Genomic DNA, 144,179 nt, shown 5'->3' on the forward strand with positions numbered 1-144,179 from the left:
TCCTAAGATCAGTGGGTTTAAATAGTGTCAAATGAGTAATGTAAACATATTTGTTAACTGATATAGCATATTGAAAAGACATACATCTGATGCTTGCCATCATTGCCAGCTCATATCAGCAAATCCACTCTCATATACAGCAGCAATGCCAGCATTTTGTAAAGCATCAAGTGAACTGCAGGCTTCACCTCAGAACATCTGGGCTATTGAAAGCCAATCATATTTCATCTTGTTTTTGAAATACTCTGGAAAGGACTGATACAGAACATAGGTGTAGCTGGAAATAGCTTAATTCAGTTATGCAGTTTGATGTCACTCAGTATTAGCAAAATTCAGCAAGGATCTAGCCCTAGGTATCTCTGCAATACAGGCATATCAGCTGCAGCAGGAATAAGCATGCAGGCAGAGCAGAGATGGTTACACTCCTGGGGGTGAAAAGCATGCTGTCATACATACATAGTAACATTCCATTCTTATCGCTCTGTCACTGATTTTTATGCAACCCTTTTGAATGCTGTTTCAAATAGGTCCAAGCTGATAACACTTGATATTAATGCAACTTGTTCAGTTTAAAAGAGTTATGAAAACTGCAAGCAACACCATGACACCACAGTTCAGCATTACTACAGACTTTCTAAAACATAGTGTCAAGATTAAGCTACTGTTGTGGTTTGGGAGACCAATTCTCCCACCATAGGCAAAAGAAAAGACTCAGACAAATGGACTGCAAAAAAATGGTGGAAAGTTTAAATGGAAAAACAATGAAAAGTTTTACAGAAAACCACAAGCATCGTAACAAAGAGAGAGAGATATTCCAAAGCATATCCAAGAACGTCCCATCCCCACCTGGGGGTACACCCAAACCCCACCCCACCCCCAGGGCTCTTTCTTCCCCCCCACCCCCCCACCCCAGCCTTGGGCCTGGGCAGGCCCAATGGAGGCAGCTCACGCCATTTTACCTAGGCAGCAGCGGGGGACAAAAGAGGAAGTAAGGACCCTGCGTGGATGTTTTATAGAGGAGCAGAGAATTATGGGTGAAATACCTGGTTTCCTGTGACCACCCACTGGGCTGGACCCTTTTGGGACTTCCCAGGTGTGGTCTGTGCAGTGGCATCCAGGCCAGCACCCAGCCTAAACCACCACAGCTACACATACTCATCTAGGATTTAATATCTATCTCTAGTTACAATTACGTTTCTTCTTGAAGAAAGGCAGGACTACTTTTTTACAAGGAGGTCAGCAAAGAGTTACTTTGGGTTGTTGTTTGGTTGTTTCCACACACACACCACACACCCCCTCCCCTCCAGTATGTACACAAATTGCTTTATGAAGATAGTTTTATAAAAGGGCATTGTGGGCAACTGTAATTGGACTGGTAATTGGAGTTAAGTAGTCATTACCATCCCAAATCAAACAGAGAAAACTGAAAAAAAGAAATTAAGTTAAAATGGAGTGTGACAAATCTGCTAAGACTTGCTTTTAGGAATTAATGTATAGTCTCTTAGAATAAATGGTGAACATTTTCCCCTGTACATCATAAAAATGTAATATGATTTCTTAAAACTAGCAAATAGGATATTTGTTCTATTTAACACAAACCTGATTATATGGGAAGGTCAATATTTCACCAAAAAAGAATCACAGAATGTCAGGGGCTGGGAGGGTCCTCAAGAGATCATCTAGTCCAACCCCCACTGCCAGAGCAGGATCACCTATACCAGATCACACAGGAACCCATCCAGGCGGGTCTTGAATATGTTCAGAGAGGGAGACTCCATAATCCCCCCCAGCCAGCCTGTTCCCGTGTTCTGTCACCCTCAGAGTGAAATAATTCTTTCATCTGTTTCCATGGAACTTCCTATGCCTCAACTTTTACCCATTGCCCCTTGTGCTGTCACTGGGCACAACCAAGAAGAACCTGGCACTATCTTCTTGGCACTCACCCTTCACATATTTATAAACATTAATGCGGTCACCCCTTACTCTTCTCTTCTCCAAGTTGAAGAGCCTCAGTCTCTCCTCATAAGGAAGATGTTCCACTCCCTTAATCATGTTTGTGGCTCTGTGCTGGACTCTTTCAAGCAGCTCCTTGTCCTTCTTGAGCTGAGAGGCCCAGAACTGATCTGTGGCCTCACCATGGGCAGAGTAGAGAGGGAGGAGAACCTCTCTTGACCTACTGACCACACCCTTGCTAATAACCCAGGATACCATTAGCCTTCTTAGTCACAAGAGCATATTGCTGGCTCATGGTCACCCCAAGAACTTATAAATATAAACAGTAATGCACAAAATAAAGGATTACAAAAAAATTTTCTATGTACATAAACTTTTGTTTGTAGAAGCATGTAGTATGGAAGCTGCATTGCCACAGAAATTTGTCTCAGACAGTCTTGTTCTCCATTTCCCTTTCTTCATATTCAAGTGACCATGACTGTGTTCCTGGAATAGGACATTGCATGACATTGATTAGGTGCTTCAACTTGTGCCAGTTCAGGCACTTGTAGCCACCTTCACAAGTGAGCCTCCATAAACATGGAGCAACAGTCACATGGATGGAATATTTGGGCACTTGCTATTCTTGGCACCCCAAGAATGACTCAGCTAAACTGGGATACCAATGTGCCTGCATCATCACACCAGTGGGTGAGTGATCCACCCTGCTATGGGATTGCTTCTACCAAACACCCTTAAGTGGAAAATGAATGGGAATTCAGGAATAAAAGGCAGGCACCCACCACCCAGAAGATGTTGACCACATGAGGTGCTAATGGAACTCAGAATGGTGATACTTTTCTCCTCTTTTCTCCTCTTATATCTGGTCTTATTGCACTTCTCTGCTTTTTTTTTTTTTTTTTTTTACTTTTGTACAGTATCACCAAGGTTGGAAGAGACCTCAAAGATCATTGAGTCCAACCTGTCACCACAGACCCCATGACTAAACCATGGCACCAGGTGCCATGTCCAATCTCCTCTTGAACATCTCCAGGGATGGGGACTCAACCACCTCCCTGGGCAGCCCATTCCAATGGCGAACGACTTGCTCAGTGAAGAACTTTCTCCTCACCTCCAGCCTAAACCTTCCCTGGCACAGCTTCAGACTGTGTCCTCTTGTTCTGGTGCTGGCTGCTTGAGAGAAGAGACCAACTCCCTCCTGGCTACAACCTCCTTTCAGGTAGTTGTAGAGGGCAATTAGGTCACCCTTGAGCCTCCTCTTCTCCAGGCTAAACAATCCCAGCTCCCTCAGCCTCTCCTCATAGGGCTTGTGCTCAAGGCCTCTCATCAGCCTTGTTGCCCTTCTCTGGACATGTTCAAGAGTCTCAATGTCCTTCTTAAACTGAGGGGCCCAGAACTGGACACAGGACTCAAGGTGTGGCCTAACCAGTGCAGAGAAGAGGGGCACAATTACCTCCCTGCTCCTGCTGGCCACACTATTCTTGATGCAGACCAGGATGCCATTGGCCTTCTTGGCCACCTGGGCACACCACTGGCTCATGTTTAGGCAGCTGTCAATCAGTACCCCCAGCTCCCTCTCTGTTTGGCAGCTCTCCAGCCACTCTAACCCCAGCCTGTAGCACTGCATGGGGTTGTTGTGGCCAAAGTGCAGCATCTGGCACTTGGACTTGTTAAATGCCATCCCACTGGACTCCGCCCATCTGTCCAGTCAGTCAAGGTCCCTCTACAGAGCCTTTCTACCCTCTAACAGATCAACATCTGCTCCCAGCTTGGTGTCATCTGCAAATTTTCTCTCTATCTCTCTGACACATACAAAATAATTGTTTTGCCGTCTTGAAGGCCACTGTTTGATCAAAATGATCTGCATGAATGTGTAATTAATAACTATGTAATCATTCCGGCTATTTTGGTGTCAGTTGGCCTTATCTTACTCCTTACCCCCTAAAGAACCTCCCATAAACCTTTCCTCTGAGGTCAGGTCATGACATAGGGGAAGAAAGCCATTTTAAAGTTCTCATGAGTGAATATACAGAAATAACTAAGATCAGTATGAGAATATATTTATTTTTATGTTGAGCATGAAACTCGTGAATAATATATAAGATGTCACTAATAAAAGTAGCTTGATACAGTCCACACACAGCTTGTAACTGTCTTGAAAAACAGACTTGCGAAGAGGGTAAAAATTTAGAAAGATATTTGTATCCCACCCCTGTCTGATTGATGGGTTCTGCTCTTGCAGCTCTTCATTATTTTTTATGGAATTGTGATGAAAGTGTAAATTAAAGCTAATTCTAATTTGAAAGTCAAAGATTTAAAAACACTGCCTTTTGATTCATAAAACTCTGACCTTGTAATTAGTTTTCAGACATTTTAATAGATTTCTTGTCTTAAACTATGTACTTTCCTTCAAGCTTTTAAACCTCAAGTGATTGTTCTCGATTCCAGGTACTTGTATTGGGTTCATCTCATGTCATTGGTAACATATGGATCTATCTACTACATTTAATAGTTTACACATTAGTAGTCTAAACATTTGAATACCAGCAAAGGCTTTTTTAAAAGTATTTTGCAGTTACCCATATAATCCATAATTGCTCCCTCTTAAATCAAGAGTCACTGTCTTGAAAATGCACATCTCAATCAGGACAGATAACTCATTTTCAAGTAAGATTTGAGGATGAATAATGCATTAGTGTTAGAGCCTTACTCCAGCTGTAGTCTTAATGAGTTAAATTATTATGAAAAAATAAAAATGTGAATTATTAGAATAGAATAGAATAGCATAGAATAGAATAGAATAGAATTAACCAGGTTCAAAAAGATCTTTCAGATCTTCGAGTCCAACCTATCTATTGATGTCCCATAACTGAATGATGAGAAAAATCACATATTTTAGCAGCTTTCTTTTTGGTAATCCACTTTTAAATTTAGTATTCCATATATAAACAGTCTGTATATATTCATAGAATCATAGAATCAATAAGGTTGGGAAAGACCTCAAAGATCATCAAGTCCAACCTGTCACCCAACACACCATGCTCTCTGTTTTCCCCCATCCCAACTTTGTGTGTGTGGGAAAGAATAGAATAGAGGTTTTGTATGTACTGCCAGATACAGCTCTATACATTTGGAAAGAAAACAACACTTCTTAATATTAGAGGTTTGGTGCAATAGGGGAAAAAAAGTCCTACTGAAATATGTTTATAGAAAAATTTACTATGATGCCCTTAGAATTAATGCCCTACCAAAATATTAATCCCATGAAGTGCTACAGCTCATTCTGACAGCATACTCTAGGCCTTAATGTGATAAACATATATGGCAAAGCAAAAAATACACTACCTGTGAAAGTGGATAAAAGGCTTCCTAATATTTTCTCCAAGTGAAGGTCAACTGTCACACTCTGCATTGTGTTTCTATCGATGTTGTCTTGCAGGCAACAAGCATGGAGTATATTTCAATGGAGGCACTTACTTCCAAGTACATTTTCAAACATGCAAAAGAAAAAGCTGAGATTGTTTTTTTCTAAGTTAATAATTCACTTGTCAAATAAAAATAAACTGATTTCCTTACTGCAAGACAGCATTATTTAAAAACAACATTTTAAAAAATGTGTTTTATTATCCTTACCTGTGAAGGGAAATATGAATATATAACACACTCCATTCTGGCTTACCTTACGTAACTAACAAGTCTGGTTTCAAAGGTAAAAACTACTTTGCTACTGGGTTTGAAAAAGACATGGTGCCACCATGATTCTTCTCAGTGATGTCCAATGACAGGACAAGGGGCTATGGGAAATGCTGAGGCATAGGAAGTTGCATGTAAACATGAGGAAAAATATTTTCACCGTTGATGGTGACAGAACACTGGAGCAGGCTGACCAGGGGAGTTGTGAAGTCTCTCTCTCTGGAGACATTAAAAAACTGCCTGGGTGTGTTTCTGTGTGACCTGGTATAGGTAATCTTGCTCTGGCAGGGGGGTTGGGACTGGGTGATCTTCTAAGGTCCCTTCCAACTCCTAACATTCTGTGATTCTGTGATCACTTTTCTAACATCTAATTTTTTTATTCTCTCCTCTTCATAGCAAGCCTTAAGCCCTCCACTTTTTGCCTTTTCATGGAGATTCTTTAGCTATGAAATTTCCTGCAGTAGTAACATCATAATGACTGTATAACGAAGTTCAAATGTAAAATACATATTATTTTACTAGTCTTCTACTGGGGAAAGTAATTACCTTATTGATTTTATGGTGAAAAATATGGCAAAGTTGGAGGAAATAGGTTTGCTTTTATTTTAAGAATACAACTTCTAAAGAATATTAATTCTTCTGGTATTTTCCAGACCTCAGCAGTAGAAGAAGATAAGATGTCTTCATTTGTAGAAGAACAGCAAAGTGGCAGGATGCTTCTTTTCATGGTGCCATAATGAGGATGGGAATAGAACTGGTTGATGATAATTCAACTTTTGGAATAAATCTTGCTCATTCTTCAGTATCTACTAATAGTTGTATACAGCCTATCATGTTCCTGAAAAACAGGCCCCACAGCATAGAGCAATTACCTTATCCAACTTCTTCAGAGAACGTGCTGCAGTAGCACAGGTGGAATGAGCACATGGAAACTAGATTTCATGCAGGAGACTGCAGGCCTATCCTGTCGTCACTAAGTATATACCTCAGAGACACAAGTAATTTCACAGAATCACAGAATGTCAGGGGCTGGAAGGGACCTTGACAGATCATCTAGTCCAACCCCCGCTTGGCAAAGCAGGACTGCCTATACCAGCTCACATAGGAACTCAGCCAGCTGGTTCTTGAACATCTCCAGACAGGGAGAATCCATATACCCCCTGGGCAGCCTGTTCCAGTGTTCTGTCACCCTCAAAGTGAAATAATTCTTCCTGTTTCCATGCAACTTTTGGTACCTCAAAGAAGGCAATTGCCTGCATGGCTTAGACATGGCTAATGATAATTTTCAAGACATGTGTGCCACAATGCAAGAGCTCAGGACATTAAATAAGTCCAGCATGGAAGGAAGCCTAAGTACATGATCATGAGATTGTAACCACGGACTAAACGAATCTTTTGATACAACTTTTAAATCAAAAGCCTAAATTCATTTAGCAATAAATGAATTAGCAAATAAATTTAGCAAATAAATTTAGACTGGGAAGCCTGCCACATGAGAAAAGGCTGAGAAAACTGCATTTGTTCAGCCTTGAGAAAAGAAGGTGTGGTGGTTTGAAAGGAAAGGCTCTGCTTTCCCTCCCCCACTGAGAAAGAGACCGCGGCTAAACCCAGTCGGAGAAATGAGAGTATATTTTACAAGGAAACAGATTATATGTAACACAACAAATACAGGTATTTTACAATATATACAGGAGTATACAGCAAATGAACTCAACCAGAAACCAGACCCCCCACAGAGGGGGCTTCCCCCTGTGCCCTCTTCACCCCTCTACCTCCCCTCTCCCCCAAAGAGGTAGAAGACGAGAAGAAAAGGGAGTTAGCACAGCAGACAGAGGCCTATGCACAGGGAGTTAGTTCTTATCTTAGTTGGCCAGAATCCCAGAAGCAGATCCAGCCAAAAGGGACAGCGAAGGAAGGAAGACTGAGAGAAAGTTCCCAGCTCCCCTGGGTCCACTCTCTCCTCCCACAATCCTACCAATGAAATTCGTTTAGAATACCAAAATATTTTACAAACATTTAGCCAGTGTGCCCCTTTCTTAAAGGCAATCAATCAATCCAACCCACCTAATCAATTGAACCATGGCACCAAGCACCCCATCAAGTCTCCTCCTGACCTCCAATGATGGTGACTCCACCACCTCCCCGGGCAGTCCATTCCAATGGGCAATCACTCTCTGTATAGAACTTCTTCCTAACATCCAGCCTAAACCTCCCCTGGTGCAGCCTGAGACTGTGTCCTCTTGTTCTGGTGCTGGCTGCCTGGGAGAAGAGACCAACCTCTGCCTGTCTACAACCTCCCTTCAGGTAGTTGTAGAGAGCAATAAGGTGATCCCTGAGTCTCTGCTTCTCCAGGCTAAGCAACCCCATCTCCCTCAGCCTCTCCTCATAGGGCTTGTGTTCCAAACCCCTAACCAACATTGTTGCCCTTCTCTCATCAGCAGATGAGCTGGCCAAGCTGCTCTCCATCGTTTTCCTCCAGTCCTGGCTCACTGGAGAGGTCCCAGGTGACTGGAAACTGGCCAATGTGGTCCCCATCCACAAGAAGGGTCGGATGGAGGAACCTGGAAGCTACAGGCCAGTCAGCCTGACCTCAGTGCCAGGGAAAGTGATGGAGCAGATTATCCTGGCAGCAATAACTGCGCACCTGAAGGATGGCCAAGGGCTCAGGTCCAGCCAACATGTATTTAGGAGGGGCAGGTCCTGCCTCTCCAACCTGATCTCCTTCTATGATCAGGTGACCCATCTGGTGGACATGGGGAGGCCTGTGGATGTGGTCTACCTGGACTTCAGCAAGGCCTTTGACCCCCACAGTAAACTGCTGTCTAAGCTGTCAGCTCGTGCTTGGACAGCAACACTCTGTGCTGGGTTAGGAACTGGCTGGAGGGCCGAGCCCAGAGAGTGGTGGTGAATGGTGCCACATCCAGCTGGTGGCCAGTCACTAGTGGCGTCCCCCAGGGATCAGTGCTGGGCCCCATCCTCTTCAACATCTTCATTGATGATCTGGATGAGGGGATTGAGTCAGTCATCAGCAAATTTGCAGATGACACCAAGTTAGGAACAGATGTTAGTCAGTTAGAGGGTAGAAAGGCTCTGCAGAGGGACCTTGACCGACTGGACAGATGAGCAGAGTCCGATGGTATGGCATTTAACAAGTCCAAGTGCCAGGTGCTGCACTTTGGCCACGGCAACCCCATGAAGAGCTACAGGCTGGGGGCAGAGTGGCTGGAGAGCTCCCAAACGGAGAGGGCTGATTGACAGCCACCTAAACATGAGCCAGCAGTGTGCCCAGGTGGCCAAGAAGGCCAATGACATCCTGGCCTGTATTAGGAACAGTGTGGCCAGCAGGAGCAGGGAGGTCATTGTGCCCCTGTACTCTGCATTGGTTAGGCCGCAACTTGAGTACTATGTCCAGTTCTGGGCCCCTCAGTTTAAGAAGGACATCGAGACACTTGAACGTGTCCAGAGAAGGGCAACAAGGCTGGTGAGAGGCCTTGAGCACAAGCCCTATGAGGAGAGGCTGAGGGAGCTGGGATTGTTTAGCCTGGAGAAGAGGAGGCTCAAGGGTGACCTCATTGCCCTCTACAACTACCTGAAAGGTGGTTGTAGCCAGGAAAGGGTTGGTCTCTTCTCCCAGGCAACCAGCACCAGAATAAGGGGACACAGTCTCAAGCTGTGCCAGGGGAGGTTTAGACTCGAAGTGAGGAGAAAGTTCTTCAATGAGCGAGTCGTTCGTCATCGGAATGTGCTGCCCAGGGAGGTGGTGGAGTCTCCGTCCCTGGAGGTGTTCAAGGGGAGATTGGACGTGGCACTTGGTGCCATGGACTAGTCATGAGGTTGGACTCAATGATCCTTAAGGTCTCTTCCAACCTTAGTTATACTGTGGTACTGTGAAGGTGGCCTTCACCGTTGCCATCCACAGCAGCCAAGAAGCCAGCCCTGGCGACAGCAGTCTGCTGGAATCTAACCTTGCTACAAACAAAGGACACAGTATAACTTCCATGTGCTTTCCACTCACTAACATTCAGTTCAAAGAACCCGTGTCTAGCAGAGTAACATTTCTAGTTCAAACCTCTGATGCACTGTAATATCTCTGTATATAGTGTTAAGCAGCTGCTAGCGTCCTGTTGAATTGCCACCTGGTGGACATTGCACCCTTTGTTATATTAACAGAAAGTAGTTCAGTAAATATTCGAATTGAGTCCAAATTCTAAATACTAAACCATTATGGGATATATTTCACAATCATGCACTAGAATATTATATAAAGTAGTGATTAATCAGTTATTCATAATATTAATAATTAATAAAAATAATATTTATATATTTAATATTTCACCACATTAAATTCTTCACATTCTTTCTCCATTGAATGACAGTTTTGAGATTTTTTTTGTAGAGTTCTTTCCTACTCTCACTTCAAATACATGATTGCCAGCAAAACACATTCCATGGGACATAGCTGCTAAGGTAGCCAAAGAACAAAATTAATTTGACCAGGCCTATCAGAGGTTCAAAACACCTTTGACTTCCTTTAGGCTAATGTCAAATTATGGTAACACTCAGTACTTTCATACTGAGGCATTCTCTTATACACATGTGCTGTTGATTGTATTATTTGTTTTGGCCTTTATATTAGGCTTTTGACAAATGATGTGCTCAGACTCTTTTAGATCATGGATAGGACTTCAGGTGACTTAATGAAATAGCCTTCAAGTTGGCTCTCCAATCATAAACTTAATCTTTAAAACAACCTCAGCAGTAAAGATTGTTGAGTCATCCTCTAGGGACTCTTGTTTAATGTTATGAATGTATGGTGGTTATTAGTATTTAATAGAAGGAACAATTAATAAAAATATTAATAATTGTATTAATTTAAGAAAACCCACAGAAAATATTAATAAAACCTATTTATTGGTTCAAAATATTCAGTTGTGGAACAGATACCTCACCAGCAGGAACATGCAACAATTTAAACAATATCAGCAAAATCCAGAAACAACAAACAATAATTTAAACGGAAAAGAAAAAAAGATAATAACATTGGCAACATGCCAGCTTTACCCACAATGGGGGGGAACTCTAGACTTCTCTAGGGAAACAGACCTTATAAAAATCACATTTTTTAGATTACTTACTGCAAATCATTTTAGTCTAGTGCATTCAGTTCCAACATTTATAATCCACAGATGATGGTACCATGTGCCACACGTGGGGATTTAAACAAAACCAAAACAGTGTCAAACAGGTGAAAGCTGCAGGAACACAGTTTCACTTTCTGCTGGATTCTGCAGCTTGTTGCTGAAGCACATACAGGGTTTGTCTCTGAAGGCTTTACAGCTGCAATCTTTGTAGAAAAGAGGTTGCTGCCTGCAGGGCTTGTCAGCTTTGTAGCTTTGCCTGTTTTGGAGAGGTTCTTCAGCTGCAGTCTTCACAGTGGTTCTTGGTGCTTCTTCCAATAAAACAAAGCTGTCCCACGGTCTTGGCTCCTCTGGGGTTCATCTCTTGGCCCAGCAAGACATCTGTTTGCTCCTGGGCTTTAGAATACTTTACAACGAGGGGCCTTGCAGTCTTTCTGGGTAAACTGAAGCACAGCCTGGATTCCAAATTGCAAGGCAAGCAAGGCTTGGCTTCTTGGGCTTGCAGGCTCATGGCTTCTCCCAGATCTTAGACAACTGCAAGGCAAGACACTCACTCTTTGGTCTGGTATTTATAGATTTCCTGAGACAATGATGGCCAATGGCAACAAAAATTAGGAGATAGAAACCTGATACTTTAACCTATATGTGACCGTTTGAGGCTGTGCCTTTAAGAACAAACAGTGCTGAAACACTGGCTAAATGTTTTTGGTACTAGAACCAAAACATTCTGATATTCTAAACGAATTTCATTGGTTGATAGACAAAAATGCAGCTTTAGATTGTGAAGCAGTTGAAATTTTTTTTTCCTCAGTTCAGTTTGGTTTGGGGAGTTGGGGGAGTGTGTGGTTTTCAGCCTGTTCTCCCTGCCTGCTTCTCTGCGAACTGCTGGAGTTGGCCTTCAGATAAGCAAAAACTAATCCTGCATGGGCTTTTGAAGCTTACTAACAACTCTTTTCCTTAGTAACTTGCCTTTCTTTCTCTCTAACCCCTTTTTGGGGAAAAAGGGAGGTAGGGGGGGAGAGAGGGGGTTCCAAGGAGGGGATCCCTCGGGGAGGGATTTTTGTTGTGTTATTTCTCTTTGCTGTATACTTCTGTGTATATATTGTAAATACCTGTATATATTGTGTCATATATAACCTGCTTTCCATATATGCTTGTAAATATATAGCTTGCTCTTCGACTGGGCTAGTTGTGGTTTCTTACTCTGTGGAGGCGGGAGAGCTAAGCCCTCTCTCAACCTACCACACTATAGAATCAGTTTTCTCCAAAGACATGCATACTTGGCCCATTTGGACCCCAGGGCATTTTCAGACAAGCCTGGGCAACGTGGGCAATACCCTGTAAAACCAGACTTACTGGCTCTGGCCCCATTGTCTGATTCAGAGCATTTTTGAGGCTTTTGTCCCTTCAGGACATTTAAATAATCAGAATAAACTCATTTCAGAAGGTGATAATTCTGTTGCTTCACCAACTTTAGAAGGAATTTAAATAAGTCTTGGACAGGACATTCAGCTATTAAATAGCTCAACCAGGAAATCTCTCTAATCTGTGACTAGAATACAGTGAAATATCACTAATAAAATTTTGGTAATAGAATGTATCAAAAATTTATACATGGACATTTATCTTTGTAATAATGTCTTCCCTTCTTAATTTCACAATATCCTGATAATCTTGCTCAAGGGTTGTCATTAAAGCATCAACTCTCCTTTCCTGAGAATATCTGGAAAAGATTTTCACACATTTTTAGGCCAGAGCCTCAGCTTGAGGAGGAGACAAGCATGAAAAAGAGTAATCACCAGTTTGTTATCTGGTACTTTTGGTTGTACAGGAATAGTATACATGATGTCTGTGAAATTCACCATGAAATAGGTAAAATATTAGAACAAAAGTTAAAAGAACCAGATTTAAATATTTCTGAACTCAAATCCAGTCAGAATTAGTAGTGGTCAGAATTAGTAGTAACTCACTTTTTCATGTATATACAGTGACTAGTCCTTTGTAAATGTGAGAGAAGCAACATCTTAAGATAACTGATTGTTATGCACTATGTGCTAGAATGGGCTCCTTCAACCCAGTGAATCATTGTACGTTACTGAATCTAGGAAAGCAGTCTTCAGTGAAAGATCTTTCTGCAGATATTCTAACAAATCCTCAGGTAATATTTCTATCAGCTTAATTCCATTTATACAAGCCTGGGGACAAATCCAACTCTTGACACAAACCTTTTAAACATTTAAGTTCAAGTTCCTGATCTGTCCAATTCACACAGGATTCTGAACACAGAAAGTGTCTAATCTACCTCATTTGCCTAGCCCCTCTCCTTTAACAGTGCAGCAAACAATAGAGCATTTTCATAATCTAGAATTATGCTTTCAAACAGGAAAACCTAATTCTAGTCCAAATCTATGATGTTAATTCACCAAGGAGTCTAAATAATTACATGCATATTCCCAGTTTATAGACACTTCTAACAAAAATTGCAGAGCTTAATGTCAAAAATTGCAGAGCAAAAATGTCAACTACTGCATTGTAATTTGCACTTTATCCTAAGTTTTGTACTAAGCCTTGGGTTGTAAAACATTAATGAGCTGCCTGAATCCAGACTGCCAGTGTTTCTAATATAAATAATACAAATTAATTTCATAAACTAAAGTGATGTTTTCTCACATAACTTATTAGATTTTGACATAATGCAAAGCAGATTTCAATTTTATGGTAATTAGATAATTTGAATCTAAATGAAAAAGCAGATGTCATGACAGTATAATAAGCAGCTATCTTCAAGACTTGATAACTTGTGATAGAGTAATTGTGCAGATGCTGTTTTCTATCCTTTTTAGTGGTTGCCTATAATAAAAGAAGTACAAAATAATTTTCACCCAATTTAGGAAAGTACCATGTAAAAGCCATTGGAAGAGTTACCTTATGTATAATGTATATAACCACATTATTTCAATATCATGAAATATCAAAACCTACAAAAGTTAAAATTTTTAATCTTCATTACTCACATCCCTTATTTTTAAGTCAATAAAAAGGGTAAATTGATTCATTTGTTATAGAAGGTCCTTGTAGTCTCTTCTAACTATCAGAGTTTAAAAATTGAATAAATTACAGGGCTCAGCTTTCCCATCAGCTAGATTCTGTGTTGAGGAGCTTTGATTCTTAAAGTTAAAATTATTGTGTTGCAGAGAAATACAATGAGATTGAAAGGCAAATCTTAAGATGAGGCTTGTCTATTTGAGAGATACAATGACTGGAGAATGAAATTGAGTATGAAAAAAAAAACATGATATCAAAAGGAGCTCTCAGCTTTTGCGTGTTATTTATACATTTAATTTGCAATAAAGGTGTGGCAGTTTTAGGCTATGCCTTTGAAGGTTAGCTGCAGATTTTGAGCAGAGAAGTGGAGAAATATTAACTATTCACAGTAGAGTGTAAAAAGGAAAACAAAAGATTATTCTAAATGAATTCCATTGGCCAGATGTGCAAGATGTACCCTAGCAATCTCACACATTCCACTTCATTCCATTCCTTCTTCTCTGGCTGCTGTGGCTGTTACTGCTGGGGAGGATTTAATCGCTGTGACTGACCTTGCAGATGAGGACACATTGCTTTGAACTAACAGTTCTCCTAATTTCTTCTCTTTTCTTTTAATTATAGGGGGAAAGGGGGATTAGGGGAGAGCAGAGCAGTTTCCCCACTCCTTCTGGGATACAGAAGGGGTGCAAGGGGGTTTCTGTGCTGTTTTCTGATTGTAAATACCTGTATAATATTGTTAATACTGTAAATGAATATTTGTAAATTAATTTGTAAATTAATATTTGTACATATTAATTGCATTCCATTGTAGAGTGTAGTTTTCGCTTTGTAAATACAGCTTCCATTTGCTTCCTGATTGAGTGAGCCATGCTTTAGTTAATGTAGTGGGACATTCCAAACCACCACAACAGGTCTTTACTGTTTCATTTTCTTCCCATTGACAATTTTACAAAGAAAGTAAGTTTTATACTGCCTGGCTATACCCAGGTATATGTTAATTAGAAAAACAAGTACGGTGGCTAAACCTAACTGAATATAAAGTATCAAAGTTTTCTTCTCTCTTGCACAAGCAAAATAACACAGTAAAGTGATGGGAATACATTCCAGGATACAGGATAGTATTTTATTCCCCCCCTCCTTTTTTTCCCCCTTTCTTCTTTCCTTCTCACACAATCTGGCCATAACAATATATTCCACTTTAATGTAAGCAGAAGTTTCATACAGGAAATATATACAGAGTGTTAGCAAAATTTATGTTCCACATTTTAGCTTTTTCTGAAGCTTGTGTTCAGTACTGCATCCAGTATTATGCTGTTTGGAAAGCCATTTATATAACCAACATAAGAAAAAGCAAGAAAGAGTAAGGTTGTATGAGATCTTCTTCTTAGTTTACAATACATGAAGGTTTGTGAGCAGAGAACTTGGCATTTCACACTCACTTTCTTCCATAACTGGAAAGGAACTAAAAAATGCCAGAGTTATAATTAGGGTATATAAGTTTAAGAAGGTTCTGAATAAATAAATTCCTTAATTTTTTGATACTTGTTTGTAAAAAGACATCAAAATTATTACTCAAATATAGTGAAAATGAAGGTTACATGATAAGAACAATATCACACAGAAACACACAGAATGGTCTGGGTTGGAAGGGACCTCCAAAGGTCATCTAGTCCAACTCCCTCTGCAGTAAGCAGGGGCATCCTCAACTAGATCAGGTTGCCCAGAGCCCTGTTAAGCCTCATCTTGAATATTTCCAGTGATGGAGATACTTAATTCCAGCCAGCTGCCTATTTGTATATGTGATATTAACAAGATTCTTATATAAAAGAGGTTCCTGGAGGTTAAAAAAGTACCAGTTAAACTGGCACTTCATGTGTTTCACACTGACCAGTCTGAGAAGTAACAGGCAATATATGAAGGCCCATAATCTTTCACTTCATAAAATGCTGATTCAGCTTCTGTCAGCAGGCATAAAATGACAAAATCACCAATGGATTGTGCATAGAGTCAAATAATTGATAGTGAAAAACTAGGTAAAAAGACAAAATATTGTCACACGGGCCCCTCATCCTCCAAAACTCTTGTTATACCAGAGGAAGTAGTTGATACATAACAAGCCACCCAGAAATGTTGTCCTCTTAAACCAGACACACACTATTAATTGATTCCCTTTGGTTCAAAGCAGATGATTAAAACCAGTATAGGTAAGTCCACAGTAGTTAGGAGGAAAAATGTAACATTTCTGTTCCACCAAGTACCTGGTGTGCTGGGTTGAGGCAGCCCCCTCTCTCCCCACCACGGGCACAGGAATAAAACACTCAGACAAACGGATTGCAAAAGTGATGAAAGTTTAAATAGAAAGCAGTGAAATGTTACAGAGAACCCAAAGCGCAGTGACAAAGAAAGATCCCAAAGCAAACCCAGAGGCATCCCATTCCCACCTGAGGGTACACCCGAGACCCTCAGGGCTCCTTCTTCCCCCTCCCTCTGCTGGGCAAGTCTCAGCTGGCCAGGCCTGAGACTGCCCATCCCCCCGTGGCCTTGGGCCTAGCCAGGCCCAAAGCCAGGAGACATCTCCCCCAGTTACCGGCTGGCGGAGGAGGAAGAAAAGAGAGCGTGCTAGACTCCGCACTGGATCTTATAGTGGTGCAAAGAATTATGGTAGGAAATACACAATTTCCTGTGTCCATCCCTCTGGGCTGGACTTCTGGACACAGGAAGTGAACACACCAGGGGGGCACCCAGCTCAAACTGCAACATGCCACCCCTGTATTTCATACCATAATCTTTGCACCTAAACACATCACCAAATCAGAAATCTCCTGATGACATGTCCGGCGAAGTCCACATCTTCATCTGGGCGTCCACTCAACCAGTCTCTCATTCAGGCTCAAGTGTCAGTCCGTTCCAGTCCTTCTCCTCTCATCTAACGGAACCTCCCGCGATGCAGAGTTCACTCTTCTGCGGTGCAAGCTCTTCATGGATCCGTTGGACATCCTGGTCACCTGGAAAGAACCTCACAACTTCTCAACCAAACCTTTATTCCCATCTCTATCCACTCAGCGGCATTATTTCCACCCCTGGGGCAAGTCAGCCAGAACAATCAGGCTCTGCTGCTTTTCCACCCCTCCAGGAAATAGCACGCTGAGCCTCTCTCAACAGTGCACGGACCTATCCAAGCCCAATGCTGACCGCTTCCAGCCGCGGCCCGAGGCTCCACAGACGCATGCCACAGGTACACCGCCCCTCCACTGGGCGTTCGCGTACCGCAGATGTGGCAGCTCCAAGTACACAGCCCCACCCCGGGAGGGGAGGGGCTGCTCCACAACCTGCTGAGAAGAAGGGAGGTGGAGCCAGGTGCTAGGCGCCGTTTTCGGAACTCGTCCGAAAACGTCGGGGAAGAGAACAGGGCTGGCCCTGCTGCCGCTCCGAGTGCACGGCCCGAGCCGCCGCCGCCGCTCCGAGCGCACGGCTCGGCCCTCAGCCGCCGCAGACCGAGCATACAGCAGGGCTCCAGCCACCTCTACCGCCGCGGTACAGAATCAAAATCGCCTCCACCCCTCGGGCATTCAAACGGCTCCTCCAGCGAAAACCATAAACGCGTCCCCAGGGCCCTTGAGAACAGCTTTCGAACTGAGTTCCCGTTCGCCCTTCCTGGGTATCGGGAGCCGAGCTCGCCCGCTCCGCCGCGGCTGGCCCTACCCCGCAGCGAGAACGGACCCAACTTTGATCTGGTCGCCGCTGCCCCTTCCCCCACTTCACCCCCCGCCGCTTCTGCCGCTCCGCAGAGAGTAAAGGTGGAGGAGGGGCAGGTCCCGCATTCTTAAGCGATGCCCCAGTTCCGATGGTTAAGAGCCACCCCTGCTTGAAATAGCAGGAGGGGCTCCGAGCCACCGGCCACGCACCAAGTGCCCCCCGGCAATCCACGAGAACTCGCACAATCGCCCCAACAACAACACTTGAGCCCCAACTGCCAGAGAACCAGAACGACGCCCAGAACTAAATTTAAACTCTCTTATCTTTTGCAATCCGATCTGCAGAATGCACAATAACAAACTCCTTCTCCTGCCTGGCTCGCCAAGAATGTGGTGGGTTTGGAGGCAGACCCCCTCCCCACAACAACCATCCTCTGCTACCAAGAATGTGCTGGGTTGAGGCAGCCCCCTCTCTCCCCACCACGGGCACAGGAATAAAACACTCAGACAAACGGATTGCAAAAGTGATGAAAGTTTAAATAGAAAGCAGTGAAATGTTACAGAGAACCCAAAGCGCAGTGACAAAGAAAGATCCCAAAGCAAACCCAGAGGCATCCCATTCCCACCTGAGGGTACACCCGAGACCCTCAGGGCTCCTTCTTCCCCCTCCCTCTGCTGGGCAAGTCTCAGCTGGCCAGGCCTGAGACTGCCCATCCCCCCGTGGCCTTGGGCCTAGCCAGGCCCAAAGCCAGGAGACATCTCCCCCAGTTACCGGCTGGCGGAGGAGGAAGAAAAGAGAGCGTGCTAGACTCCGCACTGGATCTTATAGTGGTGCAAAGAATTATGGTAGGAAATACACAATTTCCTGTGTCCATCCCTCTGGGCTGGACTTCTGGACACAGGAAGTGAACACACCAGGGGGGCACCCAGCTCAAACTGCAACACCTGGACAAATTATCAGTAGTACTCTGCATAGCACTGATTACAAAAGCAAGTTGTAAGATAGTGAATCAAAAATTACAGTTAAAATTCCAAGCTCAGAGGTACAAACTCCATAGAAATATAACCCTTCAAAAAATGTGACAAAGAAATTGTATGTAATAACTGTCTTCTGCCAGCTGAAGACTCTCATCAAGGTTTAAATTACCTTGCATGATTTTAACTATTGTGATACCTATTGGCCCCTCAAGTGAGCATGTAATTATAGCTCTCTGTTGCATGTCTTATACTATAAAACAAAGTGACTGCTAATATATGAATAGTAACTCTCAGACTGCTTCATTGTGCTGATCATGTGAGTTGAAATTAAAATCTAAGCCTTTGAGAATCTCAGTTTAGATAGCACAGAGGGAGCTTTTATTGTTCATATAATTACTCTGCTAAAACTAAGAGATTGGAACAATACTTCTGTTATGTCTGCCATTTTAATACATACTTCTTCAAATGATAGACTTCAAAGAAACACTCCAAATGAGATTATATTTAACCACTCCATTCTGTCGATATAGATAGGAAATACAAACATAATATAAGGAAATTAAATGCTGTCCCTTTTATCTGTGGACTGCACTATCATTAGTTTTTTCTTAGTGTTTCAACTATATGAAGTTGTGCATCTGCATTTATACATTTGTAGAGATACTTTTTAAGATTGAGAAGGGAATTACATGATTACATGGATGGGTATTGTGACTTCTGCACTTATGCTGGGCTAAGTATAACTTCATATATTTTGTACTGACATTGCTATTAATATGACTGTCTTGTTAAATCCATTTGCGTTTCAACCTGTGGGTTTTCTCTCCTTTTTCTGATTCCTGTTCTCTGATAGGGAGCAGTAATAGGGTGATAGAGTAATTGCTAAAGTTTCATCCCAGATAAGGGCTAAATGTCAACAGTTTATTTTGCTGCCCATTGTTTATTTGCCTCAGAGGGTTGCAGTTCTTATGAATTAGACCAAACTCTTATTAGTGATGTGGATAGGATGGTCACTTAGTGCAAGCCTCTGGTGTTTAGTTCTAGTGACTTTTTTTTGAAGCTGTGGGTGGCTTTATCCCTGTGGATTACTTCATTTGTGCAATTAATTTCTTCTGGCTGTGGTCTTACAGGTGCCTTGGTGCTCTGGTATTTGCCATTAAGTTATGTACCTACACACTCTTTTCTAATTATATGGATTTCTGATCTCAGTGAAATGATGGTGGGTTAAGAAGTTTGGTACAGCCTTGGGATGCTTCCACTACTTTGCTCATATGTCAGCTCTTTTGAATGTCTTTCAGCTCTTGGCTTTGCTTAGAGTGAAATATTGCCGTAGAGGTGGATGCTGTCTAGCTGTCACAACCTCTGCAAAGACACCTGAAGCTATGACAGCACTTGCAACAAGCACTGCAGCTACTCAACCCCTAGTGAAGGGTATCACATGAGGGAACTTATATTAAAATATCTACCTAAAATAAAGAACCTGGGGAAATAGAAATAATAATTATTCCACATTCTTCCTTCAGATTCCCTGTGGCATGCCTATAATACTTATAAATGGAATGATTTAACTCCTGAATAGTAATAAGCCCCACAAAATTGCAAGGAGAAGGGCCATGCAATGCATGATGTACTCACACCCTTGAATTACTTAGATTATGTTGCATCATTGGCCTATGTAGAGTTCATGAGAGTTTCCTGGGGCATTCAGGGCATCCCAGTTAAGATTATCTGTGGAAAACAGAAGCAACAATTCTCAATAATTTTGCAAAGTTCAAGGCAAGGAGGAGTGAAAGATTTTTATTTCAAAGCAAATATTACTTCACTCATTCACTTGTATACTATCTATCCACATATTGCTAAGGAGCTGAATGTTAATTTCCATGCAGTATGGACAGAATGACCTGAGATGAAGAGAAGAACAAGAGATGCACTCTTTGGAGGCCTTGTCACATCTCTTGGATTTTCTGTAGGTGGAAGATTGGGACTGGCTTTTTATGTTGCTGTTTTGTTGGTGGGTTTTTTTTGTTTGGTTGGTTTTTGGTTTTGTTTTTATGTGCCATGAGAGAAACAGGGGAACTCAAAGGGCTGGCCAGCAGTAATGGGGTGTGAGGAGAGCCTGTGTGACCTTGTTCTGCAGCTGAGGGAGACATGGGATGTTATCAAATGAACCCTCTTCCTGTATGTGTGTGGAGATGTGTACCATGGTCACAGAAACCTGGTCATGCCCTAGAAACACCAATTCTGAGCACAGGACAAGAGATGAAGGATGGGATAGGCAGTGGCATTTTAGCAACTCCGGATACACATGCTGGGGCTTCAGTGCTGCCAGTGGGGGTACTGTAGACAAAGACAGCCCATTGTAGCATTGTGAGAGCCAAACTTTCTATTGTCTCAAACAATGTGCAGTAGTATCTAGCCAGACAGTTACATCACCAAGCAATGGGTTCTGACATCACTGAGTCAGCAATTTTCATTTGGACAGCTTGTGGCTTCACTTCTGCTGACCAAGCACACAAGGTTTGGAGTTCTTAACATGGCTGGTGTTGAGCTGAATGTAATTCCCAGTGCCTGTTCCCAGAGCCATCATAGATTTTTTTTTTTTTCCCCTGCCTTGCCAAGTTCAGGCAGCTGAGGTGCTCATGAGTTGTATTCCATGAGCAGAGGTGAGCTGTATGGGGAAATCTCCCTCTGATGTATATAGCAGGATTTACTTCTTGAGGGATTGTGACAGTTTTAGGCTATGCCTTTAAAATTTAGCTGCAGTTTTTCAAACAGAAGAGTGAAGAAGTATAAACAAATCCACAGTTGGGTGTGCCCAGGTGGCCAAGAAGGCCAATGGCATCCTGGCCTGTATTAGGAATAGTGTGGCCAGCAGGAGCAGGGAGGTCATTGTGCCCCTGTACTCTGCATTGGTTAGGCCACACCTTGAGTACTGTGTCCAGTTCTGGGCCCCTCAGTTTAGGAAGGACATCGAGACACTTGAACGTGTCCAGAGAAGGGCAACAAGGCTGGTGAGAGGCCTTGAGCACAAGCCCTATGAGGAGAGGCTGAGGGAGCTGGGATTGTTTAGCCTGGAGAAGAGAAGGATCAGAGGCGACCTCATTGCCCTCTACAACTACCTGAAGGGTGGTTGTAGCCGGGTGGGGGTTGGTCTCTTCTCCCAGGCAACCAGCACCAGAACAAGGGGACACAGTCTCAAGTTGTGTCAGGGGAGGTTTAGACTCGAGGTGAGGAAAAAGTTCTTCACTGAGCGAGTCATTCGTCATTGGAATGGGCTGCCCAGGGAGGTGGTGGAGTCGCCGTCCCTGGAGGTGTTCAAGGGGAGATTGGACGTGGCGCTTGGTGTTATGATCTAGTTGTGAGGTCTGTTGGAACAGGTTGGACTTGATGATCCTTGGGGTCTCTTCCAACCTTAGTTACTGTGATACTGTGATACTGTGATACTGTAAAAAGAAAAACAAGAAATTATTCTAAATGGATTTTTCCGTGTTCTGGGTAGCATTCTAAATTTTGCCATGAGGCAAATAAAGCCATTCCGTTGAATTTACTCAAACTTTCTGAATGCTTCATACTTTTGTGAACCTGTTGTGAATTGATTCTACAGCAGGTGTGAAAGGAATGTATCAGTTCGTAAAACTGTATCAGTGCGTATAACTGTATCAGTTGTGTATAAATGTGTCAGTTATGTATAACTATTCTGGTAACAGAAAATGTTTCTCCCAGCTCATAATTATGCTGCTTAAGCCATTATTACCATAAACAACTATGAACTACCTTTATCTAAAGTATCATGATACAAATTGAGTCTTTTTTTTCCCCTCACAAATGCAAACTCAGAATAGGATCATCCCTTGCTGGCCAAGGAACCACTGTCACACATCCTCACTAATGGGGAAGCAAGAAATACAATTGAAATATGTAAGTACCTTTGACTGGTTATTTCCTGCCATTACACTCTAAATGGCTGTTGTGGTTTGGATTGCAACACACAACAACAATTTGGAAATTTATCCTAAGGAGTAAATTTTCCCTACTTACTCAGAATTTGGAAGTAAAATGAAATTGTATTTACAAAAGTAGTCTAAATATAAAAAGCATAAAAGGCAACAAACATATACAAACTACATTTACATGTGTTTATAGTTTAACGACAGCACAACACCCCCTTGTACAATAATGCATATCTCTCTCTCTCCGCCACTGTCTCTGCCCCACCACCACTACCCTGCCCCGTACAGACCCACAGGTGCTAAATAAACTGTTGTGGTTTTTGTATGTGGCTTCTCAGTTAAGCTCAAAAGCAATTTGAGAATGCTTATGATCCTCACTGTGACTTGCTGGCTTCAGCTGCTGCCTTGACCTCAGCATGTCCTCATTTCTTGGGAGATTCACTGGGATGGAGCTGCCGTCAGTTAACCTTCTGGCCTGCCCTGCTGCATGGCTGCTCCATAGGGAGCCACCACTGTCCCTACTGCCCTTGTCTCAGGGAAGGAACTGTACCACTTTTGCAACCTAACAAAAAAGTAATCAGCACAACAAATATGTGAACTGCATATACTAATATAAATAAATCATATTTAATACTATTAGACTAATATTTAATCTGTTCATAAGCTTTCCTAAATGCGTTCTTCAGCATAGGACCTACTAAACCCTTTCAATTATTAATACACTCATCTTCTTCACAGGGATGTCATATCCTATGATATGACATACTGATATGGATATTTACATATCTGGATAGAGCAACAAAATTGGGGTAGATTCACAAACATAACCAGAGGCCTGTATTTGAAATCTGTGTCCTCAAATTCTGTCTCTTGAAAGCCAGAACCTTGCCACACATCTGTGTTTTCACTAACATTTGTGTAAATGTTTCCATTTGGCCACCATACTAGCCTACTTTCTGACAGTGCTGCGAAGTTGTGTGCTACAGTTTAAAAGCTGTGCTTAAATTATAAGTAAGAATTATATCCTTCCAGACAATTCAGTTAAGGGGTCGGAGGAATTTTTCTAAGAGACTGAGTGATCTGTGGAACAAGACAAACTCCACGACTTAAATAAGTTGTGAAGTTAATATGCTTCATTGTGGTGCCAGATGCAGGTAGGATCTTTCCTGAAGCCCTGCATGCTGAGCAGAGTTTTACAAGCTTATTTTTTTCATAAAAGAGAAACTGGGATAGTTTAGTGAAATGAGTTCTTAGAAATCTGTTTCATATTCTATGAGTTCCCCAAAGTAATTTTAATACTCAAAGCCTGTTAGTGAGTCTGCGCGAGCCCTCTGGGGGTTGTACTCAGCAGTTGTGGAGGCAGGCTCTGAGTCTTCCTCACTTTTGTCCTTTTGACCTGCTGGGCTGGTACATGCTCTTTTCTTGTATTCTGTGGTTTCTTGGTGATACAGACACAAGTTCCTTTGATGCAGACACGTTTCCTCCTGTTATCTTCCCCTTTTTCTCAACAACCAATCAGCTAACTAGTGTGGTTATTGTGATATGTTAACTAAGCTCAAACAGTTTGAAAGATAAGACATTTTACAGACAGTTCAAATTTCTTATTTTATACAAAAAGGTTAATCTTTTCCCATAGCATTAGCAAAGTAAATAGTGATAAAATTATTTCATCTGCCCTGTAATTTTCTTTGTATCTGAAAGCTTAGATAGTTCTCTTTTCTTCCCTGTTGCTTCTGCTTGCAACTTCTCTTTCTAGCTGTTGCTTTGCTGGGAAAATCTGGGAGGTACTGGGGAGGAGGGAGGGGGAAGTGAAGCAGTCTCTCCCTGAGCTGCTCAGGAGCATGTGAATCTGCCCAGGGGGTACTTCTGATTACTGAGCTACAAATATATATAAATACATTTTGTACATGTCTTCTCACCTATGTAACTTCATATTTAGTCCATTTTGTAAATATAACTTCATTTTGTTTCCAAACTTTCTTAGCTAGTCTGGTGATTTATTCTGCAGGTAAATCTCCATTCTGGGGGTGAATCATTGATTGTTGGGGGAAGGCAAATCCAACCTTACAACATTCTGTGACTAAGCCCTACCAGAAGTTAATACGTGTAATTTTATTACAAATAAGGGGGAATTGGGTGAGAAACTAATATTAATATATTATTTTTAATTAATTAGTCTCTGCTTCCCATGTAATGTGATACAAAAGTTATATGGGTTCAGTATTCAGATGAGAGTTGTCTTCACAATAGCAATGGTTACAAATAACTTGAGAATAGTATTTGGAAAGGATAGATCCAAAATCAGTAATATTACTCCACTAACAAAAGGAAGGAGCTTCCTGGGGAAGTTAGGAATATATCAAATACTCTCAATACTGTTTGCTGATTGTGGGTATTTCTTACTGTCCCTTTTTATTGGAAAATCCTGAACTGCTGCTTAGTCCACATCTGTGGTGGAGGAAAAGACCCAAGAGAAAGAGCTTGCTCACTCTGGAGCTCACCCATTTTCATGAAACCAACTAATTTTATTGTGCGTGTGGTAGGTTGAGAGAGGGCCTAGATCTCCCTCCCCCACAGAGTAAGAAACCACAGCTAAACTCAGGGGAGAAGCAAGCTATATTTACAAGCATACATAGAAAGCAGGTTATATATAACACAATATATATATAGAAATATACAGCAAAGAAAAATAACACAACAAAATTCCCTCCTCGGGGAGGAGGGTTTCCCTCCCTGTAACCCGCTCTCTCCCCCCCTACCTCCCTTTTTTCCCAAAAAGGGGTTAGAGAGAGAAAGAAAGGCAGTTATTAAGGGAAAGAGATGTTACAAGGCTTCAAAAGCCCATGCAGGATTAGTTTTGCTTATCTCAAGGTCAGCTCCAGCTAGTTTTCTGAGAAGCAGACAGGGAGAGAAGCAGATCATGCTGGCACGGAGTACAGGCTGAAACCCAAACTGAGAAAAAATTCCAACTGCCCTACAACTTAAAGTTGCATTCTGCCCATCCACCAATTAAATTCGTTTAGAATATCATGTTTTCATTTTGATACAAAAACATTCAGCCAGAGTGTTCCCAACACTGTCTCTCTCTTAAAGGCACAGCCTCAAATGGTCACAGTACACCCCTTCTAAACAATTTCATTGGCTGTTTGTACTGTCCATCCAATCTAAAACAATATTTACAGTTCATAAGTCAAGCTCATAGTCCATTCTGGCTATACTCAGATGTAGATGATTCAGAAGTCCAAGAAAATCAAGAAAATAAGAATAATGGAAAACAGTTTGTCTCTCCGCAGATGAAGCGAAGAAAAGGGAAACAGGGATACAGGGACTCTCAGTTGACTCAGGGCTGTCAGGGTTCTCAGGGTTCATGCACCGTAGATTCCTCAGGGATTGTTCCTTTGGATGCAATATATCCGTACAACAGTCTGAAATTAAACTCTTTCAGCTAAAGTTAAATTTCTTTGTGGAATACACTGAATTTCACCATTCTCTTGCATTACCCAGTAAGTGTGACCCGGACCTTCAGCTGAAACCACCCCTCGGACAGGTTTAGCCTCTCCTGAGGGTGAAAATACCCAAACGGTTTAACCTAGTAGATTCTTTTCCCTAACCACAGGAACTCTATCACCTTCTACTTTCTGTAGCAGATCTGAATGTGCTGGTCCAGCTCGGTTCACTGAACCTTTACTATTCACCAGCCAAGTTGCTTGTGCTAAATGTTTCTCCCAGTTTTTCAAATATCCACCCCCCCATGGCTTTAAGAGTGGTCTTCAGCAAACCGTTGTAGCATTCAATCTTCCCTGCAGCTGGTGCATAGTAAGGAATATGGAATATCCACTCAATGCCATGCTCTTTTGCCCAATGCCGTGCTCTTTTGCTCTTTTGGCCATTTCACAGACCAAATGACAATTGGAGGACAGTCTTGACAAGAACGGAGACAGGGATGACACGACTCAATATGAATGATAGAAATCATCCAACTTTATTGTTCCACACTTCATTATTTATAGTCTTATCTTATACATAGTAAATTATATTCTAATTTAACACATACTATTGGTTTATCTCTTAAAGGTTACATCATTATTTCACTACTCTGTGTTTTTTTTTATAGTCACTCTAATTGCTCTTCTTGCCAGATCTTGCCTCCTCCTTATCTTGTTTGTCTCTTCTCAGGGGCAGCTTGACCTTAGCATACCAGGCAATCAGCACTTTTCCACAACTCCTGCTCCATTGCTGTATTTCCAACAGAAGGTCCTTCAAGGCCTAAATTGCACAGATGTTCCTGGGACTCATGTTCTTTTTCCTTAAGCCAATCCCCAACACTCCTCCTCTTCTGCTGCCCTTGCATAATAAGTATGAGGTCCTGCAGGCCAAAGGCAGTGGGGATGAGTGGGCTGAGGAGCAGCCATCCAGAGAGGAGCCTAAGGCCAAGTGGTCCCCACCAACTATAACAACCACCTCCACAAAGAAAAGGAGAAGGGTTATAGTTGTTGGGGACTCTCTCCTGGGGGGTACTGAGGGACCCATATGTCGTCCCAACCCATCCCACAGGGAGGTCTGGTCCCTGTCCGGGGTACGGGTAAGGGACATCACAAGGAGACTCCCAAAGTTAATCCATTCCTCTGACTATTACGCTCTGCTGGTAATACAGGCTGGGAGTGACGAAATTGACAAGGAGGGCAGCAGGGCGATTAAGAAGAGTTCAAGGCCCTAGGCCAACTGATTGATGGGGCAGGAGCTCAAGTGGTGCTCTGCTCAGTTCCCTCAGTGGCAGGGGGGTACACTGACAGGAACAGGAGAATCCATACCTTCAAAAATTGGCTCAGGGGATGGTGCCAGCAGCAGAACTTTGGTTTCTTTGATCATGGGGCAACTTTGACTACACCTGACCTGCTGGGTCCTGATGGGGTGCAATGATCTAGAAAGGGTAACAGAGTCCTAGCACTAGAGTTGGCAGGGCTCATTAAGAGGGCTTTAAACTAGGTCTGAAGGGGGTGGGTGAGGAAATTGGTCCCTCTGCAGAGGAAAGAGTAGGGCACAAATTAGGAGCATTTGAGAGGGTGGGAGCCCAGCCGAAGTGCATGTACAACAATGCATGCAGCATGGCCAATAAGCAAGAGGAGCTGGAAGTCCTGGTCCACCAGAGCGACTATGATATAGTCACCATCTCAGAAACTTGGTGGGACAACACACACGATTGGAGTGCTGCACTGGGGGGTTACAGGCTCTTTAGGAGGGATAGGCGAGGGAGAAGTGGAGGAGGGGTGGCTCTGTATATTAGGGAGTCACTCTCTGGCACAGAACTTGAGGTGGAAAATGAGGGAATTGAGAGCCTGTGGGTTAAAATCAGAGGGCAACCTAACAAATCTGACATCCTGGTGGGAGTCTGTTATAGACCACCCAACCAGGATGAGGAGGTTGATGAATTATTCTATAAGCAACTGGAGGCTGTCTCAAGATCATCAGATCTTTTCCTTTTGGGTGACTTTAACCAGCCAGATATCTGCTGGGAACTTAATTCAGCAGAGAGGAGGCAGTCCAGAAGATTCCTGGAGCGAATAGAGGACTGCTTCCTGATGCAGCTGTTAAGTGAGCCTACCAGGGGACAGGCCCTGCTTGACCTGCTGTTCTCCTGTCGGGAAGGGCTGGTGGGAGATGTGATGGTGGGAGGCTGCCTAGGGTGCAGTGACCATGAGATAGTGACGTTTTCAATATGCAGGGAGATAGGGAGGAGCACCAACAGAACCTTCACCTTGGACTTCCAGAGGGCAAACTTCAGCCTCTTTAAGAAACTTATTTGTAAAGTTCCCTGGGTACCAACCCTCAAGAACTGAGGGGTCCAGGAGGGTTGGACCTACTTCAAACAGGAGCTCTTGAAGGCACAGGAACTGGCAGTTCCCATGTGCCGAAAGATGAGCCGGCGGGGAAGGCGACCGGCCTGGATGGGCAAGCAGCTCCTGGAGGAGTTAAGGGAAAAAAAGAGGCTGTATCACCTTTGGAAGGAGGGGAAGGCTTCTCGAGGTATGTTCAAGGAAGTGGTTAGATTATGTAGGAAAAACATTAGAGAGGCAAAGGCCCAGTTGGAACTGAAGCTGAACACCTCTGTGAAAGACAATAAAAAGCATTTTTACAAATATATTAACACTAAAAAGAAGGGCAAGAAGAACCTCCACTCCTTACTGGACCTGGAGGGGAACACTGTGACTGAAGATGAGGAAAAGGTTGAGGTCCTGAACACCTTCTTTGCCTCAATTTTTAACAGTAAGGCAGGAGTCGTCCAGGATGAGTGGCCTCCTGAGCTGGGTGATGGGGTCGGGGAGCAGTGTAATGCCCCAGAAATCCATGAGGAATTAGTTCAGGACCTGATGAGCCACTTGGACACCCACAAGTCCATGGGACCGGATGGGATCCATCCTAGGGTGCTGAGAGAGCTGGCAGATGAGCTGGCCAAGCTGCTCTCCATCATTTTCCTCCAGTCCTGGCTCACCGGAGAGGTCCCAGATGACTGGAAACTGGCCAATGTGGTCCCCATCCACAAGAAGAGTCGGATGGAGGAACCTGGAAACTAAAGGCCAGTCAGCCTGACCTCAGTGCCAGGGAAAGTGATGGAGCAGATTATCCTGGCAGCAATAACTGCACACCTGAAGGATGGCCAAGGGCTCAGGTCCAGCCAACATGGATTTAGGAAGGGCAGGTCCTGCCTCTCCAACCTGATCTACTTCTATGATCAGGTGGCCAGTCTGGTGGATGTGGGGAGGCCTGTGGATGTAGTCTACCTGGACTTCAGCAAGGCCTTTGACACTGTCCCCTACAGCAAACTGCTGTCTAACCTGTCAGCTCATGCTTGGACAGCAACATTCTGTGCTGGGTTAGGAACTGGCTGGAGGGCCGAGCCCAGAGAGTGGTGGTGAATGGTGCCACATCCAGCTGGCGGCCAGTCACCAGTGGCATCCCCCAGGGATCAGTGCTGGGCACCATTGTCTTTAATATCTTCATTGATGATCTGGATGAGGGGATTGAGTCAGTCATCAGCAAGTTTGCAGATGAGAGCAAGTTAGGAGCAGATGTTGGTCAGTTCGAGGGTGGAAGGGCTCTGCAGAGGGATCTTGACCGACTGGACGGATGGGCAGAGTCCAACAGGATGGCATTCAACAAGTCCAAGTGCCGGGTGCTGCACTTTGGCCACAGCAACCCCATGCAGAGCTGCAGGCTGGGGTCAGAGTGGCTGGAGAGCTGCCAAACAGAGAGGGACCTGGGGGTACTGATTGACAGCTGCCTAAACACGAGCCAGCAGTGTGCCCAGGTGGCCAAGAAGGCCAATGGCATCCTGGTCTGCATCAAGAATAGTGTGGCCAGCAGGAGCAGGGAAGTCATTGTGCTCCTGTACTCTGCATTGGTTAGGCCACACCTTGAGTCCTGTGTCCAGTTCTGGGCCCCTCAGTTTAAGAAGGACATTGAGACACTTGAACATGTCCAGAGAAGGGCAACAAGGCTGATGAGAGGCCTTGAGCACAAGCCCTATGAGGAGAGGCTGAGGGAGCTGGGATTGTTTAGCCTGGAGAAGAGGAGGCTCAAGGGTGACCTCATTGCCCTCTACAACTACCTGAAAGGTGGTTGTAGCCAGGAAGGGGTTGGTCTCTTCTCCCAGGCAATCAGCACCAGAACAATGGGACATGGTCTCAAGCTGCGCCAGGGGAAGTTTAGGCTCGAGGTGAGGAGACAGTTCTTCACGGAGAGAGTCGCTCACCATTGGAATGGGCTGCCCAGGGAGGTGGTGGATCACTGTCCCTGGAGGTGTTCAAGAAGGGATTGGATGTGGCACTTGGTGCCATGGTCTAGTCATGAGGTCTGTGGAGACAGGTTGGACTCAATGATCCTTGGGGTCTCTTCCAACCTTAGTTATACTGTGATACCTCAAAGATAGGAGTCCATTAATTTAGCAGTCCAAACAATTTAAACAGTAGTTCACAGAACACGTATGTATTGCATAAGATGGTCAACTGCTGTTCAAAATGTTGTAGCATTGTTGGCATGAAATAAAAAATTATCATACATGGGACAAACACCCAGTATTAGCTATTACATGTTGTTTAACGTGATATATAAGTTGATAATAAAGGCAACCAACCAAATAAGACACACAATTAAAAAGAAAACAACAAAATCAAAACACACCACAAACCCCAGAAGAAGGGACACTGCAGGGACAGATAATGCCTTGCAAGAATATGTACTGAATTTACACATCATATAGTGAAAGGAATAAAGGCCACACTGAGAAGCAGCTCTCAGAAAAATGTAACTATATGGATTGGAAGGGTCCACTTGGGATCATCTAGTCCACACCGACCCTGCTCAGGAAAGATCAGCTAGAATAGATTCATCATTTAGTTAGGCTTTAATCTTCTCCAAGAATTGTGACTCCCCAACTTCTCTGGCAACCTGTTCCAATGCTTGACCATCTCCACAGTTAAAAATAATATTCTTATGTTCAGAGCGAACTTCACGTATCACTTTGTGCTCACTACCATCCAGGTCATTCAACATTAGTAAAGAACAGTCTGGCTTCCTTCCCTTCAGGGCTTGGATCCTCCTAACCCTTCTCTTATCCTGGCTGAAGAGAGCTTCCCCAGCACACTCAGTACCCCTGTAATACATGTCCGATGCTATTAGCAATGGTGTACCACTGCCTTATTGTCACTGTATCCATCATGAATGCAATGCAAGGCCCTTCTTCAATGAGCTCCTTTACAGCTAGGTGGCCCTCTGCATGTTTTTAGTTCCCACGTTTTTTTTTTCCTAGGTACAGCTCTTTGTGCTTCCTCTTGTGGAACTTCACAGAGAAGGGCAACGAGGCTGGGGAAGAGTCTGAAGCACAGCCCTGTGAGGAGAGGATGAGGGAGCTGGGGTTGCTTAGCCTGGTGAAGAGGAGGCTCAGAGGAGAGCTCATTGCTGTCTACAACTACCTGAAGGGGGATTGTAGCCAGGTAGGGGTTGATCTCTTCTCCCAGGCAATCAGCACCAGAACAAGAGGACACAGTCTCAAGCTGCACCAGGGGAAGTTTAGACTCAAGGTGAGGAGAAAGTTCTTCCCAGAGAGAGTTGTTAGCCATTGGAATGTGCTGCCCAGGAAGCTGGTGGAGTCCCTGTTCCTGGAGGTGTTCAACAGGGGACTGGACATGGCACTTGGTGCCATGGTTTAGTTAGTCAGGGTGTGTTGGGTGATAGGTTGGACTTGATGACCTTTGAGGTCTCTTCCACCATTATTGATTCTATTCTATTCATGAAGTTCCTATTTGTCCATTTCTCCATCTTCCACAGGTCCCTCTAGATACTACCACAACTATTTCTACTATAAACTACTCCTGCACAGCAGATCTTTCAGGCCATTAATGAAGAAGCTAAACTGGATTTGCCCTAGTATTGATCTGTGAGGTACAGCCATCAGTGACTTGATTCAACCTGGACTTTGTGCTTTAACCCACAAAGAAACCCCTCCAGTAGAACCAAGAGTACTGGAAACTTGATTAGAAGAAGCAGCTTCTGTTGCTCCACCCCACAAGTTTTGTCTGTGCAGACAGGTTAAGCACCAGAAACTGTTAGCTATGATCTCACAACCCAAGACAGTACAAGAGAAGTGAGTTTACCAGTTTAGCTACCAGATGGCATGCCTTTACTATGGTTATGTGATTTGTTATACCCCACACAAATCAGAGCTGGAAAGAGTTCAGAGTATTAGGGCATATTCCCAAACTTTATGGAAGATCACAATGGTTCTTTCAAGGGAAATTACCCATCTTGCTATGAGCCCATTTACCAGGAAACTCTTATCAGCACACAGTCAACTAAACAGAGCAATCAAATTCAGTTGCTGTATTCTGTCCCTTTTCTCCTCTGCCTTTTTCACAGATCCACCCCCCATGGCTTTAAGAGTGGTCTTCAACAAACTGTTGTAGCATTCAATCTTCCCTGCAGCTGGTGCATAGTAAGGAATGTGGAATATCCACTCAATGCTGTGCTCTTTTGCCCAGTTCTTTACAAGATTGTTTTTGAAATGAGTTCCGTTGTCTGACTCAATCCTCTCTGGAGTTCCGTGTTTCCACAGGATTTGTCTCTCCAGACCCAGAATGGTGTTGCATGCAGTTGCATGTGGAAAGGACAGCTTTCCAACCATCCAGTGTTTGTCTCCACCATAGTAAGTACATACTGCTTACCAGAACGAGAACGTGGTAGAGTGATGTAGTCAATCTGCCAAGTTTCAGCATACTTGTACTTGGACCATCTGTCACCATACCACAAAGGCATAATTCACTTTGCCTGCTTAATAGCAGCACAAATGTCACAGTCATGGATGACTTGTGTGATAGCATCCATGGAAATGTCTATGCATCTGTGACTAGCCCATTGGTATGATGCATCTCTGCCATGATGTCCCGACAAATCGTGAGCCCACCAAGCTAAGAATGTTTCACCTCGGTGTTTCCAGTCGAGAACAAGTTCAGAGTCCTTGTCTACTTGAGAAACTCTTGCAGCTAAATCTGCCTGATGGTTGTATTGTTGTTCCTCAGTAGCTTTGCTCTTAGGAATGTGAGCATCAATGTGTCTCACCTTCACTGGAATTCTCTCATCTCAACCAGCAATGCCCTGCCACAGGTCAGCTGCCCAAACAGGCTTTCCTTTTCTCTGCCAACCATTCTTATTCCAGTCCTTTAGCCAACCCCACAGAGCATTGGCTACCATCCATGAGTTGGCACAGAGATAAAGCTTTGGCCATCTCTCATGTTCACCTATGTCAAGAGCTAGCTGGACAGCTTTTACCTCTGCAACCTCTTTTATCTCTGCCTTTGAACATCCAATTCAAAATTGGTAATCTAGGAGCTAGAAGTTGTGACTCAGTTCCAATTACTTCAGAAGTACCTGTTACTCCTTCATAGGCAGCTAGAATCTCTCTCTCTGTTCAAGTATAATTGGCCCCTGAACTTCTGTAACCTCAACTCCAGAAACCAAGAGTTTGTCCATGTGTCTCACCTGGAGCTCTTTACTACAAGCAACAGATTGGACCATTGTCACCTGCAGCTGTATACAAAGTGTTCTTAATGTCCGGACCAGTTCAGACAGGTCCCAGACCCATTGCCTGGACTACTTCTTGCTTTATCTGTTCATAGGCTGCTTGTTGTTCAGGTCCCCAGTGGAAACTGTTCTTCTTTTGAGTCACATCACACAGAGGTTTCACAATCTGACTGTATCCAGGGATGTGCAGTCTCCAAAATCCCACTATTCCCAAGAAATGTAGAGTTTCTTGCTTGTTTGTGGGATTTGCCATGGTAGAGACTGTTTACCACATCCACTGGAATGTGTCGGCGTCCATCCTTCCACCGCACAGAAACTGAATCTCTGTGGTAGGTCCTTTCACCTTGTCTCTCTTGATGGCCAAACCTGCTTTCAGAAGAATGTCAATGATTTTGTTACCTTTCTCGAAGACTTCTTCAGCAGTTTTACCCCAGACGATGATATCATCAATGAACTGGATGTGTTCTGGAGCACCACCTTCCTCCAGAGCATCATGGATTACTGCATGACAGATGCTGGAGCTGTGGATCCAGCCCATTGGCAATCTGTTGAAAGTGTACTGGATTCCTCTCCAGGTGAAAGCAAACTGAGGCCTGCATTCTTCTGCTATGGGAATAGAGAAAAATGCTTTAGCAATGTCTGTGGTAGCATACCATTTGGCCTCTTTGGATTCCAGCTCATATTGGAGTTCCATCATGTCTGGTACTGCTGCACTCATAGGTGGAATAACTTCATTCAGGTCTTCGTAGTCCACTGTCAGATGCCAATCTCCATTCTGATTTTGCACAGGCCACACTGGACTCTTAAAAGGTGAAGGAGTTTTGCTGATGACTTTCTGACTCTCCAACTGATGAATCAGATTCTGAATGGGCAACAAAGAGTCACGGTTGCTTCTGTATTGTCTGTGATGCACAGTCTGAGAAGCAACCGGCAACTTGATGTCCTGAATCTTGTGCTGTCCCACAACTGCAGATTCATCAGAAAGCTCAGGTTTGACAGACAGCTTCAGCTTTTGTCCATCAATTTCTACAAATGCTACTCCAAAAGCCCATTTGTAACCTCTAGGGTCTTTGAAACGCCCTTCTCTCAGAAAATCAATTCCCAAAATACAAGGTGCATCAGGTCCGGTCACAACTGTATGCTTCCTCCATTGTTTACCAGTTAAACTTATATTAACTTCCACCTTACTTAACTCTTGAGATCCACCAGTGACTCCCAGAATAGTTATAGACTCTGATCCCTGATAATGTGATGGCATTATGGTGCACTGAGCTCCTGTGTCAACCAAGGCCCTGTACTTCTGAAATTTTGAAGTGCCAGGCCATGGGATGTACACATGCCCATAGCTTCTGTTATCTCCATTAGCCCTCTCCTCCCCCTGGCAGGAGGCAGGGCACCCCTAATTATGGGGAATATGCCCACATGTTCAGTGAGCACACTATCCAGTGTTAGAATTGGAATCATGGTTGGAGGTATTAGAGTTGTTCTTGGAAACTGTGGAAGTAATGACCACCCTCCTTGTAGTGCTGTAATGGGTTGGGGCAGATCCCCTCCCCACCACAGGCAGAAATAACGACTCAGACAAACGGATTGCAAAAGTGATGAAAGTTTAAATAGAAAGCAGTGACTGTTACAGAAAACCCAAAGCGCAGTGACAAAGAAAGATCCCATCCCCACCTGAGGGTGCATGCAAAACCCCCAGGGCTCCTTCTTCCCCCTCCCTCTGCTGGGCTAGTCTCAGCTGGCCAGGCCTGAGACTGCCCATCCCCCTGTGGCCTTGGGCCCAATCAGGCCCATGGCCGGGAGATCTCTCCCCCAGTTACCAAGTCTCGGAGAGGGAAGGAAAAGAGGAAGTGCCAGACTCCGCACTGGATCTTATAGTGGTGCAAAGAATTATGGTAGGAAATACACAATTTCCTGTGTCCATCCCTCTGGGCTGGACTTCTGGACACAGGAAGTGAATGCACCAGGGAGGCACCCAGCTCAAAGTACAACAAGTGCTACCTCAGGCTCTGCCACTCTGCAGTTCCCTTAGTCTCCTGAAAAGATCAGAAGTTGGTTGACCATCCCATCTGTTCATGTTCTCACCAAACTGATCACGCAGAGTTATCCAAATACTCCCACATGATTGCCTCTGTTGTCTGCTTTGGTTTGGCCTGTTTTGGAATGGTCTCCTTGAAGGATGTCTGTTTCTAACAGCTGAAACTTGTATCCATCAGGAGGAAGAATTAGAATTATCTCTTTGTGCCAATTGGGATATGGAATTTTTAAATTCCTCTTTCAGCTCTTCCATTAGATTAAGTATCACCCATATGCTATAACCCTTTGCTATGGCACTTGTAGAGTCAATGAGTACAGTTCATGTAACCACATTACACATGGCTACATAAACATGACATTTCTAGCACAACAGAAAAGTTTACAGCTATCAAGTCTTCCAACCTTGGTGATATGGTGATGTAAAGCAAGTGCTGAAGATACTTGCCATTAGAAATTTCCAGTCAACGCTGAATGATACTTCAGTAGTAGGCAATTTGGTTTAATACTGGGGAGTGGCTAATTTGTACAGCATATCCATCATGCTATACAAATTCAATTTTAACAGCATGCAGTGTGTTCCTTGGAGTTCAGAGTTCCAGAGCTCATTCACTTAGAAATGACATAGCATATACAGTAGCAGCAAGAAAACAGGTTTTATTTTCAAATTTCTTAGAGAAATATTAACAATGCTTAAAGAAAGCAGAGGGACACCAACTTGCTGCATATATTCCAGACAGAAAACACGGGCTTTTAACAAATTTCACCATTGCAAACCCAGCTCTTCACTTTTCAGTATTTGTAGAAAACTATAAGTAGTTTCATTGAACTTACACCAGTAAGTTAACATGTATAAATATTTTTTAACATGTTTATACTTGCATGTTCCAAAGGGTATCTGTAGTCAATATCCCCAACTAAGGCACTAACACTGATTATGTGCCCATTAAAATAAGTCCATTTTAAACATCCATAGTTTGTTTAATGTACCAAGTTACTTGTTTTATCTCGATGCAGTCTCACTTAGTTGTTACTTTCTAAGCAGGGAGAAATGGGGCTTACAGCCCATCTGAGCTTATTTTTCTTGTTTGTTTGGTTTTTCATTGAGTTTGATTAGTTTGGGGGTTTTGCGTTTGGTTTTTGGTTTGTTTTTTTTTTTACTGGAGTATATGACCTTGTTTCATTTAAGTTGTAGACTAGTTTTAAATGCCTAATTTATAAGTGTGTCACCTTTTTGGTATACACAACAGAATACTGAAAAACACATTTAGCAAGCTGGAGAACATTGCACACATTTGTAAATATTTTAAGTTATTAAAGAACTGAATATGATCTTGTATACCTCAGTAATAATGTACAAGAACTTGGGTTAAAGCATTGTAACAGTTCCTATTCTTACTTTTTTCTTTTGCAAGCCCCTGATTTGCTCATGATTTATGTGTGTATAGCAGATACCATTTCTGAATGTTTCTGAGAGAGGGCTGCACTTACTGGTGGAGGCTTATACCAACACACTGCCATGACCACAAAGACAATCGTGATGACTTTGCAACCAGCACCTGAATGCAAAGAATAGAACAGTTAATCTTCAATAGCATACAAGGGTATCTCAGTCATTTATAAAGTTTCACATGTTAAATTACACTGCAAGACTTCATATAGATGATATTGTGGACATCAACATATTTTACATGAATTGCAAAGGGCAGGAAAAGGCCATCTTAGAGGACAGCTTCTTATCCCAGGTGCTGCGTGAGCCTACCAGGGGCAAGGCTATGCTTGACCTCCTCTTCACCAGCAGGGAAGGGCTGGTGGGTGATGTGGTGGTCAGAGGCTGTTTAGGGGCCAGCGACCATGAGATAATTGAATTTTCGGTATTTGGTCAAACTAAGAGGGGCAGCAAGAAGACCTCCACTCTGGACTTCCGGAGGGCGGACTTCAGGTTGCTCAAGGAAATAATTCAGAGGGTTCCTTGGGAGAAAGCCCTTAAAAATAAAGGGGTCCAGGAGGGCTGGACCTACTTCAAGAAAGAACTGATGAAGGCTCAGGAACAGGCTGTGCCAATGCGCCGGAAGAGGAGCCGTCGGGGCAGACGGCCAGCCTGGTTGTGTAATGAACTTTTAACAGAACTAAGGGAAAAAAAGAGGGTGTATCATCTTTGGAAGAAAGGTGAGGCAACCCATGGGATGTTTAAAGAGGTTGCTAGGGCATGTAGGAGGAAAATTAGAGAGGCAAAAGCACATTTGGAGCTCAAACTGGCCTCTGATGTGAAGGACAACAAAAAGTCCTTCTATAAATATATTAATAGCAAGAGGAAGGGCAGGGACAACCTCCACTCCTTGGTTGACATGGAGGGAAATGTTGTATCACAGGATGAGGAAAAGGCAGAGGTACTTAACACCTTCTTTACCTCAATTTTTACTAGCGGGAAAGAACGTCTACCAGACAGCTGGCCTGCAGAGCTGGCAGAAGGAGCTAGGGAGTTGCATAGTTTCCCTGTGTTCCAAGAGCAAGTGATAGGAGCTCTCCTCAGCAGCTTAGACCCCCACAAGTCCATGGGACCAGATGGGATCCATCCTAGGGTGCTGAGAGAGCTGGCAGATGAGCTGGCCAAGCCACTCTCCATCATTTTTCATCAGTCCTGGCTCACTGGAGAGATCCCAGATGACTGGAAGCTGGCCAACGTGGTACCCATCCACAAGAAGGGCCGGTTGGATGAGCCAGGGAATTACAGGCCTGTCAGCCTGACCTCAGTGCCAGGAAAGATTATGGAGCAGGTCATCCTGAGTGCAATCACACAACACTTAGAGGATGGCCAAGGGATCAGGCCCAGCCAGCATGGGTTTAGGAAGGGCAGGTCCTGTCTGACCAACCTGATCTCCTTCTATGATCAGGTGACCCGCCTGGTGGATGTGGGGAGGCCTGTGGATGTAGTCTACCTAGACCTCAGCAAGGCCTTTGACACCGTTCCCCATAGCAAACTCCTGGCCAAGATGTTAGCCCATGGCTTGGATGGGAGCACACTGCGATGGGTTAGGAACTGGCTGGAGGGCCGAGCCCAGAGAGTGGTAGTGAATGGTGCCACATCCAGCTGGCAGCCAATCACTAGTGGTGTGCCCCAGGGATCAGTGCTGGGCCCCATGCTCTTTAACATCTTTATTGATGATCTGGACGAGGACATTGAGTCCATCATCAGTAAATTTGCTGACGACACCAAGCTGGGGGCAGGAGTTGATCTACTGGAGGGTAGAGAGGCTCTGCAGAGGGACCTCGACAGGCTGGACAGATGGGCAGAGTCCAACAGCATGATGTTTAACCCATCCAAGTGCCGGGTTCTGCACATTGGCCACAACAACCCCATGCAGAGTTACAAGCTGGGGTCGGAGTGGCTAGAGAGCAGTCAGGCTGAGAGGGACCTGGGGGTGCTGGTTGATGGTAGACTGAACATGAGCCTGCAGTGTGCCCAGGCAGCTAAGAGGGCCAATGGCATCCTGGCCTGCATCAGGAACAGTGTGGCCAGCAGGAGCAGGGAGGTCATTGTGCCCCTGTACACTGCACTGGTTAGGCCGCACCTAGAGTACTGTGTCCAGTTCTGGGCCCCTCAGTTTAGGAAGGATGTTGACTTGCTGGAACGAGTCCAGAGAAGAGCAACAAAGTTGGTGAGGGGTTTGGAACACAAACCCTACGAGGAGAGGCTGAGGGAGCTGGGGTTGCTTAGCCTGGAGAAGAGGAGACTCAGGGGTGACCTTATTACTCTCTACAACTACCTGAAGGGAGGTTGTAGAGAGACGGATGTTGGTCTCTTCTCCCAGGCAGCCAGTACCAGAACAAGAGGACACAGTCTCAGGCTGCACCAGGGGAGGTTCAGGCTAGATGTTAGGAAAAAGTTCTATACAGAAAGAGTGATTGCCCATTGGAATGGGCTGCCTGGGGAGGTGGTGGAGTCGCCATCACTGGAGGTTTTCAGGAGGAGACTTGATGGGGTGCTTGGTGCCGTGGGTTAGTTGTTTGGGTGGTGTCTGATTGGTTGATGGGTTGGACGCAGTGATCTTGAAGGTCTCTTCCAACCTGGTTTATTCTATGTATTCTATGTATCTTCCAACTGACTCTAGATCTCTCACCTGACTGACAGTTCACCCCATTCTACATGGGCTTCTCTATTTTTTCATCCCATTCTAGTCTGAAGTCCTTATTTCTTCAGTACTGTTCTTCATTGTAGTCCTTTTGCCAGAAGCTAAAACTCCTCAACTAAGAACAGTAAGTATTTTCTCTTTAGATACCTTAAAAGGTCATTCCATTACTCAACACTGGTATGTTGTGGTATGTTTACCACGTTGTGCAATATGGCAAAGGGGGAAAAGAACTGAGGGGGAAAAAAAGGAGGGATTGTATTTTATCCCACAGATAAAAACCTGAAGTTTTGACTCCTGCAATTCAGCTTATGTACTGTATCACAGCTGCTAGAAGACAGAACACTAGTAGTTATCAGAGATAGAAGTTTAGTTTGCCTTCTCTCCCCCTGACATACATACCTCGCATACTTGAAGGGAACAGACTATTAAGCAAGTTAGAAACATTTTTGACTATTGCTCTGAGATGACATTTTCAAGATTTTGCTACTAATTTATAAAAAAGAACTGAAATAGGTTAAGAGGAAGAAAACTCACCAGACCTTAAGCTGCCAACAGATCAAGACAAATAAGACTGAAATGTGCACTAATCGCTTAAAATTCAGTAAACAAAGCATGACAATAAAGGAAGACCAATGAGCAAAATTTCTTTCTATTATTGTTAATAAAAAATGTTTTCTAGGTAATTTTAAAAGAGTAGTTTTTCTCCTTCCATGATACTTTACCATTTAGGATTAAAAAAAAAAAAAAACCACAAAACCCACCAAAACAAACAACACACACCACAATTCAAAACACATGCACACACAAAAAAAACCCAAAACCAACCAACCAACCCACACCCCCCCAAAACCCAAAAATTCCTAGTGCTACAAAATAAAAGTTTCAGGTTCTATTTTAAAATATTCCCTATCTAGCAGTTAAGGTCAGTGTATCTATCACCTTGAACAAGTACTTAAAATGAAGATGATACTTACTTATGCCCAACAGCAGGTAAGTCATTCTTTCATTGTCATAAACCAAACAGGCTCCTTTAGTGTTACATTCATTAATATCCCACAGAGTACAACTGTTGTCCATAGCAAAACCAAACAAAATTGGTCCAGGAATAGTACCTAAAACCCACAGCAAGACGTTAGAATGTTTGAATTACATGTTATAGTCTTACCTGGTCTTAGTGAATACACTGTAACACCAAGTTAGTAGGGAAGATAAAATGGGAGAGCCTCATACTGAACACAACATTTTAATCAGTCATAGGGCTCATATTACATAGCAAATATGCTTCTTCCATTGCTCTCAATTAATAGGTAGAGTGCACAGAGTATGAATTAATTCTTTATACAGTTCTCACTTATGAAGCAAGAGTACTGGGGCTTCTCAAACATTCCTCAGTTTTCATTGGCAAAAAAGAATGTGATTAAAATATGAGGCATGGTGGGAAAGAGGGGAGGGAATCAAAGAAGCAGGAATTCAATTGAAGGAAACCAACTTCCTATCTCAGATCATTTACAGTAACTTCTAAAGGCAGAGAATTCATTAGGTGTGTGGCTTTTGTTGCAACACTGTTTTATAAAGCATTAAGTGTTTTGCACCCAGGAACAGCCAATGTTATAATCAATACTCCATGGCATTTCTACCAAAACCTACCGAAGCCCTGAACTGTTCTACAACTAGCAAGCAGGTATGTCCTCACTACAGCTTTTCTGTCCAGGACCCTGTGTGATGCCTAAAGGCTACAGCACAAGTATCTTCTTGGTGATTATGCCACCAGCTGCTGCCTTGCTCAGCCACAGTCAAACAGGCAGTGCAAAAAAGTTCTCATACCCTGTGCTCCACAGTGAAAAGTTAAGACTGCCACTGATACCAGAGTAAAATAAAACAGATAAGCCCTCATACAACATTTAACACTACCTCCCAAATAATTTCTACTTTTATTCTTGTTATACTTTACTGGTAGAATGAGTTAGATTAACTGAAATTTTGACAGGTACAGAAAGGCAGAACTTACAGTAGTAGATATTACATATGTCATTTTAAAAGTGTCTAAAACTAGAGTTTAAACATATCTTAGAAAAATCTAGTAAGTGGTTCAGAGAATAGAATCACAGAATCACCAAGGTTGGAAGAGACCCCAAGGATCATCAAGTCCAACCTGTCACCACAGACCCCATGACTAAACCATGGCACCAGGTGCCATGTCCAATCTCCTCTTGAACACCTTCAGGGATGGTGACTCCACCACCTCCCCCTGGGCAGCCTATTCCAATGGTGAGTGACTCTCTCAGTAAAGAACTTTCTCCTCAACTCAAGCCTGAACTTCCCCTGGTGCAGCTTGAGAATGTGTCCTATTATTCTGGTGCTGGTTGCTTGAGAGAAGAGACCAACCCCCTCCTGGCTACAACCTCCCTTCAGGTAGTTGTAGACAGCAATAAGGTATCCCCTGAGCCTTCTCTTCTCCAGGCTAAACAATCCCAGCTCCCTCAGCCTCTCCTCGTAGGGCGTGTGCTCAAGGCCTCTCACCAGCCTTGTTGCCCTTCTCTGGACATGTTCAAGTGTCTCAATGTCCTTCTTAAACTGAGGGGCCCAGAACTGGACACAGGACTCAAGGTGTGGCCTAACCAGTGCTGAGTACAGGAGCACAATGACTTCCCTGCTCCTGCTGGCCACACTATTCTTGATGCAGACCAGGATGCCATTGGCCTTCTTGGCCACCTGGGCACACTGCTGGCTCATGTTTAGACGGCTGTCAATCAGTACCCCCAGGTCCCTCTCTGTTTGGCAGCTCTCCAGCTACTCCAGCTCCAGCCTGTAGCTCTGCATGGGGTTGCTGTGGCCAAAGTGCAGCACGCAGCACTTGGACTTGTTGAATGCCATCATATTGGACTCTGCCCATCTGTCCAGTCAGTCAAGGTTGCTCTGCAGAGCCCTTCTGCCCACTAACAGATCAACATCTGCTCCCAACTTGCTGTCATCTGCAAACTTGCTGATGACTGTCTCAATCCCCTCATCCAGATCATCAATGAAGATATTAAAGAGGATGGTGCCCAGTACTGATCCCTGGGGGACGCCACTGGTGACTGGCCGCCAGCTGGATGTGGCACCATTCACCACCACTCTCTGGGCTCAGTCCCCTAGCCAGTTCCTAACCCAGCACAGAGTGTTGCTGTCCAAGCCACAAGATGACAGCTTGGCCAGGAGTTTGCTGTAGGGGACAGTGTCAAAGGCCTTGCTGAAGTCCAGGTAGACTACATCAACAGCCTTCCCCACATCCACCAGACGGGTCACCTGATCATAGAAGGAGATAAGGTTGGAGAGGCAGGATCTGCCCTTCCTACATCCATGTTGGCTGGACCTGAGCCCTTGGCCATCTTTCAGGTGTGCAATTATTGTCCCCAAGATGATCTGCTCCACAATTTTTCCTGGAACTGAGGTCAGGCTGACAGGCCTGTAGTTTCCACATTCCTCCATATGACCCTTCTTATGGATCGGCATCACATTGGCCAGTTTCCAGTCATCTGGGACCTCTCCAATGAGCCAGGACTGGTGGAAAATGATGGAGAGTGGCTTGGCCAGCTCATCTGCCAGCTCTCTCAGCACCCTAGGATGGATCCCATCTGGTCCCATGCACTTGTGAGTATCCAAGTGGCTCAGCAAGTCCTGAACTAATTCCTCATGGATTTCCGGGGCAATACACTGCTCCCTGACCCAGCTCAGGAGGCCACTTGTCCTGAACTCCTCCTGCCTTACTGTTGAAAATTGAGGCAAAGAAGGTATTTAGGACCTCAGCCTTTTCCTCATCTTTAGTTATAGTGTTCACCTCCAGGTCCAATAAGGAGTGGCGGGTCTTCTTGCCCCACTTTTAGAATTAATGTATTTATAAAAATGCTCTTTATTATCTTTCAAAGAACTGGCCAGCTTAAGTTTTAACTGGGCTTTTGCCCCTCTAATTTTTCTCCTACGAAATCTAACAACATCCTTAAACATATCAGGAGAAGCCTGCCTTCCTTCCAAAGGTGATACAGCCTTTTTTTCCCCCTTAAATCCTCCAGGAGCTCATCCAGGCCAGTTGCCTTCCCTGCCGGCTCATCTTTCAGCACATGGGAACTGCCAGTTCCTGTGCCTTCAAGAGCTCCTGTTTGAAGTAGGTCCAACCCTCCTGGACTCCTTGGTTCTTGAGGGCTGCTACCCAGGGAACTTTCAGAATATGTCTTTTTAACAAGCTGAAGTTTGCCTTCCAGAAGTCCAAAGTGAAGGTTCTGGTGGTGCTCCTCCCTATCTCCCTGCATATTGAAAACTTCACTATCTCGTGGTCACTGCACCCTAGGCAGCCTCCCACCAGCCCTTCTCTATTGGAGAACAGCAGGTCAAGCAGGGCCTGTCCCCTGGTAGGCTCACATAACAGCTGCATCAGGAAGCAGTCCTCCATGAGCTCCAGGAATCTTCTGGACTGCCTCCTCTCTGCTGAATTAAGTTCCCAGCAGATATCTGGCTGGTTAAAGTCACCCAAAAGGAAAAGATCTGATGATCTTGAGACAGCCTCCAGTTGCTTATAGAATAATTCATCAACCTCCTCATCCTGGTTGGGTGGTCTATAACAGACTCCCACCAGGATGTCAGATTTGTTAGGCTGTCCTCTGATTTTAACCCACAGGCTCTCAATCCCTTCATTTTCCACCTCAAGTTCTGTGCCAGAGAGTGACACCCTAATATACAGAGTCATCCCTCCTCCTCTTCTCCCTCGCCTGTCTCTCCTAAAGAGCCTGTAACCCCCCAGTGCGGCACTCCAATCGTGCGTGTTGTCCCACCAAGTTTCTGAGTTGGCGACTATGATATAGTGGACCAGGACTTCCAGCTTCTCTTGCTTATTGGCCATGCTGCATGCATTGTTGTACATGCACTTCAGCTGGGCTCCCGCCCTCTCAATTGCTCCTAATTTGTGCCCTACTCTTTCCTCTGCAGAGGGACCAATTTCCTCACCCACCCCCTTCAGACCTAGTTTAAAGCCCTCTTAATGAGCCCTGCCAACTCTAGTGCTAGGACTCTGTTCCCCTTTCTTCATCATTGCACCCCATCAGGATCCAGCAGGTCGGGTGCAGTAAAAGTTGCCCCATGATCAAAGAACCCAAAATTCCACTGCTGGCACCATCCCCTGAGCCAGTTCTTGATGGCATGGGTTCTCCTGTTCCTCTCAGTGTACTCCCCTGCCACTGAGGGAACTGAGCAGAACACCACTTGTGCTCCTGCCCCATCAATCAATTGTCCGAGCTTTATTTTAATTAAGGTGATTCACCTATCTTACTGAAATCCTGGAGATGCTTACTTTTAGAATGTAAGTACTAGATTTATCACATAAAATACCTGTTATTATTTATGTAGCAGTGTCTACAGTTTCAATAAAGGCTAAAATCAGTGAGAGGACTTGGAAGAGGAGGGATGTCTCTACCTATGCACTTCACAATATACTGGCGTGATGAATAAGGATAGAACTGTATGAGACTTCCTTTTAAATTCTGGAGCATGGCATGTTAACCACATGAAACTGTTTTCTATTACATCACTTTTTCTTATTTCAACTTGGAAAACAGACTTCCTTCCCAAAAGAATGACCATTACTTGTACTTTGGTTGTGTTGATAAGAACAAGAAAGGATAAAATGAGCATGCACGACCCATTTAAAGAGGAATTTCAACCCAGATGGCATCTGCCTTAGATGCATATTCTACAAGGCTGCTTCACGCTCCTGTGAAAGCTTTTGAATGCCTTATTTATAAGTATAGAAAAAATGTCACATAAGCAGATTATTCAGACACAAGTGGTCCAAAAAGTCATACCCAGTAGTCGCAGAAACACTGAATGTACTCCAAGAGCAAGTGACCGCTGTTTATCCGGCACACACCTGCAAACAAATATTGCAGCTAAGTCTTTGTAAACAAGTTTTAACTATTCTATTTCTCTGTTTGGTCTCTCAGGGAATATGCTTTGTCTTAATATGCTCTTTTAATCAGTTAATTGCAGAGAGTTTTAGAAATCCAATGTGCAGAACAAATAACCAAACAACATCAAGATGTGTTTTGACAAAAAATAGAAGCAAATCCCACAGCTCATCAAGAATTTTCACGCTGAACTAGTTTAACAGAACAGTCTACACATATATAAAAGCTAGCTTACCAGGAACACCCTGACACGATGTTGAATGTTTTCCCCACAGAAAAACTATGGACTTAACGATACAATCCTGAGCTACTATTCTTTAAGAACCAATACATGAATTGAGACTAGGCTTCAGCACAGCACCAAGTGTTGTATTTCCCCTTAACAAAGTAATCTGACTTTACAATTAATCAGTTATGGCCTACACTGTAGAAATCAACATACTGCTATACAAATCAATATACTGATTTAACTAGCAGAATTTACTTTCTTCCCATTTATTTCAGATATTTCTCCCACAAAAAAACATTATCCTGACAATGTCTCAAAGGCACTACCATAAAGATTAAATATCCGTTAACTAGCTTAATTTATACAGTTTAGTTTCAGGACTTATTTAATAAACTGTACCATTGAAGCACTGTCAGTGTGGAAAAAAAACACCCCACAGTATTTAAATATTCAGGAGTAATTCCCTCATTTAGGGGTACTACATAAGGACTAGTCACAGAAAAACATCAAGATGAACAGTTATCAACAGTCACGTACACATCAATGGCAGAAGAGGGAGAAGAGTAAGTTGTGCATAGTATGGGTAGTTACTTGCAGCACTGAAACACCATCACAATCACAAGTTTACATTTAATTGCACAAAATAGACACACTGAAAAGATACCAGAATATATCATAGTAACTTACCTCACATTTAGCTATTTAAACTAGGTTTTACACATTTGAAATGCTCTACAGTCCTCTTCCATAAATACTGTTTCACCATTTCGGTTGAAATACACAAGGATTCAAAACTCCAAATACTAAAACTTAGGATTATCTAAACTATGTTAGCTCAGTTAATGCAGCACTTCACATTATTTTGCTCCCACACTAATAGGACAAGTTGTTAATTACATAGGCTCCTGAACAGGAGTCTACTATGAAGCACTAGCAGTGTATCATTCTCCTCCCACTTCCTTGAAAGATGGAAAAAGAGCATCCAACCACACCTTCCCAAAGCATCACAGATATAGTTCACATATGCCTATCATTCATGACCATTTTCTCTCTAGCAGCACTAGAGTACAAGTCAGATTTCAACAAAGTGAAACAGCTCTTTCAGAATGAGCACGATGTATTATTAAAAAAGTCTAGCTTGTATATATGGGAGTTCTAGTATTTGAAGAAGTCAAACCGCTGTTTAACAGACACATAAATGCCCGCCAGCTGGATGTGGCACCATTCACCACCACTCTCTGGGCTCAGTCCTCCAGCAAGTTCCTAATCCAGCACAGAGTGTTGTGGTCCAAGCCACGGGCGGACAGCTTAGCCAGCAGTTTGCTGTGGGGGACAATGTCAAAGGCCTTGCTGAAGTCCAGGTAGATCTTTGAGGTCTCTTCCAAACAGAGGTATTCTGTAAAATTCCTTGCATACTGGGGTTTAAGTCTACTCTCCAAAGCAAAACAAATGAGAATATTTCACCGATCTGAGTTTTCTCAAGAATGCTACCTACTTATTGGTCCAAAAAACATACCTGACAATGGCCACAGTTGTTGGAGTAACATACCTGAGAATGGCCACAGTTGTTGGAGTAACAGCCATAAATGTAAAAATAATAGCAAAAAAGAAGGTGGTCAGAAATAAAGGTAAAAATTTGCATTGTGTTGGACACTTCCCAGGGACAGCTTCATATAGGAAATCTTCCAAATGATTTTCTCTTATTGGTATCCCAATACAGGAACAGTTGTGGTAAGTCTACAAATAATTTACAAAACAGCTCTTAGAATGACACTTAAGTGATAGTGAAATGGTGAATATTCATCTGGTCTGAATCTTACTGAATACAATAATAAATTCTGGCTTTACAGTATGGGAGACTTACTGTAATGGACAAGTTCATAACGACTGGAACAGTTCATTTCCTGATGATGCTGTAACCCTCATTTTTAAAACTAGTTCAGCAGAACTGAAGAACTGAATTGATCCAGCTTACCTGTGCAAAAGCTACTTTTTGGTTTTGTGATGTCCATTTTGTGTGGAGGAAGTTTGAAGGCACAAATATAAAAAAAACTTGAAATATTTGAGAGTTTGAGGCATGACCATATGCAGTGCACAGTATTGTATAAACACACCAATAAAGTAAGCCTTAAAATACTAAGTTTTACACATGAATCTTATTATGGCCTGGTGAAGATAAGCACTAGTTACTGCACACAAGACAAAGTAAGATATAGTGTTCAAACCAAGCGGTTTTTTGTATCAATATATATTTAAAAAATTTCTGAAAATACATAATTTACAAACTAATCACCTCCTTGACAATGTTATAAAGACATATATAGGTGTAATAATGGTGTCAAAAGGTGGAGAGAGTAAATGTCCCCTTTCTCTTTCCCCACAGGAGTGGTTTTATTTGCAAAGAGTAACTTCTGAACAAAGCATATCCAAAAGCCACAGTACCTTTACAACAGAAGATAGCCTACATGGTTCTCAAAAGTAATTTTTCCAATACTAAAATTAGCTATTGTTAACTGTAAGCTAGTTTATTAACCAAAACCTGCTGGTTATTTCAGTACAATTCAAAAGTTATAGTCCAAAAAACCTTTAATTCTCTTGACTACTAAAAATTGTGTTTGTTCCCACAGACTCCCCCATCACATACATGTGAGGGAAAGCAACACAAGAAAGAACTCTGGGTTAAGATAAGGAGTTCAATGAGATGACTTGATATACAACTGCTTTAGCGTATTTTGCAGAAAAGCACAGCAAAAAGAAGAAGAAGCAACAGAATGACTTTCCCAACCCACCAAGCCCTCAGCCAGCCCAGTGGAAAAGACCAGCACCCCAAATCCAGAAACCAGAAGCAGCAATTAGAAATAGAAATCCTCTCATGTCACAATACGAACTTCAAGTCCCATGATACTTCGCCCCAGCCAGTACTTTTATTTTGAAGCTGGCATGACATCAGCATGGTACTGAATATTCATGAGCAGATGCAACTCAACCCATTAGAAACTGTCACTTGAACCAGGTTTATTCTGTAGATTCACATCCACTGATGCCACTATTTCCTCAAGCATTATTCTTCAAGCTTAGACAACACAAATTCAGTTAGAACAGTAGCATAACAAATTTGAAGAATGTGAACTGTTGTGGTTTCCAAGATTGGCCAGTCTCAGACTACCTAGTTTAGCTATTAATAGGCTGTTTTTTCAAACCACATTCTAGTTCACAGGAATAGACTTAAGTAGTAAAGTACAGAAGCAATGCTAGACTGCTTTTGTAAGCAGGTGAACAAATTCAGTAGCTTTATGCTCTTAATCTAATTCCATTCAAGTTTGTTTTCAAAGAAAAAGTGTGAAAATTTCACAGCCAGTAGTAAGTCTCCTACATTTTCTTCTGTATACTACTTCCTCTCATTTAACCTTCTGATAAAAAAAGTCCCAAGAGGCACCCCCTGGTTCAGCTTATCTACTTTTGTGATATTCACACTTCTCTGCTCAAGAATTTGCATATTAGCAGAGATAAGCACAAGATGTCTCTCAGTTGTGGAAAGGTTTGATAATAAACAGCCACTTTCATGGCTTACCATTCCTACATCAGGGGAAACTTACATTCCAGGTTTGGAAACCCGCAGAAGCAGATTGTCATGCCTACAATAAACTACTGTGTATTTCAATCCTATAGTTTCCTAGATAAAACTTACATTTGAATTGTGTTTTCAGCATGTTTTGCATCACTCTCTTAAATCAGGAATCCTGTGTAAATATTGACTGTCATCAAACAGGTAAATCTGATATTAAATGTTACACCTTCCACAACTGTAGTATCTAAAATTATCTGGTCAGAGTATCAGACTCTCATAAATACCAACATTCATCCTAATTAGATGGGTATTTCCAAACCACAAACTTTTCTTGTATTAACTACCACTTATGATTCAGAAATACTGCAATTTCCTGTCATGCTGAGGGAAGAATTATTTTGATGTAGAATTTATTTTGCAAGAAACTAGAACAGACCACATCAGCTATTTCTGTAGCTACAAGTACCTTTTTCCTGTTGTTAAAAAGATGTGATGTGCATCCTGCGAAGCAAGGAGAAAAGTACTGGACTTTATCTCTGCCACAAACTGGGTAGTACATAGAGAGCAAGCATCGACAGTTAGTGTTGCACGATGCTGTTAAGTTATATAGCATGCCTGTTCTGAAAGGTAAAAGTTAACAAGCTTTTAATAAAGCAATTTAAAATAACAGATCTTTTAATAACTAACACAGTATTTATAGGAAAATAAATCTAAAATTATTGAAGTGATTTATACATTTGATTGTTTAAAAATAAGCCATGATCCTAGCAGTTACAACTCCAGCGGAAATTCCTATTTATTCTGTACATAGTTGGGGTTTTTTGTGCTTCCATAGATTATTCCTCCAACTTGCATTCACAAAACATGACAAAGTTCTGTGTCACAACCCAATTCTTACACCATCACCTCTCTCCAATGTGCTTAAACATTTGGCTTTGTTCAATTTACAGTTTCAAGGAAAAATGAAACAAGATTAAAAGCAGTATTTAGAGTTGTTTATTCAGCAAACCCACTGCATTTTTACTATTTTTTAACAACTCCTACACAGGCATCTAGCTTGTTCCAGCACCATAAGCTTATAAATTTGTTAAAGCTACTACTATATATTTTAGTTTGTGGAAAGCAGTTTCAGAACTGGTACTGTATTAGTGCCAGTAACAATTCTGATGCAGATCACATGTCAAACTATAACCCCAAAATTTAACAGTGAATTAGAGAATACTGAACACTAAGAAAGGCAGAGCAGAAGCTTGAGATGGTGGAGCTGCTCTTTGTGTGACAGTGACTAGAATGTATTAAGCCCTATGTATAGGGGAAAGAAGAACAAATTGAAAGTGTGTGACTAAGAAGGGACAGGCTACTCTGGATGACATTGTAGTGGGTGTTTACTATAGCCCATCTTATCAGGGGATTTATAAGGCCTTGTACAGATAGCTTACAGTAGCCCCACAATCATGTACCCTGATTATCATGGGGAACTTCAACCACACTGAAAACTTGATGGAAAGACAACATGGCAAGGCACAATAGTTCCTGCAGTGCATTGATAAGTTTTTGACACAGGCGGTGAAGGATCCTGTGAATAGAGGTACACCTCTGGACCTTCTGCTAAATGAACAAAGAAGGTCTGGGTAGGATTGTGAAAGCTGGAGACAGCCTTGGCTGCAGTGACCATGAGAAAGTGGAGTTCAGGATCACAAAAGAAAGTAGCAGGGTAGTAAGTAGGACTGAAACCTTGGACTTCGGGAGAGCCAACTTTGACCTCTTCAGAGATCTACTTGAGAATCCCAGGGGTTAAGGCTCTAGAAGGAGTGGGGCTGGGAGTCATGAAATTCAAGCACTACCTCCCCCAAGATAAAGATTGGTGCATCACCATGACTAAAATCAAGCAGGAGAACTAAAAGACAAGGAGCTTCTGGAAAAACTGAAATGGAAGAAGAAAGTTCACAGCACATGGAGAAATGGACTCGCCACTTGGGAGGAAAATAGGAATGTTACCAGAGTGCATAAGGATGCAACAAGGAAAGATAAAGCCATCTTTGAATTAAATCTGGCAAAGGATGTTAAAAGAAAAAAACACAAAAACAAACAAACCAAAAAACCCCACACAAACCACACCCACCACACAAGCTCTACAAGTGCATCAGTAGGAAAAGGAACACCAGGCAAAATGAGGGCCTGCTCCTGAACAAGGTGAGTGACCTAGTAAGAAAGGATACAGAGAAGACACAATTACTGAGTGTCGTTGCTTCAGTATTTTCAGTTAAAACTAGCCCTCAGTCCTTTGAGGTAAGCGAAAAAGTCTGAAGGAAGACTCCCCTTTAATCAAGGAAGACTGGGTCAGAGATCACCTAGACAGGCTAGAAACACACAGATCTGTGGGTCCCAATGGGTCCACAAGAGCTAAAGGAGGTGGCTAAGGTTACTGCTAAGCCACTTTTCATCATTTTTGAAAGGTCATGGAGAACAGGGGAACTGCCTGAGGACTGGAGGAATGCCAGTGTCACACCACTCTAAAAAGGGCAAGAAGGAGAACCTAGGAAACTGCAGGGCAGCCAGCCTCACCTCCATCCCTGGAAAGGTCATGGTGCAGCTCATTCTGGAGGGCATCTCTAAGAATATGGAAGAAAAGATTATAGGATTCACAAAGGGGAAAAAAAAAAATAATCAAGCTTGATCCATTTGATAGCCTTCTGTGATGGTGTGACCAGCTGGTAGATGAAAGCGCAACTGCTCTACCTCCGTTCTGGCAAGGCTTTCCACACTGTCTCCCATAACATCCTCATAGGTAAGCTTAGGAAGTATGGGTTCAATGAGTGGACAGTGAGGTGGACTGAAAACTGGCTGAAATAGAGCACAGAGGGCTGTGATCAGTAGTTCAAGGTCTAGTTGGAGGTCTACAGCTAGTGGTGTTCCCCAGGGGTCAGTACAGGGTCCAGTCTTGTTCAGCATATTCATCAACAACCCCAAAGAAGGAACAGAGTGCAGCAAATTTGCTGATGATGCACAACTGGGAAAGGTGGCTTACACACCAGAAGCCTGTGCTCCAATTCAGTGAGACCTGGATGACTGGAGAGTTGGGCAGAGGCAAAGCTCATGGTTCAAGGGCAAGCCAAGGGCAAGTGTAAAGTCCTTTATGTGGGGAGTCTTCATATTCTGTGATACTTGTGCATTTAGAAGCAGGAAAATCACTAACAGGCAACTATTTGGGTTTTGTGTTCATATTAAGTCAGTCAAGTAAAGAAACTATGAAACCCTAACTGCTGATTAGATGTGTACAATTTTTTTGTATAATTATTTACCAGCTTGCATGTATATCAGCAGTGACAAAAGAAGATTCCCCCCAACCTATCTCCTGCATTTTCATAGTGTACTACTTATGGTGTCTTCCACATCCTATATAGGTTGAAATGTTGTCTTATGCATAGCAGCATAACTTACAGATTCTGGTTTTGTACAAGACAGTGATACATAACCTGCTTCTAAAATGGGATATTTGGTGAAAACAACAAAGTAGTGCTGGTAAGTAATTCACCCATTTGCACAGCATGACTCATGATTTTTTCAGAGGGTAGCTAGCAGTCCCCAGCTCTCAACATAGAAAACCAGAGCTTTTTTGCAAAGCAGTATCAGGCTCTTTGTTAGACCCTAAAACATTTGGAGTCCCCTCCAGCTGTATTAATTGACTATTTGAGAGCAAAACTGTGACATGGTCAGATTCCTTCCTCCTGTTTTTAAACACTACTCATGCTATAGAACTAGTTAAGAACTACTAAAACTACAGTACTACTTAAAACTGTGAGAATTCAAACATTATAATCCTAGTTAATTCCTTAATATAGCATGATTGTTTTATTGGTTTATATAACATAGTGCCAAAGGGGGTGATTTGCTTACATACATTCAATGCAGAATTTCAAGAAGTGGACCTAGGAATCCATTCTCCAAAGAATGTTTATCCTTGCAGGTATTTTTAATCTTGCTTCATTTTTACTTTCACTTTTCTGACTTCTCAAAGGTGTACTGTTTTCCAGAGAAAGTTTTATTCACAGTAGGAGAAACATTCATCCTAGACTATTTATTACAATTATTACAAATATCTAAAAAATAATGGTAGACTGCATTCTCATTAGGAATGAGAAGTGTGTTGTTTAAAGGGAAAGAATGTATTATTTAGAGAAATCTTTTTCTATACACATTAGCCAAAATTCTTCTATATCATGTTCCAGGTAACATGTCATTCCACCTATTTCATTCTTCCACTTGGGTCACTGAACTATGCCCTCTTTGCATCGCTTTTCTGCTTCTACCAGACATTTTACCAGATAAAAAGAAAGCCTCTTTTCTAAATTGGGAGACTAGGAGTGCTAGAACCTGATGCTGTAATAATGGCTTCACTTTTCTAGGAAATAACCTGTAATCACTTTAATCTGCAGCACACCTTAGTGCATTTATGAAATCATTGCACATGGTAGACTCCTTCCTGGACAAAACTGTCCAGATTATCAACAGTTGGTTATTAAAACAAGATACAAAAGACTTGCTAGCTTTACACAGATATAAAATTAGTTGTAGTCAATATCACATAATCAATACCATGGCTGTTGCACCTAAAATGGTTAGACAGCCTAGTATTTTTTTGTTGTGAGCAGGGCTAGCCTGCTCAAAACAATTTGAAGGCACTATATGATTACATTTTCTTAACCATCAAGGTTCCAAGAACAAATTTCTAAGTTTTCATAAAACATTTCCATTTCATATACCAAGGCAAAGTATAACATTTTTAAAGGTTTTGTACTTTTTGATATAGCTTATTTTTAATATTAATATCAAGTTCAAGAGTGCGTTAAAATATATTTACCCATTATATGTTTCAGAGACACCTGCAAAAGGTTCGTTCCCACATTTACCAAATAAGAACACTGTGTTCAATACTAGGCCCACTGAGCAAGAGCCTATCATGAACTTGATTATGCTTTTGCAATCCATTTTGCACCGGGAAACCAAGATACCACTTATGATTTGGCCAAGTGCTGCTGCTGGAACTAATACAAGTCCTGGAGGGGTAAAAAAAGATAGCAACAATTACACAAAAATACAAAATGTTTAGTGAAGCAACTTAGAATATGATTTATTCTTAACATGAAATTGCAGCAGTATCTTAAAATGCAGTCCATGTGACTCAATTTTCAAACAGTCCTAACACAATCTTGTTATTTCGAAGACAGTGAGGTACTGTGGCATCTGTATTAGTTCTGTAGTATTTCCAAAAAGATAAATAATTTGCAGGTGTGACACAGCACTACAGTTAATCATGCTAGAATAGAATAAACCAGGTTGGAAGAGACCTTCGAGACCATCACGTCCAACCTATCATCCAACCCACCTAATCAACACCCTGGCCTGCATTAGGAATAGTGTGGCCAGCAGGAGCAGGGAAGTCATTGTGCCCCTGTACTCTGCATTGGTTAGGCCGCACCTTGAGTCCTGTGTCCAGTTCTGGGCCCCTCAGTTTAAGAAGGACATCGAGACACTTGAACGTGTCCAGAGAAGGGCAACAAGGCTGGGGAGAGGCCTTGAGCACAAGCCCTATGAGGAGAGGCTGAGGGAGCTGGAATTGTTTAGCCTGGAGAAGAGAAGGATCAGGGGTGACCTCATTGCCCTCTACAACTACCTGAAAGGTGGTTGTAGCCAGGAAGGGGTTGGTCTCTTCTCCCAGGCAACCAGTACCAGAACAAGGGGACACAGTCTCAAGCTGCACCAGGGGAGGTTTAGACTCAAAGTGAGGAGAAAGTTCTTCACTGAGCGAGTTGTTCATCATTGGAATGGGCTGCCCAGGGAGGTGGTGGAGTCACCATCCCTGGAGGTGTTCAAGAGGAGATTGGACGTGGCACTTGGTGCCATGGTCCAGTCATGAGGTCTGCGGTGACAGGTTGGACTCGATGATACTTGAGGTCTCTTCCAACCTTAGTTATACTGTGATACTGTAACTAAACCATGCAACCCAGCACCCTATCAAGTCTCCTCCTAAACACCTCCAGTGATGGTGACTCCACCACCTCCCCAGGCAGCTGATTCTAATGGGCAATCACTCTGTGTAGAATTTCTTCCTAACCTCCAGCCTAAACTGCCTCTGGTGCAGCTTGAGACTGTGTCCTCTTGTTCTGGTGCTGGTTGCCTGGGAGAAGAGACCAACTCCCTCCTGGCTACAACCTCCCTTCAAGTAGTTGTATACAGCAAGAAGCTCTCCCCTGAGCCTCCTCTTCTCCAGCTCTCTCAGTCTCTCCTCATAGGGCTTGTGCTCCAAACCACTCACCAACTTTTTTGCCCTTCTCTGGACACGTTCCAGCAAGTCAGCATCCTTCCTAATCAGAGGGGCCCAGAACTGGACACAGGACTCGAGGCGTGGCCTAACCAGTGCAGTGTACAGGGGCAAAATGACCTCCCTGCTCCTGCTGGCCACACTTTTCCTGATACAGGCCAGGATGCCATTGGCCCTCTTGGCTGCCCGTGCACACTGCAGGCTCATGTTCAGCTTACCATCAACCAGTACCCCCAGGTCCCTCTCTGCCTGGCCGCTCTCCAGCCACTCTTGACCCCAGCCTGTAGCACTGCATGGGGTTGCTGTGGCCAATGTGCAGAACCTGGCACTTAGACATGTTGAATCTCATGCCGTTGGATTCTGGCCATCTGTCCAGCCTATCAAGGTCCCTCTGCAAAGCCCTGATTAATTTATTCTACCCTTAAACTATCTGTAACCTTTCCACAGAAGTTCATCTTGACAGTATAATGTATAGCTGTCTGAAACTCAAGTTCAACATAGCAAAACTAGATTACTTCAGAGTACTACATACTTGGCCTTTTTAAACCTCATACAGTCGATGCTATCCCATGGACCCAGCCTGTCCATATCACTCTGGAAAGCATCTGTGGCCTTGAGCAGATTAACATTCTGGCTCAATCTAGTGTCATCTGCAAACTCACTGAGGGTGTACTTTATGCGATGGGAGATACTGTCAAAGGTTTTACTATTGTCCAGGCAGACAACACCATAGCATTTCCATCATCCAGCAGGTAGGCTACCTGGTCATAGAAGAGGATCTGATCATTCAAGTAGGACTTGCCTTCCATGAACCAAAGTGGCTGGGGTGATCTCATGGTTGTCCTGCACATGCTGTATGAGAGCACTCAGAATTACCAGTTTCATAATCTTTCCCTGTACCAAAGTCGGGCAGAGAGGCCAGTAGCTCCCTGGCTCCTCCTTCTGTCCCTTGTTGTACCTGAGCATCACATTGGCAAGCCTCCAGTTGTCCGGAACCTACCCTGTCAACCAGGATTGCTGATAAATGGAGAGTGGCTTGGGTAAGCTTTTTTGCCAGTTCCCTCAGCACTCTTGGATGGATGCAATCTGGTCACTAACTGCTTCCTTCTGGAATATAGGGAGTTTATTCTGCTCTGTCTCTATCTTTCCACTCAGAAGGAAGAACACCCAGTAATGGTAAACTCTCCTTTTTCACCTGAGTCCCAGCAAAGTGTCCATGCTCAGCCAGGCCTGTTCATCTTAACATATGGGGACAGCTTGCTACCATACCTCTAAGATGTTCTTCTTGAGCAATGTCAAGCCTTCTTGGACCCTTTGCCCTTCAAGACTGTCTCCCATGAGACTCTCAACCAGCGTCCTAAATAGGCCAAAGTGTGCCCTCTGGAAGTCTACAGTAGTGGTTCTGCTGACCCCCCTCTCTTCCTACTTGACCAAGAATCAAGTACTTTATCATTTCATGGTAGCTAAGCCCAAGACAGCCTCCAACCACATCTCCCACTAATCCTTCCTTCTTTGTAAACAGCAGGGTCTAGCAAGGCAACTCCTCTGGTAGACTTGCATACTAGATGTCAGGAACTTATCTTCCATATACTCTAGGTACCTCCTCTCTGTTTCCTCTCTGCTATGTTGTATTTCCAGCAGACATCCAGTAATCTGAAGTCCCCCATGGAAACAAGGGATGGGGATTGTTACAACTTTTGCCAGAAGCTTGCAGAATGGTTCATCTGCCTCCCAACAGCATACTACCCTTCTTGGCCTTCCCCCTCATCCTTACCAACAAGCTCCCAACCTTGCCTTCACATTCATTGAGGTCTACACAATCAAAACGCTCCTTTGCATAGAGTGCTACTCCACCACCTTTCCTTCCCTTCCAGTTTGTGGTGGGTTGAAGTTTCCCCCAGTATTAACTTTTAAGCCAAACCCACTCAGTTAGAAGCAAATGAAGCTGTATTTACAAGCAAAACTACACTCTAGAATGGAATGTAATGAATATGTACAAAATATATAACATTTACAATATTACACAGATACTTACAATTAGCAAACAACACAAAAACTCCCCATGTCAAAAAGAGACCAGGGAAGCTGCTTCACTGCCCCCACCCCCAGCTCCCCAAACCCCCCTGTACCAGAGAGATAGAGAAGCTGGGAGAAAGCAGTGTGTTAGTTTATCTCAAGGTCAGCCAGACATATCTTCTCCTGGGCAAAAAAGATCACCCAAGATCAGAGGAGAAGAGAAAATGAATGGGAATGGAAGTGAAACGTGATTTGTTAGGATACAGCTTCTCTTATCCCAGCCTTTCATCCAATGAACTTGTTTAGAACACTCCTTTGTATTCCTTTTTACACCAAATAGTGATTTATTTAATGTTTTCTACTTTTCTGCTTGAAATCTGCAGCTATATTTTAAAGGCGTAGCCTAAAGCTACCACACTGTTCCTTCAGAAGAGCTTATAGCCATCCATTGCAGCACTCTGGTCATGACAGCCATCCCACCATGCTTCTCTGATGGCAACTGTGTCACAGCTATCCAGCTGCACAATCTCTTCCAGCTCCTCCTGTTTGTTTTCCATGCCACATACATTTTTGCAGATGCATTTGAACTGGGCTATTAATTGCCATGCCACCTCTAGGCTCATCTCTGTTGAGCTTGGTTTTGTTCCTTTTCCCCTTCCAACCTAGTTTAAAACATTCTTGATGAGTCCTTTTGCCTGGTGGCAAGAGGGTAGGAGACCCTCTGCTTCTTCTGGAGTCTGTCTGCTGCCTTTGCCTCAGGGACAGTAAGGTGTAGTCCACCTTGCTATCACACTTCCTCATACTCCTTAAACTCTCCACTTCCTCCTTCAGCTCTATGACCTGGCTGAGCAGATCACTCACCTGGTCATATCACACACAGATGTTCTCTGCTGCCCTCTGGTAGAAATGACAGTCTTAAGCACTCCCTGCAGCTGTAGATCTGTACAGCTGCATGTTTGTGTGGGGACTCCACCTGAGTTGTCACATTCCTTATGGCTTTTGGCCATGCAGATAGCTGAGTCCTCTAAAGACCTTTACTGAGTTTGCCTCTCAAGACAGGAGGAGGATCAGTATATGCCAACTGAGCTTATCTCCTCAACTGACAGAGCTCTCAGCACCCTGTGTGACCCTGCCTAGAGCAGCTCTTCCAGAGTTCACTCTGTTTCTCCAATACTCATCATTTCACAGCCTTGCCCTATTCTATTTATTACTTCTGCATATCACATAATAAGCTATAGAAGCAGTTACAGCATTTCGTAATATATCCTGATTAATCCATTTACTATAAGCTATCCCACTGCAACATTATGGTAGAATTAAAGATGTTAAAGACTAAGCTAGTCCTTTGCTTGCAGTAAGCACTCTTTTGCAGCTGCCCTTCATCTTGCTTCCTTTAGTAAGCAATAAAGCTTAGTGGTCCCTCAGCTGATTTTAAGTGAGGTCAATTAAATATTTTTCACCCAGAATAATTAAAAGGATAAATTTGTTCCAGCAACACACAGAAGTCTCATACTACCCTGAAAAAGTACCCAGTCTTTTGAACCTACACAGAAGAAGATTTGCATCCTTGGTGAACCAAGTAGTTCATAGAGCAAGTAAGAATAATATCAAAATACTGTTTCTGCTGCTGAAGCTAGATTTCATATGAGTATATTCACAAATACCTCAAACAAGATGTGTACATATGCTTCCACAGTATATTGCTCAGCACAATATAATTAAGATTTAAAAATCAAAAGCCACATTACCTCCAAGAGTTGCTGAAAAACTTGATGTCTTTCCAAACTGATTTTCTATAAACTTTGGTAGAAATGTGGCAAAGCCAGTGGCAACTAAAGCTTCCGAAGAACTGGCTAGTATTAGACTCATAAACACTGGATTCTTCAACAGTATCTAGTGGGGGAAATTAGTATAACAGGAAATTATTTCATTGTAGTACCATGTAAACTAAAACTCACCCTATTTTAAAGCAGATAGTCATGTGGAACTTCACTTATTACCTTCACTTTATTACCTTAAGGATCAACAAAATGAGTATGCATTAAATTATCAGTAGCTGTGGAGATTTTGCTTTCACAACATAAAGAGGCAATTACCTTTCTCAACACATGTATTACCTGAAAAAATGAGATATATTTTAAGAAATTATGTGTTTTAGTAAATTCAAGATTTCCTTACCAGGAGAGCCACAGGGAAGTCTTTAATACTTTTTCCAATATTTTTGGTCTCAACAAGCCCCTCACTTCCATCATCATGAGTTTCAGAGATTTTTTCAGCCTGTATTTTTGCTGTTCCTATAAACAGGTATATGTATTGATAATAGAAATACTGAATACTTTTGCTCTTAAAACCATGAAAAGCATGGAAGTATTTCCTTTTGTTCAAAAAATATGTTCAGGAATTTTAATTGAGTATTTCATAGATATAGATCCGCAAAAGGATCAAGAATGTATTGCTACAGAATGAATCAGACTAAAAGCATCATGGTTTCATTGGAAGGCCTTGGCTGCACAAAGATATTATCAGCAATATCCCAAGAATTTCAGACTATCCTGAACCCAATTCTAGTTTGCTGTTTTGGTTATTTTTTCCCCAAAATTGTTCCTCCAATTCCCTGCTTCACTGTGTCTTCTCCACCATCATTTCTATTTCCAGAAAGAAATCTTGGTGGGTAACACAGCAGCTTTAAACATAGTCCTGGGTGCTTAGCTGAAAGCATCTTCCAAACTTTCACTGTCATTTTCCCTGTTCTACTGTACATTATGTACACAAGATCTGCCCCCAATTTGCCATACTTTAAATGCTTCATATTGGAAACAAGATATTTATCAACTGTGTTTGTCTAAAATCTGACAACTGAGAAACAGAATCAGAGAGAGATACTCCATCCAGCAGTCCATAACCCACAAGTACAAACAAAAATGTCTTCCAAGGTAGTCCATTGTTGTAAAACATTTACCTGGTAGGTGTTTTGGAAAGCATGAGAAAGGTATTATAAAAAGCCAAATTAAAAAAAAGCATGCAAGAAATGCTATCCACCATGCTCCAAGCCAACGTGGGTCATCTTGATTCATCACTGCACTGGAAAAAGTTTGGGAAAACAGGTTTACCATTCACATATTCAAATCAGATATTTCAGGCATCAGTGAGCCAGAATTACCTTTTTTTTTTTAAGATTGATTTAATAGAAAACCTTTGAATATTGTAATTTTCTTAATTAGTATATGTATTAATGTCTTGTGTAAAGTGCATTCATTAGCTTTATTATAATAATACTGTATTCTACCAAATACAGCTTTCAACTTGTTAGTCAAATTAATTCTAATTTAACTGCAGTGATTATTTGGCTCTCATTTCAAGGTCCTGTAACATAATTAATATATTGACAAAGCTATTTTTAAAAAGAATCTTCATAACCAATGAGTTATATGAAAATCAATATGGAAGTCCAGAATGCCATTGCCTTTTTCCAAAGTCCTTAAAACATGAGAAATAAAAAGTCAAATAAATGTTTGGGTTTGGATAGTAGAACAGTTTGTAATATTATTTTTTGATCAGTGGACTATTACTCAACTGGTAGATTTTTTTTAGCAAGCTCTTCTCCAAGAGCTGAGGAGCAATACCCCTCATTCATACACTCAGGGAAGCTTTCTGCACAATAAATTAGTAGTTGCAATCTAACCTTACATAAGCAGCTAATCAAAGGACAAAGCACTTTTTAATAATCAGTCTTAAAATAGCTAAGATCTCAAAAACCTAGAACTAAGTTTTTGCAGTACAGAGAAAGTTTCACATTGAATGGAATGACTACTCACTGTGGTAAGTCAGTCACTTGGTAGACCCTGTGAATGCAATTCGATACCATATTAAAGAAAGATTTTTTTTTAGGGAAAGAGTTCCTCTTCCTCACAGAGAAAAGCTGATGATTTTAAGAATTATTACAAAAAGAAAACCAAAAGTGTAAGATTAAGTTGTATCTTGCCTTTCTGGGATCTGGATATCAATATAAATATTAAGTAGCTGTCCTCCTAAGACATAGCCAATAGCAGGACCCAGCAGTGACATGGCATAGCCAATTCCTAGAAGAGAAAAATACATAAAGTTCACCGTACATTTTTAAAGCTTTCTTTTAAAAGAATTCCCTAATGCAATGTCAGACCACAGGCCACCTGTAATTCAACGTGTTCTTCCACTGTCATCGCTTCAACTGCAGCATGTAGAAAACAAAACTTGTCACTCAAGAAAATGTGCAGCACATTAAAAGCTGCAGCTCAGAGGTTCAGCAAGACATTTCACTGACAGTATCTGTGCAATACTAGATTGCCTTTTGCACATCTTGTGTCTATAACCACAAGCAGCTTGTTAAAAAAATTAAGTGAGATTGTTACAAACATCATGGCCACAATCTTTAAGAACCCACTTACTTTTGAATCTTAAGTTGATACTCAGATCTGCTAAGACCAGGAGCCAGGATTCCATTTAAACTTTTGACTAGAGCAGTGGCTGCCATGAGTTCATTGAGAACTGAGTCATATGCACTTCCAAACCAAAATTGCAGGTGTAACCATATTTTTCCAAAGAGCCATCTATGTCTCTCCTCTTTTTTTGGCCTTAAGGGACAATTTTCTCAACATTACATGTCTCCCTGTCCTACCAGCTATCTTTCTGTGGCACTTCAGTACTGCTGTTAGGAGCCCTGTTTCTTCAAAGGCTTGCAACTAATAGTAACTAGATCCTGTCTGAATAATTGGTAAAACACATGTCCTTACAGATGATATAATATGCTTTCCCACAGGCTGACAAATCTTGATGTCTTGTTTGTCACTACAGTGCCTAAATACTGTGTATTTACTATTATTTCACCCTCTTAATAGCAGGAAAGCATGATGGAGGGGGTGTGGAATGTTGGGAAGAGGGCAAGATGGAGAGGAGACACAAAAGAGAACACTCAAGTATCAGCAAGGCAAAATAAATACCAAGTTGACATATTCCAGATTTTCCTGTATTTTGGAAATAATTACATGCTCATAGTATTTTAATTAAGTCCACCTCATTCTACTGAACTTCAAATCTAGGTCATAAAGCACCTCATATATACCATTCAGTCTAAACTGGTGTTTGGAATTGCTTATTTTTTCCATTGATTTTAGATGCAGATGACTTAGTTTGGCATGAGCAGAATAATTCTCATTAAAATGCACCCAGCTTCAGACAGGAAAAAACTACCAATGTATGAGTTGCAAAGTTATGGTTTAAGATGATATCAGCTATTTACAGACACTAGCAGCAAGGGTTTTTTTGTTGTGGGTGTTTTTTTTTTTTTTTTTCTCCTGCCTTAGGTAAAGGAACACAATGTATTCTAAAACCTCATTACATTGCATAAAATCAAGAAATAGAATTATGGCTTAATGTAGCTACCTGCAGACTCAGTTGCATTCCAGTCTATTATATGTAGCAGAACACAGCTGTCCAAAGGTTGCACAAGCATTAAGTTTAGGTATGAACACTCACACCATTCTCCTGAGTTTTCAGACCACTTCTTGATCCCCTGAATCATTCAGATAGCCTAATTTTTTGTTCTTTTTATTTTAATGGTCTCATAAAGTGTAAGGGTTTTCTCACTCAACACAAAGAAACAGCAAATACAAGCGCTCCCTGTGTTATCTAAGATTTAACATATGCAGCAGTTCTATTTGTTGGTATCAAAATAAGTGGCTTGCCCCAAACAGTTAAGCAAGAACCACAAGCAAACAGGGGATTATTTCAGTTTTGCCCCCTAAAATATGGATTTTGCTTACACTTAAAATAGAGAAAATAGGAAATATCTTCATAACCATAGAAAACAACTTAGGCTATAACAAACTTGTCAGTAAAGATGTACTGTGCCAAGTGGAAAGATTAAAAACCACTGCTAAAAATAAAAATAAAAAAATAAAAATAAAAAAATAAAAATAAAAATAGTATTCATCAGCTTTTAAAGAATTGAGTAAAGACATTTCCAGTATTTCCTCCTGAAGTGCCATATTTTGTGCCATGAGAACTGCACTGATCACAAAGTATACAGGAATATCCCTGCACTGAGAGGGCAGCCTACTGTCAGAAGGAAAATAAAATTGTTGAAGGACACAGTAACATCTGGCTACTGACAGTAGTCTTCCACACCTGTAACACTAAAGAAAATTTTACTGCAACTTAATGGTGTTTGCAGGCAGACTACCACATTAAATGGTTACTGACATGGAGAAAAAGGCAGGAGAGGTATGCAGAGTAACCTTACCATGCTCTACAAAATAATTATTGAAAAGACTTGATACAGCAGACTAATAGCTAACTTGCATAGTAAGTGATACAGAAACAATTTATGCAGAGAATTAATCAATGACAACCTGATTTAATAAGAGGCATTCATAAAAGCATTTAGAAACATTGCAGTCTATGATCTATCCAGACAAGTGTTATAAACAGTTTTAAAAGTTACCTATATAAAGGGAAGACTTGTGTTTTGGGACACTATCATCAATAAAAGCTGTTCCCAAAGTATATAATGGAGTTCCTCCAACTCCCAGCAGCAGCTGTCCCAGGATAAAGACATACAAATAGTTGGAAAGTGAAGACACTGTGCTGGCACTACAAGTGAAGTTAGCAGAGCTTGTTCCTGAAATTTGACATGTGTCTGAAACAGAGACAAGCAAGACTTTAAATTTCTGTTACCCAACTCATCGCAGTCCAACTCAAAATCTTGCACTGAGAGCTAAGCCACATATGCAGTACTGTTAGTGATAAGCTCCCACTTTAATTTTCAGGCCTACTAATACATGTATTCTATATGACATACCTTATTAAAAGGTTTTTGCTTGTTGAAAGTTTTATTAACCACAAAAAAAAACCCCAACTACCTCAAATGGTCATTTTGATTAGTGAATACTCTTAGGTAGTAGACATTTCATTTTGTTCTTGTAAACTTATGATTCCAAGAAGCACTAACAACAAAATGACGGAACAGCCTGAACAACCTGAGGAAAGTTGGACTGCTGGAGAGGAAAATGCAATTGTCAGTCATAACCAAAGATAACCCTAGTTTCTTATACTGTTTTGAGATATGGTTTCCTAAAAAACTCAGTTACTAAAGAAGTGAGCATGTTCAGTGTTAAATTCTTCATTGTTCCAGTATGTGATCTAAAGGAGCAAAGACTTTTAATTCAGTTGAAACACCCTAGATAAAATATAAAACATAATACTAAATAGTGCAGGGAGCTTTTTGCTCAAAAATAGCATCCTAGACTAAATAAGCCCCATTATAACTTTAAAATCCACATCTCCTAGCTACCTCCCTGGGCAGCCTGCTCCAATGCTTGACAACACTTGTTGTGAAGAAATTTTTCCTAATATCAAATGTAAACCTGCCCTGGTACAATCTGAGGCTATTTTCTCTTGTTCTGTGACTTGCTGCATGTTGAGAAGAGGCTTACCCCCACCTCACTATAACTTCCTTTGACATACTTATAGAATGCAAATAAGGTCTCCCCTCAGCCTCCTCTTCTCCAGACTAAAACAACCCCAGTTCCTTCAGCTGCTCCTCTTAAGACTTGTGTTCAAGGTCCTCCACCATTTTAATTACTTTTCTTCGGACACACCTCAGCACCTCAATGTCCTTCTCATAGTAAGGGGACCAAAACTGAATACAGTACTTAGAATCATAGAAATGTTAGGGTTGGCAGGGACTTCAAGGTTAATCTAGTTCTGACCCTGCTGCAATGGGCAGGGACCACTCACACTAGATCAGGTTGCTCAGAGCCACATCCAGCCTGGCCTTAAAATCCTCCAGGAATGGGGCTTCTACCACCTCCAGACTGAAAGCCCCAACTCCCTCAGTCTGTCCTCCTAGAAGAGGTGCTCTAGCCCTCTGATAATCCTGGTGGCCCAGGAACCCAGGTGGGGTCTCACCAGAGTGAAGTAAAAGGGGACAATCACCTCCCTCGACCTGCTGGGTATGCTTCTCATACTTGAGGTATGTTGTCACCAGTGCCCAGTAGAAGGGGACAATCTGTTGGCTACAGCCTGTTGGCCACACTATTCCTGATAGAAGCCAAGGTGCCACTGGCCCTCTTGGCCAGCTGAGCATACTGCTGGATCATATTCAGCCAGCTGTAAATCAACAGCCCTAGGTCCTTCTCTGATGTGCAGCTGTCCAGATATTCTTCTGTAGTCTTCCATGGGGTTGTTGTGGCCCAAGTGCAGCACCCCACACCTGACCTTGTCAAATCTCATGAAACAGTCTCAGTCCATCTATTCAGCCTGTCTGTATCTCTCTGCAGAGCCTCCATACCCTCCATCAGATGGATAGATGCGCCCATCTTGGTATCATGTGATATAATCTGAAAACATATTGAGGGCACACTCAAATCCCTCATCCAGATCATTGATAAAGATGTTAAACAGAGCTGGCCCCAGTACTGAGCTCTGGGGAAAACTACTTGTAACTGGTCACCAACTGGATCTAAGTCCATTCTTACAGAGCATCTTCTTGAAAGGTGTCCAGTCCTCCTTGACTCCTCTGCCCTTCAGGACAGCATCCCAAGGGGACTTTGTAAATCAGTCTACTGAACACACCAAAATCTATCAACTCCTGTCTTTGCTGACACACAGATCACCATCCCCCACCTCCACTGAGACGGCGGCCAACTCCAAAAACTGACTAGCACATTGTTTCCCACAGCTATCAGCATGCTGCTTCCAGGCTTATCTCCAGCAAGCCCAGTTTCATCTCCATCACCCTCCAACTCTAGTTTGAAGACCTTTCAATGAGGCCTGATAGCTCTCACCACAGGATCCCTCTTTGCCTTCCCTGTCACCAGCAGGCCTGCTGTTTGAAAAGTGTTTTCCTATCAGATGAAATAATGTTGTAATTTTGTGCTGAGAATGAATTAATAATTTTTCTCAGTTTCTTGTACATTTAAGAACACTTTTTACCAATGCAAACAAAGGGAAGCTTGTCCACACTTTGGGCTCACAGGACACAAATTGAAGTGCTTGGCACACAGCAAATACTTAAAGTGAACAGTGTAAATTTATGTTATAAATGCAACCAAGGGCTTTAGCTTGCCTTCCTACACAACAGCAGTGGTTGTATCGTACAGCACACAAGTGAATGAGTATTGTTGCACAAAAATTGGCCAATGTGGAATGATGGTAAAATCTCACTCAGAAGAGCCATTAAAAATTTCACTCCTTTTCACTTATGAACAATCCTCATTTCAAAGCTATACTGAAGCCATATAGGGAGCATTTTCTTATGAGTTACTACTCTGAAAAATTAAAGTTTTCAGACAAAAATTCCTATCTATTGTCAATTTGCCTTTTTAAAGCAGTATTTCTTTTCTGCAGAAAATCATCTTAAATCAAATTAACTCTGTACTATTTACAGGTACAGCATCTAAAACTGACTACTGTAGGACACATGTCCTACAATACCTTGTTAATGTACATAAATTCATGTGCAACAAAGAAATAAAATACACCTGCAGTTGTAAGTTAGCTCCAGTACCTGTTGGAGAAGTCCAAAACAGCATTTAGTTATTTTCTTGCAGTACATAAATAGTATAAATACACTATTAATATACACACATCAGTAAATAATAATAATGCAGAGCAAGAAAACACCATGAACAATGTAAAATTACCCAAGTAGAGCCTAATTTGGGATCTAGAAATACCTTTACAAAATAAGCAGAGTACACAGAATAACGTCAACCAAACGGTCAGACTGTAGCTCTTCACGAATCCCCATCCTCACCCTCAGTGACTCAGTTCATATCAATCTAGAAGGCTGCATCACTGTGTAACTAACTGATTACAGTTTCTGTCCTTCAGTTTTCTAGTTCTTCTATTTATATGCCCTATGAAATTTATCCTTACATCCATATGCTTATCACACTGTTATGTGGTTTTCAGAACCATGTAATCAAATATACCTACAACATCTAAGAGAACCATCAGTATGCACTTCAATGCAATTACAATCCTTTGCACTAGCTATTAATCCCCACACTCTCCCCCCCCCCCCCCCCCCCCCAGGTTTTGTTTGTTGGTTTTGGTGGGTTTTAATTCAGCAAGTACACATGTACTTGCTGAGTTTAGCCAGATTTGGTGACAACGGAGGTGACTGGAATCAATACGGCTGACCAATATGATCAGGTACTGATCCTTTATTATTCCCGTATTGCAGGCCTATGTCACAGGCCTATGGTGAGAGCATGGCACAGCACAGTAAAGCATGGAAGGAGAAGAGATAGGACAGGCAGAAGAAGAAGAAGCGTGTAGCCAGGGAAACCACAACTTATATACACTCAGGGTGCCTTGCTGGCATGGACTCATTGGTTCCCTTTGAGTGACCACACATCACACTATTATAGATTATTGGTCCAACTACTGATGACATGCAAGGTTTGTTGATGCAGGTGCATGCCCTATTGTCCCAAGATAACTTGCTGTGTTTATAGCTACCAGTGTCTTGTTTTAGTTACAGTGCTGCAGGCACAGCACTGTTTTGGTACACTGCTAGCTGGCTCTGCACTTATGCTGAGCACGGCCTACCACCATGTCAGGCTCTAGGCCTGCACTGTGAGATTGCTCACACTGCTCGTTGCTGGTATTCCCACAGCTGAGTGGAGTCATGGACAAATATCTCATGTAACATACTAGCCAAGAAGGCTGAACCAACTGGGAGATGCTTCAGCAATTACACTAATTATAATCAAGATAGGTAAAGACTAGTTTTACTCACATCTTGAACTGCAGACATGTGTGAGGGGTATTTTGTCTCCTAGGGGCAGGGAACAGTCTAAAGAGAGCTGTGAGGAGTGAGAAATAATAGCTTTATTTTCACTCCTTTTTAAAACTTAATCCATCTTCTCTTTAAATCTTTAAGCATGAATATGCCAAGCGAAAACTTAAGTTCTAAATTTCTGAAGACTGAGTATCTAAGTGAAAAAAAGCAGCAGTGTAGTGAACAGCAGCACCATCCACTGTCTGACTTGGTTTCTTCAGAGAACAAAGCCACCAGAATATCCACATACACACTGGTGGTTCAAGACTATAAAGTCAAATTAGTGGCTGATATCATACATTCTGTCACCATTAGTACCCAAATGCTAGTCTTCTACACCCTTTAATGTCCTTGGCTTATTCTGGGAATGAAGATTAATACGCTTATCAGAAGCCTTTCTACCTCTCAGACAATAAATGATTCATCCATCCCTTGAGTTTTCAGAAATACAAAGAAGTGAAGAAAAGTATGCATGCCACTTGCACTCTTCTCAGATCACACCACATACGTTTCCACTTAAATACTAAGATTTGTTGTTAACAGATTTTTCTAAAGATATTGTTCATATCCTGTTTATAAAGAGAACCATGGAGTAATTCAGGTTGGCAGAGACATCAGGGAATAATGTAGTCCAAGTTCCTAATCCAGACAGTGTCAAAACCAGGTGCAGACCAATCAGAGATACTGATTGCAGAGTTTATCTGGGTAATCTGTCCCAATGCTTGACTGTTTTCACCCTAATGTTATCATCTTCTACATCAAGTAATGATCTATATTGCACACTTGCTGTGACAGACATCTTTCACATATGTAAATATGTTTCAGTAAGATCCAAGATGGAAGTTCAGAATTATACTGCTTCTAGCACCTGCAATTTTTACAGTCCTTTGTACTAAGGGTAACCACACAGAGAATGGTTTCATTACAGACAAACCACTAGATGGAGCTCCCGACTTAAAATACCAGAACATCTAGGACACTGATGAACCTATGCAACCTGTAGAAGTTACCAGAACAAACAGCTGGTTACATCTAGGCTAAAAATTTCTATTAAGTTTTTCTGGAGATTAGGAAAAAACAAGTTTGCTGTGGCTAAACCACTTTGTAAATAGGTAGGCCATCTGTTAGCTACTCTTTCAATATGAAATGGTTAAACTATTTCTGAAGTGGTGTCAGTATTTCCAATGGGATACTTTCGTAAACTAGAATCTGCATATACTCAGAATAAAAGTATAATTAATTTCAAGGTAAAACAGCAAGTTTCAGGATGCCTCTAAACCGCATACTGGAGGATAAACATTTTATATTTCAGACTTGATTAATTAACCTGACAGCCATATTAAATGTTGCACTGATCTTCACTTTGAAGTTCTCCTGCACGTGAAACTTACTGTATTTACATGTAACAGAAAAAAATCAAGTAACCAACTACGAATAGTTCAAAAGTAAATTAGGTGGTAGATTTTAACACAAAGGAGTTTATTCCCACTACATTAAAATCTCTATAAACCATTAATTCAAGCAAATAAGCAACAGGGAAGATTTTTGGGTGTGGTGCTATTAAATAGAGATGCTTCATCAGCATCAGAACTAACTAAATGAGATATTCTATAAAATTATTTACTGTGGGTTTACTTAACTGTTAAAGGATGCCATTGCACAGCACCTGCAGATTTACATTAAGTATATTATAGTGCAGGCATTATCTGCACTTTGATGTCCTTCATCTTTGTGATTTGATTAAATCAGCTGAACCCCTTCAATCTGCTCACAATAGTCACGACACAGGTACCTGCGCTACTGCAGGCAAAACAGAATGCATTCAATCAGCTCACAGTACCCGTTTATAGGAGATGAAAGCACATTCTACACAGTTTTCACTACAGCTTTTAGATTTCAAAAGCATATGCTAAACATGATGCCTAATAAGGTATCAAAACTTTCAGCATCTTTAATGGCAGACAAAGTGGCAGACGTTTGGTGAAAGAGTGAGAGATTACTTTAGATGTTAACCAAAACTGGTAGGAGAGGGAGAGATCAGTTGCAATAGTTGATCATCACCCTTTATACTCCCACTCTATCAGCATCTTGTTTCAATTTTAAAAGTAGCAAAAGAACCCACTACAATCAGGTTGGAACTTTTTTTCCTTCAAATTAAGTTCAGCTTCCTTTCCACACAAGTGAAGTAGTGAGGCAATACTGAAACTGTAGAGAAAAGAGACTGTTAGAGAGCCATAATCAAGCAAGCTATTGCCCTTTTACTAAGGAGTAACAAGTAATCATATGCTCATAGCTTCCAAACACTTGCTCATTTAAAACTTCAAGTAACTTCTGCCTCAGATTCTCATTTACTAGATGGGAAACAATAGGTTAAAGTTATTTAATTAGTGGTCAGTGTCTGGATAGCTCATGAGATGTGATTAATGCTTTAATCTGAGAATCAATAACTGGAATACTGAGAACCTCGCACTGGATTGCTTAAAAGCTACTGCTGTTTTCAATAAGCAGTCTAATATGCCTAGTCACTGAAGGCATAAATGTGGTTAAACACTGCAACAACAATTAAGAGAATCCCAAGAGATTACATCACCCTTCTCTAAGTGTATCTGGATGTTTCTTGATTAGTTACAGGCAGGGTGTTAAGTTAAAATGCAACCAGTTGGCATTAAGCACACTGCACTTAGTCCTGTTTTACAAGGAAAGATATCTAAGAGCTGGCTACACCCATGATTTCAATACAGTTTTATTCAATATGGTTCACTACTGCTTGTTATTTGTCTTTCAAAGAAAACCATAAGTTTTAATCAACATTTTAGAAGAACTTAGTGAAACCTGTTGATGACTTACTCAAGATGCCTTTAGTAGTTAAAAAACCAAAACCGCAACATGTAGTCATATTTCAACAAGATGGTAAGTCCAACAGCTTTCCTGTGAGATTTATTCTACATCACTGACCTAACTATTCACAAAGAAATGCCTAATGATTTTTTACTCAAAGTATTTTAATTGTACGCAAATATTTGAACATGAACTGACCCACAGATGCCTTCTGTATAAAAGATTCACTGCACAAAGCCTGTGAACTTACTCTTTTAAAATACAAATTTTATATTCAGTGTTAGAGATAATAACCTATTTTTATAACTATGTTTTACTAAATTAAGAGTTGCACTGAGACTCTGCAGATACTTTTTTTTCTTACTAATTTCCAAAACATAAGGATAAGCTTACCTTCAAGTTTAGCTCCATACTGGTATTTTCCACTAGTGAAGTGTGGTAAAGAAAACACAAGTGAGCCCAATCCTAGCATAAATGCTGAGAAAGCAAGCCATTGCGGTTTGTGCCCTCTTTCTCCAAAGAAAGATACAAACAGTGACAATATACAAAAAGCAATATCATAGCTTGCAGAGATTAATCCAGTTCTTGAACTGTTTAACTCATAACGCTTCTCAATTGTTGAAATACTAATGTTAACCAAGCCATTTACCACAATACCTGGGGGAAAAAAAGAAAGAAATTAATATACGTTTACAAAGCTACATTTTAAAGCTATTTACTTACTTCAGAATGGTGCTATATAGTGAATTTATACAGTGCCAATTCAAGCCAGTAAATCTGCACAGGTCCTATTCAAATGTGTTCCCTCCTGTGAGCATTAAGGATTCAACAGCCAAGTATTAAGTCAGTGAAATACCATGCGTCAAATTCTGTTCCTCTGTTATTCCAGGTTCAGTTTGCAGCATATACATTTCAAATAGAATGCCTTACAGTGCAATAAGATACTGTGCAAGTTAAAAGGATGAATCAAAGTTATGACTTCAATTAGTGTATAAGCTATGACTGAAGCAAATTTGGGACAAATCTTTCAAATAATGGTTGTCAGAAATATGTCCTTCCTGCCATCACAACGGAAAGATGCAAGGTTTTTGAAAAGCCCTTTCCCCCCTATAATATAACAATAACTTTTTTTAAAGAGTGTAAAGTTATTTAAAAATATATTGCAACCATTTCAGCACAACTGAGGTGATCTCCTTTAACTCAGAAAAAGTTTGTACTCTGAATATTGAAGTTCCCTGAAGAAGAAGCATCAGAAAACCTGCAGACAAAGCCTCACACAAACTGCCCTACTTAAGTGAGGTGAACTCCAAAACATTAATCCTAAAGTAGAAGCAAGCAAGCTGCAATCTCCAGTACATGCTTATAGACACCATCCATTTTTTAAGGTGCTGTCTGTAGATACTAGCTTAAATCTCACATCTTGCCTCATATTCTGCATTGTGAAACACCAAGTAGTTTGACTTACAGAAGTTTACTTTTAATACTCCCAAAACAGTATTCTTCCAGTGAGATGAATAGCTGTACTTTGTGTCAGATAACTTCGCAGTTGTCTAATTAAACTGTGCCTAGAATAAAATATACACCCTGGGAAAAAAGTTAGGAAATCTTGGACTCACAGTTACAAGAAAGATTAAGAGCTCTGTAACCTCACAGATGACTGATGAGCATCTCTCACAACACAGGCCTTATAGCTAATCTTCCTCTTTCTAAAATTCAAATAAAATTCTTTACTATCATTCCAGGAACAGAACAGACAACTGGGGACAGCAGTGGATTTAAGTTAATTTTCAACAAGCATAGCACCATCCAGAAATTCCACTACACAGGCTGAACTTCAGACTTACCTGCCTAGAATGTTCTCTACATATTTTTTAAAATTTTACCTAAATATGTGATCAATAAGCTGTTTTCATATTGGTACAATTCTTATCGTAATTAAACACTTCAGCTTTCTGTAAGAAGGCAGTTCTTGACAGTCTCAACTATCTAACACCCTACTACAGCTGCCTTATTAAAGATGTCAGTTTCACCTGCCAGTCTGACCACCTGTCCTGGGTTCAGCTTTGTGCATTTTGCCTTTTTTCTCCCAGTTCTCATTCCCATCCGACCTGAAGCTACAGGGTGCTTTATGGTTGCTTGGGCCTAAACAATGATATGACCACACTTAAATTCATATGGGATTAACACAATTATTCTGGTGCTCAGTCACTGCCATTATTTATATATTGGGCAGATTCTTTCTTTTCTTTTTAAGGAGCACTGACCAAAGAATGATAGCATGAAGAACAAACAAACAAGCTCTTCCCACTTGCCAGCACCTCAGGCACTTATTAAAGCCTTAAAACATTTGCATTTAGTAGGTCTACTACATCTCAAGTTGATTACAGAAGACATTGTCTTTTACCTATCCTTTAAGCCATTACCTTTAATTTACATGCTAACCTTGCCAGATAAATAGATTTCATCTGTAAAAATACACATGTGATGCATGTCATCAACTGGTGATTAATTACTAAAGCTTTGCCAGGAAAGATGGAACCTGGCTGATATTAGCTTGGTCTAAAAAACAAATTTTACCTCCAAAGGTCACCTAGTGCAACCCTCTCTGCAGTAAGCAGGGGCATCTTCAACTAGATCAGATCGCCTAGAGCCCTGTCAAGTCTCACCTTTAGCATCTCCAGGGATGGGGCTTCAACCACCTCCCTGGGCAAACTCTTCCAGTGTCTCACCACTCTCGTGGTGAGGAACTTCTTCCTAACGTCCAATCTGAATCTACTCTAATTTCAAACCATTCAAACCATTGCCCATCACCCTGTCACTACAGGCCTTCATAAACAGTCCCTCTCCAGCCTTCCTGAAGGCTCCCTTCAGGTACTGGAAGGCTGCAATTAAGTCTTCCCAGAACCTTCTCTTCTCCAGGCTGAACCACCCCAGCTCACTCAGCCAGTCCTCACAGCAGAGTGCTCCAGCCCCATGATCATTTTCATGGCTCTCCTCTGGACCCATTCCATTAGATCCATGTCCTTCTCACACAGATCTCTCAATACTGAAAGAAATAAGAAATAAGTTTAACTATTCCCATCCAAAACTTCCTAATCTGTTACAGTTAGAGGTTTAGTTACAATGTGAACTGATCCACAAAATCCAGGTTAATCATAAAACAACTTCATTTTCTCTTAGGTATTCTTAATTCATACCAAAAAAAGAAAAAAACCGCAGCTGTACAGCTGTTTTAAAGTATGATGGCTTTAAAGCAGTGGTTTGCAGATATGTGGTTAATAAAAAAGCCCTTCCAGTAACAAATCCTATCAAGGTCTAATATACTAGTATTAAAGTTTTCTGACAGATTGGATTGGAGCATTCTCAAGCACTTCTGGGTTTCAGTTAATAGACTTACCATTGACATGAATAATAACAAGTCCTCTTGTACTTAGACTAGTGAAAAAGCTTCTACCTTGTTTGTTACTATAGCTAAGAACTGCAGCATATCTAGTTGTTTTATTACAAGACTCAATCACAGGTTTACGCAACTGTAAGTGTCATACAGAAAGCAGGTATTACACAGAACAAGATTACACGACTGAAGTAGTTTCTTCTATTCTGGAAATACAGGTTTCACATGTACTTGAAACACAAACAGCCAGAAATTAAGAGTATAATTTCACCTGGAATTTTCTGAAAAGCTGAAATACAGCAAACCAGGTGATTATGAAAACAGTAACTTCTTTCTAGAGCAAATAGAACATAACGTAACAAATACATGCCTTCAGTTAGAGACACACATACAAAAACCTATGCATAAGATTCAGGTTAGTGCAGGTAACTACATACAACGTTCACTTACTGTGTAAAATGTCTAGTAACTCATACAACTTATATATCAGAAGTGTGTCCATTGTTCTTCAGTGCACTAGGAAATAAACTTGCCTAGAGTTAGATTACCATTATCAAGTTTTAAAAATATATTTTGTCTTCCTCAGAGATCATTTCTGTAATTTAGAAGGTAAATTAAATAATTAGACCAAAAGCAGGTAGTAGTAACTGACATTACTTCAAAATCTGTTTATTTTATGTGCTTTTATCTAAACTCTGAAGCTGCAAGCCCCGAATATTTTAGCAGTTTCACATGAAGCACTAAAATTCTCATCTGAAAATGGTTCATGCCTTCTCTGCTCCTCAGGAAAGAACTGCAACTTGAGTCTTCAGTGTCCAATTTCCTTTCTATGATCTAGCCAGAAAAATCCAGGTAACACCATTAAGACCACCACAATGTCTATAAAAGCCATCTTTGCATTGCCTCTCAAAACAAGCACTGTAAGTTTCCTTATATTAAGGCCCTAAATCTGAACTAGCTAAATACCTCTATGAGTTCTGGCCCACATCTACAGGTAACACGACTGAGACCCGCATAAGTGGCATAACCAACAGCCACAGTATCCTAAAGGAACAGAGATTCTTACAAATAATTTTTAACATTCTTAAGAATGTTAAAGACTGGGAACTTATCCACAGTACTAATAAGAAATCTAAATAATACTAAATTTATTATTTAGCTGAGCAAATTATCATCAGCACAGCAAAACAGTTTTTTAAGAAATACTGCTGTAGTAAATTAGGAGAGTTGGAAATAATGGAGACACTTTGTCTAGTGTAGTATAATTTGAAAGTGCTACAATCAGAGAATTTTTGGTGCCTATCCATATTCCTAAGATACAAAAATATGCATGCATCATCTAAAGATCTACTATTCAGCTGCCACTGAAATCTGCCATTTAAGAAGATTTTACACTCCTTTTTACTATGTTAGAGAAATTTTGAGATAACAGCAAGACAACTACAACAAAAACCACCTCATGGTCCTATCAGCTGTAGCATGATTTTTCAAATATAAACAAGGAACTACTGGCTCTGTTGTCTAGACGCTTCTTTACTAATACAACAGATGTGTGAAAAGAACATTCTCAACAGGTTGGAACTAGAAGGACCTCAGAACAACAGGCATTGAGAGCACTGTTTCTTCTAAAGATTTTCCATGCAACACAAGTGGCAGTCAGATCCTCCTATGCCTTAAGCAGAATGTTCTGCTCAGCCCTCCTCAGACCACCCCAGTGTGGTTTCAGGCAGGAATGCAGCCATGCATATGTCTTTGCACAGACTGCCTGCTGTTTTAGCAATGAATCCTGTCACACATCTCCCACCACCTCTCTACATAAATCTTATTCTTTATGAGCAATACAATTTTTCAGGAAAGATAGTTTCCTTTTCTAGGTAGTCCAATAAAGTTGAAGGGTTGTGAACATTAATACAAAAGCTCCAAACGTCTAAGATTTCCCAGTCTCAAGTCTGTGCGTTTGGTATACTAATTCTTCCTCCTCAACCATTATTACTACTTCTGAAGGCTTATCAATGTTCTAACAGTTTTCTTTTTTTACAGAAAAAAAAAAAAATTCAGACAGTATCTTAAGGTAAACTGCTGAAATTATGGGCAAGCTAAACTTCAAGTCACCCCCAAGCTTAAGTTAAGCCATTAGTTAAGTGTTAGGAAGACAGCTGCACTGGGATCCACACAACAAACCCACCTTTGTTTGAAGTCATCTTAATTACCCATAGTCCCATACAACCACACCAAGGTACCTTTTTAACTGGCACGTAGGTTGCCAAGTATGTCCAAGGCCACTACAGTTTTGTCTATTGGTTTGTATCATGTATTCCCTGGCTCCTATGTTTTGACTTATGGGGTGTGTTTGGCACATTATTACCTTGTGATCAATGGGCATGCAGCCCAGAAAAGAGCATAAAATATAGAGCTCACGGGACCACGGACTCAGCAGTAGACAAAATGTACATGAGAAAAGGAGGGGACACAGAGTGAAGTACAGAGAACAGTATTGCATGAGCAACTTCCCCATCGAGGGCACTAGGGTACTTCCTTCCCCTAGTTGAAGCCACTAGATAATTTTCAGCAACAGCACCCTACTTGGGCAGCTGGAGGAACCCTGACTGCTCCTACACACCACCCAAAACACCACACTTACCCCAACTGGCTTCCCACACAGCTCCAGGATGGGGAGCAAAATGTGTCCAGAGCAACAGAAGATCTGTAAGGGTTGGGGCCTACTAATAAAGTGGAATGGAGAGCAACCAGCTCTGGAAAGGGTGGCAGGGTCAGGTTTACCTTGGAAGATAGCCAGGAGGCTGTAAGCAGCCAGATAGCCCTCTGGGTTGTTGCAGAGCTGCAGAGCCTTAGGGTTGCAGCGGCCCCATCCGCAGGGCCCCTCCTCAATGACGGTGGCATCCGCCTCGGCTGGGCTAACCTGGCGATGGCGGCCAGTGTCAGGGCTGGGTGGCTCAAATACCGGGTTCTCGATACCACCACTATCCATAGCGCTACCAAACCACCACCTGGCACCAGCTGCAACTAGGACAACACGCCTCTAAGTACTATAAAGGCGGGGCAACTAAGGCAGGCGGCTCTGCTTCCCTCCCTCCGACCTTTTAAGGAAGGCGGTCTTCCCCGTCCCGCCCCGCTCCGCTGCACCGCGGCCGCCCCTCCCCTCCCCGGCCCGCCCGAGGCTGTGTGCCGTGGCCCCGTCCCGTGGCCTTCTGTCTAGGAGTACGCAGTGACCGTTTCGGGTACCTCGCTGCCCCACCGCACTCCCCACTCCTCGGCGGCTCGGTGAAGCGGCGTCCAGCCACGCCGGAGGCTGGGGTGGCGAGGTGGCTTTCCTCCCTCTTGCAGGCCGGGGAAATCTGCAGCGGCGCGTCACGCTCCCTCAGGGAAGGTCTTCCTAGCACCCGGAGCCTTAATACATAGCCTTAATATCAGCGATTAACGTTAGCGTCGGACAGATGAGCCTGGGGTGCGGAAAGGCCTGGGTTGTGTTTTGTTCCAGGTTCAGGCGTCCAGATCAAGCTCTGCTATAAACTTTCAGTTAGTGACTGGTGGAAGTGTGCAAGGCAGAACCGCACACGGGAAGCATGGGGAGGTAAAGAGTTCGAGGTCGTCGAATATGGGAAGCAGCAGCAAAACCGGCACATCAGTTTTATCTAGCAATGTTTACTCTGAGAAGGACAAAAGAAGACCAAAACAAACCCAAAAAGTCTTCATGAATGTTTATTTGGAGAAACCAAGAAATTAAAAATGTTCTTTGTAAGTGCTGGGGAAAGTGAAAGAGATATTTTACCAAAGATGGTACATTCCCACTTTAGGTAAGTCAGTTGGCATGTGACCCACTTGGGTGTGGAAATCCATCTTAAAAAAAAAAAAAAGAAAATCAACAACAACCACACACACACAAAACCGTGGACATTTGCAAATATAATTCCCCTCATGCATCAGAGAAAGATTCAACCAACAGGAGCTTCTAGTCATTGAACAAGTCAATTTAGTTGCAGACATCAACCATGAGAATTTGCCAAGTGTGTACAAGGAAATAAAAAGGGGTTTTGCATATATTTCATCTGCACAAGAACAACTGAGAAGGAGTCCAGGGATCAGTTAGCCTTCACCACTGGTGTTAATTTGTGGGGAGTACAGAAGAATCCTTCTCCTGTCAAGAGTCTAAAATGTTTCAGAAACAAGTGAAGTAAGACTGAAACTGGAAATGTCATTATTTGCTTTGCTATAACAGCATTCTTGTGTATTCTCTTTCTTTCCCTTGTGACACAGCTTTTCAGAGAAAAGCAGCTATTTTCAAGTATTCATTTGCAGGAGAGAAACTACATGGACATAACCTTCTGCAAAGCAAAACTCAAGTAGCTTGGAAAAGAGCTGGAGAGTCACCACTAGCTTCTCTGGCAGTTGGGCTTTTCTCACCCTCCACCTCTAGGCACTGACCCACTCACAGCTAGCAGTGACATTCTTAAGCCCACAGCTGCTCCCCAGTGAAGTGTTCCATTGCTGATGACTGATGGACCCATTTACTATGCTCTTATGAGACCCCTCTGGAGAACTGTATCTAGCTCTAGACCCACCAATGCAAAAAGGACATGGAACTGTTAGAATGGATCCAGAGGAGGGCCACAAAGATGATTAGAGAGTTGGAGCACTTCCGTGAAGTAAGACTGAGGGATTTGCTGTTGTTCAGCCTGAAGAAAAAAAAGCTGCAGGGAGATATTGTTATGGCCTTCCAGTATTTAAAGGGACTGTATAAGAAAGATGGGAAAAGTTAGCAGAGTCTGTTGCAATGGAGCAGCATCTAATGGTTGTAAGCAGGTTGCCCTGAGAAGTAGTAGAAGCCTCATCTCTGGAAACATTCAAGATCAGCTAGGATGGGACTCTTGAGCAACCTTGGATAGTTGAAGATGTCCCTGCTTACTGCAGGGTGGTTGGACTAGGTGACGGTTAAAGGTTCCTTTCAACTCAGAGTATTCTGTAATTCTATATGTCAGATATTAAATTTCTCCACAACTTTATTTCTCCTACTTTGGCACGGCGAATAAAATCTTGCTCCTCTGCTGCTGCCCTCTATCTTTACTGCTGCACTTTCTCCACATAATTTTCTGTTATTTGCCCTAGATCTTTTTTTTTTTCCTCCAGTGAAGAAAAGATCTGGTTCTTGAATTCTATTTAATTCCATCAAAGTCCTGGTTATGTATTGTATGCAAAATGAGAACTTTGATTGTCTTTATAAGCAAAGATGATCTGGTTTTGTTTCTTTTTGAATACATTCCTTTGAAAATGAACAAAGCAAATCTACAGATGGGTACACTTCTGTAGGTTCTGAACTCGCTCAAGGTATCTCAAAGTATCCTACAATTCCTTAAGCTATTCCCATAATTTGTTATGCTGTCTAACAAATATACCTCAGTGTGAAAACTCAAAGCATCTGTTTTCATCGATATGCTGTTATCTTTTACTTCTAGTCAAATTTTACCTATTTTCTCTAAACTTCACATTAGAAGGAACCTGACAAATCTCTTACCACAGTTGTTCATTTTTCATATAGTAGGTTCCGTAGATCATTTTCTACCCTTGGAAATTAATGAGTAGATGAAAAAAGAACCAATTATTTCAGGTTTAGATAATTTGTTGTAAGGGATGGATCAGTCAATAAGACATTGGAATTCAAAGGGTCAAGATTACATGGGTTTTGTAGCAGTTCTGCAAAACATGCCACATACAGTGCCTGAACAGGGCTTCCTTTCAGCTAGATATTTCTGTCTTGAGGGTATATATGAACTCCCATTTACTGCAATATTATTCCATGAATGTAGGTAAAAGTGCTTAGGGAATACTAAACAGTATCCCATTTCAGAGGATGTGAAGGGGCAATATCCATAATATCGATAATAAAATGCCTATGTGCTTCTAGTAACAGATGATGTAAGGAATAAGTTCATTATGTGGAAACAGGGAAGTAAGATTGTTCTAAAAATGTGGTATAACTCTGTTCTTATTCCAAAAGTCCTGGCAGTCCAGGGAATTCCCCACTGACAGGAAAAGGGGAACCATAACCCCTATTTTCAAAAAGTGAAAGAGGGATGACCCAGGGAACTATAGGCCAGTCAGTCTCACCTCTGTGCCCAGTAAGATCATGGAGCCTCCTGGAGGCATTGCTGAGGCAGAAGAACAACAAAGAACAACAGTCAGCACAGCTTCACCAATGGCAAATCCTGCCTGACAAAACTGGTGGCCTTCTATGACAAGGACACAACATTAATAGATGAAGGTCAAGCAACTGATGTCATTTACCTGAACCTGAGCAAAGCCTTTGACACTGTCCTGCATGACATCCTGGTCTCCAAACTGGTAAGTATGGGTTTGATGGGTGGACCATTCAATGGATAAAGAATTGGCTTGACGGCCACCTCCAAAGGGTGGCTGTCAATGAGTCCATGTCAAAGTGGAGGCTAGTGACAAGTGGAGTCCCTTCATAGATCAGTACTGGGACCAGTCTTGATCAACATCTTTGTTGGTGACACGGACAGTGGCATTGAATGCACCCTCAGCAGGCTTGCTGACAGTACAGGCATGCTGGAGGGAAGGGATCCATCCAGAGGGACCTTGACAGGCTGGAGAGTTGGGCCCAAGCCAGCATCATGAGGTTCAACAAGACCAAGTGCAAGATCCTGCATCTGAGTCAGAGCAATCCCGAGCACCTATTTAGGCTGGGCAGCAACTGGATTGAGAGCAGTCCTGAAGACAGGGACTTTGGGGTACTGGTGGATGAGAAGCTCAACATGAGCCAGCAGTGTGCACTTGCAGCCCAGAAAGCCAATCACATCCTGGGCTGCATCAAGAGAACTGTAGCCACCAGGTCAAGGGAGGTGATTCTCCCCCTCAACTCCACTCTTGTGAGACCCCACCTGGAGTACTGCATCCAGTTCTGGAGCCCACATTACAGGAAAGATCTGAATGTGCTGGAAAGTGTCCAGAGAAGGGCCTCAAGCATGATCAGAGGGCTGGAGCTGCTCTGCTATGAGGACAGACTGAGGGAGTTGGGGCAGATTCTAAGGCCAGGCTGGATGTGGCTCTGAGCAACCTGATCTAGTGTGAAGCATCCCTGCCTGTGGCAGGGGAGCTGAAACTAGATAATCCTTGAGGTCCCTTCCAACCCTAATAATTCTATGATTCTATGTCTTAAACTGCCAATTTTCTCTCTTTCCAAAATAGCTGGAGAATTTTCTAAGTTCTTGTTTTAAATAATAGAACCATTGTATGTGTGTCTATTTAAGACAGATGAGCTGGTATAAAATTTTGACTTACATAAAGTAAAAGAACTTATGTAACAAACATTCTGCTTCTAGAATGTTTATACATTCAGTGTCTGCATGAGGTCTCAAAAATAGAAGTTAACTGGAATTTCACTTGCCCTTCCTCATGCTTGGAATTTCAAGGAGAGCTCTAAATTGGACTGCTAAAACGAAACCAAAACAAAACACCAACAAAAAAAGATCAAAAAGCCCCACCTCCTTCCCACCACCCAAAAAAAAGAACAACCAAAACCACACACACACTCAAAAATCCAAACCAAACAAAAAACTAAACAAACAAAAACACATTTTGCAGGGGATTATTATTATCCTTTCACATTTGATGTGATAAGATTAATCCATATTTGGAAATAATTTCACTACTGTTTTCTTAAGCTTTGTATTCACAGACATTGGTACACTCTACTCTTTGGTCTTCATCTAATTGCAAGCTAGCACTTGATTAGCCAGTTTAGTTTATTTAGACCGCAACATTTTCCTCAACAATGTATTCAGAAAATTGTTTGCATATTGCATAGAACAACTTTTGAATCTTTTTTTCTCTCTCTGTTCCTGTTAATGTTTTCTACTACAAAATTGAATGTGTGAGTTTGTCTTACAAAAAGGAGAAGGGAGTTTATTGTATAAAATAACTTTCAGTTACCTATTGTTTAATTTCTATCTTTTAAATAGGCTAAGAACATCTTATGGCTAATGGTGCATAATGCACTCGATTTTACAACAGTGGTCATTACCCCATGACTTCAACATATATTGAAAGTTCAGACATCAGTTCTCATCTATACTGTGGTTCAGTAGGGCTTAGATCAGTATCTGTGTTAGAGCCAGCTGCAAAGCAGTTGCACTGCTAAACTTGTAGCGGTGTGTTAAGAGCTTTCCTGTGCTACAGAAATCTCGGTGGTAGGATCAGCAGGAGAAACAGTGCACTTCTCTGTGGCAGGAGCAACTGCTTTGACAAACACAAAAGCTGGACAGACACATGATAAATATCAGCTTGGCACCTCTCGGACATTAACTGGTATCTCTGAGACCAGGTATTTACCCTGCTTTGGTGGTGGTTCTTGTGGGCTCAGCCCTACTACTAATTCGAAATGACCACAGTGCACCCTTGACTTATGGTATAAATGCAGTCCTGCTACAGACATTTTGAGTTGGTCTCCATGTAGCTAGTGGCCTGGCAGTTGGACCCTCTTCCTTTAGAATGGGATGTCATCTAAAGATAACTCTGCAGATTGAATGACTCCTTATCCCTCTTTGTTGAATGTATATTCCGGATACCCTTGAGTGGGAGATTTCCCCTTTGTAAGTGTTCATCCCTATGGAATAGTTGTGTAGTAGTATATTCCCAAATGACATCCAAACCTGTCATTTAATTGTGTCAGAAGGAGTGTTGAGCAATTCTGGTTACGATAAATCCACATTTTTGGGTGGGCGGTGCCATCTGTTTTGTTGGTGCCTCTGCAACATTATTGGCATAGGTGGCAGGCTGGCAACAGAAGAATTACTGAAGACGCACAACTGTGCAACTTCTCCCCCACATATTAAATGGACAAAGGAGAAGTGGTCAGACCCTGTTGCGGTCATGGAAAGACTTCAGCAAAATCCTGTAAGGTTTTGGAGTGGCACAGATAAAGGGGCTATATGTGCCATCCTAGGTGCTGGCTTAGTTCAAGCACAGGATTACTCTGAAGTGTTAGAGTCTAAAGCACATTATTTGGAGAGGGAGCTAAAAAGAGAAAATGAGTAGATGTGCATGTTGCTTGAGTATCTGGTAGCACAAACAAAAGAATCTCCCCCTGCTCTCAAAATCCAGAAGATAACCATGGACACAAATGCCAAGGATTCAGTTGGAGACATGTAGGCAGATGCTAATGAAAATATTTCTGATGAAACCGAGGAATTTGATAAGAAGAATGTGTGACCTGTTATTAAAGGAGAGATACATACAGGTGCACTTGGTGGAAAATCCTGAACCACTGCCCATACAATGCCATGGTGTGGGATCAGAGCTAAATGATCGGAACATTTTTCCATGCATACTGGATGAAACTGAAAAAGAATATTTGTGGAGAGTCTCTTTAAGTGTGGCAAATGAGATACTGCTTAGTGGTGATGAAGTAGCAGGTTTTGGGGGACCTGGAGTGTTTCTGAGTGAAGGGCCAGGGAGCAACCAGTCAGTAATCCCAAGCAGCTTATTGGGCTGGGGGTGTGCAGCCCAAAAAAAGGGGACAACCTGTTAGCATGCAGGTGGAAGGATTGTCTGAACTAATGGGGGGAGTGTGAAAAGCTGCTTATATCTACATGGTGTGTGAGAGAGGGCAGCGTGGTATACAGATGGCTGCACAGCTGTACCCCATGCACCTCACACCACTCATTAAAGGGCTACTGGATGCTTTAAAAGTGTATGTCCAGAATCATAAAGAAAGGATTCAGAGTGCCATAGACTGTGATCAACAACCCCTTCAGAATCTGCCCATGCACATGATGACATGGGAAAAGGTATTACACAGTATCCTTGCTTACTGGTGTGAGATGGGCTGGGCTGATCCAGGTAGCAGCACCATTGAGCACAGGAAGGTCTGACAAACCTGTTCAAACCTACGATCTGGGAGGGAACTGCCTATGGCAAAAAGCAATAACATTGGGAATGCTGTACAGAATGTCCACTCGCCATGTGCAATCAGGGTTGAAATTGGTAGAGGGAAAAACGTGGAGCTCAGGAAAAATACAGACAACTGCCCCCTTCACAGGGCTGTGTGATGAACCCTTTTTGTGTCCCCAGCAAGCATGACTGAAGGGGTAAAGAAAAAAAAAGAAAAAACCCAACAACCCAGTGGCTGCCTGTGGAGTTTTGGGAGCTGAGAGTTGGGAGCACTGCTCCTGGTCTAAAGAACTTGCATTACTCACTCTCCCTGCCAGCCAGTTTAAAGAGACATAACATAGTGATTGAAGCCTGAAGAAGCACCCACTCCCTGTATAATTCACTGGTCTGGCCAGTTGGTAAGCTGGGTAGGCAATGTTATTTAACAATTAGGGGAAACAGAACAACGGTATTCAGAGTGTGAAAAGGGACTTCTCTCACTTGGCAATCGAGGCAAAGAGGTTACGTACTTCGTATTATTAGAGGCCCTTCAGCTCTGCTAAATTCAATCTGTAAGGGATCAACCCCTCAGGAGAGGGTAGCTCAAAAGGCCACAGTGTGAAAGTGGTATGCCTGTCTAGAAGGAATTGGTCAGTTAAAGGAGGATCTGCCTCTAGTTTCTGTGAACTCAGACAAAGTTTTTTTAAGTCAACCCTATAGACCTTCCACAATTGTGATAGCACCCAAACTCAAACACAGAAGGAATGTGGCTCACAGATGCATCTGTCTGTCATGTAGGATCCAGCTGGCAATATAAAGCAGCAGCACTGGAAATTGGTACTGGGAAAAGAGTTACAGAAGGCAAAAGTAGTGCACAGGTGAGGAATTGTGTGCCCTCCTGTTGACAAGCAGAGAATAGCAGCACCACTGCTATTTACACTGATTCCTGTGCAACCTAAAAGGGTGCCACAGAACTGACATGCCAGTGGGTATCTAATCAGTTGGAAGCAGGCCATACTGAAGTCTAGAGAACTGGAGACTGACAACAAAAGGAACCGCTTCCCACCACGGACATGTGGGGACCATTAAGTTACCCTGTATTGGCATTGTGCCCACGAATCTCACAAATCTCAAAGGCCTGGGATGCTCTGAAAGGAAATATGGGAAAACACACCATATTAGTGCTTGTTGGATAATCTCCAACTTCAAACCCTGAAGCCTGGGTTCTGTGTTTTCTTACAGGACAATGAGAAATTATACTACCATGGTGTTTCACTGGCAAGAATGCAACCAGGACCTTGGAGACCAGCGGGGATTCACTCGAGTCATAAACTTAGGTGACAGGGTGGGGATTGGACAGTATTGTCATTGATGCAGTATACACATCCTGAACCTATCAATGCCACTTCAGGACCAAATCAACAAAATGAAGAAAGTGGCAAAAGATTCAGAGAATTGCTGCTATACCAGGAACTAAGTAGTTGGGGAAAATGTTAGTATATTCAGATTGTAATAAGCTGTTTTGGACATGTGATAAAGAAATTTATGTTAATGTTAAAGGGTCCCTTGAAACTTAATTAATGTGTTTGATATTTGAAATTATGATCCACAATGAACACTAAACCTCACCAAGACTGCGCTGTTTTTTAACTTCAGAGGCAAGAGGTGACTGCACTACCACTGCAAGGAAACCAGGCAAGTTGTCGCTGTCTCTAGAAAAGACAGCTTCACCACAACTTTATGAAAAGCAATATTAAACAAGAGTAGGTTCTCTAGCACCTGCCAGTGAGAGAGCAGTAAGAGATGCTTGAGCATGTTGCTGTACCAAGTCACTGAGGAAGGACAGAGTTTGGTTGTTTGCTATTGGAACTTAAGAAAACTCACAAAAATTTCTGGTATTAGAACATACCTTTAGTCCTCAATAAAGGGAAGGAATGTAACGAGGAATACAGAATACAGAATTAACCAGGTTGGAAAAGACCTTCAAGATCATCAACACCATCTAATCCGGTAAACAATGGATGTGAGCAAATTACATATTAGTGGTTATGTAAGTAAAGAAAGAACTGCATATTGTATTCTCATCCACATAACAGATGTTGTTTGGATATAGCAGAATGTCTATTCTTTCTCAGATTTTACTTTTTTTTTTTTTTTTTTTTTTTTTTTTTGGAATAATGTAATTGAGATATGGGTGTGGTGGGTCACATATGGGTAAACTACAAAACAGAAAATATTTTAAGTCATCTGCACAATGACAAGAAATTGCAACAATGTTCATGACTCCAGCAAGTAATGCTGGATTTAATTTGCAAGAAAGAATATTTTTCTTCCATGATTTTCTAACATAGTCTCTTTCTGGCAACATTTCATTCTTATACCTAACTCTGCTTCTGTGACACATCTCATTCTGATGCAAAAATCAGGAATCCAATCCCAGTGATAATTCTAGAAAGATTATAGAAGAGAACAGTTTTCTGATTTGCTACTGGAAACAAAGAGAAGAAACTATGAGACTCTTTGAATCACCCCTGCTGCAGTTTATTTTACAATCTATTATACATATTAAACTAGCCTATTTGTTTGCCCAGGCATTAACCATTACCAGAAATCTATCACACTCATTCTGTGAGCATTTCATGAATATTTCAAAAGATGTGTTTTTACTAGCAAGCGTGGGAAAGCACAGACCAGTTCTTTAGCTATTATTGCATGCCCTTCTAATTGAAGCTTAGATCAGTGATGTATCAACCAGACAGCTGGGGAGGTAGGCTGTTGGGAAACTTCCTTATACCTCTTCCATTTCTCTCATGGCCTCTACACCCCATTTCTTCTAGAGTTTGGCATGATCTTTATGTATCTGAAAAAAAAAAATATAGAAAGCTCCCTATGTTAACTGATCAAAGTGTAGGCACAGGAAATGTTATTCTGCAAACTGCCCTTGGCTACTTTATCAGTCCAAAGCTCTGTGCAGACTGGTTGCAGTTCTTTCTTTCAAAAGAGCAGCTGGAGATGGCAACTATTGTGGGGGCTCCAAATCCTCCCATCATTATCAGACATGTCATGATGTTCCCACCTTCCTGGAGGCTTAACTCTTCAAGGCCTTCCATCTCTCTCTGCCAGTATATTAGATCTGTACTCTCCAGATTTTTGCTGTAGCAAAGTTTTGATCTGGATCTTGTTAGCACTTGTTAATGTTAACAGAAACACTGATTGTATTTTTATTGGACTCTCTTTTTAAATATGTACAAGCAATAAAGTCAGTAAAAACATTGTAGAAAATACACATACTAATGCTATTAGAGTAAAAACTGTTTTTTTTTTTTCACCAAATCCAAAAGCCCATCATCACACAGTCTAAAAAACCTTTGAGTGCTTTTAAATGTTATTCATGCCAGCATCCTTGAATTTCCTAAACTATGAAGAGTGCTGCATATACCTTAATTTCTTCCTTTATACCAGGCTTGACTCTTCCAAATGTTTTAGCCATGAGGAAGTGATTTTTTCATGTTTCAACATTCCATGCCTATTCTCAGAAATCGCTTCGCGTTTTGTTTGTCATGAACCTGGAGCCAAGGCTGAGTAGTTTCATTCCCACCTACCCAGAGTAATTTCACAAGAGCTACTTGGGTAGCAGCCAGCAGTGGAGAATGTAAATACAAAAAGATAATACTACTGCTTGGAACACTTTTTTAGAAATATGTTATTATATTAGTATACATTTAAAACAGCTACCTACAGATTTAAAGGGAGAAAGCCATAGTAAAGCTCAGGTAAATTAAGTACTATGCACTATTTTTGTTTGCATCTTCTGACACTCTGATCATATCATCAAGACAGAGGAAACTTAGTATAGGTGTAGTATTTCCATATTTAATGCATTGGTGTTGCTGGACTGGATGCTAGTCATTTGTTAGTGAATTTAATTTACTAATACTCAGAGTTAAAAAAAAAACACAGGCAAGCTTTATGTAAATTAGGAAGACTTTATCATTAGCAAAGGTAAGATTCTAAAGAAATACATCTGGAAGTCTGTGTTTGTTGTAGCTTTCAGAAAGAACTCCTCCTTGGACCCTAAAGCACAACACATGCTGGTTTATGTTTACTTAACAGAATCTAGCTAATAGAAATACCATCTTTGGTATTTCCTGTTCAGTTTGTAAGTTCCAAGGACAGGTGTTATAGTGAGAGCAGAAGTAATTTTCTCCTCAGTCTCTAGGCAATGTGGTTATGAGAATACATGCCTTTCTGGGTTCACTTGCAGACTCTTCCTCCTTCTTTAGTTCTTCTAAAGAAGGTCAGTGTTCCCATGACTTAGGACTTGAGGATAATAACAGGCAGGAGCTGGCAGCTACAGCCCAGCCTATCACACTAGTCGGAGGAAAGGGTCACCATGGGCAGCCCCAACCCTGGGCATTGGGGACCACCCTGAGGGTGGGGATGGCTGCAGTGGGGCCTAGCCTGGCATGGCCTGTAGTTGGGCAGGGCTGTGGGATCTGGAGAAGGACCCTGCTGTGGCATCACTGGGGCAGGGGCTTACGACCCCATGAGACTGAGATGGGCTCTTGTGCTGTGGACAGGTGAGTGGAGCCCCTGGGAGGCCAAGCAGGGGCAGTCAGGGCTGTGAGTGCATTCAGGACACTAGCAGTTGGTATACATAAGTAATAGTACATAGCTATATTCAATGGAAGCCATTTATGATCACTTCAAGCTTTTTGAAGGCCCCTGTTATGAGAAAATAGAAATCCAAGTGCTGTGTCAACTCCACCTTTATTGTGCCTGTCTTGGATTTTTACTGGTTTGTGGAAGCATCAACTCCCCTAGTGAACTGGAGTTGAATCCAGGTTTGTATGTGGGCCTCTCTATTTTCTGTTTTCAGGAATTAATAATGGGACAAAACGTAGAACATTATAGAATCATAGAATCAATAAGGTTGGAAAAGACCTCAAAGATCATCAAGTCCAACCTGTCACCCAACACCTCATGACTAATAAAACATGATACCAAGTAGAATACATAGAATACATAGAATAAACCAGGTTGGAAGAGACCTTCAAGATCATCGCGTCCAACCCATCAACCAATCCAACACCGCCCAAGCAACTAACCCACGGCACCAAGCACCCTGTCAAGTCTTCTCCTAAAAACCTCCAGTGATGGCGACTCCACCACCTCCCCAGGCAGCCCATTCCAATGTGCAATCACTCTTTCTGTATAGAACTTTTTTCTAACATCCAGCCTGAACCTCCCCTGGCGCAGCCTGAGACTGTGTCCTCTTGTTCTGGTACTGCTTGCCTGGGAGAAGAGACCAACATCCGACTGTCTACAACCTCCCTTCAGGTAGTTGTAGAGAGTAATAAGGTCTCCCCTGAGTCTCCTCTTCTCCAGGCTAAGCAACCCCAGCTCCCTCAGCCTCTCCTCGTAGGGCTTATGTTCCAAACCCCTCACGAATTTTGTTGCTCTTCTCTGGACTCGTTCCAGCAAGTCAACATCCTTCCTAAACTGAGGGGCCCAGAACTGGACACAGTACTCAAGGTGCGGCCTAACCAGTGCAGTGTACAGGGGCAGAATGACCTCCCTGCTCCTGCTGGCCACACTGTTCCTGATGCAGGCCAGGATGCCATTGGCCCTCTTAGCTGCCTGGGCACACTGCAGGCTCATGTTCAGTCTACCGTCGACTAGCACCCCCAGGTCCCTCTCAGCCTGACTGCTCTCCAGCCACTCTGACCCCAGCCTGTAGCTCTGCATGGGGTTGCTGTGGCCAATGTGCAGAACCCGGCACTTGGATGTGTTAAATCTCATGCCATTGGACTCTGCCCATCTGCCCAGCACATCCAATCCCCTCTTGAACACCTCCAGGGACGGTGACTCTAGCACTTCCCTGGGCAGCACATTCCAGTGGCTAACAATTCTCTCTGTGAAGAACTTTCTCTGCACCTTGAGCATAAACTTCCCCTGGTGCAGCTTGAGACTGTGTCCCCTTGTTCTGGTGCTGATGCCCGGGAAAAGAGACCAACCCCCTCCTGGCTACAACCTCCCCTGAGCCTCCTCTTCTCCAGGCTAAACAATCCCAGCTCCCTCAGCCTCTCCTCATAGGGCTTGTGCTCGAGGCCTCTCACCAGCCTCGCTGCCCTTCTCAGGTAACATTCAAGAGTCTCAATGTCCTTCCTAAATTGAGGGGCCCAGAACAGGACACAGTACTCAAGGTGTGGCCTAACCAGTGCTGAGTACAGGGGCACAATGACTTCCCTGCCTCGGCTGGACAAACTATTCTTTATGTAGACCAGGATGCCATTGGCCTTCTTGGCCACCTGAGCACACTGCTGGCTCATGTTTAGGCAGCTATCAATCAGCACCCCCAGATCCCTTTCTCTTTGACTGCTCTCCAGCCACTCTGACCGCAGCCTGCAGTGCTGCATGTGGTTGTTGTGGCCAAAGTGCAGCACCCAGCACCTGGACTTGTTGAATGCCATCATGTTGACTCTGCCCATCTGTCCAGTTGGTCGAGGTCCCTCTGCAGAGCCCTTCTGCCCTCTAACAGATCAACATCTGCTCCAACTTGGTGTCATCTGCAAATTTACTGATGACTGTCTCAATCCCCTCATCCAGATCATCAATAAAGATATTGAACAGGATGGGGCCCAGAACTGATCCCTGGGGGACACCACTAGTGACTGGCCGCCAGCTGGATGTGGCACCATTCACCACCACTCTCTGGGCTCGGCCCTCCAGCCAGTTCCTAACCCAGCACAGAGTGTTGCTGTCCACGCCACAAGCTGACAGCTTACACAGCACTTTGCCGTGGGGGAGGGTGTCAAAAGCCTTGCTGAAGTCCAGATAGACTACATCAACAGCCTTTTCCACATCCACCAGGCGGGTCACCTGATCATAGAGGAGATCAGGTTGGAGAGGCAGGACCTGCCCTTCCTAAATCCATGTTGGCTGGACCTGATCCATCCATCAGGTGCACAGTGATTGCCCCCAAGATGACCTGTTACATAATTTTCCCTGGCACTGAGGTCAGGCTGACTGGCCTGTAGTTTCCAGGTTCCTCCATCTGACCCTTCTTGTGGATGGGCATCACATTGGCCAGTTTCCAGTCATCTGGGACCTCTCCAATGAGCCAGGACTGGTGGAAAATGATGGAGAGTGGCTTGGCCAGCTCATCTGCCAGCTCTCTTAGCACCCTAGGATGGATCCCATCCGGTCCCATGGACTTGTGAGTGTCCAAGTGGATCAGCATGTCCCAAACTAATTCTTCATGGATTTCAGGGGGACTACACTGCTCTCCGACCCCATCACCCACCTCAGGAGACCACTCGTCCTGAAGTCCTCCTGCCTTACTGTTAAAAATGGAGGCAAAGAAGGTATTTAGAACCTCAGCCTTTTCCTCATCTTTAGTTACAATGTTCCCCTCCAGGTCCAATAAGGAGTGGCGGTTCTTCTTGCCCCTCTTTTAGCATTAATGTATTTATAAAAATACTTTATATTATCTTTCAAAGAACTGGCCAGCTTAAGTTTTAACTGGGCTTTTGCCCCTCTAATTTTTCCCCTACATAATCTAACAACATCCTTAAACATATCAGGAGAAGCCTGCCTTCCTTCCAAAGGTGATACAGACTCTTTTTTTCCCTTAATTCCTCCAGGAGCTGCTTGCTCATCCAGGCCGGTTGCCTTCCCCGCCGGCTCATCTTTTGGCACATGGGAACTGCCAGTTCCTGTGTCTTCAAGAGCTCCTGTTTGAAGTAGGTCCAACCATCCTGGACCCCTTGGTTCTTGAGGGCTGCTACCCAGGGAACTTTCTGAATATGTTTCTGAATATGCTTCAAGCTGAAGTTTGTCCTCCAGAAGTCCACAGTGAGGGTTCTGTTAGTGCTGCTCCCTATCTCCCTGCATATTGAAAACTTCACTATCTCAAGATCACTGCACCCTAGACAGCCTCCCACCGTCATGTCTGAATCCATTTAGTGGACTGTAAGACAATCTAATTTTGGGGTACAATTCTAAAAGATGGTTAGATGGCTAAACTGGCTAAAAGAATGGCTAAACTGATTGCACTTTAAAACAGAATTTCACTCCAGAATTTGAAATTATATTCCTGCATTTCATTTTATCTTTCTAACACCTCATCCTGTATGTCCACATATCATGGACAAAAGTGTATTTCCCATCTTTTTTCTAAAATCCTCTCTGCTCCCATACCAAGTTACGCTGTCATTCTCACTTTCACCCAAAATTGTGAGGAAAGAGTTGTTAATTTATCTCCTATCTTTCTCACATTCATGAGCCCCTTGACTGTAGTCCTTAGGAAACATTGCTGACAATATAATTTCTTGGCCTGTCAGTTAGTCTGTCATGTTTATGTGAATAGCTCTACTTGATTGTTCTTCTCTTCCCCATCTAGCTGGAGGTCTGCTTTCATTTTTTTCTTTCTGTTTATTTGTTCTGGTCTCTATTATAGTCCAGTCCCTCTTCTTTGTGTCCTTATACTTCAAGCAAATTAAAATTAGAACATGTTTCACTATTCTTCTAAAAAAGAGTGTTGCTTAGTGCATCCTCAAATATCTATCACACTGTTTTGAAAGAATTACTAAATTAATAATGAAGTCACATTTGCATTCTTAGCTGTTCTTCTGGGAACCCAGCTGCTGCAAAATGGGGAAAAAAACCCATACATTATATATATATATAAAATTTATATTCTTGGTAGATATATTGGATATATTGCTTCCAACCTAAGAAAAGTAGGACATGAGTAAATTTTGTAATGAAGATTGTAAGACAATCCCAGTCATAGATCCACAAAATCGTATTAATGGTTCGGGTTGAAAGAGACACTAAAGTCATCTAATTCCTGCCATGGCTTCCTTATAGACCAGTTTGCACAAGGGCACATCCAACCTGGCTTTGAACAATTCCAGGGTTTGAAACTCCACAATTTTTCTGGGCAATCTGTTCTAGTGCTTCATCACCCTCATGGTGAAAAATTTCTTCCTGATGTCTTATGTAAACCTAGCTTCTCACAGTTTGAAGCCATTAGCCTGTATCCTATCACTACATGCCTTTGCAAAAAGTTCCTGTCCAGCTTTCCTGAAGGCCTCCTTCAAATACTGGAAGGTTGCTGTAAGGTTTCACCAGACCCTCTCTTCTTCAGACTGAACAACCCTGACTCTCAACCTGTCTTCACACAAGAGGTGCTCCAGACTTCTAATCATCTTTGTGGCACTCTTCTGGACCTACTCTGACAGTTACATGTTCTTATGTTGGGAGTTTCAGAGATGGAAATAGTACTCAGGTGATGTCTTACGACAGTATAGTAAAGGGGAGGAATCACCTCTCTCAGCCAGCTAGCAACATTCCTTTTGATGCAGCCCAGGATAAGGTTGGCTTTCTGGGCTCCAAGTACACATTTTGCTTTTCATCAAACAGCACTTCCAAATCCTTCTCACCAGGATAATTCTTTATTCATTCTCTGCCCAGACAGTATTTGTGCTTGGGATTGCCCTGACCCAGGTGTAGAACCTTGTTTTTCGTTTTATAGAACTTCATTATTGTCACCTGGGAAAAATTCATTGTCACTTGGGAGAACTATAGAGAAATTGTCAGGGCATGAAGGAAGGCAACAAGGAGGGCCAAAGCCCTCTTAGGACTAAAACTGGCAAAGGAAGTAAAAGAGAGCAAGAAGGCCTTCTTCAAATATATTAATAGGAAAAGGAAGAATAGGGAAAGTGTGGGCCTACTGCTGAATGAGGAGGCAGCCCTGATAACTGAGGATTCAGAGAAGGCAGAGTTGCTAAATACCTTCTTTGCTTCAGTCTTTATTCCTAAGACCAGCTACTGTGAACTCCAGACCCTGGATGAAGAAGGGAGGTCTCTTCACTAGTCAATGAAGGCTGGGTTAAAGATCAGTTACACAAATTGAATATTCAAAATTCCATGGGCCCTGATGAAATGCACCCAAGTGTGTTGAGAGAACTGGCTGATGTTGTTGCTCTCCATAATTTTTGCAAAATTGTGGCAAACAGAAGAGGTGCCTGAGGACTGGAGAAAAGCCAATGTCACTCCAGGCTTCTAAAAGGGCAAGAAGGAGGTTCCAGAAACTATAGACTCCCTCCATCCCTGGGAAAATGATGGAGCAGCTCATTCTGGAGGTCATCTTTAGGCACTTGGAAGAGAAGAATATCAGGAGCAGTCAGCATGGCTCTCCTCCCATTCTGCTCTGCCTTGGTGAGGCCCCACCTGGAATACTGCACCCAGTTTGGGGCTCCCCCCATTCAAGAGGGACAGAGATCTATTTGAGAGAGTCCAACGGAGGGCTACAAGGATGATTGAGGGACTGGAGCATGTGCCTTATGAGAAAAGGCTGAGAGACCTGGGGCTTTTTAGTCTGGAGAGAAGACTGAGAGGGGATCTAATAAATGGATATAAATATATCAGGGCTGGGTGTCAGAAAAGGACAGCCTCTGCTCACTTCTGCCCCTCCCTGTGATAGCACAAGGTGCAACAGATGTAAACTACAGAATGGGAAGTTCCACCTCAACATGAGGAAGAACTTCTTTACTGTAAACGTCACAGAGCACTGGGACAGGCTCCCCAGAAAGGCTGTGGAGTCTTCTTCACTGGAGATTTTCAAGACCTGTCTGGATACATTCCTGTGTGACCTGCACTAGATTCTATGGTCCTGCTCTGGCAGGCAGGTTGGACTCGAAGATGCCCAGTGGTCCCTTCTAACCCCTAACATCCTGTGATCCTGTAATTATGTGGGCACTGGCCCACTTCTCAAGCCTATCAAGTTCTCTGCCAATGGGATTCCTTTCCTCCAGCATGTTGACTGCCACACACAGCTTGCTGCAGTGTCTCATCATGCACATAATAAAGAACCTCTTCCTAATGTCCAGTCTAAATATACCCTGCTCTATTTTAAATCCATTGCCATTTGTCCTATCATCATGTGCCTTTATAAAAAGTCCCTCTAGCTTTTCTGTAGGCTGCCCTCAGGTACTGGAAGGCCACTCTAAGTTTTCCCCAGAGCCTTCTCTTCAGTAGTCTGAACAGACTCAACTTCCTCAGCTTGTTTTCAGAGGAGAGGTGCTCCAGACCTCTGATCACCTTTGTGGCCCTCCTCTGTCCCTCTCCAACAGATTCCTGTCTTCCAGAGCTGGATGCAGTACTTCAGGTGGGATCTCACCAGAGCAGAGCAGAGGGACAGAATCCTCTCTCTTGACTTGCTGGTCATGCATCTTTTGATGCAGCCCAAGATACAGTTGGCACTGACAGCTCATGTAAGTGCCTCATCAAACAGTACATCTAAGTTCCTCTCTACAGGGCTCATCTGCATCCATTTGTCACCCAGCCTGTATTTGTGCTTGGGATTGCCCCAATCCAAGGGCAGAATGTTGCACTTGGCCTTGCTGAACTTCATCATATTGCCATCCTGTCAAGGTCCTTCTGGATAGCATCCCTTCCCTCCAGCATGCTGACCACACCACACAGGATGGTGTCATTGGCAAACTTGCTGAAAGTGCACTTAAATCCATTGTCCATATTACCATGTGCTGTTAATCATGTTAAACAGCACTGGTCCAAATCCCTGGTCTCCCTTTGGACATTGATTGCAATTCTAGAGTGGCCATCTAGTCAAATCCTTATGTACCAGGTGGTCCATACATCAAAACCATGTCCTTCCAATTCAGAGACCAGGATGTCATGTTGGATGGTGCTGAACATTGCACAAGTCCAGGAAATTGATGCCAGTTGCTCTTCCCTCACCTTTCAATGCAGTGACTGCATCATAAAAAGTCACTAAATGTGTTAGGCAGGATTTACCCTTGGTTGCCACCAGTCACCTCCTTGTTTTCTATGTGGTCCAGAAATGTCTTCAGAAGGATTTGCTCCATTATCTTGCCAGGCACCAAGGTGATACTGACCGGCCTGTAGTTCCCTGGATTGTCCTTATCTCACTTTTTGAAAATGGGAGCTATGTTTCCCCTTTTCCAGTCAGCGGGAACTTCACCAGACTACCATGACTTTTCACATATGATGGAAAGTAGCTTTGCACCTCCGTCTGCAGATAGAACTAACTAATTCCCTCTGGACCCACAAATGGATCTCCTCAGATTGCATGAACTGGAGCAGCCGCGGGTTCACTAGATGGTCTCAGATCTGGTCTTCTCTTACAGTGGGTGGATCTTCATTCTCCCAGTCTCTGTCCTTGCCTTCTGCAACTTGGATAGAATCATAGAATCAATAAGGTTGGAAAAGATCTCAGAGATCAAGTCCAACCTATCACCCAACACCTCATGACTAAAACCATGGCACCAAGTGCCATGTCCAATCCCCTCTTGAACACCTCGAGGGATGGTGGCTCCACCACCGCCCTGGGCAGCACATTCCAATGGCAAATAACTATTTCTATGAAGAACTTTCTCCTCACCTTGAGCCTAAACTTCCCCTGGTGCAGCTTGAGACTGTCCTCTTGTTCTGGTGCTGGTTGTCTAGGAGAAGATACTAACCCCCGCGTGGCTACAACCTCCTTTCAAGTAGTTGTAGAGAGCAATAAGGTTTCCTCTGAGCCTCCTCTTCTCCAGGCTAAACAACCTCAGCTCCCTCAGCCTCTCCTCACAAGGCTTGTGCTTGAGACCTCTCACCAGCCTCATTGCCCTTCTCTGGACATGTTCAAGTGTCTCAATGTCCTTCTTAAATTGAGTGGGTTAGAACCCTCACTATTGAAGTCTGGGTAAAAAAAGTTGTTGAGTACCTCACACTTAGCCATATCCTGTGTGATCAGGTCCCCTATTTCTTTCCAGAGAGGTCCCACATCTTTTCTGCTCTTGTTTTTGCCAATGATGAACTTATAAAATCTTTTCTTAATACCCTTGATGTTCCTAGCCAAAGTTAATTCTGTCTGGGTCTTAGCTTTCCTATCATGATCTCTGGCTGCTTGGACAACTTTATATTCTTATGAGGTTACCTGCCCCTGTTTCCATTCTCTGTAGGCTTTCTTTTTGAAACCAGGTGTCCAGGAGCTCCCTCTTTATCCATGAGGGCCTCCTGGCATTCTTTTCCACCTTCCTCTTTGTCAGGATGCATTGCTTCAGAGTTTGGAGGAGATGATCCTTGAATACTAACCAGCTTTCTTGGGTCCCCCTCCCCTCCAAGGCTTTATCTCACAATACCCTACCAAGCAGGTTTTTGAGGAGTTCAAAGTCTGCTCTCCTGAAGTCCAGGCTCGAGAGCTTGCTATGCATCCTTCTTGTTGCCCTAAGAATCATGAATTCAACAATTTTATGGTCACTGCAGCTAAAGTTGCCATTAAGCTTATGTTGCCCACCAGCCCTTCCTCATTTTTGAGAAGAAGGTCCAGCATAACGTATTTCCTCATCATCTCCTCTACTGTTTCAAGGTGGAAAATAAAAATGCATTCTAGGAACCTTCTGGACTGCAGATGCCTTGCTGTGCTGTTCCTCTGACAGCTATCAGGGTGGTTGATAAGACTGAAGGATGGGATGCCATCCAGACAAACCTGGACAGGCTGGGGAGGTGGGCTGAGGAGAATCTCACGTGGATCAAAAAGACAAAGTGCAAGGTCAGTACCGACTGGGGGATGATGAGATTGAAAGCAGCCCTAAAGAAAAGGACATGTGGCAAATAGTATTCTGGGCTGTATTAAAAGAAGCATGGCCAGCAGTATGAGAGGTGATTCTGCCCTTCTGTTCTGTTCTGCTCTGGTGAGACCTCACCTGGTGTACTGGCCTGCCAAATGGCTGAAGGAGGGAGTCTTATGAAAATAAGCTTGCTCTCTTTTGGCTAAAAAAAATGTAGCAAGGTTAAACAAAACCCAAATGCACACAACTTAAAAAACAGATCTTGAAGGCTATAGTTCCCGAGCTAAGATCTTTGCCTAACTAAATTCAATTTTAATATTAAAGTGGAAACCTGTCAGTATGATGATGAGCTGAGCATACATGACTATGTTACTCAGCTCTCCACCCAGATAATGCTATGCATTACCAAGAGTGCAGAAACAGCTGGGGTTAAGGTATAAAATACCACAAGGGGAACAACTTTCTGAGGGGGAAAAGACTGCAACTTTAGCAGAGATGAGGAGGGTCAATGGGTTGTGCCACTTTTCCTCCACCTAGAACAGAGACACCTTTTTAGTAAGAACTGCGCATTGAAATATACAGCTTAACTTTTGCTAGCATTTCTATTGTATATCAGCACTATGGCAAAGATTTTTTTCTCTGATTTTGTTGGATGTTACCCAGGACTTACTAACTGAAGATAATCACTCACAGCTAGTACATTTGTCACCCTCAATACCAAATATATTTTATCTGTTGCTTCAATAAGTTAAGACTTTTAATTATTCTAACTTTCTGAACTTGTGTCAGTAGAAGCCTTACTGTGGCACTGGAAAAGAGGCAAGTGTTAATTTTGTCAGGTAATTCCTGTGTCTCTAAGACAGGCCAATGTTGAGATCATAGTGATAAACTGACGCTAAAATTGGTATAATGGGCAGGATTACCATGGATAAACTGCTGCAAGAATACAAGTGTGCATCACCCATAAAGGGAGTAGAATAGGCAATAACATTTTGGAAAGATGAGGTTAAGTGGTAGTAGAATGCACAGTACAATGTAGGAGTGAGTGAAAGATCAAAAGAGATAAAGGCAAATGAGTTGTTATTACAGTATTGGGAACTTTCACATGGCATGCACAGAAAGAAATTAGACGGTGACATCTCCCTGAGCAAATTGCAAATAGAGAGTATGCCACCCTGAAAACAAAATGTTGCTGGCTTTAGGGAGAGAAAGTCAGAAGAAATTAGAAACAGCATTGGTCTCTGAGGAGAAACTGGAAGTATTCCTGACTTTTAAAGGGAGAGCTGTGGGAAAATAGAAGTGCAATAGGGAATGCAAGGAGCTTAAAATGGTAGTGTCCTCAGCTGAAAAGCAAGAAAGCAAATTACAGATAAATACCAGTTAAATAAATATGCAAATAAATTCCCTGTGTGAATCCAGAGATGTGGGATGGAAATATCTGGGACAATGATGACAGGGATGTTCTTGTGGAAGATTCTGATCTGAACCCCCAGTTATACAAGGATTTATTAAAACCAAAGTCCTAAATGGGGGATGGTATTGCTCATGTTATGGTGTGCTCTGTTCCATGGTCTCTTGCTGACTTAGTAAAGTTACAGGAAAAGTATTCCAGGCATCCAGAGAAGTCAGAGACAATACATGCATGGTGAATTATGGGGGTGCAGAAACTGAATCCTAGTAAGTGATGAGGAAGCAGGAGGCCGTTAGGGTTTTGGAGTTTTTATAACAACTGAACACAACTGTTGTAAGGACTCATTAGCTGCACAGGTCATTTATTGGGACAGCAGTACAGATCCACAGGAAAAGCAAGATCCTCTTGTTACTATAACTACCACTTTCTTGTATCTTGTAGCATCTTTGCATGTTGTGGGTTCAGCTGGATGGTGTCATGAGGAGGAGCCAAGGCTGCTGCCGCTGAGTTGGTGTGGGGCGGAACCACGCTGCAGTAAACAGAGCCATGCTGCAGTGAGCAGGGCCCAGAAGCTGGTAAAGGGAGGGGCTGCAGCCACAGCAATCAAGGCAGCCAGCTGAGCCAGCTAATGGTTATTCAATACCTTGCTGACATCCTGCCTGTTGTAAAAGGAAAAGGCTAGCCAGAGCAAAGGATGATGGGGCTTGTATTTTGGACTGTAACATGAGGTGCTTCTTCCCTGGCCTCCTGAACAGCCTTAAGATATGTGTAGCTAAGGGCCAAGACCATATCAGCTACTACATGTAAAAACCTAGAGTGAATTTGTGTGGGAGATAGTGGGTTATGGACATCACATGAGCTGGAGTGAACAGGCTGCAGAGAGAGTGATGAAACTTATGTGTTGAATTTGTTAGGATGAGGCCCTTAAGCCCAAGTCAGTTTCTGAAGCAAAATTTGGCAGACTGAAATATCTTTGGCACAAAGCCCTAGCAATGGGGATATTACAGTAGATAGTACATGGCATGCCCACTGCTGCTTTGCAAGCATTTGTACAACTACTGGACAGAAAAAATAATGCTGCCAAAAAAAAAGGCAGATAGCAAGTAATGAATCAGTTACAGACTACCAAGAATATGAGTATAAAACCTCATCATTGTGAAGTGAAATATAAGAGAGATGGTGGTGACTGGTGAACAAGTGCCCCACTGGAAAAGTTCTATTATATGTTTGGGGGGGAAAAAGGTTAACCTGTGCTGAGGTACTAGTTGGTGTGGCCAGCATTAACATCTTAGGACTTTATTTACTCTATTTTAAAGAATGGAAACTCCCAGATGGGCCTGCCTAGATTTTCATGGCAAAGGATGGCACATTAAAGATAGACTTGGAAGCAATGTGGGCTAACAGTAACACAGTTAAATATATACACTTGTTTCAAACCCCAGTACCCATGCCCCCCTCAAAAATCACAAAAGCTAAACAGTACTCTTTGCCTACACACTTTAGCAGTGATGGAGTTGTAGCAGATGTAGAAAAAAGAAGTGTTTCATGTGGGTACACTCTCCCACACAATACAACAAGCTTCACATGGGTGCACTCTCCACACAATGAACTAATCTGGCCAGTGGAAAAAATGTAGTGAACAGTGGTGGCTTAGTGTCATTGCAGATAGTTAAATGCTAACACTTGCTACTGTAAGTGTTGCAGTACCTAGTATTGCTGAATTAATGATACAAATACAAGAAGCCTCCTATCCCTGCATGGCAACCCTGGATGTGATGGATATGGTTTTCATGATTCCTCTCCAGGAAAAAGACAACACACAACTTGTCTTCACCTGGAAAGCCATATGTGTTTAACCTGCTGCTTCAAGTATGCAAACTTTCTCCTACCATTGCACATAATTCCTTAGAAAAGGTGTTAGCAGAAATTCCTATGCTACTTCGAGTATATATATATATATATGTATATATATATATATATATGTATGTATGTATATGATATACTGATATGAGGAGAAAACCAGCAGGAGGCTGAGTCTGCCATGGAACATATCCAAGAGAAATTAACAGAACTAGGATTTGATGTTCCTCCAATCTAAATGCCAGCAGCCTGCACAGGAACTTAAACTCCTGGGAGTCTGGTGAATTAAAGGAGCTGCCTCCATATATATACCAAAGCAGACAGAACAAGGACAATACCTCTCTAATGCAAAAGAATTATGGCAAGTCTTGAGAACTCTGAGCTACTGGTACAAACACATTCCTGTTCTTTAAATTGTCACTCATCCTTTGTATAATTTACACAGGAAAGGGAGGTCATGGGACTGGACTGAACAACATACAAATGCATAGGAGATGCTGACAGAAGAACTAAGCCTATTGTGGCAGCTGAGTCCCATTTGATCCTGTCTGGACAGAATGGGGATTTAGCGAACACGATTCCCACTGTAATATGTGGCAAGCAGAACCAAGAATGACAATTTTAATTCAATTCCCACTGCTTCAATAATAACAAAATCAGGTATTCAGACATGGAAAGGGGGCTATTATCCCTGGTAAGAGCAATAAAATGAGAGGAGCACGTAAGGAAAGAAAAGGAGAGGGTGTTACAATTCAGAGGTCTTTCTGCCTTTTAGATATGTTTCGAAAGAGAGCAGCGCCACCTGCAGGTATTGATCAGAAACCCATACGTCGGGTTGCTCCTGACGAGCGGCCGCTCTGATTCAGCGTTGGGCGGGGACAAGACTGATGCAGTTAAAAATCCGCTTCAGTGAAGTTACCGAGTCAGAAGGTTACAGAGTGGAGGATTGTGCCAGAAAAACCTTTCTAAAGTGGCAAAAGTACGAAGGCAAAAGCGCAGGGAGACTATTCCCCATCTCCCACCTTCGAGTGTGGGAAGATGAGCTCCCGATGTGCCGCAGCTCTGACTCACCGTGGGCGGGAACAAGAGTGACATTTGCCAACACGCTCTCGTACCAGAGCTGTCCCCAGGGAGCGCAGCGACCGGGAGTGCTGTGACCAGGACTGGAGACCTGGACTTGGTGCTGCAGAAAGCTCTGGTGTAAGAGAGTCCTAGCACTAGAGTTGGCAGGGCTCATTAGGAGGGCTTTAAACTAGGTCTGAAGGTGAAGATATTGGTCCCTCTGCAGAGGTAAGAGTAGGGCACAAGGTAGGGTTAATTGAGAGGTCGGGAGCCCAGCTGAAGTGCATGTACAACAATGCATGCAGCATGGCCAATAAGCCAGAGGAGCTGGAGGTCCTGGTCCACCAGAGTGACTATGATATAGTCACCATCTCAGAAACTTGGTGGGACAACACACACTATTGGAGTGCTGCACTGGGGGGTTACAGGCTCTTTAGGAGGGATAGGCGAAGGAGAAGAGGAGGAGGGGTGGCTTTGTATATTAGGGAGACACTTTCTGCCACAGAACTTGAGGTGGAAGATGAGGGAATTGAGAGCCTGTGGGTTAAAATTAGAGGGCAGCCCAACAAATCTGACATCCTGGTTGGAGTCTGTTATAGACCAGCCAACCAGGATGAGGAGGCTGATGAATTATTCTATAAACAACTGGAGGCTGTTTCAAGATCATCAGATCTTGCCCTTGTGGGTGACTTCAACCTGCCAGATATCTGCTGGGAACTTAATTCAGCAGAGAGAAGGCATTCCAGAAGATTCCTGGAGCGAACAGAGGACAGCTTCCTGACGCAGCTGTTAAGCGAGCCTACCAGGGGGCAGGCCCTGCTTGACCTGCTGTTCTCCTGTCGGGAAGGGCTGGTGGGAGATGTGATGGTGGGAGGCTGCCTAGGGTGCAGTGACCATGAGATAGTGACGTTTTCAATATGCAGGGAGATAGGGAGGAGCACCAACAGAACCTTCACCTTGGACTTCCAGAGGGCAAACTTCAGCCTCTTTAAGAAACTTATTTGCAAAGTTCCCTGGGTACCAACCCGCATGCACCGAGGGGTCCAGGAGGGCTGGACCTACTTCAAACAGGAGCTCTTGAAGGCACAGGAACTGGCAGTTCCCATGTGCCGAAAGATGAGCCAGCAGGGAAGGCGACCGGCCTGGATGAGCAAGCAGCTCCTGGAGGATTTAAGGGGGAAAAAAGAGGCTGTATCACCTTTGGAAGGAGGGGAAGGCTTCTCGAGGTATGTTCAAGGAAGTGGTTAGATTATGTAGGAATAAAATTAGAGAGGCAAAGGCCCAGTTGGAACTGAAGCTGAACACCCCTGTGAAAGACAATAAAAAGCATTTTTACAAATATATCAATGCTAAAAAGAAGGGCAAGAAGAACCTCCACTCCTTACTGGACCTGGAGGGGAACACTGTGACTGAAGAAGAGGAAAAGGCTGAGGTCCTGAACACCTTCTTTGCCTCGATGTTTAACAGCAAGGTAGGAGTCCAGGACGAATGGCCTCCTGAGCTGGGTGATGGGGTCGGGGAGCAGTGTAATGCCCCAGAAATCCATGAGGAATTAGTTCAGGACCTGCTGAGCCACTTGGACACCCATAAGTCCATGGGACCGGATGGGATCCATCCTAGGGTGCTGAGAGAGCTGGCAGATGAGCTGGCCAAGCTGCTCTCCATCATTTTCCTCCAGTCCTGGCTCACTGGAGAGGTCCCAGATGACTGGAAACTGGTCAATGTGGTCCCCACAAGAAGGGACGGATGGAGGAACCCAGAAACTACAGGCCAGTCAGCCTGACCTCAGTGCCAGGGAAAGTGATGGAGCAGATTATCCTGGGGGCAATAACTGCGCACCTGAAGGATGGCCAAGGGCTCAGGTCCAGCCAACATGGATTTAGGAAGGGCAGGTCCTGCCTCTCCAACCTGATCTCCTTCTATGATCAGGTGACCCGTCTGGTGGACGTGGGGAGGCCTGTGGATGTAGTCTACCTGGACTTCAGCAAGGCCTTTGACACCGTCCCCCACAGTAAACTGCTGGCTAAGCTGTCAGCTTGTGGTTTGGACAGCAACACTCTGTGCTGGGTTAGGAACTGGCTGGAGGGCCGAGCCCAGAGAGTGGTGGTGAATGGTGCCACATCCAGCTGGTGGCCAGTCACCAGTGGCATCCCCCAGGGATCAGTGCTGGGCCCCATCCTCTTTAACATCTTCATTGATGATATGGATGAGGGGGTTGAGTCAGTCATCAGCAAGTTTGCAGATGACACCAAGTTGGGAACAGATGTTAGTCAGTTAGAGGGTTGAAGGGCTCTGCAGAGGGACCTCGACCAACTGGACAGATGGGCAGAGTCCAATGGGATGGCATTTAACAAGTCCAAGTGCTGCGTGCTGCACTTTGGCCACGGCAACCCCATGCAGAGCTACAGGCTGGGGTTAGAGTGGCTGGAGAGCTGCCAAACAGAGAGGGACCTGGGGGTGCTGATTCACACCCACCTCAACATGAGCCAGCAGTGTGCCCAGGTGGCCAAGAGGCCCAATGGCATCCTGGCCTGTATTAGGAATAGTGTGGCCAGCAGGAGCAGGGAGGTCATTGTGCCCCTGTACTCTGCGTTGGTTAGGCCACACCTTGAGTCCTGTGTCCAGTTCTGGGCCCCTCAGTTTAGGAAGGACATCGAGACACTTGAACATGTCCAGTGAAGGGCAACAAGGCTGGGGAGAGGCCTTGAGCACAAGCCCTGTGAGGAGAGGCTGAGGGAGCTGGGATTGTTTAGCCTGGAGAAGAGAAGGATCAGGGGTGACCTCATTGCCCTCTACAACTACCTGAAAGGTGGTTGTAGACAGGAAGGGGTTGGTCTCTTCTCCCAGGCAATCAGCACCAGAACAAGGGGACACAGTCTCAAGCTGTGCCAGGGGAGGTTTAGACTCGAGGTGAGGAAAAAGTTCTTCACTGAGCGAGTCATTTGTCATTGGAATGGGCTGCCCAGGGAGGTGGTGGATCGCCATCCCTGGAGGTGTTCAAGGGGAGATTGGACGTGGCACTTGGTGCCATGGTCTAGTCGTGAGGTCTGTTGGGACAGGTTGGACTTGATGATCCTTGGGGTCTCTTCCAACCTTAGTTATACTGTGATACTGTGAACAGTTGGCTTGGCAGCTCGTGCAGGCAGGGCATGCAGGGCATACAACTCAACTACTGGTCATCACCCTCCTAGAACAGGACCTAGCTATGGTTTCCACTCATCTTAAGGAATGTGATGGCCTATTTGGAGTTCACACACAAGCTGTCCAAGTCTCTGGCTGCAGGGAGAAAACATCTCTGTGTGGCGTGACCTGTGCAAAGATCTGTGCAGCCTGGTGGCAGAACTGAAAGAGGAAGTTAAGTGGTATGCGGGAGTGTGAAAGAGTAGAGCCGCACCCTACCGTTTCTGAAGCAAGGGGAAGAGACAGAGGCTCCACAAGAAGCAGAAGATCCCTTACCCTGTTTGAACCAGGTCTGCCTGGAGGGGATCTAAGAGATGGGGTGGGGATGGGAGATGGAAACTCCTGCTAAGAGAGTCAGGCAAATTCCCTCCCAGCCTCTCTCACCTTCCCAGTTGCCCTTAGGCAACAGGCTGTAAAACTTAAGGCTAGGAAAATGAGGATGTTGATGAAGGTCTATCCAGGGAGCTGCCTAGGGTGAGTCAGTCAGCCCCAGGTATTGTAATTGCCAAAGGTGATTCCCTTCTAAAGGGAACAAAGGGCCAAATTTGCCAACCAGCCCCATCCCACAGGGAATTCTGCTGCTTCCCTGGGGCCTGACTTAGAATCATTACTAGGAAACTCCCTAGTCTTGTACAGCTCTCTTACTATTATCTGTTACTGGTTATGCAGTTTGGCAGTGAGCAGGTGGCAGAGAGAAGTCCAAAAGTGATCGAAAGTGACTTCAGCACACTAGAGTGATTAGTTGAAAGATCCAGGAGCACAGGTAGTATGTTCCTCAATCCCTTCAGTAGCAGGGAAGAATACTGAGAGAAACAGGAAAACAAACACATGATTCAAAGACTGGTGTCACTGGTCAAATTTGGGGTTTTTTTGATCATGGGGAAGCTAATACATCACTGCGCCTGCTTGTAACAGATGCTGTCCAGCTATCTCAAAGACAAAGAATTCTTGCTCATCATTTGGCATCAAGAGGCCTTTAAACCAGATTCAAATGGGAAAGGGCATAAAAACAACCTCAACAGAGATGAGCCTAGAGGTGGCTTGCCAGTGTTGGGGGTGATATCAATAGGGCATCTCAAGTGCATCTGCCAGTGCACACAGCATGGGCAACAAACAGAAAGAGCTAGAAAACATTGTGCAGCAGGATACCTATGACATATTCTCCATCACAGAAACATGTTATGACTGGAGTGCTGCAATAGATGGCTGTGAGCTCTTCAGAAGGGACAGGCAAGGGAGGAGAGTTGGTAGAGTGACTGCTTATTCAGGAGTGTTTCAATTGTATAGAGCTCAACAATTGTGATAAGGTCAAATGCTTATAGGAAAGAACTCTTCCAAAGTCAGGCTTCCCAGACAGATTGTGGAATTAGTCTCCTTCTCTGGAGACTTTCAAAACTCACCTGTGTGAGATGTGTCCCTGTGGGGCCTGCTTTGGCAGGATGGCTGGACTTGATCTCTGGAGATCCCTTCCAACCCCTAACACTCTCATTCTGTGAAACTCAGAGGAGCAGGTTGTCCCCATATGCTGTAAGACAAACTGGTGGGGAAGATAACAGACCTGGCTGAACTAAGAGCTTTTGCTGAGGGTCAGGGAAAGAAAGGAGTTGATGGTCTTTGGAAGATGGTTCAGACAGCTCAAGAAAAGTACAGACAAAATATTAGAAAGGCAGAAGTCCAGCTAGAACTCAGTCTGGTCACTATTGTAAGAGATAATGAAAAAAGGTCTTTACAAGAGGAAGCAGTTAGCAACCTACTATGTCATCTGGGCACTCACAAGTTTATGGAGTCAGATGGGCTCCACCTGAGAGTTTTGAGGGTCCTGGCAGAGGAGCTTGCCAAGCCATTCTTCATCATCTATCATCTTGTGGTGGGTTGAGAGAGAAGGCCCAGCTTTCCCTCCCCCACTAAGAAGGAATAAAAAAACCCCCCTGTCGCTGTATAGGGGATTCTCATGGGTCAGCGATAGCATTGTCATAGTTACTTGTTAAGCTAGTCCAGGTGGCCTCGCATCTTATCTTGCGGTTTCTCCTTCCCACTCATTCTGTCCAGGGAGTTTCCAGATTCTCATGGGAGCACAGAAATGTTTTCTCACCGGAGCTCTTCCGAGGGTTCACAGATACATCACAGTCCCCCACAACCCCCCACAGCTAACTCAGCCGGAAAAGCTAAGGGAATGCTGTATTTTACAAGCAATATGGAAATGCAGGGTATGTACACACAATATATACAGTATTTACTATATATATACAGAAATATACAGCAAAGAAAGATACAGGAACAAAACCCCCAGACAGAGGGGAGTTCCCCCCTGTACCCCCTTCTCTCCCCCTACCTCCCTTTTTCCCCAAAGAGGGTTAAAGAGAGAAAATGGTAGTTATAAGACAGAAGAATTTTAGTAGGCCTTCAATATTAGTGCAGGATTAATGCTTATCTGTTATCTGCGGTCCTTCTGGCTAGATGCCCAGAAGCAGACAGGCTGGAAAGGGAGAGTGAAGAGGAACACCCACACACACTGACCAAGATTCTAACTGCACTAAAACTTAAAGCTGCATTCTACCAATCTACCAATGAAATTAATTTAGAATATCAATATTTACAAAATATTCAGCCAGAGTGTCCCAGCACTGTCCCTTTCTTAAAGGCACAGCCTCAAACGGTCACACATCTGGTTAACAGGGGACGTCCCAGATGATTGAAGGTTTGCCAATGTGACAGTCATCTACGACGAAGAACAGAAGGAGGATCCAGCAAACTACAGGCCTATCAGTCTAACTTTGGTACCAGGGAAGATTGTGGAACAATTCATCTTGAGTGTGTTCATAAGGTGTGTGCCAGACAACCATGGAATCAGTCCCAGCCACATAGGTTCATGAAAGGCAGGTCCTGCTTGACCAACCATATCTATTTCTGTGACCCAGGTGAACCACCCGGTGGATGAGTGAAAGGCTGTGGATGTTATCTACCTGGACTTCAGTAAAACCTGTCTCCCACAGCATTCTCTGAGAGAAGCTGGTGGGTCATGATTTTGACAGGTGTACTCTTTGCTGGGTAAAAAAAATGGCTGTTCAGCTGTCTCATCCTACTTGGTAGCTAGTGAGGGAGGTGAGTCTTTGTAATCCCCAAAACAGGCTGTCTGCAACAGAGGTAAGAGTTGTGACAATGACTTTGAGGAACAATACAAAAGTCAAATGCCTTGTCCCATTCAGTGGAGAATGAGGACTATCCCTGCTCATCAGGGACTAAAACAGTTGCAGAGTGAAGATGGTGACCCAGAGGAGAAATACAGAACCATTTATTGTTTTCTTTCTAACAGCTGTCAACAAACATTGTGGATAAAGGCACGTTGGCATAAGAGTTATTTCTTTATCAACTACTTTAGAGCAAACTAGGTGATGTCTGTCAAGAAAAAAAAATATAAAACACGAAAACAGAAGAAAAGAGAAAAGAGAGGGGTTAGGGAGAGAGAAACACTGGGAGATTTTATCACGCTTGGATCCAGCATAATCTTGAGTCTCAGTCTTGATCTGTAGGAAAGTGATTTTCTCCCTCTTTTCAGCACTGGTGAGGCCACACCTAAAGTACTGTGTTCAGTATTAGTGCCCTCACTACAAGTAGGACATTGAGTTGCTGGTGTGGGTCCAGATAAGGGCAACAAAGATGGTAAAGCGTCTAGAGAACCGGTCTTATGAGGAGCAGGTGAGAGAAACAGGATTGTTTAGTCCAGACAAAAGAAGGTTTGGGGGAAATTTTTGCTTTCTACATCTACTTGAAAGGAGGTTGTAGTGAGGTGGGACTAGATCTCTTCTCCCAATTATCTAGCAATAAGACAAGAGAAAATGAATTCACGTTGCATCAGAGGAAGTGTAGATTAGATATTATTAGGTTTAGATTAGATATTATTAGGTTTAGATATTAAGGAAAACAACTTTTTACTCAAGGAGTGGTCAAGCATTGGAATAGGTTGCCCAGGCAAGTTGAGGAGATACCATCTCTTGAGGTGTTCATAAAATGTGTAGACATGGTACTTAAGGACATGGTGTTGGGTTGCCAATTGGGCATAATGATCTTAGAGGTCTTTTCCAGCCTTTATGATTCTAAGAGATCTTTATGTTATATCTGAAAATGAAAATCCATAAAGCTGGCCTGCCAGTTGAAGGAGGGAGTCAGCTAAAATTAAGCCAGGCTAAAACAATGTGTGCATCTTCAGAATAGATTTCAAAGGCTATAGTGCCTGAGCAAAGACTAACTGCAATTTTCATATTAAAGTTCACAGCCCTCAGTATCAGCCAAAAGGAGTATATGCTAAACATATGACTATATTACTCAACTCTCCCTCTAGATCATGCTAAGCATCATCTAGAAGGCAGAAACAGCTAAGGTATAAAAACTACAAGGGAGACTTCTTTCTGAGGGGCAAAAGACTGTGTTTAGCAGAGATGAGAACAGTCAACTTAGTAGGAATTCCTAGTGGTATTCATGGCATTTCTGAGTTTTGTAAGCTTCCAGACACTCCTTAAAGGTATTCTGCTATTTGTTATTTACTAGTTATCTCATTATGAGAACATCACTAAAATTATGGACAATGAAAAACATCAGAGTGGAATTTTTACAGCCAGTTTGGGATGCCAGTGAATTGCATAAGAAAGGTAGAATTTTGTCACATTCTAGAAATATTTCTTATCAGTTCATGGTGGCAGTTAGGGCAGTTAGTTAGAGCTGAGGTAAACTTCAAACTGTTGTAAAATAGCATGCAAGGAGAAGCACAGAAAAGATAAGAGGAGAAAAAGGAAATATTTAGTGCACAGAATCTGACAAAGAACAAGGAGTGGTTTTGTATTTTCCTTACATACCACAAGATGGCATCAATTAGTTTTTACTGGCTATTCATTGTCAACTGAAGAATTTTGTAGTCTACAGGTGTGGGGAGTGCATTAAAAAGGGGAACAAGATCTGTGTGTTTTTCTAATAAAATGCAAAGCTCTCAAAATAGGTCCTACATTTAACAGTTTTGATATGAAGACAAGTATTAGTTAAACAAACTACTTGTAGATCTCTGGATCTAAATTGCTTCCAAAAAGTGTGAGCACAAGGAATCTGATGTTATAATTTATCAGGTTTATACTGCTTGTTATCAGTACTGCCATAAGGGATATGCTAATGGATATGGTTACACATTCAAATGAAACTTGGGAATAGAAAGTATTGCTGTATCATCATGCTGCACAAGAAATTCACCGTTTTTAAAAATAAAGTGGCTTCAGCTAGAGAGTTTGAATTCAGCTCCAGATTTCCAGAGCAGTGTAAATGATTTTACTCCAAATTTTGTATTAAAAACCAACCAAACAGTATCTCTGGCTTATTTTTACTGTAGTTTTCCTTTAATCATTTAAATTTATTTCAACAGGCTAGAGGTACAGACTTGTAACCTGCTGAACTCTCACAGACCAGAAGTAGTACATATACAGGATGGTTTTTTGAAAATAACATCTGTGACAAAGGTTGTCTCTTTGAGGGTTATAGTAAGGAATCAGAATTGTTGATGTAAGCATGATAGAAAAAATACTAAGGAAACTATTAGCATTTACTGAGCAACAAAAACTATTTCATTTAGTTTAAATAACTGTATTGATGTTTCAGAATTTAGCCAAACTTCAGGCCTTGGGGTTGTATGAATGGCTGCCCTCATATCACAGTCAAATTTTGTTGTGCAAACTATTGCAAAATATTAGCAGGGACTGACCATCCATGATAGGCTTGTGTGGTGGGTTGAGAGAGAAGGCCCAGCTTTCCCTCCCCCACTAAGAAGGAATAGTCACAACTAACTCAGCCGGTGAAGCAGAAGGGAATGATATATTTACAAAAGCAATTTGGGACGCAGGGAAATTTATGTACACAAATATACAAAATTTACAATATGTATACAGAAATATACAGCAAAGAAACAAAAACAGGAACAAGACCCCTGGAAGAGGGGGTTTCCCCCTGTACCCCCTTCACCCCCCTACCTTCTTTTTTCCCCCAAAGAGGGTTAGAAAGAGAAAAGGGGAGTTAATGAGGCAGAGGCCTAGTGCAGGCAGGATTAATGCTTATTAATGCTTAACTATTATTTTGGCTAGAAGCCCAGAAGCAGACAGCTGGAAGGGGTGAGCGAAGAGGAATTGAACTGCCGAAAGTTCCAGCTGCCCTGAAACTTCAGATTGTACTCCCACCTATCTACCAATGAAATTCATTTAGAATACAATATATTTACAAAACATTCAGCCAGCACTGTCCCTTTCTTAAAGGCACAGCCTCAACAGTCACAGCCCAGTCTTCACTTTGCTTACAAAAATACAACAAAGATGGAGAAATGCTGATCTGTAACACAGATGTGATGCATGAAATCATTACACTCATTACAGAAGTTAATAATAAAGGAACTTAATATGGAAATACCTTTATAAACGTCAAAGAACAGGGGGTTTGGGGTATTCTACTCCTATTCTATTCTATTCTATTCTATTCTATTCTATTCTATTCTATTCTATTCTATTCTATCTGAAAGCTGATGTCTGGACATTATATGCTTGCATTAGCTGCTTTCAGAAGAGGCCTCATCATCTCCTTTAATATCCTTTACAACTACTAGAGCTATTGTAATTATACGATTCTATAATTATACAATATTGGGGTGCTTCTCCTTAGCTCTGTGGAACTGCTTTCTTTGTCTTATCAACTGCAATCATAAAATATGAGACTAGATGAGCTGGCCAAGCCACTCTCCATCATTTTTCAACAGTCCTGGCTCACTGGAGAGGTCCCAGAAGACTGGAAGCTGGTCAATGTGGTGCTCATCCACAAGAAGGGCCAGATGGAAGAGCCAGGGAATTATAGGCCTGTCAGCCTGACCCCAGTGCCAGGCAAGATTATGGAACAGGTCATCTTGAGTGCAATCACACAGCACTTACAGGATGGCCAAAGGATCAGGCCCAGCCAGTATGGATTTAGGAAGGGCAGGTCCTGCCTGACCAACCTGATCTCCTTCTATGATCAGGTGACCCGCCTGGTGGATGTGGGGAGGCCTGTGGATGTAGTCCACCTGGACCTCAGCAAGGCCTTTGACACCGTCCCCCACAGCAAACTCCTGGCCAAGCTGTCAGCCCATGGCTTAGATGGGAGCACACTGTGTTGGGTTAGGAACTGGCTGGAGGGCCGAGCCCAGAGAGTGGTGGTGAATGGTGCCACATCCAGCTGGCAGCCAGTCACTAGTGGTGTGCCCCAAGGATCAGTGCTGGGCCCCATGCTCTTTAACATCTTTATTGATGATCTGGATGAGGGGGTTGAGTCAGTCATCAGCAAGTTTGCTGATGACACCAAGCTGGGGGCAGGAGTTGATCTGCTGGAGGGTAGAGAGGCTCTGCAGAGGGACCTCGACAGGCTGGACACGTGGGCAGAATCCAATGGCATGAGATTTAACCCATCCAAGTGCCGGGTTCTGCACATTGGCCACAACAACGCCATGCAGTGCTACAGGCTGGGGTCAGAGTGGCTGGAGAGCGGCCAGGCAGAGAGGGACCTGGGGGTACTGGTCGATGGTAGGATGAACATGAGCCTGCAGTGTGCCCAGGCAGTCAAGAGGGCCAATGGCATCCTGGTCTGCATTAGGAGCAGTGTGGCCAGCTGAAGCAGGGAGGTCATTCTGCCTCTGTACACTGCACTGGTTAGGACACACCTCGAATACTATGTCCAGTTCTGGGCCCCTCAGTTTAGGAAGGATGTTGACTTGCTGAAATGAGTCCAGAGAAGAGCAACGAAGTTGGTGAAGGGTTTGGAACACAAGCCCTATGAGGAGAGACGGAGGGAGTTGGGGTTGCTTAGCCTGGAGAGGAGGAGACTCAGGGGTGACCTTATTACTCTCTACAACTATCTGAAGGGAGGTTGTAGACAGGCGAATGTTGGTCTCTTCTCCCAGGCAACCAGTACCAGAACAAGAGGACACAGTCTCAGGCTGCACCAGGGGAGGTTTAGGCTGGATGTTAGGAAGAAGCTCTATACAGAGAGAGTGATTACCCATTGGAATGGGCTGCCCGGGGAGGTGGTGGAGTCACCATCATTGGAGGTTTTCAGGAGGAGACTTGATGGGGTGCTTGGTGCCATGGTTTAGTTGTTTAGGTGGGTTGGGTTGGTTGATGGGTTGGACGCAATGATCTTGAAGGTCTCTTCCAGCCTGGTCTGGTCTATTCTATTCTCTTCTAGTCTATTCTATTCTACCTCATCTGAAGTCAGTGTTGAGACTGTTAACAGTCAGTATCTGAGAACTTTTTAGTAACTTACATCTTCCAAGACAAAACCAGGAATTACCAAGAATTACCCCACACCCCTTTTAGATCCTTCCATTGCTTGTAGGTATAATTTTTATGAAGAGTCTTGATGATGATGATGATGATAATGGTGATTAAGTATTTGGTCAGTACTGGTTGCTGTAAGCTGGCTCCAGTTTAAGAAGCCTGCAGTTCTGAAATCCAGCACCATGTGTTGTATTCAATATCACAGATAAACACAGGAAAGTCTTCAAATAACCTGAGAAGCAGCCCTCAAAATTGTTGTCCTGGATAAGAGAATGAAATGGCTCATGCTGGGGGCTGGGGGAGGGGGGGGGGGGGGACGGACGGGAACAAACCGAAAAAAACAACAAGCCCAAAACCAAAAACATTGTGGCTGATTCTTTGGATATCTGTTGAGGAACAGAATGTTCAGCAGGATCCTCAAAAGGAGAAGCAGCAGAAAAGAGTAACTAACAACCAGGAAATTGACAGAAAATTCAGAAGGCTTCTGATACTGGTGACTAGCATAATGGTGTAATTACTTATCTTCTATACTTAGACAAGTTTATGTATCAATAAAACCACAGAATTACATTTATTTTCTTAGTATTATTGCACTTGCAAGTATCTCTGCAGGAGTAGTAAAAGCATTTCTCAAAATTGCTTATAATTTGTGAGAGATACAACTGCAGCATTTCACCACTGCAATTTACTTTTCTTTCAGCAAGTATTAAGGGATTCTGAGTAGGAAAAAGATGGAAAAGAGAGATAATCTAATGTCTGATATATGTACTTAGTTTTTGAATGGATAAACACCTCTTCAGCTGTGGGCCTATTTTGAAATGAATTAGCATTAAAGATTCTCTAAACATTATTTGTTTATTTGTTTATTTATTTTTATTTGTTTGTTTGAAAATATTTTCCCTTAATCTTGGATAGTAATACCTTGTATTAGAATTAGACCAAGCAGGAACATTTATATTACAAATAAAGGCCCTTTTTAACTAGTGAGTCAAAGCAAATGATGGTTACTTAATGTGATCTCCCATATCACTGAATCTGTAATGAATACTGTGTTACCTGGTTTACTTAACATGACAACTTAACTGTCATTTGAAGTCCCAATGGAAACAGAAAAACTAACTGCAATCCTATTAATCCAATAGTTGACAGAATGCAATACTTTTGTTCTTTCTACATGAGTGAGATCAATATATTGCTATTCTCCTGGGAAAATAATGTGTATTATCAAAAGCAATATGAAAGTGAAGAAGGAGTTCAAAATGTTATCATTCTATTTGAACAGATCCAGTTCTTGTATGTTTGGTTTGGTTCTTCTCCTTGTAATTGGTAGAAATATTTCCATTGCTTTTGGAAAAACCAGGACTGGGTTTGCTGTGATAGTGAATGACAACGCATCAAGAGAGGAGCAGATAGCAGTCTTCATGTGTAGGGGCTGCCACTTTGAATTACAGGGTCATTCATATAGTTTGACTTGAAAATAAGACAGACATAACATTTACGATTAGAGACCATACAGTATCTTAATTGAGGGATAATATGATTTGCATACAGTTCTGTCCATGATCACAGTCTCCTGCTACCAGACGGAAGTCAAGAAACCAAGGTAGTTACAGAACTTAAACACTGAGATGTAAATGTTTCTAAAGAGCAGACATTTATTTTGAGATATTATTTTATTTCAAATGTCTGTGCTAAAAAAAATAAAACTGATCATGAACATGGATACATCATAGTGACAACTGCTCACTAACCAGACTATGCCCACAGGAAGAAAATTTGTTCATATTATTTGTTGCAGAGAGAGGTTTTTCTTCTTCAAATAGAAGTAATAGGTTCTGACCCCAGACCTTAAGATGTCCTGAGGGCTGCTTTACTTTGACAAAAGCTTTTGCCATTTGCCTGGGGTTATTTGCAGCTCTGATCTAAAGCCACACAACACAGCTGCAAACAGCATCTCCCCATATGCTTTTGCTATTTGAAGTGACACCACATGAATCTGGTTTGCTATTTCTGTAGGTCTGATGTTTAAGAATGTCTACTGTAAATAGGGACCTGATTGTGTTTCAAATACATCCTAGTAAGTTTCCAGAATAAGCATAAGAGGTTATTTTTATAAACCACAAAGAGGACCCTCTTTCTGCCCCTCCCCCCACTCCCCCCATTTTCACTGCATAAACTGTGCCAGAAATTAGTGTCACATGAGTGAAGTGGAAAGCTGCATCTTGAAGCTCAGGTGCTTTAAAAAATATGTCATTCAGTTTGAAAATACTGCAAGTGGTTTTAATACTTTTCAAAATACATTTTTATTGCCTATTTCTAGAACTCTTATTAAATAGGAAAGATTCCATATTAAACAAACTACCAAAAACACCCTAACCAGCCAAACAAAAAAGCCAAAACAAAACAAAAAAACCCCACACAACCACAAATGAAACCAAACAAAACAAACAAAACCCCCCACACCACTGCCAAGAATGTGTTTCCCTTCTTATTTATAATTACTTTGAAATATACAAGCAAGATGTCTAGAAACCCCACTGGCCTTGATTTTTCACTTGCACTATGACCTTTTCCATCATGCTGACAGTACAGAAACCCTTTAAAATGAAAGTAAGTAAACAGAGTGGCTCCAAAGGTTCTTGATTAAAAGGAAAACCAGTTTTACTGAGTTTAAAAAAAAAAGCTGAGGAAAATTAATGCTAGACTGAAGAAAGAAAGAAAGAAGAAGAAAAAAAAAAGCATTCTCAATGCTAGTTGCATAGGGAAGACAAAGTTCAGATTAGACCCTGAATCTCAATGCACAGAAAACCAAACATCAGCACAGGGAGGTACCACTGCAACACTCTAGTTACTCTAAAACATATAAGTGGTCTGCAGTTCCTTACCTACATCTATTGATTTTACTAATACAGATTTTTTTTTTCATTCTGTATTTTATTTTGTTTAATTTCACATAAATAATCAAAATCTTATTCTGAATCACACCTGAAATGAAATGTGCTACTATCCTATGAGTATTCAACTGATTGAGGCACTACGTGCATTCCTGACTGAACCATTCACAAAATTATAACTGTAACAGACAATCTAACAAAGGAAGCACTTACATTCAAGATGACACTTTTTTTTTTCTTTTTTTTTTCTTTCTATGGTAAGTCAGAGTACAGAGCAAATGGCAAGTGGTACCAGTTCTCTGAGTGTTCATTGATTCTTGGGAAAAAAATTACAGTTCATGATCAAGGAGAATTTATTACTTGCCACTGGAACAAATAATGATCAGCAACTGTCCAGCAAAGATCAGTGCAAAACCAGATGCAATTGTGAAGAATTTCTTAAGGAAATGTTATAAAGGCTTGCAGGAAAAGTACTTCATTTGTTCCAAATAAATTGAGTGTCTTACCTCTATATTTGGACCCTTTTCACTTAACCCAATATGCTTCTAGCATCAGAAGGAAGCAATATTAGGTAGTAATTAAAACTGAACTTGTGTAAGTGACTGTGAGAGAAACCTTGACTCAGTTATCTTGACCTAAAATAAACCCATCAAGATTTATTATAATGATTTTTTTAAAAATTATTATTCCTTTATAAAAGTGTAAAAATGTAACACAAACCTCTGAAGCCTCTGGAAACAGGAAAATAAAACAAAACAAAATAAAACCAACCAACAACAAAAAAAAAATCCCAATCCTCACTGAGCTACATTTAGGAAAATCTTAGCTTTCAAAATAAGTGAAAATTAGAGCACTTTCATTAGATTTTTTTATTTCTGCTACATAATCTAGCTGTATACATATGTATAAGTGTGGCTGGGGAAAGGTTACCAGAGTAATAACAAAGATATTCAGAATGGTTTCTTATAGGAAATTTTGTCAACCTTTTCAAAATGTAAACTTGCTATTTATTCTCATTCTGTATTTCTGAAAAAGTCTCTTAGACTTTTCTCCCCTGTTATGAAAAGAAAACATAATGAGAGTCATGTTGAAGTCATGTGGTATGCATTCAAAACAGGCAGCAGATTTTATTACCAGTTTGTTTTTACCATCTCCTTGGTGAAGCTAAACTATGTAATAAGCTACTCAGCTATTTGCTAGGAGTCAGATAGATCATTTATGTTCTCAAAAATTAACTTTGGTGGTATGAAAACAGAAATTTAGTAAAATCAGAGCTGAAAAGGAAGGCATATTCCAATATCACAATCTGTTTTCAAGAGGCACCACCTATATATCTACTTGTAACAGGAGAAATTGTTTTGTGATTAGTAAACAGTTTAAAGAAAAAATCTCAGATTAATCAACTGAAATATCCCCGATTAGACAGGTGTTTTAAAACACAGCACAGTAAAAATGAAAGATAACACATTATAAGGCATTTTGAGGGAGATTGTCAATACCTACTGCAAGAAGACCTGGCTAATATTAAAGAACTGATTCTTGTGTAAAGGAAAGGAGAGACACAATGAACTGTGTTCTTCAAGTGATCAATCAGCTGTCCCCAGTGAACCTGAAAATAAAGTTCTGCGCTATTGAAGCTGTTGATTGTTGTGATAGTTTAACGCACATTTGTGTAAGAACACACCCTTATGACTCTGTGTGGTGGGTTGAAATTAACCACCAACCTAAAATTGCCAGACTACCTCAGTTGGAAAAGAAATGAAGCTTTATTTACAATCAAAGCTACAATCTAGAAATATGGAATTCCATGAATATGTATAAAATATACATTATTTACATATATATACAATTTATGAACAACACAAGAATCCCACTGGATAAAACCAGGGGGCTACTAATAGCTTTCCCCTCCCTGCTCCCTTCCCTTCCCCCTGTGCATGGGACAAGAGAAAAAAGGAGAAGAGCAGAGAGTGCTATTTGTTAATACTTAGCCACAACAAAGCAATACAGCCCAAGTCAGCAAAGCCAGCAGAAGCCAGAGCTAATATCTGCTGGAGCAAAGAAAGTGTAAAGAGAGCAAGTTAGTTTACCAAACCATGTTAGTTATCTGACCAATGGGATTGTTTAGAACTTAGCATTTTCCCTTTTACACCCAATGGCAATTTATTTACATTCTATCACTTTCTGTTCAAGATCTGTGGAAAGTTTTCAAGGTACAGCCTAAAACTACCACACTCTACAACTTCACCATGAACTCTACAAAACTGCTTAATGAATTTAAAAGAAAAACCCTCCCAGTAGTTCAAGAGTAATAAGATTCTATTTCACTTCTAGTCTACAAAATGAATTTATGAGGCTGTAACTGATCCATCAATGACAGAGGAGAATTGCTATCTGAGCCTTTCTCTTTCAAAGTTCATTATAGAGGATTTAAGATAATAAGTAACACATACTCTTTAAGAAATAAATGTGTTTGGAAGATTTAATCCAAATTAGGGAAGTTTGCAGCCATTAGCGTTTTTATTGACAATGTTGCAACACAAATCTCCACAGGAACCTCAGCTTCAGATTTGTTGTCTGTGATGGATTATTAATGAATGTGTTTGGCTGGTGCAAATGAGTCATGCAGAGCTGCAGCAGTTTTCTCTTTTCTTGAATGTCTCATTACAGCATGTGTCAATAGATCAAGGTTACAACTGCTAGGAGCATAGAGAAGCCAACAGGCATTAACATGTGAATTTCAGCAGTAATTTCTATAGCTCTAAATATTAATTTGTGTTTTCCACATATAAATTTAATAGAATCTAAACTAAAATGGTTTTTTGCAGTATAAAGTGTTTCACTATGCAAGACTCAATAGCTAGAACATGATTGCTCAAGCTAAATCAGGATTTCAGATTTCCAGAAAAAAATAATCAAAATAAGGCTTTGTAGAAAAACACTTAACTTTGCTTATTTCAATATATTTTTAAGATACCTGCATTTTCAGAAAGGATCAAATTTTGTTACCATGCATTACAAAAAACATTAAACAGTATTTTTTTAGATAAAAAAACCTGAAAGATAGCTCTTTCAATTAATCGTTTTATTAACTGTCCTAAGAGAATACTATATATTATAGAAGGCATAAGAAATGTAATAACTACCTGTATCAGAAAGGTTAAACCACGTAAGGTCCAACATTTTTATGCAAAACACCCACTGACTGTCTCCTGCACTGAGGAACCCTACTCAGTGCTGCATGTAATAAACTATTCTTTTTATATGGACATTCTAGAGGATAGACTAGGCTGTGAGTGACTGACTTTACAAATATCAGGAGAAATAATAATTTTGTTATGACTGCTGGAACAATTTTCCCTCTTTAGCACATGCATTTTATATATCTTCTAAATTCTTAATCTTCTCAGAACCATGAAAATCCCAACGGATCTCACACATGATGTACTCTGTTTCTATATACATAGCTGTGTTCCATGCATTTTTTTTTCATACAGACCAATAGGCTAAAATTAGACTTAAGAAAAAGTTAGCAGTTCTCATGGAAGCATGACAAAACTTCAAAAGAGCCAGGAAATTCAAGGAAATCATGAATAGTGGCATTTTCCTTGGTCAGTCTAACATACAGATTTGAAAACATAATTTGAAGTAAAGAAGGGTTAAAATATATTAGTTATATTGCTTGGAAAGTATAGTTCTACAAGAAATGGAAGAACAAATTCCATACATATATTGTTTATTAAGTTCAATTTATTCAATTCTGCAAGTAAAACAAATAATCACAGAACATTAAGGATTGGAAGGAATTTGCAGAAATCAAGTCCAACTCCTATGCCAAAGCAGGATCACGTAGGGCAGGATGCACAGGAACACATCCAGGTGGGTTTTGAAAGTCTCCAGAGAAGGAAAGTCCACAACAGTTCTGGTCAGCCTCTTCTAGTGCAACATCACCCTCATCTAAAGAAGTGTCTCCTCATGTTAATGCAGAACTTCCTGTGTTTTAGCTTGTACCCATCCTATCCTTGTCCTTGTACCTTGTCCTGTCACTGGGCACCACCAAAAAGAGATGGTCACCTTCATCTTGACACCCTTTCCTCAGATATTTATAAATATTGATAAGATCCCCTCTCAGCCTTCTCATGTCCAGACTAAACAGCCCCAGTTCTCTCAGTCTTTCTCCATAAGAGGGATGTTCAACTCCATTAATCATCTTCAGCTGAGAATCACTGCATTTTTAATACTTTTTCAAATACAGCTATTTTTTACTGCAATAAATCTGATGAAAAGTAAGATTTAGGATAATAAAATGCTTCAAGATGCTATGTCTTTAAATTAATTTCTGTTGAACTCAGTACGAGAGTCAATTATTGTTACCATGACAACAGACATTGAAAATTTAAACATCCAGTGACAGGCTGAATTCCCTGAAAAGAATCTATTCTGCATTAAAATTATGTGCTAGTGAAATATTAAACACATCTACATGCAAGCTATTTATTTTAAGCAGACAGCTTGATTATGGTTTATAAAGAATGTAACTATTCAGACACTAATTATTTCAGTTTAAATTTTTCTAAGGTTTAAATAGTGACCTGGAGATCAGTAAGTAAAAAGATCAAGCAGCTAATTAACAAAAACTCTTGGAAGATAATTTTTTTCCAAGGGTGCAGTTGCTTTGTCTGTCTGTATGATAAAATTATTGATTAGATATGTATGATTAAATCATCTCTGCAATATGTATCATTTAATACACAAAATTTAGCCTATACATACATACATATGCTGTGCTTTGCATATTCATTATATGCAGAGCATTTAGAAGCCTGATAATCATTGAATCATAGAATGCATTGGGCTGGAAGGGACGTTTAAATGTCATCTTGTCCAATTCTTCTGCAGTAAGCATTTCCAACAAGACCAAGTTCCCCAGGGCCCCATCAAATGTGACCTTGATTGTCTCCACCACCTCTCTGGGCAACTTCTTCCAGTATTTCACTACCCTCATTGTAAGGAACTTCCTCCTAATATCCAACCTAATCTGCCCTACTCTAGTTCTAGTTAATGAATAACTATTTTCAGAAACTTCTTGAACAAGGTATAAATTTACTGGATTTGAAATGAATATACTCTGCTTGCACCGTGTTGATTAGGCTCATGCATTCTAGATGCAGAAGAATTTGTTGTATCTGAGCAAAAAGTTTCAAGTCATAGTTATAAACTAAATGGAGGGAATATTTTAGCATCTACTGGTCAAACTTTCTGATAAAAGGATGCAGGAAATGTAGGTGCAAATGAAACCATTATCTCATTTATAGTCTGAAAAATCACCATTTGACTGAATATGGAGCTGAAGAGTCTGGTTTTGAGCTGGTGGGCAGAATCCCTCACACAATATGACACCTTCCTTTAAGTGGCTGTCCTTTAACAAAATCACATTAGTGCAGGTCACTTTGACAAAGCTACTCTGGTTTTTGTAAAAATAAATTTGAGATAGCTCTAACCTAACAGGATTTAATTAATACTTCTTACTTCATAGTGTATTTGGTTAATACATTAATGCTGTGAATATGTTACCATGATTTATGTCTGACTTTTCATTTCCTTCTTAGTATTCCTGTGATAGTTCTTTTCAGTTCCTAACACTCCCAGTCTTCTACCATCTGTGACTGGACAGGAAACCTTTGAATCCCTGGAGTCCTGTGCCCAGCCAGGCATGTCCCCACCCAACCCTGACACACTGGCTTGACTTTCTAGCTTTGCCTGGGACCTGCCTCATCCAACCACCATGCATCCATGTGTATGTTGGTTCTTCTGGCTGTCCCCAGCTGCTGTCACTGCTCCCTGCTCTCCGTGCTTCGTGAGCACTGTGGGATTGTGCCTTGTTCCCCTGTCTGCTTTGCTGCTGCCTTTAGTGCATGGCTCCAGCGTCCCTGCATAGCAGCTCACTGCCACTGCTCCCTCCCACCCTTGTTACTGAACTTTTACTGTGTTTCTTGGGTTACTTAAGGAAGAAAACACTATTATTTGCTTACATGGGATTCTGTAGAAGCACAAGGAAGACATGGAGTGTGAACAAAAACATTGCACAATTACCAGATTCAGTTATCCAGGTGAATCATGCACATGGCAGCACACGCTTAGCACAGGTATCTTAATGAAGTTCAGCACTCCAAGTGTTGAGTGCAGTAGCAGCACCGTAATGCCACATCAGTATAACCACAAACTCAAAATAATGTGGTCTCTATATATTAATGGAGATTTGGGGTTCACAGCTTGTTTCCCAAGTCAGTCAAACTTTTGTTTGCCTTCTGGACTTCCAGACAGTGTGAGCAATATTTCTGAGGAAAGGCCACCTTTGTTATCTACTTGGGTTTTGTGTTCTTGTGTGTTCTTGTGGCCAACAGCATCCAGGGGTATATTAGGAATGTGCTTAGTAGGTCAAGAGAAGTTCTTTCCCTCTACTCTGCTCTGGTGAGGCTGCATCTTGAATATTGCGTCCAATTCTGGACCCCTCAGATCAAGGACAGGGAACAGCTTTAAAGAGTCCAGCACAGAGCCACAAAGATGATTAAGGGAATCTTCCATGTGAAGACTGGGTCTCTTTAGCTTGGAGAAGACTGAGGGGTGACCTCATTAATGTTTATAAATATGCAAAGGGTGAGTATTGAGAGGATGGAGCCAGGCTCTTCTCAGTGATGTCCAGTAACAGGACAAGGGGCAGTGGGTGCAAGCTGGAGCATAGGAGGTTCCACAACAACATAAGGAAAAGCTTTTTCACTGTGATGATGACAGAGCACTGGAAGAGGCTGCTCCAAAGAAGGAGTCTCCTGTGGAGATATTCAAAGCCCATGCTCCTGTGTGACCTACTCTAAACAATCCTGCTGTAGCAGGGGGTTTGGACTAGATGATCTTTATAAGTCTATTCCAACGCCTCACATTCCGTGATTCTATGTGATTCTGTGGTTTTGCTATGGTGCTGCTGGCACAATATAGTGGTTTGGGTTTATTTTCAATAATTTATCCATAGCTGTGCAGCAGATTGCATGGAGTAGGAAAACATCTGATACTCTTCAGTGCTCCTGCTGAAGAAGAAGTCAAGACTGGTTGTGAACCCTTGAGAATAGGAGAAGGGGACCACAGCATCCCTTCTGTAGTGGTTTGGAATTTACCACCACATTAACTGAAAGCACAGCTCACTCAGTTGGGAAGCAAATGGAAGCTATATTTACAAAGTAAAAACTACACTCTACAATGGAATGCAATTAATATGTACAAATATACAGTATTCACAATATTATACAGATATTTACAATCAGAAAACAGCGTGGAAACACCCCTGAACCCCTTTGGGTATCCCAAAAGGGGCAGGGAAACTGCTCCGCTCTCCTCCCCCCACCCACTTCCCTCTATAACTAGAAGAAAAGAGAAAGATGTTAAGAGAACTGTTAGTTCAAAGCATCATTAGCCTCCTTATCTGCAAAACCAGTAGCAATAAGATTCTCCCAGCTGAGCATAAACAGCCAAATAGCCAGAGAAGAAAGAAAGGAATGAAGTGGGATGTGTGAGATTGCTAAGGGTACCCTTCATACATCTGGCCAATGAAACTCATTTAGAATAATCTTTTGTTTTCCTTTTTGTACCAAACTGTGAATTATTTATATTTTTCCACTCTTCTGCTCAAAAATCTGCAGCTTACTTTTAAAGGTATAGCCTAAAACTGCCACAACTTCTCATAAACAAATGCTCTGAGTGTGCTCTTCAGGAACAGCAATGAAAATAAGCTCAAACATAGACCATTCTGCTTGCCAGTTCCTCTTCTGACTACTGTCTTCCTTCCATGACAACTGTAGATGAGCTCTGTCCCCTTTGCCCCTCTCCAGGACATAAATGCTGTCTGTTTGCGCCATTAAGAAGCCTTCAATAGGCAGAGCATACGGAAAGTAAGGACCAAACTTCACTACCTGCTGCAGAGAGGAAATTGTTTCACCTTAATCTTACCAAATTACTCTTTTTTTTTTCTTTTTTTTTTTTTTTCCCCCTAAAGTGAAAGATTTATTATAGACTCAGGCAATATGCCTGTTTTAACCTGTTAGGGTACTTTATTGATGGGTGACTCCCTAGGGGCTGAGAGGCCAGGATCACCAGGGGCTCCCCTGTCAGCTAGGGCCTGTCTCATTGCTCCCAACAGGAGTAGAGCAGGTGGGGACACAAGGGCAACCCCCAGCCCTGAATGTCAGGGACCTGGGAACAGGCCAAGCTGGGCCAGAAAGTGGCCCCACAAGTGGGTATGGCTAGATGAGACTTATGGATTATGAAGGCAGGGCTGTGTGGAGCTGGAGATGGTCCCAGCTATGTCCCATTGCTGGAGGAAGCCCTGGGGGTGCTGTGGTAGGGTCTTGCACCATAGGAAAGTGAAAAAAGACTCAGGGGGTTGGGTAGGTATTGTCAGTGCCCTCAGGGCCATGACAGTAGTAACTAGCATAGCCTACCATCTCTGAGCAAAATATGACTGTTACTTTCTTGCCAAATAAAAGGTAGGTTGCCTAATGAATTTTACATCAATTTTCTACTTAGCATTAAACACAGCATTTTTCTTCATTAACATTTCAAATTTTCCTGAAGAACATTTTTGCCATTCAAAAAATTGTAAAACGTCCTCAGTAGAAATTATCAGTCCTGCTGCTCCTTTTCTAGACTACTCATCAAAGGTATAACAACTGACAGATATGAAGACTTGCCACGCATGAAATTTCTTTCAGAGTTTTACTGTGCCAAAACCTAGTCTGCCAATACTTTTCACCTTTTAATCACACTACACCACAAACATTGCTACATAATTCTTAATAGCATAGTGCATTCATTTTTCCCCAGCAAGCTTAGACATTCTTAAGTTTTAAAAATTTTGTTTACTAGGACAATAAATTAGCATAGTTAGCTTCCTTCACTTACAGATTATGAACAAGACTGCCATTTACTGTGACAGCCTCTTATGGCATGAAATATCACATAATAACGTTAGATAGCACACAAAGAACAGCAGGCATGACTTTTAATTGAGATAAAGAGATAGGTTGTGTAATGTACTGATAAAAGTTACATCTCAGAAACTAAATATCCATCAGTGATCTAGTTGTAAGTTTTGAAGACTGTTGTAGGAATGCTCTCTTTTACAGATAGTACATTAGTACATTGGCCTTAATTATTTCAAGAGAGTTTGACTAGTTTAATTACCAAAATTTTGGACTATTTCCTGTTCCAAAGCCAGTGCAATTTTCCAGAACTGTTGAGCAAACAAAAAAAAGTATACATTGACAAAATACTTTCTTTTTCTTACTGATATGTACAATATTCTTTAACACAGACCAGCCCAAACTCTTGAAGCCAGGTCATTGTAAAATTAGCCAATTATGTTTAAATGGAATATACATTTTCTTCTTATTTCCTGGAAGAGTTCCACATTTTCTTCTATGTAACAAAGAAATTAATCCATCACATGAGTGAAAGATGGAACATCACCTTTGGTGATTCATTCTAGATCAATAATGAACGTGTACAAAACAAAACAAAACAAAAGAAAGTATTTTCTCAGTCTAGCTTTTTGGATGTCTACTTTGTAACAACAAAAACATATCACTCAGGATAGGCCTGCTTCAAAGCACAAATAATAAAAGCATTACCTGTTTTATATCATTCCTGCAATTGAAACTAATATGTATTATCCAGGGACTACTCACCTTCTACTGAAATGCAGCCATTTCAGGGATATAATATGTCATTGAAATGTCCCTTGGTACAACAGCAAATTTGAAAAAATGAAAATGCTTTCAATGAAACAAAAAATGCAAACAGTGAAAAATACTGCAAGGGAGATAACAAACATGAAGTTATCATCTTTTTATTGTTGTTTTATTGGTTTTCAACAGATAGCTTGTTTTACTGAAAGTAAAGTGAGATATTTTCCTGAAATCAAATGTACATACAGTCATACAGATTTGGGGGAAAACAACTTGTGTTTTATTTTTCTATGTTTTGCTATTTTTCTCTGTTTTTCTATTTTTCTCTGTTTTGCACTTTTGCCTGATCTTTCTATTTTTCTCTGTTTTGCACTTTGACTGATTCCATCCTGCCAAGTGCAGACAACTATAGAGATATAGGAGACAGGTGGCCTTCAAAAATGATCTTTTTTAAAACATGGAAGATGGCATCAAAATCCAGTGTCAGATTTTATCATCACTATACTGAAATACTTCATCACTCAAGATCTCTTTTGCAATCATGTCTTTCTATATGCAGCATTGTACTTCAACTATGACTGAGAGCAAATGCCTCAGATAATAATGATTCTTAATCAGCCACAAAGCTTGCAATTAATCCAAGAACAATACTCCCTCCCCTTTGTTTTCTGAGGCTGTAATCACTGCATCTGATGCACACTGCAGCTGGCACACCTTTTTAGCCACATTCTTAGAAACAGCTAGTGGCACAGACTGTTGTCATAGGATAACTCAAAGCACTTCTGAGTAATGTTTCTTGGAAGTCAACATGATGCTATGATGCAGAAACTGGTGGTATCACAATGTTCAATTGCTTTTTTGGATCATGGAGATGGAACATGCATTGCTTTACACTTGGCGACATGAACATTTGTTATGAGAACCATGAAAAAATTAGCACTCATACTCTAAACCTTTGTAAATAATGTACAAGCTAAATAAGTTTTTGTTATTTTGTAAACTTAGCAACAGCTCAATGTCTAAAGGGAGACCGGTAACAAGTGTTGTCCCTCAGAGGAAAGTACTGGGACCAGCATTTAACATCTTTGTCAGCAATATGGACAGTGGATTGAGTCTGCACTTGGGAATTTTGTGGATGCCACCAAGCTGTGTGGTGTGGTTGGTTGACACACTGGAGGGAAGGGATGCCATCTAGAGGGACTCAGTCAGGGTTGAGAGGTGGACAAAAGCCAACCTCATGAAGTTCAAAAAGGACAAGTGCATGATCCTACACCTGGACTGGGGCAATTCCAAGCACAGATATAGGCTGGGCAAGGAATGACTCGAGAACAATCTTGAGGAGAAGGACTTGGGGCTGTCAGTTGACAAAAAAATCAACATGAGCTGGCAATGTGCACTTGCAGCCCACATCCTGGTCTGTATGAAAAGAAGTGTGACCACCAGGGCAAGGCTGGTGTTTCTTGCTCTCTACTCTGCTCTAATGAGACGCCACCTGGAGTACTGTGTCCAGTTCTGGTGACCCCACCATAAAAGGGACATCAAGCTGCTACAGTAAGTCCAGAGGAGGGCTGTGAAGATGATCAGAGGGCTGGAGCACCTCTTCTGTGGGAACAGGCTGCAAGAGCTGGGGCTGTTCAGCATGGAGAAGAGAAGGCTCCACAGAGTCCTTATAGCAGCCTTCCAGTACCTGAAGTGGGCCTACAAGAAAGCTGGAAGAGACTTTTTACAATGGTTGAAGTGACAGAACAAGAGGGAATATACTGAAGCTTGCAGAGGGCAGATCTAAACTAGATTTTAGGAAGAAATTCTTTATGTTGAGGGTGGTGAAACACTGGAATAGGTTGCCCAAGGATGTCATGGATGCCCCTTCCCTGGAGGTGTTTCAAGGCGAGGTTGGATGATGGGGTGATAAACCTGACATAAATGGTGTGACAGGTCAGCAGACTGTTGAATTAAATGAGTAAGTAGTGCTAGTCAACATCGTAAAATTCCTGATGTACACCTGATATACACCTGACAACACACATTCATCCACTCTGTTCCTCTGCCCACATGCATGCATGTACAACAGAGCAGACAGAAAAACAATGCTAAAGTAAGCTAAAGCAACATCTATGGCTTTATCACAGAAAGGCAAATTACATACAGATCTTGAAGTCTTCTACTATAAGGACTTAGCAGTATAAATCTAAGTGGCTCAGTAAATATGGAATTTTTAATTTGTTTATACAAAGGCACTTTGTTTCAAAGGCAAGCATTTGGGCTGACACACCAGACAAGAAGGTACTTAACATAGTCAAAAGTGACTTTAGGTGCAGGTGACATCACAACCACATTTAACACAAAGCAAGGCTGATATGTGATAGCACTTTAACAAGCTTAAGGTCCTTCTCATAAAATGGGTAATACCTGTGCTATAAAGACATAGTCAAGAATATTGTCCACAAACTACAAAATACTGTACACAAGTTTTGAACCTGTAACACTGGGTAAATGAGAGAGCTTTTGTGTCTTTTGAAAGAGATCTAAGACAAGGATTCCATAGTCATTGTCTATTCCTTGTCACTCTAGTCAATATCAATTTTATCATCCGGCCTTTTTGGATTTTCACTTGTCAGAATACAAGGAGACACTAGGTGAAGCTGTCCTTAGCATGTCATGAGTCACTGAATGCAGCAGTTAGGAGCTGTCCACATGGTAACTTGTCAAAAGAAGAGTAAAGTAGAAAGCAGGGGCTAGAATGCAAATTCATCATTTTTTGTTCTGCAGAAAGAGACAAAAATGTTGCTAAGGAATTTGGGTTTTTTTACATGGCTTACCTGGAAAGAAGATTGAAGTGGTTAATTTGAAAACAAACTGCAAACACCACAGCAGTCATTAGCAAGTTATGTGTGTTAGCAGTAATATGAACAGATCTTTGTAAGCTTCAGATACAGCTAGACACTAGAATCAAAATTTTACTGGTAGTTTTAAATCATTTCAGATACATGTCAAAATGACAATGTTGAGCATTAAAACAGAAACACAAAATTGCAAAATAAATCTAGTGTTAGGGATAAATACAAACCCAAGCACCAATTCCTCTGTTTTCCACATGAGACATTCAAGTGATATTCCACAATATATGTCATCATTGTGTTGATGAAATGCCTCTCCAGGCTGGAAGATAATTCTGGTTCCATACTGTATTATCAACAAGGAGCTGGCAAGCTATTCAGAGCCAAGTCGGAATCAGATATTAATCTGAATCTTAGCATTTATACTGAAGGTCATATCATGCTAGCATTCATATTCAGAGACATAAATCTAGTGGACTCCTCTCACAAGGTAAAAACTGAAAATGACATTTCACGTAACAGAAACCTCACAATACCTGCCTGTTCTGCTGCATGTGGGTTATACTCTTACCCTCAGAACAACACAGAGGTTAAAGCTCATGAGCAGAAGTTGGGCACCAGCTGAGCTAAACAGATTAAGTGTATGCATATCAAGTTAATCCTTAATCAAAAAAGCATAAACAGCAGCACTTATTTATACTTAGTAATTTGTTAAATTTCTTTCCTGAATCATGACCTAATACTGGGAAACAAAGTTCTGGCAAAAGCACCTTATTTGCTTTCTATATTCCAGTCAGCCTTGTTTAACAGAGGCTTTGGGTTATGAGTAATATATATACTTATTGTAAGTATTTATACAAGGAAGTTGAATTCATGTATTACAGGCTTCTTTTAAGAATACCTAATAACAAAGCAAAGTGATGCCATTTCCAAAATGTTCTGATGTATTTCAGACTTTTTTTACAGTACACAGTGGGTATTTAAATTTTCTCTGCATTTGCTGCTAGTATTTCAGAAGAAGGGATGACACTCATGCAGTCGAATTTTAAAACTTAGCTGAATGAGGGAAAACAATACTCAATTATTCCAGTCACAATATGTATGTATTAATGAGCTGCTAATTTAAGATCTGGAACTCATATTTAAATTCCAAACTTCTTCCAAACAAGGAAATGTTTAGAACTTGTATTTTAGATTATCTTATTATCTGTTAGTGTATTTACTTTTGAAGATCTGTCCTTGACTGAATATTAGTACTGTATCTAGTTTTAAAATTGGTGGTCTTGATTTATTCTCTGAGTAGTGTACAGTACACCTGATATAGTTATACTACCAAAGGTGTGAAATATTATTGCATTTCATAAATGTGGTAGTGGCATAGTGTCATAACCCACTTTTATGGAAAGTATAGAAAGAAGAAATAAAGAAAGGAAAGACTAAGAGATGTATTTTCAACAAGATGAAAAAGAAATGGCTATATCTGTACAGTGATTTAGTCAAAGTGATACAAAAAACACATTCTTGTGTAATACTTGTAAAATAAAAATATAAAAAAATAGTAAAATCATTAATGAGGGGACTTTCATACAGAAAAAAAAATGCCAAATTTGGAAGAGGAAGTATGAAGTAAAGAACTGACATGGCAGGGAGCTGTGCTGATTACAAAATGGACAATTTAATTTCTTCAGGAGTATGAAACCCCAGCATAAATTAATTTGCTTCACGCAGAGTTGTGCTGTTTTCTCTTCTACCCTCAATCACACTTTACTGCATAAAGTCACACCTCACCTATCTTCTCTGATTGTTTAATTTTAGCAGGATTTTATCTTTCATGCACTATTAGTAGAGCCAAGTTTTACTCTGCATGTAATGTATAATCTCATTACTCTGGGCCACAGCACCACTGAGGCAATTTCAAGTCTGAAAAAATATTGTTGCAATATTTTGCTTTCAGCAAATCACTTCACTGAATTTTAATATTCTATCCAATCCATAATCCAATACTAATTTTGCAACAACTCCCAGCTTCTTCAGCGTGTGTCCTGGATGTCTAATGAAAAAATTGACTAAAAAAAAAAAACAACAAACAGACCGATGAGCTCATGTTGGTAAGGAAAACTAATCTCCACTAAACTAGTAGGGCTACTTCTTGGATATGACTGAAGAAATGCAGTAGAACCAAATCATGCTTATAAGACAGAACAAGAGAGAGAGCGCAAGAAGACTTTGGAAATGTTTGAAGAATACAAATTATGAGGGAAAAGTTATCAGCTTTTGACTGGTAGGCACCCAAAGATGTAGGAGATTCAGACTGTGTATTCAAAAGTTAATAATGTTCCTGCTTTGGACCAGTTATGGGAAAATTATAAGAACAGACCTATATACTGCAACTATATGATGACCTTTCTTACTGAGCCCAAGTCATCCAAAAATGTTTACATGTTTAGAGATTACATTATTTTATTAACTAAACTGAACATATAAGAAAATGTATAAAACAATAAATTCTCAATTAATCAAATGAGATATGACTTATGGCCAATCATAAAATCAAAGTAATAAGTAGGATTGTTATACAAGTAAGTTTACTAGATTTCATAAACTAGAATTTCCTTTAAAAGCTATTGTAATGACAGCAGTTTAGAAATCAGTCCATGTCATTGCCATGAAAACTTACTTCCCTTTTGCCAGACCTCCAGATGTAAAATTAAGGTAATCCTTACCTAATTTTAACAGCACCTGAGAGGATTTCCATTGTATGCCTACTTAAAGTGGGTCTCAGTCAGTCCTGCTATTAAAAATACCACAGAAAAATATTGTGCTTGACCTCTGAAGAAAACGAAGTTATTTGCTTCATTCACCTTTTTCAAAACCTTAACACACAAAATGAGGTTTATGAATCAAATGCCCACTCTGACGTTAGCTCAGAAGTGTTCTTGTTCTTTGATCACCTTACCTGTTGCAATCTCAGCATATAAAGAGAATGAAATAATTTGTATGGCAATAATTTGCAGTCACTAGGAAATGCAGAGCCAGCACTCAAAGAGGATGGACAAATGACTAAAAATTATTTCTCTGTTTGAAAGGCAGTCCTTATAAAAGCAACGTACTATATTTTTAACTGAGTTGAAAGGGTACATGGGCATCTTCTTGCCTTCTGCTGTATTTCTAACTCAGAATGCCTTCAGAAAGTCACTAGTTCACCCATGGGCTAATTAAACACTGCATACATAAATCAAAAACTGCATGAGAAGAAATCCATCTTTCACAAACTTTTGGTGTGAAAATGATTCTCAGGCTTCAGAATAGCAGGCTTTACCTCACAACAGCTTCAGCAGTTTTTAGAGAGTTTCTGGTTGTGAAACATTTTTTCTGTTTACTTTGCAAAATAGGTATTTTGCAGCTAAGTCTTCATTTCAACAGGTCCTAAATGTTCCTGCCAAGGAAAAAGACGGAGGAGCATATTAGAAAGCACTTCCTCTTTTCATACCAGAACTGACTGAAACAGGGCACGAAGGACAAGTTTCAGTTAACTGATGCAACCACAAGAAACTTTTTAACGATTCCTTCATGTAGTAACCAGACTTTCAAAGATGCCCATCTTGGGTAAAAAACACACCAAGTTACAGAGTGTTTCAAGAGTGGATAGGGTTTCTCCTTTATGAGAGATGTGCTCCTTCTGTCCTTTCTCTGAACCACTGCAATTCCTCTGCATTGTCTGAGAAACAATGATAAATAATACCTATCTTACAAAGCCAGCAAGGTATATAGCAGTACCTCTACTGAAAATGCCTTATAGAATATCATACTTTACTTGCACCTCCCTGTTAGCATGAAATTGGTTCTCAAGCTTGTTTTGGCTTTTGCATTAATTTGGTTTCAAGCCAAATAAATGTGGTGGGTTTTGTTTTGTTTTGTTTTCCTTTAGTTTAATTTGTCTTTGCATACTTACTTTAAGGCTTGCTATTTCAGGCAGGAGGTCCATGGAAATGTGCATGTTTCTTATTTCCTGTCTGTAATACTGTTAACTGTGCAAATTAAATATTATGTCAATGGGCACTATGCTACTCAACATGGCTGAATGCTACATATTTGTCTTTCTTCTTATGACCCTATTGCATTAAAGCATAAACATTGTGGACAGAAATACAGAATTTCAAATGGAATCTAAGTCAACATTTTAGGGTTTAGTTCTGTGTAAAGTAGCAAATGCTTTTATCTATCTAATCTCTAGTTACCCTTTCATCAAGTTTCAGGTACCTGATATATTAAGGCAATAACTTAAATTCCCCAGGCTGACTTGACTCTTGAGCAGGGCATGGGGACAAAAATATTTCAAATGTTAGGCTTACACATAGGTCTGCCTTATCTTAAGTTTAATTTAGACTATCAAAAGCAAATGGTACCCAGGGCAAGACTCAGAGCAATCAGAGCTGGTAGAACACTTACACAAATACACACTTTAATAATACCTTAGTCTGCTTCTGGCATGTGTTTCTGGTGGAAGTGAGAAGACTGTAGAAAAAAACCATTCATGTGTTCTGCCTAACAATACACCCCAGGTGCATTTCCAAAAAATACACTAGACTTCTGAACCTATCTATTTCACTGAAATTCATTAAATCAGTCCAGAACTGATATTTGAAAATCTTGCTCAGCCCTTTGTTAATTTTTTGCTTTCACTATTGCTGTTTTTATACATAGTAAGTCATGCTATTGTACTTGTTGAGACAGCAGCTGTGCTTAGAAAAATATTTTAAAATTACCAGTTAAAAACAATCACAGTAAGCAAATACACTTTAGAGTTATAGAATTCTAAGTAAGGACAGAATTGGCCTTATCTAGGGCATCTACAGCAACAAATGCAGTTTATGAAATAGAGTCATTGTGATGCTAAAAGGATAAGAATATGAAAGATATGAATTAACATATATATGCGTAGCACTCAAATTCAAGTGTGTTTGACACAATGATATTACAGATTTAATTAAAACCATAAATTTAAGTATACAGTCCTGCAAAACACTTCAGCATTAAATTTGCGTTTAAATTTCATGTTACCTTGCTCCATAGGGGCCTAAAATGCCTCCATTGAGTTCTAAAGAGAGGAACAAATTATTTTAATTTTTAATTTGGAAAAAAAAATCACACACATTAAATCATTGGGATTTTTAATTTCTAATTTACACTTTAAGAAGTTATACTATGTAAATGTTATCTTATCCTTTTTCTTTTGTTGGTCATTAAGGGGAGGAAGCAACGAGGTTAGAGGACGCTGATATTACATGTTATCTTCCAGTTATCTCGCAAACATATGCTACAGCATTTTAGGGATGATTTATGCTTGCCACTGCCCTAGGCTTGAAAAAGGATTATCAGCCATGCTACCCTGCATAGTGGTTTTCTTCTACTGTCAAGTCTCCATTAGGTACTACATTTAGATGGCCTGAGAAACTATTGGATTTTGGTTACTGTTATCAATGTGTCAGAGGGCAGACATTTCATCACAGTTCCTCTTACGCTGCCCTCAGTAATCAAGTGTGGGTATAACATAGCATTGTTTCATCAACCATAAAGAACTGTTGCAAAATATAATTATTTATAACAGTATTTTAAAAGATACCTCCTTAACTGTAGTGTGCAAACATGAGTTTCTCAGAACATAGAAATATTTGTAATATTTTGATTGCACTTTGTGGTGATGAGAGAAAGTTCAGTTCTCACACACACACAAAGAAACCACGGCTAACTCAGTCGGAGAAGCAGAAATTAATGAGCTATATTTACAAGCAGGATGAAATGCAGATTATATACACAATATACAGTATTTACAATATATACAGAAATATACAGCAACGAACGGTATACAGAACAAAACTTTCCCTCCTTCAGCCAGGAGGGTCCCCCCCTGTACCTTCTCTCTCCCCCTACCTTCCTTTTTTCCCAAAAAGGGTTAGAGAGAGAGAAAAGGTAATTATTAAGGAGGAAATTCTGTTAGCTCAAAGCATATGCAAGAATTAGCTTCTTATCTGTTAGTTCAAGGTCAACTCCATCCAGCACAGCTGTTGCTCAGAGAGAGAGAGAAACAGACAGTCTGGAAAAGACAGACAGACTGAACTGACCGAGACTCAAACTGAACTAAAACTTAAAGTTGCATTCTACCAATCTACCAATGAAATTTGTTTAGAATATCTTGTTTTCATTATTTCACCAAAACATTCAGCCAGAGTGTTCCAGCGACTGTCTCTTTCTTAAAGGCACAGCCTGAAACTGTCACACACTTTCAAATCTAGAGAGGAGAAGTGTATAGGCCTAGTATGGAGACAATTTCTGCTGCAGGTATAGCTACTATCACAGGATTTCTCTTGGACAGCCATGTAGTCTGGATGTTATTTCCTGGAGTAACTACCACTAAAATTTGTATGGCTTCTGAAAAGAAACTCTAATTATAGAAGGGAAAATGTTTATTTTAAATTATGTCCTTGACTAAGGTTTCATCTTCTGCTAAAAAAGGCATTTCATTAAGAGTGACCTACAGTGTTACTGCATACGTATTTAGTCTCAACACGACTAAAATTCTTGCATCAGAGTCTTTGATTCAATACAAAAAGCACTCTCCACTAAACTCTCCTACACTTAGGCTTTTTTTCTTTGTTTTGACAGGTAGAAAAATGGAGAACAGACCACAGGTGAGATACGCCTTGTACTTCTTCCAGTGTGGCAAAGAGAGCTGTCTGTTGCTATGCAACACATTTCCACATGAGAGACATAAGTCTCTCAACCACAGCATCAGGACACCAAAGTGTTCAATGGACCTGACTGAGTAGGCTGTAAACCTACCACTGCAAATCACCATGCAGATGAATTATCAGTAATGGGGGGGGAAAAAACACACCCTACCCCTATGTTCCTTTACTACTAAAGAAGCATGCACATTCAGGGTTTTAAACTGTACTTGTAGACAACACATTGAATAACAAAGAAAGGGACTTCTTAATCAAGGATGTCCTTGATCGCTGAAATATCCTAGAGAAATATGTTAAAGGTGCTACTAAAGAGCATAGTTAGCCTTTGGCTCAATAATATTGTCCTGGATTAAACTAGTCTCCTAAAAAAACACACCACCCACTGGGAAGACTCCTGCTCAAAATAAACCCCTCACCTTATATGCATAAGTAGTGAATTTAACCGAAGCTGTACCTTTAATGTGAAGCAAACAAGAAACCAACCAATGGGTAAATAGCAGGTATTGACATGAGGCATCGCTAATACACTATACTGTATACCTATTCACCTCAGACTCCTGGAGACAGGGAGACTGAGAAAGAGGGTGGAGGGGGAGAGTGGGAAGGCGACCCGACATGACTCGGCGTATCTCACGAGGGTGCCTGAGAGTGCGACGTGGCTAGGGGGCGTTCCTGGAGAAGGCACAGGAGATTTAGGAGCCGGCGACAGTGGCACAGGCCCTCAGACTGTGAGCTGCGAGGCAGCAGCCTTCTCCCTAGTTGGAACCCAGCGAGTGGGGCGTGAGAAGGAGGGGGCGTGGTCAGACAGCTGGGAGCGCCTGGCCATTGATGCAGGCAGGCTAACAGGCACAGGGAGAGCAAACGGAAACTGAGTGTACCCCAGGGGCTCCTTTTGAATTAGCTCAGCTGGAACCCAGTGAGTGGGGTGTGAAGTATCCCAGGGGCTCCTTTCGAATTAGCTCAGTATTTGGTACAAGCAGGGTGTGTGGGCAGGACACAAGGTGCTTCAGTTTTACTGAAGGCATGATGGTGGCTACTCAGAGGAGGAAGGCTGTGCTCTCTGCACCCACCAAAACGGGTATTGGCATCCAGGCCACAGGTTGTGAGGAATGCCACAGCCTTTCACATGCAACAGGGGGCAACACTGACTATAGGTGTGTGTGGTGTGAGTAGGTTTTTGACCTGCTCAGCCGAGTGGCACAGCTGCAGGATGAAGCTCTGGAGCTCTGGGAAGAGGTGAGTATGTTAAGAAGCATCAGGGAGAGTGAGAAGGAAATTGGTAACTTTCACAAACTGATCTTCACAAATACAGAACGGGGGTCGACTCATAGTGGAGCAGAGGATTTTATATCCTCTCATAAGCAAGCCCCTAGCCTTCCTTCAGTAGCTCATGTGCAGGGTCAATGGGAACAGGTAGCTACCCAATGAAACAAACAATACAAATGGAGAAAATATGCTTCTTTAAGAAGCACACCGCCCACAGTGCCCTTGCAGAACAGGTATGAGGCTCTGAAGAAGGAACTGGTTGTGAGCAGGGATGAGGGCTCATGAAGGCCAAAAGTCCCACCAAAGCTTGAAGTGCCACCAAGGCTGACTTGCCTCAGGCCAGCCATAAAAACTGACCCTGAAAAGGAAAATCAAAGGGTTATTGTTGTAGGTGACTCCCTGCTGAGGGGAGCAGAAGGCCACTTCATAGAGAGCTCTGCTGTCTCCCTGGTGCCTGGGTAAAGGATGTTGTAGGTAAACTTCCCACCCTTGTGAGTCATTCAGACTATTACCCACTGTTGTTTTTTTCAGGTAGGTAGTGATGATGCAGCAGTGAGAGGCTCGCAATCAATTAAAAGAGACTTCAGGACCTTGGGGCAACTGCTAGAGGGATCAGGAGCTCAAGTTGTATTCTCCTCCATCCCTCTGACTTCAGCAATGGATGAGGGAACATTTAGGAAAAGCCAAGAGGTCAATTCATGGCTCTGGGACTGGTGTCATTGACAGAGGTTTGGATTTAATGATCACAGCTCAGTTTACAGGGCACCAGAGCTGTAAGCAACCAATGGCATGCACCTGTCCCAGAGGGAAAAAAGGATTCTAGGGCAGAAGTTAGTAGGGCTCATTGATAGGGTTTTAAACTAGATTCAAAGGGGGAATGAGTTGTTAATCTCGTGCTTGCCTGTGACAAACATTGGGGCAGCACATCAGAGGCAGAAGGATGGAGTGCTACCAAGGGTTCTCATCTTGTTGCCCTGAGGCAAGCCAAGCACTGTGACACCCCAAGAGAATCAGGGATTCACCTAAGAGGGCCAGCCCAGCTGAAGTGCCTCTATGCAAATGTACACAGTTTGGACAACAAACAGGATGAATTAAGGGTCACTGTGCTGCTGGAAAACCATGACATAGAGGCTATTACTGAAACTTGGTGGGATGATTTCCATGACTGGAATATAGTGATAGATGGGTATAAGCTTTTTAGGAAGGACAGGCAGAGTAGGAGGGGAGAAGGTGTTGCCCTGTCTATATCAGTGACCAGCTGCAATAGGTGGAGCTCCACCTATTGAAAAGGCTGATGAGCTGGTTCAGAACATACGGGTGAAGATTAAAGTGAAGACAGGGGAAGGTGATATTACTGCAGGGGTCTGCTACAGGCCACCTGACCAGCAGAACCAAGCAGATGAGATCCTCCACAGGCAAAGAGAAGTGGCGTCATGTTCACAAGCCCTGGTCCTCATGGGAGATTTCAACCACCCTGACATCTGCTGAAGGGACAACGCAGCAAGGCACCAGCAATCTAGGATGTTCCTGGAATGCATAGATGACAACTTCCTTCTCCAAATGGTGGAGGAACCAATGAGAAGAGGTGCTATGCAGTGACCACAAGATAGTGAAGTTTTCAATATGCAGGGAGATAGGGAGGAGTACCAACAGAACCTTCACCTTGGACTTCCGGAGGGCAAACTTCTGCCTCTTTAAGAAACTTATTTGTAAAGTTCCCTGGGTACCAACCCTCATGAACCGAGGGGTCCAGGAGGGTTGGACCTACTTCAAACAGGAGCTCTTGAAGGCACAGGAACTGGCGGTCCCCATGTGCCGAAAGATGAGCCGGCGGGGAAGGCGACCGGCCTGGATGGACAAGCAGCTCCTGAAGGATTTAAGGGAAAAAAAGAGGCTGTATCACCTTTGGAAGGAGGGGAAGGCTTCTCGAGGTATGTTTAAGGAAGTGGTTAGACTATGTAGGAATAAAATTAGAGAGGCAAAGGCCCAGTTGGAACTGAAACTGGCCACCTCTGTGAAAGATAATAAAAAGCAATTTTACAAATATATCAATGCTAAAAAGAAGGGCAAGAAGAACCTCCACTCCTTACTGGACCTGGAGGGGAACATGGTGACCGAAGATGAGGAAAAGGCTGAGGTCCTGAACACCTTCTTTGCCTCGATGTTTAACAGCAAGGTAGGAGTCCAGGATGAGTGGCCTCCTGAGCTGGGTAATAGGGTCGGGGAGCAGTGTAATGCCCCAGAAATCCATGAGGAATTAGTTCGGGACCTGCTGAGCCACTTGGACACCCATGAGTCCATGGGACCGGATGGGATCCATCCTAGGGTGCTGAGAGAGCTGGCAGATGAGCTGGCCAAGCTGCTCTCCATCATTTTCCTCCAGTCCTGGCTCACTGGAGAGGTCCCAGATGACTGGAAACTGGCCAATGTGGTCCCCATCCACAAGAAGGGACGGATGGAGGAACCCAGAAACTACAGGCCAGTCAGCCTGACCTCAGTGCCAGGGAAAGTGATGGAACAGATTATCCTGGGGGCAATAACTGCGCACCTGAAGGATGGCCAAGGGCTCAGGTCCAGCCAACATGGATTTAGGAAGGGCAGGTCCTGCCTCTCCAACCTGATCTCCTTCTATGATCAGGTGACCCGTCTGGTGGATGTGGAGAGGCCTGTGGATGTAGTCTATCTGGACTTCAGCAAGGCCTTTGACACCGTCCCCCACAGTAAACTGCTGGCTAAGCTGTCAGCTTGTGGTTTGGACAGCAACACTCTGTGCTGGGTTAGGAACTGGCTGGAGGGCCGAGCCCAGAGAGTGGTGGTGAATGGTGCCACATCCGGCTGGCGGGATCTGGGGGTGCTGATTGACACCCGCCTAAACATGAGCCAGCAGTGTGCCCAGGTGGCCAAGAAGGCCAATGGCATCCTGGCCTGTATTAGGAATAGTGTGGCCAGCAGGAGCAGGGAGGTCATTGTGCCCCTGTACTCTGCATTGGTTAGGCCACACCTTGAGTACTGTGTCCAGTTCTGGGCCCCTCAGTTTAGAAAGGACATTGAGACACTTGAATGTGTCCAGAGAAGGGCAACAAGGCTGGTGAGAGGCCTTGAGCACAAGCCCTATGAGGAGAGGCTGAGGGAGCTGGTATTGTTTAGCCTGGAGAAGAGAAGGATCAGAGGTGACCTCATTGCCCTCTACAACTACCTGAAAGGTGGTTGTAGACAGGAGGGGGTTGGTCTCTTCTCCCAGGCAACCAGCACCAGAACAAGGGGACACAGTCTCAAGTTGTGCCAGGGGAGGTTTAGACTCGAGGTGAGGAAAAAGTTCTTCACTGAGCGAATCATTCATCATTGGAATGGGCTGCCCAGGGAGGTGGTGGAGCCGCCGTCCCTGGAGATGTTCAAGGGGAGATTGGACGTGGCACTTGGTGCCATGATCTAGTTGTGAGGTCTGTTGGAACAGGTTGGACTTGATGATCCTTGGGGTCTCTTCCAACCTTAGTTACTGTGATACTGTGATACTGTGATACCTTGTTCTCACAAATAGGGAAGAGCTGGTGACCAATGTGAGGCTCAGGGATAGCCCTGGCTGTAGTGACCATTAAGCAATTGCTTTGAAGCTCCTCAGTCAACTAGGAGGACATATCCCAAGCTTACAACCCTGGACTTTAGGCATGCAGACTTTGATCAGCTCAGGGATCTGCTGGCCAAAGTATTGTGGGACAAAGCCATACAGGGAAGAGGGGCCCAGGGCAGCTGGTCACTGTTCAAGGATCAATTTCTCCATGCCCACAAGCAAAGTATACCCAGAAAGAGGAAAGCAGGAAAGAATGCTAGGAGACCTGTCTGGATAAGCAAGGAGCTTCTGGGCACACTGTCATGCAAAAAGAAACTCTACAAGGAGTGGAAGAAAGGACAGCTGGAATGCGGGCATATAAGGAAGCTGCCTGAGCAGCAAGAGACCTGGTTAGGAAAGCCAAAGCTCAGTTAGAATTAAACCTAGCCAGGGAGATCAAGGGGAACAGTAAAAATTTCTATAGGTATATTAATGGTAAAAAGAAGCCTAGGGAAGGTGTGGGCCCCCTCAGAAAAGAAACAGGTGAACTGGTGACAAATGACATGGAGAAGGCTGAGGTTCACAATGACTTCTTTACCTCAGTCTTCACTGGCAAGGGCTCCAGCCACACTCCTAGACAAATGGAAGATAATGGCAAGGACTGGAAGAAGGAACTGCCTATTGTGAGTGAAGATCAGGTTTGTGACCATCTGAAGAACCTGAAAGTGTTCAAGTCCATGGGACTTGATGGGATACACCCATGGGTGCTGAGGCAACTGGGGATGAGGTTGCTAAACCACTCTCTGTTATATTCCAAAAGTCATGGCAGTCCAGGGAGGTGACCACTGATGGGAAAAGGGGAAACATAACCCCATTTTCAAGAAGAGAAAGAAGGATGACCCAGGGAAATATAGACCAGTCAGTCTCACCTCTGTGCCCAGTAAGATCATGGAGAAGATCCTCCTGGAGGCACTGCTGAAGCAGAAGAATAATGAAGAGGTGATTTGGTACAGTCAACATGACTTCACCAAGGGCAAATCCTGCCTGACAAACCTGGTGGCCTTCTATGACAAGGTCACAGCATTAATAGATGAAGGTCAAGCAACTGACATCATTTACCTGGACCCAAGCAAAGCCTTTGACACTGTTCCACATGACATCCTGGTTTGATGGATGGACCATTCAGTGGATAAAAAACTGTCTTGACAGCCACACCCAAAGGGTGGCTGTCAATGGGTCCATATCCATGTGGAGGCCAGAGACAAGTGGAGTCCCTCAGGGATCAGTCCTGGGACCAGTCTTGTTTAACATCTTTGCTGGCAACATGGACAGTGTGGAGGGAAGGGAGGCCATCCAGAGGGACCTCGACAGGCTGGAGAGGTGGGCCCATGACAACTTCATGATGTCCAATAGCACCAAATGCAAAGTCCTGCATCTGGGTCAGGACAATCCAAGCACAGATATTGAAGTTTTCTATAAATTGCTGGCTGCTGCATTTGCATTGCCTTTCACAAAAATGCCTCTGGTACTGCAAATGAAAAGTATACCCTTGGAAGATGTATGACAAGTCATTCTGGAGGAATAAAATACCTTTTCAGGTTATAGAAAAAGTCTTTAGTAGAGCCAGAAATAGAAAGTTACTCCACTGCCTTTACCACAAATGAGCATTTCCTTCCATGATTACACCACACTAAATTACACCACACTACAGATTGTTGCATTTGTCACCAAGATAAAAGTGTTTTGGGGAATTGTGAAAGTTTCCTTTCTACAAAAGTTGCAACATGATCTGATTTCACACATGCTCATTAATTCTGCCCTTCAGTATGGCTCCTTTCTATGGCTTCTCCCTGAAAAAGGCACAGGTCTACTCACACCATTGTCCAAGCAAGCCTGGAGCCATTCACTGTTTGCTAGGGCTTCAGTTGTAGGGATGTGACTGCTTGTATGCCTGGGGCTCTGTCATCTCCTTGGAGCGCTGAGCTGCTGTGGCTGGTTTGAGAGCCATGGAAACTTATCACAGTCTTACTGCAACAGCTGTTCTAAACCCAACAAAACTAGAAAAAAACCTGAAGTTATTCTACATATTCCCACCCTTCTCCTTTATCTGCACCTCAGCATACAGTATCATGCTTTTAATGACACTTTATAATCCCTTTTCCTGAGCAGAATAAAAACTGTGGAGACAAGCCACTGGTGGGTTCTAAATTTCTGTCTAATTACTTTCATTTTAACATAGAAACCCTTATGAGCAGAATGTGTAGTGCAAAACAAGTTTCTGTGCAGGGCAACATTTTCTTCACTGACCTTTCAGAGGCTTCCAGTGGCAAACAAAAATAATATTTTTCCAGAGCAGTTGAGGTACTGACAGTTATTTTCAATAATGTAGTTTGAAATTCCAGTTGGAGGCCTGTAGCCCAGGGGTCAGTGCTGGGTCCAGTCTTGTTCAACACCATCAACAACCTAGATGACAAGACAGCAAGTTTGCTGATGGTACAAAACTGGGAGGAGTGGATGACACACCAGAGGGCTGTGTTGCCATTCAGCAAGACCTGGACAGCTGGGCAAAGACAAACCTGATAAAGATGAACAAGGGTAAGTGTAGAGTCCTGCACCTGGGGTGGAATGACACCATGCACCGATGCAAGTTAGAGGCTGACTTGATGGGGAGTTGCTCCACAGAGAAGGACCATGGAGTCCTGGTTGATAGTAATTTATCCCCGGGACAGCAATGTGCACCGGTGGCCGAGAAGGCCAACAGTATGTTCAAGTGCATTAGGAAGAATGTGTCCAGCAGGTCGAGGGAGGTTCTTCTTTCCCAATATTCAGCCCTAGTTAGACCTCATCTGGAATATTGCACCCAGTTCTGGGCTCCCCAGTTCAAGAGGGCTTTGAGCTACTGGAGAGAGTTCAACAAAGGCTGTGAAGATGATTAAGGGACTGGAGCATCTTTGTTATAAGGAAGGACAGAGAGACTAGAGGCTGTTT

The 144,179-nt window shown here is 42.2% G+C and overlaps 1 protein-coding gene across 1 annotated transcript; it reads right to left on the reverse strand.

Moving 5' to 3' along the window:
* Positions 1 to 36,942: 36,942 nt before the first annotated feature.
* On the reverse strand, positions 36,943 to 77,816 carry SLCO4C1 (solute carrier organic anion transporter family member 4C1). Its single transcript, XM_009903095.2, has 13 exons — positions 77,602 to 77,816; positions 71,820 to 72,083; positions 64,242 to 64,436; positions 61,746 to 61,842; positions 60,723 to 60,844; positions 59,942 to 60,057; positions 59,512 to 59,656; positions 54,287 to 54,482; positions 49,892 to 50,045; positions 47,407 to 47,594; positions 45,527 to 45,591; positions 40,670 to 40,807; positions 36,943 to 37,121 (listed from the first exon to the last, which is right to left on the reverse strand). The coding sequence occupies exons 1-13, from the start codon at positions 77,807 to 77,809 to the stop codon at positions 36,997 to 36,999; spliced, it is 2,013 nt and encodes a 670-aa protein (XP_009901397.2). The 5' UTR covers positions 77,810 to 77,816; the 3' UTR covers positions 36,943 to 36,996.
* Between the last annotated feature and the right edge of the window lie 66,363 nt (positions 77,817 to 144,179).

This window comes from Dryobates pubescens, chromosome Z (assembly GCF_014839835.1).
Source record: "Dryobates pubescens isolate bDryPub1 chromosome Z, bDryPub1.pri, whole genome shotgun sequence".
NCBI lineage: Eukaryota > Metazoa > Chordata > Aves > Piciformes > Picidae > Dryobates > Dryobates pubescens.

Coding starts and splice junctions, on each gene's coding strand:
- SLCO4C1 (XM_009903095.2), bottom strand. CDS start 77,809: ATGGATAGTGGTGGTATCGAGAACCCGGTATTTGAGCCACCCAGCCCT. Junction 40,808..45,526: donor AGTGTTTCTGCGACTACTGG/GTATGACTTTTT, acceptor TGTGGGTTTTAG/GTACTATTCCTGGACCAATT. Junction 37,122..40,669: donor TTACCTGCTGTTGGGCATAA/GTAAGTATCATC, acceptor CTTTGCATTCAG/GTGCTGGTTGCAAAGTCATC.